The sequence below is a fragment of the Myodes glareolus genome, chromosome 1, assembly GCF_982192425.1.
Source record: "Myodes glareolus chromosome 1, mMyoGla1.1, whole genome shotgun sequence".
Classification (NCBI taxonomy): Eukaryota; Metazoa; Chordata; class Mammalia; order Rodentia; family Cricetidae; genus Myodes; species Myodes glareolus.
In genome coordinates this window covers 21,781,976-21,903,420 of record NC_142026.1, presented here as the reverse complement: position 1 = coordinate 21,903,420, position 121,445 = coordinate 21,781,976, and the positions used below count along the sequence as shown (strand labels likewise).

The 121,445-nt window shown below is 42.6% G+C and overlaps 1 protein-coding gene across 3 annotated transcripts; it reads left to right on the top strand.

Annotated features, from left to right (window-relative positions):
• The first annotated feature begins 30,817 nt into the window (after positions 1 to 30,817).
• On the top strand, positions 30,818 to 93,930 carry Ap1s3 (adaptor related protein complex 1 subunit sigma 3). Of its 3 annotated transcripts, none has more exons than XR_007236834.3 (6): positions 30,818 to 30,971; positions 76,325 to 76,503; positions 77,787 to 77,895; positions 86,734 to 86,871; positions 87,948 to 88,139; positions 92,027 to 93,930. XR_007236834.3 is itself a non-coding variant. In XM_048459196.3 (5 exons), exons 1-5 carry the CDS (start codon positions 30,969 to 30,971, stop codon positions 92,060 to 92,062), a joined length of 465 nt encoding a protein of 154 aa, XP_048315153.1. In that variant the 5' UTR covers positions 30,819 to 30,968; the 3' UTR covers positions 92,063 to 93,930. The 3 variants fall into 3 exon arrangements, 1 of the variants encoding a protein (XP_048315153.1); XR_007236833.3 differs by having other exon boundaries at positions 30,819 to 30,971; positions 87,945 to 88,139; XM_048459196.3 differs by lacking the exon at positions 87,948 to 88,139 and having other exon boundaries at positions 30,819 to 30,971.
• Positions 93,931 to 121,445: the final 27,515 nt, after the last annotated feature.

Sequence of the window (121,445 nt, the reverse complement as noted above, 5' to 3'; positions counted from 1 at the left end):
ATGGTCCCGTGTCCCTCCTTATCCTTGTCCAACTACACCTTTGTCCTTGTCATTGTCTACTTAAAAAAAAAAGTTTTTGCAATTTAATTTTTTTTTTCTTGCCAGAGGAGATGTGTGGATGCCAGGGTGCATGTGTGGAGATCAGAGGATAACATGGCCCCAGGAATTCTTTCTCCCTATCATGCGGGGCCCTAGGGATTAAACGGTCTTCAGGCTTAGCCTCAAGAGTCTTCATTGCCAGCCCCTCTCACTTCTACTAATGGGGAATTTGTGGATAGCCTCATCGTCAGGCTCAGCAAAGGTGTTGGAATGGTGCTTCAAGGCTGTGGTTCAGTGGGAGAGCAGTTGCCTGGGAATACAAAGCCCCGAGTTCAAGCCTAAGTAGAAGGGTGGGTGTGTGGAGAGGAACACACTTGCCATTCACCTACTCTTAGCCACGTTGTACGTTGCTCATTAAAGCACCACGGCACATCTTGTTAAAAATAATAGTGGTGCTTCAATTTGTACAAGTCAAATACTCTGTGTGTAAGTGAAAAATAAGTCATGTGGATTCTCCCAGGAAGTGAGCCCGTAGTGGGACAGTTGTGGTGGTTCCCTAAGAACCATCATTCCCACCGCCCCCTTTCCCTGGCAAGCTGCTGGCACACCTGCCGAACGCTGGAAGTGCTAGGAAGATGGAGTTACAGAAGGGATTATGAAGATGGAGCCATGGAGGCTTGCTGAGGTGTTTCTGATTTTCCTAAAACAACAGTCTACTTTGGGGTTTCTGCTTGTCATGGGAGTGTTAAGAACTCTGCCCTCAGCCTCATGCTTGTGTGGGTGCTCTACTTCTTAAGCTGCTTACACAGAGTTACAGGCTTTCTCCCTATGAAGTGCTGGTATCCGTCTTTTCCCCTAAAACTGGACCAACTTCAGTGAACTTGGTGACTCACCAGGCCAACCTTGGTAACTGGGAAACTGGTAAAAGGAATTATGCGATTTTGAGGCTAGGTAGGAAATGCCACACAGTTCACATCTGTCTTTGGGAAACCAGACAGTTCCAGCTGGCAGTCAGCACAATCTCCTGGCCTCGTGAGTGTCCCCGGCCTCGTGAGCGTCACATCCTGGACATCTAGTGCCCCTGAGCGTTCAGGTCATTGCAGAAGCCACCAGCAGCATCTGGAACATCACGAGGCAACAGGACCATGCACCGTGGTGGGGTCCTGCTCACAGATTCCTGAGCCACAAAACTGGACAATAAAATGGTCACACAGCAGCAGTGATGTCCCAAACATGGGGCTGCTGTCTCCAGAGTCTGCTGTCACCAGACTCCCAGCGTGCAGAGCTGTCCCCCACCAAGCAAAGAAAAGCTGTGACCACACAGTGATAGAACACAGATGAGGGGCTCCTGCAGAGAAGCCAGATGCTCCTGCATAAACTGAAGCCAACAGGCCAAAGCCCTTGCCGTTTTCCCCTTCAGATTTCTTACCTCTACTAAACCATCCCAGGTTTTTCTGTTAACCATATTGATGCCAGTTTTGAGCAAAGCATAAGATAATTACACTCAGATTATTACATTGGCTAAATATATTGGCTAAATATATTAAATATAATTTAATAAATAAATAAAGATTTATTTATTGTGTATATAATGTTCTGCCTACATAGCAGAAGAGGGTACCAGATCTCATTACAGATGGGTATGAGCCAATATGTGATTGCTGGGGTTTGAACTCAGGACCTCTGGAAGAGCAGTCAGTGCTCTTAACCTCTGAGCCATTTCTCCAGCCTGAGGGACTGGGTTTTTATAGGTTTGGTAAATTATGCACCATGATTAGAGCATTCGGAATGTTTTGAATTACTGAATTCTCTCTAATGAAGCAGCTGTTTACTACACAGGGTTTTGATCTTTTAAACATTGTGTGTTTGTTGACACACAGTTCACTTGTGGAAAAAGCATTGGGCACAAAGTGAAGCGCTGTGATGGACTTCCATTCTTGCACAGGGAAAGAGTGACCTAACAAATAGGTCATTTGTACAGAAAGTAATGAATGTTCCAGAAAGTAGTGAATGGAAGGAAGCAAAGAGAAAGGGGGCAGGCTCCTGGAGATGGAGGGCAGATGGTGGGTGTGGGGGCAGGGCAGCTTGCCAACTCAAATTCTGATCAGAGTGAAACATGGACATAGAACTCGGAGGAGAGAGTGAGGGAGATAGCAAAGTCAAAAACAAGGAAAGAGGTCTGGGGAAGAGAGAATAGCTGCCGTGTGTGTGTGTGTGTGTGTGTGTGTGTGTGTGTGTGTGTGTGTGTGTGTGTTATCTGCTCCCCAGACTGCATGTGGCCAATGAGCTATGAATTAAGCCCAGCAAAAATTTGTAAACTTACTTGAACCATTCAAGCTTCCTCTTTTGTACAATTTAAAGCATGTGGTTACAAAGTTCTCTTGCATGAACTTTGGACACAACAGTGTTGTGATGTGCTATCAAGGGGGCTAGGCATGCCTGGGAAAGCAAGAAATCCAGGTCCTCACTGATGCTGCATGTGTCTGGAGAAAAGCAATGACCTAGAGAGGAACAAGTGAAGGGATGTCTCTCCAGAGACTTTGAAAGCTCGGGGTGGGCCGGAGGTAAGGGTGGGGGTTTATCATGCACAGACATTGCAAAACCCATGACTTTTCCTAAACGTAGAGACCTGTTGTGTGTCAGAAGGTCTTGGGTGCCAGACCAACAAGATTTGCCTTGTGCACTGTGAATAGGTCACTCTGGCAGCTGCTCCACAGTATGTTAGGGGTAAGTGTACAAATGGAGGGTGCTAAAGAGGCTGTGGGCTGGTCCAGGTGAGTCTAGGATGGGGTGACAGAGGAAATACCAGGGAATCTTGTGTTGGATGTATTTTGATGGAAACATGTGCATGACTTCCTGATATCCTGATTTATACTATTACATAGGTAGAATTTTTGAGCCTTTGTCAACTCTGAAATCACCTTTTATATTAGCTTGCTTTTTAAAAAAGATGCATTAAATGTTATAAAGAATCAGCAATAAGTTCTGCATATTATTCATAAAGTTACTTATCATCTTAACCTAGTACAAATTCAAGGTTTTTTTTAGCACAATATTGGCACACATCTATCTAATGTCTTTGAGAGACTCAAGTTCAAGGCCAGCCTGGGTTGCAGAGACCCTGTTTCAGTAAGCACCAGCTGAAAGATCCAATAGATTTGTGATTTTATTATTTTTAGTAAAGACTTAATTTTTTAAAATTCAGAGGAAAAAATGTCTGGAAGAAATCAAGAGTCAAAGACAACTGCAAGGTTTGGCCTGAGAAACATCATGGTCTGAGTTGGAGAAGCCACTGGAGGCAGAGACTAGAGCTGCAACTTCCAGCCAGTCTGCAGAAACCAGGGCCACAGAGACAGGCAGGTTGAGATGGAAGAGTGGTGAACAGAAGACTCATGGTTCAGTGGACCTTTTTAGGAAATGGGGATTATGCTGAACTGAAACCCTAGAGACAATTAGGGTCTTTTGTTTGTCAGTTCCTTGATGCACACATAGCACCCTCACAGTGTTAGGTGTCCTTTGTGGTATACGGAGGGTGTTGTACCTGCCCTCAGTCCAGTGTGTTTCATAATTTCTTGGGTCTGAATGTTCATATGTAGTTTTAATAAACCTGAGTGTTCTTATAGCCCAAGTCTACCTTGGTAATTTATAGGTGTGGGAATAAGTTAACAGTTAGTGTTTCACGAGTAATACTGGCCATGTGGAAATGTCTACTTGCACAATGCATAGTTATTTTTGCACTGATCGTTTGTACTTGGAATGGAGCCAAATGCTGCTTCTTATAAAACAGTCATCCAGGGTGTTGCTGGAGTTGTTGGCCTAAGTCTGAGCTCGGGTAGCCCTGGCCACCATCCCTGTTATACCAGTTGAAGAGACAAGCAACAGTGAAAAGTAGAGAAAGGAGCTTTATTCAGTGTGGTCCCATTGTGGAGGGCAAGAAATGGGAGTCAAAGCCAGGCATGGTGGCATAGGCATACACAGGCAGATCTCCGTGAGTTCGAGGCCAGCCTGATCTGTAAAACGAGTTCTAAGATAGCCAGAGCTGTTTTACATACATACACACACACACGAAAAAAGTGTGTGTGGGGAGGGGCATCCAGTAACTCCCAAGTACAACTTTAGTGTAGTAACGTACTAACAAACACGAGGTTTAGATTTGAGCAGAGCACGAGAGGTAATGCATAGCTAAGCAGTCCTGGCCAAGGTGCGGTCCTACCTGTCAGCCATCCATCATCTCTGCCCCAGTGTGTCTTGCAAGGTAATCATCAGGTAAGTTGTCAGCATCGTGTGAAGTCTTCCTGGGCAACACATTTATTGTTTTGCTGTCGCGGAGCTTCAGCCCTTTCTACCCTCCCTTATAGGAGATCCCTTGGGAAAGCTTAGTTCTTTAGGGCTCATTGTTTCAACAGCTGGGCAGCACAATTGTCGTCTTTAAAATCTCTTCACTCCTGCCTGGACGGTGACAAGCCTGAAAGACGTTACAACGCAGGGAGTGGCTTGCCTCGCTGCTTCCTGACTGAGTTCTTTTGTTGAGTTTGGGGTGCCGCAATAATTAAATTGCTGTTGCTCTGATGAAATCCTATGATTAAACTTACGAACGAATTTGTTTTAGAGAATTCATAATCACAGGGACTGCAGGGCATGGTGGTGGGAACAGGAAACCAGCTGATCACATTGTTAGCCTCACACCGGAAGCGGAGAATCAGGAAGCGCAGGAATGCTGTAAACCCTCCTTTAATGAATTCACATTTCTGTTTGTTTTGTTTTAACTGTTATGTTTCAAATATAACTTGTGGGAATCAGCAAATGGAAATTATCACATGTATATTCCAGCCAAGAACCATGGTACCTATCTTCATTCCTAGTATGCGAGGAGTCAGAGCAGGAGGATCATGTGTTTCTGTCTCCAGAAAATAAAACACAAGGAGATGTTTCAACTTAGTGGCCTTTCACATTGTTATACACAATTGGAACTATGTTTTTTGTTTGTTTGGTTTTTTTTGTTTTTTTGAGACAGGGTTTCTCCGTGTAACACCCTGGCTTTCCTGGAACTCTCTTTGTAGACCAGGCTGGCCTCGAACTCACAACCTGCCTCTCTGCCTCCTAAGTGTTGGGAATAAAGGCGTGTGCCACCACCACCTGGCTTCAAAATGTAAATTCCTAACTGTGCAATAATGTGTATGCCTGGCATCTAGAAATGTGAGATATATCCCTTTTGCAGTGTTGGGAGTAAAACGGTAACAAATTCCAGAGACTAGTGAAATTGCAGCAGCTTTTACTACACAGTTCTGCAGGAAGGGATGCCAGCACAGAGAAAGGACAGGAATGGCTGTGCGCTTATATGTCATGCAGGGTTGGTTTTTAAAGCTCCAGATGGTGAGAGATTCCTGTCCTCCCGTAGGCTGGGCTTTGTCCCCTTCCCAAACTTCAGGACTCAGAGAATTATTCGTTACTTAATGAATAATCTGGAGCTTGAGACTGCCTCCCTTTTCTGATTGTGGGCTGTCTCTTAGATTACCTGTAACCTTCCATTGCTCTGACTTCTCAGACAATCAAGTAGCGTCTGCTGCCAGCGAGGGGAGAGGTGCCGGCTGCATCCCGCTCATCCAACTCCAGTGAACTCTAACCTCGGATTGAAAATGGACCATGTTTTTGCAACATGGATCCTTAGAAAAGTTTTTAAAAACATTTAGTTGTTACCTGCTAATATTAAGGAGATTATAGAGTGTTAATTTGAACCATTCACCCCGCAATGGGGAGATAAGAAGACAAAAGTTTACTTTGTAGATTTTCAAAAGGCAGTAGATGAAGACAGCCTTCGGAGAAGCCTACTGTTACCTGTGTTTAAGTGTGTTAAAGAATGGCAGCATCCAATTAGGCATTTAATTGTGTTGAAAATGCAATTGCATACTTACTAATGTTTTTGCTCGTCACAAAGTTTCTTCTGTGCTCCTGCAGTCAGTTCAGATACCGTTGAGTCTCGTGATGTAAACTGTCTGCCATGTTCTCATGAGTGCTGTGGAGGCTCGAAGTGTGCGGTGACTGATTTGTTTATATCTCTTACCAGTATCTCAAAACAAGGCACAGCCCGATCCAAAGGTGAGTGGCATTCAGGAGGCAAAATACCATTACAGATGTTTCCTGCTGTTTGCGCCTAATATCTGGACATTGAAGCCTACTGGAACATAAAAGACAGCTCACCTGCTTCTAGTAAGTCTAGTCACATACCTACTTTTTTCTACCATCGGGGGCCTTATGAGAGTTAATTCTGTGAAAATAGACAAATATTCTTCTCAGGCATTTCTGGTGAAGTGAAGGAAAATGAGGTGTTACCTAAATTGACTGATGACTCTTACTAAAGATTTTAGGGTCAGAGCCTGGGTCCTGGCAGCCCCCGCAAGCTAAACTTGGCCTCCACAGGCCAATTACAGAGGTGAATAACAGCAAAAAGTAGAGAAAAGGGGTTTGTTCAGTGTGACCTCATTGGGAAGAGGAAGTTCCCCTTCAAGTCCATCCTTGGGTCCTGTCAAAGGTTAATTTTTAAATAGAGGGCAAAAGTATACATATTAAGCAGTCCATTTATAAACACAATACTTATATTGTATTATAAAATATATCATATATAAGACATGATATTATAAAATGTAGTATTTATAGCTAAAATTCCAGCGTGGTTCTGTCCCCCACTGAGCCTTCCTCGTCAATACCGCTCCTCCATGGTGGTCTACAACCTGGGAGCACAGTCTGAGATAACTTCCTGGGGGAGCAAGCTCCTCCTCAGGCTAACACCAGGGCTTCAGCCTTCCCTTTCCGCCTGCAGGAGATTCCTGGGGGAGTTACAATTCCGCGTTCCAATGTGAAAGAAGTTTGACCAAGGTTTTCTAGTAACACAACAAAGAAACTTGACTGGAAAGTCAAGACCCTTTCCAGAGGACACTGGTGGCCACATCAGAGAGGCCGGGTGCAGCCGAGCCGGTCGGGCTGTTAGAGTCTCAGCTGCTGCCTAACACTGCGGGTTGGCAGATGCTTGTCGTCTGCTAAGCGAATCCTGTCCGGAGGAAAGTGCTGCCTTTGGACACTCCAAGTGATTTCCCTACTAATCACAAAGTTGGTAAGTCAGGTGCACAGGAGAGAAATAAACAGCTATTGAGAGGGTTGAAGATGGCCCGAGATAACTTGGCTCTGGTGTTGCAACATTCTAAACCCTCCACAATCATAAAGTTGTAATTAGTTAATCAGCCTTGTCGAAGGATCAACTTGGAGGTACAGCTTTTTCCTGGAAACTTTGGTTCACACGAGCTAGGCGTGGCTAGCCTTATAGGCCAAACAGCACCAGTCAAGAGTTGACCACATTGGGAAAAGGAACAAAAACAGAGGCCCAGTCTGCCCCAAGCCCTCTCCAGAGTCCTGATATGAGGCTTCAATAGAGGACCAGAAGTTTGTATAACTGTGCAGACCTGGCTGAGGTGTGGTCCTGCCTATTATTGACTTATCACCGTCTAGGCTCCAATCCCTCACAGAGGGTAGTCTGACTCGTTTCAGAGCTGTGTGAAGCCTCTTTGGGAGCAGGCTCTCCTCTGGCACCAATCTTCAGTCAAAGCTACCACGTTTCAAACATAACTTGTGAAAAGTCAACAAATGCCTAGGGAAATTCCAACTTCTTAGGACACTTGTTCAGTAGTCTGTTAGCTGATGAGAGGGGTTTAAACATTCCTTTGTGATATCTTCATTCCTGAGCCAGATGTGGTGGCACACGCCCGTGATCCCAGCACACGGGAGGCAGAGGCAGGCAAATCTCTGTGAATTAGAGTCAAGCTTGGTCTACAAAATGAGTTCTAAGATAGCCAAGGCTGTTATGTAGAGAAACCTGGTCTTAAAACAAAAACAAACAAACAAACAAAAATCAACAAAAGAAAAAAATTTTTAAAAAACTTCATTCCAAGCTATGTGTGGTGGCTCGTGACAGTAATCCCAGTACTTGGATGCAGAGGCAGGTTGATCTCTGTGAGCTCGAGGCCAGCCTGGTCTATATAGTGAGTACCAGATCAGCCAGGGATTCCCTGTGAGACACTATCTCGAACAAACAAACAAATGAACAAACAAACCAAAAAACAAGCAAAACAACATTCATATTCCTGAACTCAAGGAATCTTCTCCTACCTGAGCAGTACTGGAATCCTCTATGAAGGGACGAGAGGCACAGACGATGGCTTTGAAGGGGTGGAGGGTAGCACCTGTTACCAGAGAACTCTTCCTTGTTCACCCATACTCAGTGGCAGTTTGATTATCTTATCGTAGGATGGATTTTTTCCTCAACATGCTGAAGTATTGTCTTTTGGTTTCTCATGTTGAAATAAAGAGCCTAATCCCTTTTGAGTCCTTTGTTTTATTCTTATCCTAGTTCGGTTTCTATTGCTGTAATAAAGACCATGACCAAAAGCAACCTGGGGGTGGGGAAAGAATTTATTTTAGCTTACAGTTGTAGTCCACCATGAAAGGAAGTTGGGGTTTGTACCACCCATGGTGTCCTGGGTCCTCTCATGTCAATCAATGAATCAAGAAAATGTCACATAGACTTGCGTACAGGCCATTTTGATGGAGGTAACTCCTCAATTGATCTTCCATTTTTCCAGGTGTTCCTAGGTTTGTGTCAAGCTGACAGAACAAAACAAAACACCCCCAAAACAAACAAACAAAAAAACCACAAGCAGACAGCCCAACTACCAAAATTTTGTTTTATTGTATAATGACTATTGTAACATGGGGGGGGGCTGTTTGTTATTTGGGTTTTCTGTTCCGCCCCATCCCCCAGCTATTTAGTCCCAGAGAAAAATCACACTGAAATCTCTGTAAGTTATAAAACTGATTGGCCCATTATCTCTAGCCTCTTACTGGCTAACTCTCACATCTTGATTAACCCATTTTTTTTACCTATGTTAGCCATGTGGCTCAGTACCTTTTTCAGTGGGTCAGCTCACATTCTGCTGCTTCGGTGGTCTGGGCAGGAATGGGAGGAATCAACTTCCTCCTCCCTAGAATTCTGCTCCCCTTGCATCATTTCCACTTCCTGTCTGGTTTTCCCGTCTACACCTCCTGCCTGGCCAATCAGCATTTATTTAAAACATGATTGACAGAATACAGACAATTCTCCTGCACCACTTCCTCCTCTTTTTTTTAAAAAAAAAACAAACAAAGGAAAATATACATCGTCCATTTTTTGGGAATGTGGGCATAGTATTCCAGGCTACTTCCAGCTGGTTGGGGGCGCTGATAATCTTATGGGGACCTAAAGAAAATTTAGAGTTATGATCAAGTCCTGATTGAAGTATCCTGTGAGTCTTGATCATCTCAGGCAGCAGTCTTGAACCTGTTCTGGATGAAGAACTCAGACATCTGGACCATCTGTTCCTACCGGAGATTGCTCAGGTGGTCTCCCTTGGTCAAAGATGATTTTTCTTAACTATGAATAAATCCAGAGCCTCTCATTTTCTGTGGAAACAAAAGCAAAATCTCTTCTCCAAAGTAACATACCTTTTGACTTCAATTTTGAAGCCAAGGTATTTTCAAAATACCTATCTTGGATTAATTCTGCTGCATTTGTAAGCAAATATCTTTTAGCAGCTGTTTCTCCTTCCTCAGCATTTAAACAATTCAAAGTGAGCATAATAGCATACAGTATCAATATTCTCTGTGCATTTTCCATCTTTATGTGGCTTTATTTTAACCTCTATTTCTTTTATTTTTGTTTTTAACGTTTGGCTTTTTGAGACAGGTTCTCTGCATATCTTTGTCCTGGAACTCCCTCTATAGACCAGGCTATCCTTGAACTCCCAGAGATCCATCTGTCTCTGCCTCCCCAGTGCTGGGATTAAAGGTGTGTTCCACCACACCCAACTACTCTTTCTTTCTTTTTTATTTTAAGGCTTTAAACCTTTTTTTTTTCAAGCCTGCATATATTTTTAACACACTGTAAACTAGGTAGAGGTTTTCTTACTCTTTGAATCCCTCTTTACTGTATATCTCTCTTTTCGTGAGCACATGGGTCTTTAATTTACTAAGGAATATGGAGAAGACAACACTCAAAAGCTCTTAAGGCATTTCAAGGTCCTTGCCAGGAAGCAAGCTGCAACAGTGTTTCCATAGTTGGGACTGCCTGCTTCAAAGAGTCAAGAGCTTTCCCTGGCAGGAAGGCCCAGAAAGCCAGCATTTTAAAACAGCGCAATGGCTGAAATGCTTTACTCTAGTTTCCCAAGCTTTCTCAGGCTTTGTGTGGATGCAGTTATCCATGTGGGCGCCATTCTGTAACATGAAGGGCTGTTTGTTTGTTTGGGGGATTTCTGTCCCCCCCCCCCCCCCAGTACCCCAGCTGTTTAGTCCCAGAGAAAAATCACACTGAGATCTCTATAAATTATAATGCTGATTGGCCCGTTAGGTCAGGCTTCTTACCAGCTAATGCTCACATCTTGATTAACCCATTTTTCTGACCTATGTTAGCCATGTGGCTCAGTACCTTTTTCAGTGGGTCAGCTCACATCCTGCTGCTTCGGTGATCTGGGCAGAAATGGGAGGAATCAACTTCCTCCTCCCTAGAATTCTCCTGTTCCCCTTGCATTATTTCCACTTCCTGACTGGTTTTCCTGTCTACACCTCCTGCCTGGCCAATCAGCATTTATTTAAAACATGATTGACAGAATACAGACAATTCTCCCGCACCAGACTATAAAAAAATTAGGATGTTCTCTTTGCCGTTAGTATTCTGAACCTGCCAAGAGAGTGTGTTCAGATGAATTTTCTTTTCCTCAGGAGGCACTCAGTGGATCCCCACAGTCTGACAATTTGTGTTTTTCAATTCTGGGAAATTTCCCTGATTTATTTCCATTCATGGCATCTCCAACGCGTTCTCTTTGTTCTCTCTGTTCTTTTGTCTGCAATGGATCATCCAGTTTTCTCATTTCCTGCTTCCCATCACCTTGTCATCGATTCTATTTTCTGAATGGTTTCTTCAGCTCTGTGTTACAATTTCCTGTGGAACATTTAATCCCAGCTTTCAGATGTGCAGTTTCCAAGAACTCTCTGTATTCTCTGAAGGTTCAAAGCCCCTTTGCTTTCCTGTCCCAGTTGCATGAACGCAAAGGCCGTGCTGTCTTTCTGCAGAATCCGAGAGCAACTTCGACAGCCTCGTCTTTGCTCCTCTCCCCATCAGCCATCTCAGGATCCCTGCTTGTTTCTGTCTGTCACCTGCAGTGTCTGGAGACCAATGGCTATCTACCCACACTTCTAAACAGTTCTAAGATGCTAATGTCACTGCACTTTGTGGGGACATCTGACTGTGCTGCTTCCAGGGGCATCTCCCAGTGGTCCTAGTCTGTGAATCTAGAGTTTCCCAAACTCTGTCTGGGGCTGAGTTAGCGATGGGCATCAGAAAGTGGCACCTCGTGTTTCCTGATCCAGAAATGTACAGAATCTCTGTTTCTTCATCTCTAGACAGAAAAGAGAGTTGGTAGGGCCAATCGCTGCTCATCTGTCCTAGCCAACTCCACCAACACCAGCTGCTTTGGGGGTTAGAGGAGAATATCCACATTCTTGTGCCGCAGAGCAAAGAAGAAGACAGACACGTACATAGCAGCTATTAAAGAGAGAGTTGAAGAGAGAGTGCATGTCCCGGGCTTCACACAGGCCTCACTCACTCTCCACCCACTCTCTTGTCCACTTTTGTCATCTCACCTCTGTGCTAGTCCCCGCAGGTGCCTCCAGCTCAGACTCAAGACTCGTGAGCCCTCTAGGGCTTCTGCTGGTAGCTTTGATTGGTCTCGTCTCCCTCTGATCTAGGAAGTCAGCTAAATGTGGTCACCAGCTGTTCTTTTATAAAATGAAAAAAGCTTTTAATTGTTTTAAAATTAATTTTTAAACATTAACTTTACAAACAAAACAATAGGTTTCATTATAACATTACCATACATGTATGTCATTGTACTTTGTTCATATTTCATATTTAGAGAGTAAAACATTTTGTGCGCCGTGTGAAGGAAAATAGATATTTGGACCGCTTTGCTTACATGCATATCTACACACGCATCCCTGGGAATGCATTAACAGTCCAGATAGAAGACCGTGAGCTGGAAACGATGTGAGCCACACAGCATGCCAGAGAGCCTTTAGAAATGCAAATTTAAGTGACGGTCTTTTGTTTTTAATTTCTAACTTTTTTTTCATGAGTTTCTTGTAAATATAGTCTTAGAAAAGCTTCAAGAGGAATGTTCCTTTCCAGTTTACTGTGGCTGCATAAAAATGAAGTTGAAATTGTCTGCCGCCATAGCATGGCTTTTTATGTCCCAAGAATAAAGGAACTGATAGTGTGCATCTTCTCGTGTGCTGCTTCTTTTAGCCAGTACTTGCGTTTTGGCAGGGCAGAGTTAGGACCTTCATCTGGGTGCATGAATGTGTTTCTCTTTGCAGCAATAACAAACAAAAAACCTGAACCAGAGCTGAAGTAATCTCTCTGTTGAAAACACATGCCATCAGCCTGTGATTGTAGGTCTTGTTCACTTGAGCCCCGGTCCGTCTGGACACAAAGCTGCTCAAATATCTGCTGACAGCACCCTAATTAAGGCCGCGTATTTGAGGTCAGGCCTGTGTGGATGGGCGCCGAGGTAGGCACTGTTTGTCCCCTCAATGCTGCTGCCACCCTGGCATTTTTGGTTGCCTTGATATTACTGCTTTTTTTTTTTTTTAACATGAGGCCCACTGTTGGGTTACCCGAGTCTAGAGTTGAAGGAAATGGGGTCAGGGATTGCTCTTATGGTTTGTCATTCTTTCCCAATTTCAGTACTAAATCACTTACCTGGACTGTTTAATCCTTTCCTGAGAGCTCTGAGTCAGCGATTATTTTTATTCCCATTTCACGGGTAGCAAAGCATTCACAAATTCTCCTCCTTCTGACTCCGAAATATATTCTCCTGTTCTCTTTGGGGATTCTGGGATGCAGAGTTATCCGAGAAGTGTTAAGGAGCACCTGCAGCCTGAGCCTGAGCTTTGGTTTCAGATTCGACTCTTTTAAGTGTCGCCGGCTATGTTAACATGTAGAAGTTACGCACCCACTGTGGACACTGGCCATTCCTGTCACCTGCAGAATGGGAACATAACAGGGAAGAAAATGTAGAGAAGCTTTAGCTGGCTTCGAGTTAAAGAGAACGTGTACTAGTTTCCTTTTCCTCGTTCTCCCCCGCCCCCCGGAAGTGACAGAGATGCTTTGGGGAGGGGAGAGGGAAGAAAGCAGAGCCTAGGATGGGAGGCTGGGAGCCAAACTCGCTCTGTGTGTGTGTCCGTGGGGGCGGTATGATGTATGGCCTGGCCCTATCTGAATTCCTTGTTCATTGCCTAGAAAGGGCAGAGGATGTGCTCACCTGAAGTCTGCTGTAAGAAGTGCCATGCATGAGTTCTCAGGCCCAGCCCTTGGGGAGTCCTGATATCTACTGTCTTGAGAAGGGCTCTCACGAAGACTGAACAAGACTGAGGTTTGAAAGAGGCCGCTCTCCACGTGTCCTCAAGAGTGCACAGTGGGAGAGAGACCCTCCAAGGACAGTGGAGGGACAACGGAGCTATAAGCTGAGAACATTTCAGGGCTGAGAAACCATAGCAAGGTGCCAGAGCCATCTGGAGCCTTTCCTCAGAAGGGTCTTGGTCCAGTCAGAGTACATCCACTGAGACCTAACGCTGTACCTTATACAGTGCCGGGGAAGAAGTGGGAGTGCACAAAGATTGGGGTTCTGGTTGACTCCCCAGAGCACCGTACCTTCTCCTCACCTGTCTGTCAGCTTGGGAGAAAACTTACCTGCAGAGAAAGCTGTAGCAAAGATGCAATGAGCTCTTGCCTGTGTGGCGCTGTCAGCAAGGCCTGCCACGTGTAACCTCTGAGGAAATCTTGTCTACTTTTCTGTGCCAGACTGTGACAGACTAGCAGTTTAAAGCCTCAGAGGCATTTCTCCAACAGGATCAGGGCTTTGCTCCTCCACAGCCAGTCAAGGCAAGGAGAGTACTGAGGGGAGCGCGGATTTGGTTTCCAGTCCCGAGGGATGGAGTTTGAGAAGCCCACATTACCCCCCAGGGCTTCATGTTTGAATTTGTCCTCTCTGATTCCCTGCCGAGCTTTCTTTGTAGGCTTTTTCCTTTGAGGATAGCCTGCGCTTTAATTGGAGCGACCCAGCCTCGCGGTCAGGACTGCACGGGAGCTTGGAGAAACTGCGGTGATGAGATCTGGACATAGTGAAATGTACAAGCTGGAGCTTGCATCAGATGTCCCCAGGAGATCACTGAATCCTGCTCCTTGGATTTGGAAGGGTGTCAATCATATATCTACTCAGAGAGTCAGGGAAGGTGTTTTTTTAAGTACCCATGGTACGTAAAGAATATTTTCCCCCATAGAGTGCTTTGCTTGATTTAGATTGAAAAGTGAGCTAGGGAGTAGGGAGAGGGAAAGGAAGGAAAGTGAGGGAGAAAAAAAAAGCAAAGAAAAAACGGCAAGAAAAATAGATTCTTACTGGCAGCTATTACTCATAATGAACACTAGATGTCCCCACTGCCATGTTTTCACCTAAAACCTTGGTCTTTAGTTCTCCCAAGACTCTTAGAAACCAGTTTTTAAAGTTGGAGACCAAACCGGAACACAATTCTTTGCCGCTCTGGGCTTCATTTGATTGGACATCCAACTCTAAGCTAATATCCAGTTGGCAATTTGCCTGGAAGCGTGAGTGTGAAGCAGGGCCATCCAGGGCAGCGTTGAGGGATGACTGGGTGGCAGCAAGGGAAAATGCAGGGCACTCCCAATAACCACCTCCCAAGAGAAGAGGATTCTGCATGCTACATATTGAGTTTGGGCTGGGTTCCTGCTCATAAGGGCTGGGGCCTTTTGTTTTTAATTCGCAAATAAATTCAAAGAGAAATGGTAGGAGAGAGTGGGCCAAGAAATCAGTTCCTAAGTGCTGTTCGAAAGGAAAATAAGAAGTTCGTTTCCAGCCAGGTGGTGGTGGTGCACGCCTTTAATCCCAGCATTCAGGAGGAATAGGCAGGCAGATCTCTGTGAGTTGGAGGTCAGCCTGGTCTACAGAGCTAGTTCTAGGACAGGCTCCAAAGCTAAAGAGAAACCCTGTCTCAAAAAACAAAACAAAACAAAACAAAACAAACAAACAAACAAAAAAGAAGTTGGTTTCCTACAAAACCCCAGCTTCTTACTAGAATCCATAAGGCTGGGCTCACCAGGACCAAGGTCTTGTAGCATTGGCCGCCTTCCCTGCCCCAGCCCTCCCTCCCTCCCTTAATTCAGGTGCTCCCTCCCAACACCCCACCTGGCTGGCCCCCTTCAAATTTTAAGTTCAATGTCTCTTCTTCAGAATCTCTTTATGAATTCCCAGTCAAGTATGTTTCCCACTCTTCCCTGTCTCTGCCCCTGGCAGTGTCAATTCTGGGCCTTATCAGCCTTCCAGATACATCATGTCTGCTATGTACTGCCTGCCTATTGACTCCAATACTAGATTATACATACGTGGAAGGCAGAAGGACCAGCCCCATTCCATACCTGTGCATATATATATATATATATATATATATTATATGTCTTGCACCATGTTAGACCAGAGAAGGGACCAGAGAGAACTTCAGCAGGTTCAGAAAGGTAATAACTAATGGTGGGTGGATTCCTATGAGCAAGAAAGCCCTAATGGTGGGTGGATTCCTATGAGCAAGGAAGCCACCTCTAGTAGTCTCATAATTAACTATTCATTAGCTAATATGTAGTCCAAAGCTTGCAGTCATATTAAAAATGGAGCATATTAATTAATGCAAATTCTTTATACTCCTTAACCTGTAAGAGTGAAATATGTCCTCCCGCCTGGAATCTGGTATCTTCAGCCCAGGCAGGCCTTTTATCAGGGACTGACTGGAAGCAAGTCACTGAGTATTTGGGACATCGTGAACTTTAAACTAACTCACGCTGGAGCTTGTTGAATGAGGTTGGGAAGAAAAGTAAAAACCTGAGCTCTGCTAAGGGTTCCGTTGAGAGCCATGTGCTGGTGCAGGACCGAGCTTTGTCCACTGTGGTACCAGGCAGAGCTGTTAACTTTTGTATTCCGTGTACTAGACACGGGCACCTTAGCAAGCACTTTCCAGGTATATTGTGATTTCTTCTAACATGGACACCGAGTCAGCCACTGCTATTGCCTTCAGGTACAGATAAGGAAGCTAGGGCAGAGCCAACACTACCGACAAAACCGAAACCTCAGCTTTGCTGTCATCTGAGGCCACTGCCACCTCTTGGGAAGCCTTTGGACTGACAGTACCTGTGCTCCACTGGGACAGCTGACTAAGTGGTGAAGACGTGAAGTGTCCCCTCAGTGATCCTCTACAGAGCAAAGTTTGAGGTTCTGGGCAGAGAGGCCTGGGATCTCATGAAATCTCCTCAGCCTTAGCAGGGTGTTTGAGTTCCATGCTGTAGTCAGGGAGACTCTTACCGATGCATGAGTTATCAACTCCTTGCCTCAAGATGTAGAAAGAAGTATGGATGTAGTGTGCAGGACTGGAATCTAAAGAATCTCTTTAGAATCGTCCCATAGGGGATTGAAGGTGTGCTCTTGAGGCAGAGCATTTGCGCGTGAGGGCCTGGAGTCAACTCACAAGATAAACAAAGTTCTACTGCCTAGGATCTCTCTCACCGACATCAAAGGTTTGTGTTATGATTGCTGCATTGGATGTCCCTCAAAGACAGATGTATTAAAGGCATAGGACACAGGGTGTGTCTATTAGAAGGAACTATAATGCTTAGGAGATGGGGACCGGTTAAACCCCTTAGTTCACTGGAGGAATGCCCTTGGGAGGGATTGTGGGACCCAGACTCTTTCAGTTTTGCTCATACTCTGAGTTACTTATGTCCACTGTGATGTACCCTCTCCTCAGAGATCCAAATCGATGGGGCCACTGGATCGTAGACTAGAACCTCCAAGGTAGTCAGCGAAAATAACCTCATCTCTATGTAAATTATTTGCTTCTTTTTCGTGTGTGTGTGTGTGTGTCCGGCTTTGCTTTGAGATAGGGTCACACCATGTAACCTAGGCCCTTTTAAATTTGCCATCCTCCTGCCTCAACTTCCAGAGCATTAAATTACAGATGTGAGCTGTCATACCCAACCTATCAAAAGACTTCTGTTGTTGTCGTCCGTTTGTTTGCTTGAGATCGGTTCCGACACGCTCACCCAGGCTGTCTGTCCTCGAATGGACTACAAGGCACAGTCCGACTTTGAGTTTGTGACTGTCCTCCTGATTCAGCTTCCTCAGTGTGGGGATTATGGACATGCATTTTACCACTCAGAGTCTCAGTTCCCCCAAATATAAGAGGGCTAGAGATGTACACAGAAGTCTGTGTCAGTCTCCACTCTGTAATGAGTAGTGTGAGAAGAAAAGGGGGAGGCGAAGGATGTGGTTAAGCAAGGATGCTTCTTTATTAGCCCCACACTAATGGATGTCTGCTATTGGTAGTAGCAGCTGTAATTACTACATACCGGCTAGTTAATGCTGCCAGCACCTTCAGACATGTAGGAGTTATTATGTCTATTTTGCGTATGAGGAGACTCTCCTGGCTGGTCAGAGAGACTGAATGGTCACTGCAGTCCCCTGGCTACCTCTCCTCCTGTGAGGCCAGCTCAGCGCCAGGACATGTCTGTGACACTCCATTGTCTTGGACAAGGAATTGTTTTCAACCTTTCCCCTGTCCCAAGTCACCTGAGGCTATGTGTTCTGCCCTTCTTCCAACTCTGCTCCAGATGTTGAACTACTGCCCTGAGTGAGGTTCAGTTCATTGTCCAGCACATGAATTTACCCAGTGACTCCGCCCTTCATGCTTGGCCTTCATAGTGTAGCAAGATGGCCAGTGGAATTGATTTTAAAGCTTCCAAAACAAAGGGTGTTCCCGGAACTGACAGTTTGGCTTTGCTGTTGAATTTAAGTGTGACCAGCCAATTATGGTGGCACATGTCTGTAATCCCAGCTACTTGAACTGAAACTGATGCAGAGGGATTGTGAATTTGAAGCCAGCAGGGGCCACAAGACTTTGTGTCAAAACAAACAACAAACAAACAAACAAACAAACAAAAAGCACTCCACAGCAGCGTGACAAGGTACGATGCCAATCTGGCAACAAGGTTGAGGTCAAACTTTAGGCCTTTTTATGAATGTATGAGGCTCTCTCCCCTGCATACTCCTAGGTTTGGCTCCAACATCTTCTATGTTTTGGGAGACTCATCCATATCACCTACAACTTTGAACTGTAGTCTTTACAACAGCCCAGTAGCTATGAGACTTTCTAGGAGGTGGCACTTGTTTGACTATTCAGAATTCCAAAGTAAGATGCCTGTGGTGGAGGAGGGCGTGGAAGCGGATTTCAGAGCAGACTTGGGTCTAGGGAGGATCTAGTAAGACCCCAGTGCCGACTTCAGAAGTTGAAGGTGGTTCTCTCATACAACTATGTTTCCCCTGCTCTCAGAGGCTCCATGTCTCTGCACTCGTGACCCTGGTGTAGCACATTTTTCTCTGTGGCTTTTGGCCAGCTGATTCCTAAGATGTACACGCACGCACATGGCTTGGTGTGTTCCTTTCCGTGCAGTGATGATAACCGTCAGCATGCATGCCTGAGGTAGCTGGTGCTCAACGAGACTAAACAGATGAGGAAGTCAGTAGCTGCTTCTCAGAGGCCTGCTTATCTTCAGTTTAGTTAGTCTTTAACCAGGCCCTCACGATGGCCTCTGTTCTAAAGCGAAGGCCTGTTTATTTCCCAACAAGTCCTGTTTGATGACTCCAGGTGAGTCTATTTGCAGATTCCAAAGATGGTTGCTAAGACTTCATCAGGCTTCAGGAATGACCAGAAGACAGAGATCCCTATCTGCCTTTGGCTGTGCACCTTTTCTTGTCTAAAGACAAACATTTATAATGTGATAAAATATCACCCGTATGTAGGTATCAGTTAGATTAAGATACCACTAAACCTCTAATGCAAAGGTAAAGGTAGCCATAGGATTATTGTGCTATTCTTTAATAATGTCTCATTCTTACTGGTCTACAATGTCTACACTTGAAAAATGTGGGAAGCCAGGCCATTCTCAGAGGTAGGTATGCATGAAGCTAGGTTTTCAGAGAGCTGGTGTTGTCTGCCATGGACAAAGCTCACTTATAAATGATCTGTCTTGGTTTCCCCCCAAAATGCATCCACCATGGCAAACTGCTGGGCAATGACTAAGCTGTGACATCTGTCTTACTGACTGCCACCTTTCCTGAGGACCCGGCTAGTCCTCCCTATAGCTCTAGCTCTGGGATTTGCACCCCTTTTCTGTAAACCCAGACCACAGGGACAGCATACTGTAAATGCTTCACGTAAAAGTGAACCAGCTTAAGAGTTTGTGTGCTGCCTTCCCTGATTAATTTCTAGGGACAGTACAAACATAACTCAAGCTCTGTAGGATGCTATAAACCCATGGGGCGGCATGTGAGTGTGTGTGTGTGTGTGTACATAAACGTGCGTGTTTAGACATAATGTTATACATATGTGATGAATCTCTGTTCCCAGTTGACTACTAGGAGTTTCTCAAATTTTGAAGATACATCTAAATTTTCACAAGATATATGCATAGTTTGGATAGTTCCTCCTACTGTTATGTCCCTTTGCCCCACGGCCAAATATTTTCTCAAATTGACCTTAAGCACGGCCTTGTCTCAGCCATCCTAACCCCTAACTTACTCCCTCCCTCTTTCCAGGCTCATCTTGACTCAGCATCCTTCGGTACATCCTGCTTGTCTAATTACTTGACTGGCCTCCATGTCCATTAAAGACCCAAACATACATTATCTTCGTTGGAACACCCATTATTCTGCTATGGTCCGAGGCTCTAAATTAACCCAAGCAGGCACAAGAGGTTACCATAAGCCAAGATTTAATGCAGGGCAGCACAAAGAAGGGAAAAGGTGGAAGGGGTTGATCAGTCAGGCCTGCAGAACAGACTCGGAGCTAACCTGTGACCCCGAAGAATGCCAGTTGCAACAAGTATTAAAGCACAAAAGTCATAAACATTGTTGCCAAGCTACAGTTACAATTTTCACCAATCAGAATTCAAAGATTAGGGGCTTTCCATAAGTGTTCATCATTGTCAATCAACATACAATGCCAACTTTTCAGTCTATCCAATCAGATTCACCTGTTCTTTCTGTTGTGAGGAACAGCCATGACGTTTCTAGGGAACTCAAGCTGCATAACAACTATTTGTATGGTTTAGGGAGGAGGCTGGTCAGCCACTGGAACATTCTCAGCTCCCCTAGGGCTTGGAAAACTTTATTTCACCCTGTAGGTAGTAGAATGGAGTCTGAAGTCAAAAGAGAAGTACTTAGGACAAGGGTTTTTGGTTTTTTTTTTGTTTTTTGTTTTGTTTTGTTTTGTTTTTTGTCTGTTTCCAAAATCCCACCTTCCTGCACATGCCATGAAGGGGAAGGCAGGAGTAGGTCAGAGATCCAGCTGGAGCTAAATGTGGCTTAGAGGTTTGCATGGTAAGAAGGGCTTGAACAAAGGCAAAAGGATCAGAGCGAGGAAGCAGAAGGAGTCAGTGCCAGCTAGAGAATGGTGCTTCCTGGAGAACGCAGGAAACAGTTCAGACTGAACGAAATGAAGAGTGGGTGTTGCCCATCAAGGATGGGCACAGGATGGGGGACCTCATGGGAGAGGGCTGAGCAGAATAGGAAGTAAAGGTGAGGTGTTGTAGAGGGGAGCAGAATGAAGGTATCTGTCAGAAGTTGAGGCCAAAGATGTCTTGTTTTCAGAAGATAAGAGGATTGCTGTGTGTTTGAACAATCCCCAGACAGGGGAAATGATGAAAGTGGAAACTGCCTAGTTAGATCATTGTCTAAGTGAGGGAGAGAGCATTACTGCTCTCAGGGGGGGTGGCGGAGGGGAGGGATGGGGGGAGCTCGTGCAGATGGTTGTTTATTATTGTGATAAGGACAGCATGTGAAAGATCAGAGGACTAGGACTGTGGCCGGCGGGTTGGGGTGTTTGGTGATGTAGGAACTAGGAAGCGCTCTTTGATTGCTTCTGCTTTCTAAAACGATGTGAAGGAGGAAGGAAGATGAGGAGCTGCTGAAGCAGTCAGTCAAAGGAGGAAGACTCAGAATCAGAGAATGAGTGAGGGTGCCAGGGAGCCTCAGGCCACTGAGTTTCGCGATCAGGAACTTAAAGTGAGTCCCCACAAACACTGGGAACAATTTCCTTACTTCTGGAAACATAGACTCCAGGAATTGCATAGCTTTTTTTCAGTTTATAGTACTTGCACATAGCATTTATAAAACTGGGACTAACCTCTGTGCTGAGTAATAAAACAGATATGAAAAGTCCAAGAATGGACTATTTTATATCCTTTAAATATTATTTTTCAAACTAAATATTGACCACAGGAAATTCTCATGATGAAAATGAAATGAAAAAAAAATCCATTATAATCCCCTTTCCAAAGCCCCCACATCACCTTTCAGTGGGATCATTCAGAACTCGTAGCCGGGGCTCCATGTCTTTCCTCATCTACCATTCCTTCTGTGTCCTTGTGTTCATCTTGCCACGCTACACCAAACAGAATGATTGCTAAATAATACTTTAGCGGCACTTCTAAACCTCGTTCCTGCAGGTTTTCTGTCATGTGAGCTTTGGATAGCTTCCTTTTGCTTTGTTTCCTCTTCTGGATCACAGATGACATGTTTCTTCCTCCAGTGAACACTTTCAGACCAGTTCTTGTCTAGAATCAAATTGGTAACAAGCGATCTACCAAATTGATTCTGGTAACCAAAAAGTTCGGGGCTTGAACCAGGCCTCAGGAAATGTCACTGGGGGCTTGATCATGTATCTACCAGTTAATCCAATATTCTCTTTTAGAAAATACATCTTGCTTACTATTTGTCAGTGACATATATGTATAATGTATCTTGATCATCTATACTCCAAACTTCCCCTGCTCTCCCCAGTTACTCCCAACAAATTCCTCCATTGTCACGTACTTTCCTTTGTTCAGATTGAATTTAATTCAGTGTTTCCATCTCTGTTGAGTTCTTCTTTCATATCTTGTATGACCTTCTTTATTTCACCCAGCTGTTGTGTCCTCAAGCAGGAGGTTTCTTTAAACACACTTATAATCCTCCTTTTTGCATTCTTTATCAGGGATGTTTGGTGTCGGAGGGTCTTCTTTCTGTGTGTTGCTTTCATTGGTCAAATAAAGAAACTGCCTTGGCCTTTTGATAGGACAGCAGCTTAGATAGGTGGAGTAGACTGAACAGAATGCTGGGAGAAAGAAAGCAGAGTCAGGCAGACACTATGGCTCTCCTCTCCATGATGAACGTTGGTTAGACTTATGCCGGTAAGCCACAATCAAGTGGTGATACAGATTATTAGAAATGGGTTGAAGCAATATGTGAGAGTTAGACAATAAGAGGCTAGAACTAATGGGCCAGGCAGTGTTTAAATGAATACAGTTTGTGTGTTGTTATTTCAGGTAAAGTCAGCTGGGAGCTGGGTGGTGGGAAGCAGCCCACCGCTCCAATTACAACAGATTTTATATAACCCACTTTCTAGATGCTATTTTGTAGGATTAGTAATTTTTTGGAGAAGTCTTTGTTTTCCACGTGTCTCCTGGCATAGTACTGCATTGGTGTTTGTACACCTGTTGATATTTCTATGCCAGTCTACCTGGCCTAATATTCTTGATGGTGGCTCCTTTGAGAAGTAAATTCTTCCTCTGTTTTAACAACTACAGCAACACCAGCTTTTCCTTTCATATGCAACATTAACAGGAAGAAATGAAGCCCCCCCCCCCGCCACTAATATCTCAGAGTTTAGTTTTGTTAGTTTGTGTTCCTGGAGTGTGGGCATGTGTCTTGAGAGTATTAATAATTATTACTGTAAGAAGCCAAGTTTCTGATTGACATAGATTGGGTTACCCGTCACCTATAAAGTTCATGTATGTGTTGGGTCCCCAAACCCAAACTAGTAATTACAGGAAGATGATGGACTGGTGGGAAAGATAAGTAGCAAGTATCTGGAAGGAATTTCTTTATTATGAATCTGCATAGCATCTGCTCCTAGCCTTTCAGAGTATTTGAGATAACTACACGTTGATGTAAACAACTATTTGCTGAACGTGTGTCTTCTGCATTATGCTATACTCTCATCTACAAATTTTATTACTTGCTTATTTATCTTAGTGGTGGGGCATGCACTTGTCATGGAAAGATTGTGACGATCAGAAGACACTTCCAGGTTCATTCTCTTTATTCGTTACTTGGGTCCTGAGGATCTTACATAAGTCATCAGGGTTGCCAGGAAGTTTCTTTACCCCCTGAGCCATCTCAATGTCTCTGATTACTTATTTTGAGAGGGATAATGTCTCTTCCTTCCACTTTGTTTTGTATCCAGTACCCAGCACAGTTTAGGTGTTATACTGAGGAGTGGTGGGCTGTGTCCCACCGCCAAGCTAGCTTATACCCTGAAATAACAACACACAAATTGTATTAATTTAACGCCAAACTGTGGTAAGTTTGTTCTGCCTTGCCTGGCTCCCGGCCACCCAGATAGCTTATACCCAAAATAATTACACGGAGATCTGTATTAATTAAATTACTGCCTGGCCCCTTACTTCTAGCCTCTTATTGGCTAACTCTCACATCTTGATTTAACCCATTTCTAATAATCTGTGTATCACTACGTGTCTGTGGCTTACCGGGAGAGATTCAGCATGTCTGACCTGGTGGCTATCTCTCTCACTCTGCCTTCCTCCCAGAATCCTGTTCTGTGTACTCCGCCCACCTAAGGGCTACTCTATCAAAAGGACAAGGCAGCTTCTTTATTCAACCAATGAAAACAACACATAGAAAGCAGACCCTCCTACACCAGTTTAAGTGTAGAGCAGATGTCCAATAAACGTTTGTTCAATAACTGTGAAACCGAAAAATATAACAGTGGGATGTGAGGCAGTACATGTGTGTGTTTCAGTGTGCTTGGGTTACTACACCTAACAGTCCAAGACTATATAACGAATAAAAAATGGGAGTTTATTTCTCACAGTCCCAGAAGTACAGAGTGTCTGGTGAAAGTTCAGTCTCTTTTATAAGGTAAAGCCTTGAATGGTTCTTACTGTGGAGCAGACTGATATGTCCTTATATGACAGATGGGACAGAAGGTCAAAAGTGGCCTAATCTATTCATACCAACTCTTTTATAAGGGCTAAGTCCTTATGATTCAATTTTATACCCCTAGATCCTACTTCTTCTTTGTTTGTTTTGTTTCATTGATACAGGATCTTACTCTGTAGGTCTAGCTAGCCTGATACTTAATATGTAGTCCAGGCTGGCCTTAAAGTCAGTGCTATCCTCCTGCTTCAGTCTCTTAAGTGCTTGGATAGTATGTTTGCAACTCAATGCCTGACTTAAGACCCTGTCTCTTATTATTACCACCAGGGGAGTTAAGTCTCAACATAAATTTGGGAGAAGACGCATTTTAACCATAACGTTGGGTCCAAAGGGAACCCCGAAATGTCAGTCTTGGTTCAGCTCAAGCTAGACTATAGACCACTGCTGGAGAGATAAAAGTTCCTAGGCAATATTCCTTAGGAACCTATGAAATGGGTTTCTGTCTTCCAGAAAGCCCTTCCCATGGCTATGCTTGTGGTTACAGATCAAAGCCAAGCTAGCCTCTAGCCAATTTCAGTCCCTATTCACACATACCTGTTAGCATTTCAAAGTCTACACTAGCCTCCTGGCCTTTCTCACCGCCTCTTCTACCCTACACTCCCATGCTCACAGGTATCCCTTCCCCATGTACTCATGCTCCTATATCCCTGAGTCTTCCAACCCCCACTTCTCTAGTCTTGGGCCATGTCCAGTCTGCTGCTTTTTCTCTCTATTCTATACTTGTCCAGATGCCTCGGACTGCTCTCTCTCTCTCTCTCTCTCTCTCCCTCTCTCTTTCTTCTCTCACCTTCTTACCTACAACAAAAATCTTCTCCCTAACCATGGAGTGGCCAGTTCAGTGATTTCTTTGCTGCACCCTTACTTACACATAGGAATAGGATTTGCATTTTTATTTTAAAAATGAAACCTCTTAGCTAGGCATAGGGATACTGCTTGCAATCCCAGTGTTTAGGAAGCCAAGGGAGGGGGACAGACAGTTCAAAGATAGCCTGAGCTGCACAGGAAGGCTCTACCTCAAAACTAAAACCTATTTAAAAATAAACTTTTTTTTCCTCCCTAGTCTTCCTCTAAAGAACACAGTTCTGACTGGAAAAATAATAAATGCAGCTAGTATTTTTGGGAGGTGGAATTAAGGGTCACGTGTTAACTGAAAAGTTGCATGTATCTTCCAGTTTTACACAGACCCTCTAATGTCTTCTAGCTGAACAGTTTCTGAACATGTTCTCTAGAAATGTATTGGGTAGGGTTTCCCACTTAGAACAACCAACCATTTTGCTGTGTGAAGTCAAGAGAGTCCCCAAAGCACATAAGGCCAGAAATGGTGGCCGGATGAATTCCTTGATACCACAAAGGGACTTCTGTAGATGCTGATTGCCTGTGACATTAATAGGAGGTCAGAGAAGAAAGAACAGCAGGGCTGGGGCCCAATTGAACCTGTCTACTGCTGCAGGAGCTGCATCAGCTGCCTTTGAAGTCGGCTTTTCCTTTGCTTCTCTTGCTGTTTGGCTTAATGAGCCTCAGTTTCTAATGTGCTAAAACTTTGATTTATTGACCCTTATTTTGTTTCATTGTCACTCTCTGTGTTGTTTGTCTGTGTTTTATCTCTCTCTCTCTCTCTCTCTCTCTCTCTCTCTCTCTCTCTCTCTCTCTCATGATTGAAACTCCTAAAGTAGGTGTCTAAAGTCCTGACAAGGTGTTGAATCACATGCAAAAGCCGAAAAAAATAACCTCAGCCAAAACATATAACATAATAACTTCAGGCTCATACATCAGATTGTGAACTCCAAAGCCCCTTAGGGGCCTGACTGGGGACTCATGCAACAGCAGAACATTTCTAGCTAGTAGGACTTGGAGCCTTTCCTAAGTAAACCTGTCAGTTGATGGTCTTGATATAGAACCAGTACTCAAAACGGGAGCAAGGCCAGCTAGAACACTGGAACTCAGGAGGTAGAGGCAGGGGGCTGACATCAAGGCCTGCCTGAACTGCAGATTGAGTTCAAGGTAATCCTGAACAAACCAGTGCCCTGGTGAGGTCTCTATTGCTGTGATGAATACCATCATCAAAAGCAACTTGGGGAGGCAAGGGTTTATTTGATTCATAGGCTACAGTCCGTTATTAGGGCCAGGAACTCAGGAAAGAAATTTTGTAGATGGGCTGGAGAGATGACTCAGCAGTTAAGAGTATTGCCTGCTCTTCCAAAGGTCCTGAGTTCAATTCCCAGCAACCACATGGTGGCTCACAACCATCTGTAATGAGAGCTGGTGCTCTCTTCTGGCCTGCAGGCATACATGCAGTCAGAATACTGAGAATACTGTACATATAATAAATAAATCTAAAAAAAAAAAAGAGACTTCATAGTTTTGGGTTTTTTGTTTGTTTTTTTTTGTTTACTTTTGTGGGGGGGCTGCCACCAGCTCCCAAAAATACATGGACACTTGTTTTTATTTATGAATATTCTTGGCTTAACTTGCCTTGTTTCTAGCTGGCTTTTCTAAATTAAATTATCCCCTTACTCTTTAACTTTGGCTCGCTTCTAGGCTTTTACCTTCCTTTACTCTATGTATCTTTTTTTTTTCTCCATGGCTTGCTGGGTGACTGGGTGGCTGGCCCCCTGACAACCTCCTCTCCTTTCTCCTTTTCTCACTCCTCACTCTTCCCTAGATTTCTCCTCCTACTTAGTCTCTCTGCATGACAGTCCTGCCTATTTATCACTACTGCCTAGCTATTGGCCATTCAGCTCTTTAGTAGACCAATCAGCTGTTTTAGGCAGGCAAAGTAACACGGCTTTACAGAGTTAAGGAAATTCAACATAAAAGAACGCAGCACATTTTTACATCATTAAACAAATATTCTACAGCATAAACAAATGTACATCTTAAAATAATATTCCACCGCAAAACTTGGAGGAAGGAATTGGGAGAGGCCATGGAGGGGTACTTCTTCCCAGCTTTCACTTCCTGGTTTGCTCATTTGGATTTCTTATACATCCCAGGACCATGTGACCAGGGATGGCATCATTTACAGTGAGCTGGGCATTTATCAATCAAGAAAACACCCCATAGGCTTGTCTGTGGGTCATGCTGATGGGAGCATCTACTCAGCTGAGGCTCCCCTTTCCCCAGATGATCCTACCTTGTGTCAAGCTGACAAAAAACTAACTAGGACACTTAGTTGTTAGGTCTCAAACCCTGGACAAATGGCTAACTGAGGTACCTATTTAATATATCAAAGCAGACCTGGGTGCCAGGTTCTCCCAGCATCCCCCAGTCCCTATCTGTGACAGGGTCCTTCTTGAAATTACCTGGTGCGAGCGAGAATGGATCACGAAACACACAACGAAACCCACTTTAAGAGTTTGTTAAGAGAGAGAGAAAGACACTTGCGCAGGCCTGAGGAAGTTGGTACAGGGAGAGAGTGCGGAGCAGGTTTGTCCAGCTTTTAAAGGCTGACCAAGGCATGTGCACAGGGGATTACGCATGCACATAAGGACTTATTATGTAGCTGCGTCACATGTAGATGATGCGACCATGCTGCAGTAGGTCACGTAGGGCTTGAGGACCTTGGGTGGCTGTGTAAATTGCCTGAGCGCTTGTTGGCGCATGCACGGCCCTGGAAGCCGGAAGTACCAGCCAAATCGCTGGGTGATGAAAATCATAACGCTTCTGACTGACATACCCTACCCTCTACCCTAAACTTCTCCAGTCCAGGGACTGGGCTTCCCCGACCTATATAATCCAGTAAATCATAGTCATTTTCGAAATGTCAATCTCTTGGTCCAGGTTACACCTCTTGGCCAGAGGCTCGCTCCTCTTCTCTCCTCCTCCCCCTTCTCTTCATGTGGCCCAGCTCAGGGTCACATTCTTTCTGGACTCCCCCAGACGACTCTGCCTCTGGCCCTGTTCTCCTTTTTATCTATAAAAACCCTTCTCCTCTACCATACCTTCCGTTTTTCCCCCATTCATCAATGAGACCATGCTGAAGATTTAGCTCAGCATATGAGCTCTTGTTAGCATGTGTGAGGTCCTGGATCCCTAGTACTGAAAGGAAGAAAGGGAGGGAAGAAATGATGGTGTAGGGAGGTCAGGCATCAGGCTGAAACTGTAAGTTACTGTGCATGGTGGCCTGTCACCCAAGAGCACACTGTCTGTCCCTGATAGCTGAGTGCTGGGTGCCTCTCAGGAGTCAGCCTGCCTTCTCATGCCTTTATCCTTGGTCTCTTACTAGCTGAACCAGCAGCTTTGGCCTTGCCCGTTAGAATCTTGGACATTCATATGTATAGGTCAGTGGGTACATTTCTCATTTTAATGGCTGGTGAGATAACCTATATGAAGCCCACTGCAGGCCGTCCTCTTAGGCTGACTCTGTAGGCTGTGAGAATACGGTGGGAAACCCTTTAGATAGCAGAAGCCCAAGACAGTGTCCACTGCCCAACTCAGCAGATTCAGAGGGAAGGCAAAGAATGCAACTCACTTTTAAGTTAATTTCTGATCTCACCCTTTCCAACATGGGCCACACATTCAGGGAACTTTCCCCTGTTTGAGTATTTGGCTTAAGTCTTAACACTGAGATTTCTTTAGCTTTAAAGCTCTTTTTCAATCCCACCTCTTTCCCATTATAGATAAAGCCTTCCAAAACAGAAAGCACGGGATGCTTTGCAATGGGTTCAGCAAGGCAAGCGGTACAGAACTGTGCCCTGCACTGGAGTGAGCCGCAGCAGAAGCAGGCCTGAAGGTTACTACCGCTAGGTGAAGCCAAAGTCAACAGGGCAAGCAATGCAAGAATTTAGAAAGCAAACTTTCTATAGTTCTGTTCTTTTTCAGCAGGCAAAACACCATAGCTGGGTGTTTAATTGTTGTCAAATAATCTTCTTCCACGTCCCAGCAGGTGTCACGACGTCAACGTTAAAAAGATTGTCAGAGTACACAGCAACTGGAACCCTGGAGGCAGAGGGCTTTGTGGGAACTTGAGTTGGAGGCTGCGGCCTCATGAGTGCCTGAGCTTGGTCCCCGTGTTCCTCCCTGTCCCTCGGATCTCCCTGGCACTGCACTCCAAACACAGAGGCTGACTTTGGGATCAGTCTGGGGCAAATCTTTCTCTTCAGTGCTCAGACTTCTTTGTCTGAACCTTCACCTCCCCAGGGGTTAGTCTACCTGACTTCCTGGTAATTTACAGTCGCCAATCTGTGTTTAGCTAGTGCAGAAGTCAGGGGCTTCTTAGCTCTCCCAGGGTTTTGCAGCAACTTGTCTGTCACCTATTGTCCCACTGGAGACTGTGAGCACCAGCAGAAGGACAAACTGTGTACCCTAAGTCATCACCAGGACTCCTCCATGGGGCCTGGCAAGGCGGGAATACAATAAACATGTGTGGCAGGAATTCAGGAGCCCAGCAGGAGAAGTGCTCTTTGCTTTTCTGTCCCTGGATGGTCTACATCCTGCAAAAGCTTCAAAATGAGATCCTGGGAAAGACTTCACTTGACTCATGGTGGGTCTGAGAGCCATCCAGACAAACGTCAACCTTTTAAAGGTCATTGTCTCTCTTTGGGTATATAGCAAAGCCTATCTATTCTCCCCAAATTAATCTGTGCTAAAAACTCTGCTTATAACTCTGAGGCCAGGAGATTCTTAAAGGCAGCGATTAAAAACTCCCCTAATCATAATCCAATAATACCAAGTGGTCAGTTCTGATCATACACGTAAGAGTATCACTAAACAGACAGAGCAGGTTGCGTTTATTGATTCAGGTATATACAAACAATAACAACGAAAGAAAAAGAGGTCATTATTTTGAAAGAAAGCAAGAGGGGGGATACACGGGAGAAGTTGAAGGGAGAAAGGATGTAATTATATTTTAATTTAAATAACACAAATAATCGAGGCTTAAAAATCAGGGGAGGAAAAACAAAAAAAAGTTTCGATACCATAACGTCCTTGAGAACTTTAAGCGGAGAGGGTTATGAATGTTCTTGCATTGCTACTTTGGTAAAAGCAAAACAAAACTCAAGTGTGTGTTGTGTGTGTAAAAAATTTCCGCCTTTATCTACCTGTGTGAACTGCTCCCTCTCTGAGGTGTAGGGCCGGACAGTTTTCCACACTTTTCTTAGGTGTAAAGGGGTCTCTGCCAATCCGACGAACGTTAGTCAAATTCACGAAGGGCAAATCCCGCTCTGCCAATCCGACGAACGTTAGTCAAATTCACGAAGGGCAAATCCCGGCGGCGGAACAAGAAGAGCCGTCCCAGACCGGGGAAGAAGCCAGGGCTGCAGGTGCGGCTGGCGCTGAAGGTGCGCGCGCAGGTGCAAGCACCGCCTTGGGCGGCGCTAGCGGTGGTGAGGGGCGGGGCGAGGTACTGTGTCGGGCTGGTGCCACAGAGAAGAGGGGTGGAAAAGGTGAGTGAGAAAGGGAAGGAGGAGGAGGAGCTGGAGCAGGAGGCTGGTGAGGAGGTGGAGTAGGAGTGCTGAGAGCCGGGGATGCCGGGGAGGAAGGTGTGTGGGCGGAGCCGAGGGGGAGGAGCGGCCCGACGCGGGGTGGAGTCTGCAAACTTTCAGTTCGAGGGCATTGTGGGAAGTAGCCAAGGTCTGAGGCTGGCGCCTCACCTGTCAGCCGGTCCGGCTGCTACGCTCTCCCCTGGCTGTCGCATCCTGGGCGATCGCCGCTGTCTCAACCCGGGCGGCTGCGGCCACCATGGTGAGTACAGGCTGTGCACCTTGGTGGAGCTGGCCGGTGCGGTGCGCGCTCCGGGTGACACCTGCGGCTCCAGGGCCGGACGTGCGGCAGGGAGGGGGCGCGCGTCGAGCCTGACTCCGGGTACCTTGGAGTCACACGCGCAGGTGACCCGGCTGCTCCGGACAGTGCAGGTCTCCCCCGTCTGCGAGTTCCACGGACACCAGGCACCGCCGCTTCATTCATTTCAATCTCCTTTGCTGATCGCTTGGTCCGAGCCAGGCGCTGGAGATGTCGCAGGGGACTAGGTGCTTACGTTCTTAAGAGAGGATGGAAGGGAAGGAGATTGTGATGGAATGAAGTAAAGATAACTTCTCAGAGTGAGAGGAAGCCTCAAGTAATCGGGCTGAGAGGCAACTTTTGAATCGGTGACCCTTTTTGTGGAGGTGGCATTTGAACTCTCCGAGACTCTAGAAGGGTGCTGCAGTTGGAGGGGTTAGCAAAGATGAAGAGAAACGAAACCCCGGTTTGTGGCTGGAGAGGTGGGCGGGGTCCCATGGAGCGCATCTTCTTCATAAGCGGTTTGGTTTTTGTTTCGCTCGAGTTTTGACAAGAAAACCGACTTTACCCTTTCAATGCTTCATGAACCCCTTGGCTGATGTCGTAGGACGGACCGGTGTGTGTGTGTGTGTGTGTGTGTGTGTGTGTGTGTGTGTGTGTGTGTGTGTGTGTGTGAAGATGAAAGTCAAAAGACCTGCTACACTCAGAAGTAGATGTCCAGCTCTGACTGGATGGAAGCAGTATCTGAGGTTCGGGCTGGCTTTCTGCTGGGACAGTTACTGGGAGAGCAGCTTGTCCCTTCTCCAGCTGCTGAGCAGTTTTCAAATTCTCAAAGGCGTGACCTCCTGCCGGCGCCCTCTTCCTTCACACTCACCGCGGAGAACAGTAGTGGGTGAATTCGGAAAGGAGGAGTCCAGTGCTTGGGTGCCCGGACAGGGAGCCCAGAGGATGTCAAATGAGGTTCTCAGCCTGCCTGTTTTTGTTTGTTGAAGGTTCCTGGTAAATACAGGGTGGTGCAAAGAGGCAGCTGTAAATAATGGAACAGCCCTCTTGGCTTGCTCAAGTTTCGCAATGAACAAGGAGACAGTGTGCCCGGGCAGCCAGCATAACTTGCCTAATGGAGGTGGGATGGGCCCCCCCCCCAAGTTTCTATGGAGCCCAAAGCTGCTTGCTTCGGTAGGAGCAGGGAGCAGGATCTGAGGGAAGGACCCCGTATTCTAGGCAGCACCTGGTCAGAGTTTGTTTTCCTTGCCCAGTGACAAATGACCTTCAGTAGAAGTCTGGGACGTTTCTCCAGCTTTCCTTCCAGTCCCAGTTGCTGTGCCCTGCCAATCCCCTAGCCTCGCCCACAATCCCCCCACTTCCATTCACACCCTGGTGGTAAATACTGTCACTAGCTCCTCTAGGGAGCCGTTTCCTCCCCACCATAACTCAGGCCACCCTCGCCACCTCCAAACTAGGTGGTAACACCTTGTCCTCTACCTGCAACGGTGTGACCGGCCTCTACATGGGTGTGTTCATTTGTTTGGTGGGATAGTAACTGCTCCTAAGTGATCTATATGGCAGGCGTTCATTTGTGGCCTGGATATCCAGAGGGGTTCCAAGATTTTCTTAGAGGCCTGCAAGTTCAAACCCAGCCTCATAAGAATTAGTAAGATGTTGTTGTGCCCTTCTAATTCACCTTATTTAAGACTGTAGTGAAGTTTACTTGAGTCCAGGTGCTCTGAAATATTAACAACACAACAAATCAATTGCAGTAGTTGTCAGGGGAGTCCAACTGTCTTCTGTTGGGTCCGATTAGAAGAATTTTCCAAACTCTGATATGATGCCACTTTTTTCATTAATTTTCTTTCCACTTTTCTCACCCCTCTGTTATTTTTAATTGAATTAGTAAATATCTGAAGTTATTTTTTTTCTGTTTTCCTTCTTCTTTTTCTGTTTTGTCTTCTAATGCAGCAACTATCCGTGAATATAACCGATGGAAACAAAAAGACCTTTGGTGTTCTTGCTGTCTTGGAGATGCCCCAGGACCATGAACAAGTACACACACAATGCTTTAAGAAACCCCACCCTGTACATATGTGCTCAGCAGCATTTCACCTCTCCTGCTCTGCTGTCAGGAGCGAGAGAAGATATGTGGCTGTCCTATTGCTCACCAGCCTAGCACACACCCCTTGCTGCGGACAGCCAGTGACTCCTTCCTCATTCCTAGATCCTATCTCCTGCTGCCTCCTCTAGAAAACACTTTCTGCTAGAAAGTGGTCCATTCCACTCTGGGCTTCATAGCATGTGTGCAGGGGCCGATTAGCGTCTGTGTGCATCTTCATCAAGCCTTTTGAAGCAACTGTACCTCCATCTTGCCTTTGTGTTAGAAATCCCCACTTTGGAAAACAATGGCAAGTCTACTGTGCTTAGACACATTCCGACACCCCCTCTGTATTTTTAAGATATTATCAATAGGAATTTACTATTGAATTCTTGCTGATGAAGGAGGATTTTTTTAGTTATGTTGCCTTATTTTTTCCTTACAATGGCATGGGGACAGCTAGAGAGGCAGTTGGGAGGCTTTGCGGACACCTTTAGTTAAAAAAAATATGGAAGTGGGCCTTGATTATAAAGTCCTTCTAAAAAGTTCATCTAACTCTGAAAGCCATCAAAGAATATCATAGAGGAATCACCCTTGCTGAAGAAACTCAAAAGGAGGTCCCTTTGGAAATGTGAATAATTCTGTTGTAAACTTAGTTCTTGTAATGTTTGGTGCAGTATGGCGTGAGATGGATTTATATTAAGCAATTCAGAGGTTTCCGTGTTTGTAATTTCTTTTCAACTTTTTAAGGCAAGGTTTTGCTATTGGCCAGCAGTTAGTGTGGGTGGGGTGGGGGGCTTGGGAGGAGCAGGGAGGTGGGTTCCAGTTGTTCAAGTGCTCACTGATGGCAAACTCTTCCCATAGGTTTTCCAACACTACCACTGAGGCTAGTATTGACCCCTGCTGATGATGCTGACTACTTCTTAGGTCCCATCCCTTCTTTTTCCTTTCTGTGCTGAATATTGCCATCTGCTTGCAGATTTTGCATGGGGTTTTACTAGTAGAACTGGCCAGAAACAGTTGGTACAGTGTGTATTTGCCCCCTTGGGTGGTCAGTGCCTGTTCCTTGGGTTTCTATGAAGTATGCCATTATAAGCTAGGGTATAGTAGCAAAAACTACCTCCCTTCTACGCATGCGCACACACACACACACACACACACACACACACACACACACAGAGTCAGATTCCTTCGAGTCCCTAGAGACTCACACTTCTTGAGGTCCTCATGAATTACTTCCTCTGTTTTATCTCCTGGTCACCATAACCAGAACTTCTTCCAGAGATCAGAACTGGTCCTTGACTCCCTCATAGCATTTTCCTTCCTGTATATCTTATTTTCCCCGATAATTCTTCCTTATGGAATTCGCTTTTCTTCACGAAACATCCTAGACATTACCCAGAAATCTCTCTTCAAGCTCTAAGATCCTGTGACTTAAGAGAAAGGAGCTTGTAGATGACAAGAAGTGCCCTTGAGTCATGCGAGTGATCTACCCACCTCTCTGGAGAGGTGTGCTTAATATACACCTTCTAGTAGCTTGATCAGCTAGGAACCGGAACAGTGCATGGGAAATGCACATATGGTCCCTGCTGGGAATGGAGCCTCTTAGGAGGCTGGCCTGCAAAAAATTGCCCTAAAGTGCCCAGTGTGGAAGCTTTCTGACAGGTAGAGCTGGCTCCCAGAATTGCTCTCTCTAAATAGTTACTAAAACCTGCCTGGGGGAAAAAGATGGTCACTCATTAGTCATTCAGTGTACTCAGGCATGGATTTAAAGAACATTCGGGCAAGAAGAGGGGCATAAGGAAGCCTATATGTTAATGACTTTGCTGGATCTTCTCACGCATGGTTTCTTCAGGAAAATGACTGTTTTGTGTCAAGGTTCAGTAGACTCGTAAAGGCTATGGGAGACTTCCAAACTAAATGTATAAAAGAGGAACCAAGACTGATTTGCAAACTGAGGTGCCTGGTTCCTTTGTGTGCTTATTTATAGAACGGTGGTTCTCAACCTTCCTAAGCTGCGACCAGTGACCCTCCACCCATAAAATTATCCCATTGCTGCTTCCTAACTGTAATTTTGCTATTGTTATGAATGGCAATGTAAACATCTGATATGCAGGCTATCTGATATGTGAGCCCTATGAAAGGGTCATTTGACCCCTAAAGGATCATGACCCGCAGGTTGAGTACCATCATTATAGAAGTGCATGCAAAGGGATAGCCATGAGTCATCCTTGGCATGATGCTTAGATTTTTGAACAAAGTATTTATATTAAAACATATGCTTGAATGAAAATGAGGATATAACTGCTACTAGGTTTGGTTAGGAGAAGGCAGAGGGAGGCATCGAAAGGGGTCCAGAACAGGGAGAGAAAGAAGTACACTAGACATGGCCAGCAAACTGAAACAGGCCATGAGAGGAGAGAGATTGAGGGAGAGTGGGGAGAGTAGGACAGGGGAAGAGAGAAGAAGTGAAGAGAGGGGACCAAGAGAGGAGAAGAAATTGAGAGAAGAACCAAAGGAACACATGGCGTAAATCATTGAGTTCTATAGGAACCAGAAGAGGGCGGGGCGGGGGAGGGAAAGGAAGCTCAGAGGCTGGAGAGGTTTATGGCAGGGGTGAAGTGAGCTGGTCTGAGAGGAGCCAGGACTCTCTCACAGGACTCTGTAACTTGCAATGCTGGAAGAGCCTGGCAGCCAGCATCCGCTTTGATATTTTAATAGGCACCTTAGTTAGCCATTTATCCTACATGTCCTGGGAACCCAACAATATATATATATATATGTTCAAGATACAAAATCCACACAGACTTATAAAGTAATAAGACAAAAATTGTTTGTGGCTAGCTACTTAAGGCTAGATTTCCAGGTATCACAAGGCTATTGGCTTTTCCTATTGTTTCTTTGATAGGAATATATGAAAGCCAGTGTTGTAAGGCAGTGTTCTAGGGTAGCACACTTTCTTGGAAAGGCTGGTTGGTAATATTCTAGGTTTTGCAAACCCTAAAGTCTCTATCACTCAACTTTTCTTTTGCGAACTAAGGTAGCTGATAAATGTTGTATACAGGAATAAGCTTGGGAGGGGAGCGGTTTTTGCCTTGTATTCATTTTATACCTGCGAGTGTGCACATGTGTATGTTTGCCTGCATGCAAGCCCCTGTGTGCAGATGTGGATTTTAGAGGTTAACCCCAGGTATCTCCCTGTAGACCTCTTCTCTTTCTTTTGTGAGACAGTCCCTCACTGAATCTGGAACTTGCCATTTCCATTAGACTGGCTCACCAGTGAGCTCCTGGGAGCATTGAGGTTACAGGTACATGCTGTAGTACTTATTTACATGCTACATGCTGTAGTACTTATCATTTACATGGACGCTGAAGATCTGAGTTCAGGTCCTCATGTTTATATAGCAAGCACTTTATGTGCTAAGCCATCCCATCAGCCCCTGGATCCATTCTAAAACAACTTTTCTGCTAATCCACTCATTTGGATATTGGATAAAATTACATTGGCTATCAGCTCTATGACAGAGTACACTAGCTACCTAATGTATGGTGCCCAGCACAGGCCAAATAAACACACAAGGTTCTTCTTTAAAACATTTTGGGGATTTGAAGACAATGATGGTAGAGAATTACACCTAGTGTTATGTTCTCCAGAACACAGGCCCTTAAGCAGTGACCCTAAGTTCACAGATGTCATCCCAGATCGAGGCTTCAGAGACTGACTTGAACAGACCAGAAACTCCGTGGCCTTAAGGAGCTTAAGGCTCTCGGTGTGGTGGTCACTGAGTTCTGCCAAGACTTGACTCAGTCATGCAGAAGAGTAATCTATTGCTGTGTGCTGGACAGTGAGAGCGTTCTGTAGCTGATCTTGACATTGCTTAGATGGGACATTCTGATGTTTCTGAGACATGCGGTGTGCATGGAGACCCAGCTGTGGTGTTTGAAAGGGACTAGCAATGACTTTGGTGGATGCTCCCTTCTTGGCTTGAAGGGATCGGGCCATTCCTCCCCTTGGCTTAGCTACCTCTTGACTGTTTCTTGACCAGTTATGATTGCATAATGGCATCAGAAATCATTTCCACTTCGTGGCATTTGGTTTCAGATTGGTGGTTCTCTGCTGAAGCATTGACATGTCACAACCCTCTGGTGAGCCCTGGGTGTGGGATGCCCGGGTTTCACCAGCTCTGCCTTATTTGTTTTGTTGATTGGACATGGCATAATTAGTTGGCTTGGATACTCTCACATGTTTAAAGAGACTGTAAGGTATGATTGTGCATCTCTCATCCCAGCACTCGGGAGACAGAGGCAGGTGGACCTCTGGGAGTTCGAGGCCAGCCAGAGCTACATAGTGAGACCTAATTTCATAGAATAGAATGAAATAAAAAGGAGACAGATACAGCTAGAGTGGAACTGAAAAGTTCTAGCAGGATATACAAGAAGATGTTTGTTTCTGGCAATTGACTCTAGGTGTGTGGTGGTTAAAAAAAAAAGCAAAACAAAACAAAATTTTTGAACCTATCTCTTGCATTTTCTAAAATTTTGCCATCTTGTTAACTTCTTAGGTTAGCACATGGTACAGTAAGTTTCATCGTAGCATCTCCAAACATGGGTGTTGTTATATCATGCTGTTATTCATTCTCCTCTTGGGCTCTGCAACTGGCTCCCTTTCTTCCTTCAGTTGGCCCCACTGCTCTCTCTCTATGTGGATTCCATCACACTCCCCATTCCCACCTTCTTAAGATTTCTTCTTCCACTCCTATGATCCCCTTTTAGTTTTGTGACCGACAAGCATACATATCTAAATACACACATAACATAATGTTAAATCTAGGTTTTAAATAAGAGTAAACATGGCAGTACATGTCCTTCTGAGTTTGGCTGACTTTGTTTAATATAAGGTTTCAGATCCATTTTAGAATATTTATTTTTAAAATTATAGATTCTTTTATGTACTTCCCTTTTACTTATACATAAGCAATACAGTACATTTTCAATTATTTAGTAATGAATTTAAAGTAATGTTATATTTTCAGAGAAATACTGTAATGTTATTTCCCTTTCTTGGGTCTGGGCATGTCTGCAGTTGAGATATAAGCAGAAGAGGCTACAAATGCATTTGTTGGTCTGTTTTGGTCTCTTGGCCAGACTTGCAGAACTCTTGCCTTCTATGTGAAGAGAAAGAGAGAGAGAGAGAGAGAGAGAGAGAGAGAGAGAGAGAGAGAGAGAGAGGAAGCAGAGGAGGAGACTGAAAGTGAATCTTATGCCTTGTTCCCTTTTCCTGACTCTGAAGAGACTTTTGGTAATAAGACATGCTATTTCTCATCTTTTCTTAGGAATGACAGAGATGTTTGTCACATCTTCTGGTATTGGCCTCTGTGTTCAGAAGACACCAAGCATGCTTAAAAGTTAAGATAGTGTGGTGGTGTAAGTTCACAGTCTCAACACTGAGGAGGATGAGGCAGGAGGATTGCTAGTTAGAGGCCAGCCTGAGCTACACAGGGAGACCACACCTCGAAAACAAAACAAAACAAAAATAAATTGTTCCAAGGAAAAGTCAAAAAGAAGCTATTGGGCTGGGAAGATGGCTCAGCAGGCAACAGAGTTAACCATTCGAGTTTGAAGACCTAAGTTTTCATTCATAGAACACACATGAAAAGAACACACATAAAGAGCCAGGGCAGGGTGGGAGGGCTGTTCCTGTCCCCCACCAGCTGCAACAGTCCTATTCCTCTTCTGGGCAACACAGCAGAGGAAGTTGTGAGCATGGGAGAGTTGTCCCCATTACTCATCTTTCCCATGCTGGTATAGGTGGGGAAGAGATGCCCTGCCTGCCCTTCCCGCCCCAATCAATGCCTGAGGCAGGTGGAGGCGCTGGTCCTGAGGCCACAAGAGCGAAAGAACTGTCCCTGCCCTTTATCTGCTGCAGCACTCAGGAGAATGACCCCTACACTCCACATCTGAGCAACAAAGCAGAGCAGGCCCTGAAGGTGTAGGTGTAACCAACCCTGAGGACATGAAAGCCGAACTGGCCTAGTCCCTTGCTCTTCTCTGTGAGGGGTGAACTAGCCAGGGCAATTCAGGAGAGGTCACCCTGGTGGTGAGGAAAAGGGAAAGCTGGCCAGCTGACCAACCCTGCAACTACCCAGTCCCAGAACCAGGCTTATGTGGTGACCCACCCCAACACCCACCCCATCTGTGATCTGCTGGAGCATGTGACAGGTCCTGCAGACGCAAAGCTGCAGGGTCTCTATGACACAGGGCAGCAGCAGGATATCCAAGAGGGGTTCCAGTGAGGGCCCAGCATCAGCAGTGTAGCAGAAACCAGAGGCCTTGAACCAGACCACTGACTCTCTGCAGTGAACACTTGCTAGTAAAGATGTGTGGACTAAAGCATTTACTGTGTGACCCAGTGTGTCCTGATACACTTTCATAATGGGATTGATTTTTTTCTTCTCTTTTTTTTCTTTTTTTTTCCTCTTAAATTTTATTTTGTGGGTGAGGTTACAAGGCGGCGGGTGGGGGGAGGGCAGATATGAAAAGCCAGGGAAATGAATGGGATGGAGATGCATGTGAAAGACACAAAGAATAAATAAAAAGAATGCTTAAAAAAAATGCCAGTGCATCACCAATGCAATCTGTAATTGCAGTGCTCTTAGAAGAGATGTGAGAGGTGGAGACAGGAGAATCCCCAGGAGCTCACAGGCCAATTAGCCTGACATACAACAGAAAACCAGCAAAGAGACCTGGGTGTCCTCTGATTCCCACTTGCTTCATGGCACACACACACAAGCGTGCATGCGCGCGCACACACAGACACACACAGACACACACACACACACAAACACACACGAGTGAGCTCACAGATTCAGATTGTCTCTGAATTACCTTCCTTCAGCTTTCACGTCTGCTGTTGAGCCTGCCCACCTAATTTCCTCTTGCTTTTTGCCTCCACAATCAGCATAGCAAATTTTATTTTGCAGGTGAAGCTACGAGAGGTAAATGACATGATTATCTTTTGTTTTGTTTTGTTTTTGGGAACAGGGTTTTTCTGTAGCTTTGGAGCCTGTCCTGGAACTAGCTCTGTAGACCAGGCTGACCTCAAACTCACAGAGAGCCACCTGCTTCTGCCTCCCGAGTGCTGGGATTAAAGGCGTGCAGCACCACCGCCTGGTGAAATGAATATGTTATTAAAGAGTGTCAGGATCCTGTCTGATGGCAAAGCTGCTGTCAGAAAAGCCGCTTCTGTGTGTACACACTTGGCTATGTGCTCCCTGTGGAACTGACACTTTGGGCATCTTTCCTGGCCCCATGACACTCCTGTCTGTTCACTTCTAAAGGAAGGTGTGGACACCATGTGGTAGAGAGGGGTATAGGTAGAAAGCCCTGTCTCTGTGTTCCTTGGCCGCTCTGCTCAAGGTTGCCTGAGCATTGGGTGAGATTCAGTTTGTACAGCGCCTGGCCTCAGGGACACATTCCAAAAGCTCAGATAGGGTTGTTGTGAAGAGAAGTAGGAAAACACTTTAGAATGGCTTATAAGAAACTTAGTTGAAAAAATAAAATAAATGAAATGTCATAGGCTGCAAAAATGGAGTGGTGTAGAAAAGCGTTATAAGAATATCCCATTTTAAAAAGAGTAATTCAGAACTCTGTAGATAGAACTGTTTTCTTTCTGTAGTCTCTGTCCTTCTGTCCCTCTGTTCCTCTGTTCCTTCCCTTCCTCTTCCTTCTCGCTCTCTGCCTCCATTCCCATGCTGGGAATTGAATTTAGGGATTGTACCTGGCAGCCAAATGCCTTACCCCGAGCTGTATCCACAGCCTTCTTTGTACTTTATATTTTGAGACACAGCTCCCTATGTGGCCCAGACAGGCCTGGAACCTTTGATCCGACTGCCTCTGCCTCCTGAGTTATTGGAGTCACTTGCCCTGGCTCAGTTTCTTTACAATGTAGTCACATCCTCAGATCCAAGTGCAGCTTGTGTAAACGCCGACTTTCGAAACCCATTTGATCTCATGGTTTCAGTACTTTAAGAATGCAGCCAGGCATGGTGGCTAATTCCTCTAATACAATCATTTGAGAGATCAAGGCTGGAGGATTGCCATGCATTCCAGGCCCGCCTGGGTTAAGAGTGAGTACCAGGCCAGCCTAGGATGTGGAGAGAGAGACCCTGTCTCTAAACACAAAGCATATAATGTCCACATTGAAAAGTCTTTGTAAAAGATAGGGCGAACAGGTATAGTCTGGGATGTCGATAATGAGGTGACAGCTTGAATTTTGTTGGTGCTAAACTTTGAGTGGAGGGGTGGCTCTGCCACTGCCCACCTCATTACGTAATTTGTTTGCGACTGAAGAGTCTCTGTCAAGGCATACATTTTTTTGATGAGTGCCAAGCAGGCCGAAGTAGGAATAAAATTATTATTTTTTTCCATCTTTGTGCCCTGGCCATGCTGCATGAGTGCTCTTGTAAGCTACTTTCCCAGCCCTGGAGATCAAAGCTCTTAATAAACATTGAAGTGAACACTGGACAGTACTGTGTAGAGCGGTAAGTTTAGCCTATTAAGCATGGTCTTCGGAACAAAGTTTAAAATTTTCATATTAAGAATGATTAAATAAAAGATCAATTGGGGGCTGGAGAGACGGTGCAGCTTTTGTAGAGAGCCTGAGTTCAGTTCCAAGTTCCCACACTGGGTAGCTCACAAGCACCAGTAACTCTAGTTCTGTGGGCGATTTTACACATCTGGCCTCTGCAGAAGAGCATCCACGTGTACACACCATCCCAACACACACACACACACACACACACACACACACACACACAAAACTAAAAAAACGTATCTTTAAAAGAAGGAAAGAACAAATAAGAAATAGAAAAAGGGTCTCAAATTATTGAATTTTTTTTTTTGTCTATTCAATTCAAGTTGGTTTGAAAATTGCCCAGAACTTCTGACATGTATTTAGAGCGTCTTCTTGTTCTTTTCTTGAATGATTTGAAATAGCACAAAATACAAAGAAGTCTGGGTTTTCATTGACCTCCAGGGAAAGTCTAATCAGGGCACTAGACATACTCAGGGTTGTGCCCTTTGTCCAGGAGATGTGACGAGTGGAGAATGACTGTGTTCACCACGTGCCAGGGGATTTTCCACTTGTCCGTCTTCCGCTCGCAATTGCTACTGTTGCTAGGATGAGCCCACGTGTGGAAAGTCATCTCTAGTTTACCAGAAGCTCATCATGGTACTCAGGAGAAATTACTCATGTGCACTGCTAGGCTAGATGAGTCCAGAGGTGTGAAATTAACCCCTGAAGTCTGAAGGTCATGTTTAATCATTACCAAGGTTCAGGGAGGAGATGGGAAGTTCAGGCTTTGGGCTGATCCCTGAAGGGAACTGTGATCCTGCCTTCACTTTTTCAGAAAAGAATGAATGAGTGTTAGAGGATGTCTGCTGTGTGGGTGAGAGGGACGCAAAGCGAATAGAATATAAAGAAGAGGAATGCTTATGAAGGAAATATAGATCCAGAAGAACCCGTATAAGAAGTCGGACATGTACCGTGAGCATCTCTAATCCCAACTCTTTGAAAGGGCAGATGGGAGGTGGAGACAAAGAAGCTCATAAGCCAGTTGTCTTGGCATGGCGGCAGGAAACAACAAGAATACCTTACTTCACACCAAGTAGAAGGTGAGAACCAACACCCAAGGTTGTTGTCTGACCTTGGCATACATGCTATAGCATGCATGCTTACATCACATAAACAGATATAAATGCATACATACCTAATATAATGTATATAATGTGTGTGAAGCCCTTGTGTTGCAAAACTGCTATCAAGAAAAAGAAACTGAGCCTTCTCCTAAGAATCCATGAATGGAGCAACTTGGATTCCATCCTAAACTGTGGGTATCTTAAATAATATCAAATAAAGGTATGGCTAGGGTCTTAAAAGTTGTTACAGGTTTGGACTGGTGAGAAGTGTGTTTCAGACATCAAGGGGCACAGCTGAGCTGGGCAGTAAGCTGTTTTCTAGCAAGATATGTCTTGGGGCCTGAAAGGAAGTTGTGGTGGCTTCCTTGTTGGTGTGGCTACTCAAAGAGTTGTGTTTGGTAAACACTGCTTTCGTTCCCTGAAAACAAAGCAACACCCCCAAATCTGTAGATGTTTAGGCCTGAGAAAAAGTGCAGCCATTTGGATATTGAGTGAGAGTAGAATTTCAGAAGATCTGACATATATATATATAATATATATATATATGTAATATATATATATATTTAAATCTGGGAGTCCTCATTTTGTAGGTATGGGATATAATCAGTGTGATAATCCTGGTTGGGTGGAGTACTAAACAGAGTCCTCACCTATAGTTCCACCGTTTTTGATGGTAGAAATTATGCAGAGAGTTATATATGGATGAATAACTGTTACTGATCGGAGGCTCCAAAGGTGTGGTGTTTGCTTTCTGTTTAACTAGGTACATTGGACAACCACACCTGTAACTCAGACCAATTTGAATTTTTCTTTGCCTCCAGCCAATTTGAAAGCAAATTCAGGCAAGAAATACTTACTGCGTGGCTTTTTGTTAGTCAGTGCAGGCCTATTGAATTCCAAACCATTCAACCTATTAAGCATAATAATAAAATAAAGTGAGATGTTTTGAAGCATCTTGGACTCAATATGAAAACTTCGATTCTGGGGCCTTGTATAAACATTTGCAAAAGACAGTTGCAAGATGTCACTTTAGGTCTGGAATAAAAAACCTTTTTAAATCTTGAAGTAATGGTATCCCATTACTTCAGGTAGTATGATGTATTTGTAAATTAACATCACAAGTGCATTGTAAATCACGATAGAAAGCAAATGATGACACACTTAGATTAGCAAGCATCACACAAATAAAACTTACGCTGTTGCAATCTCTTCTGCCATAAATTAGTTCCAGGGTCAAAACATTGGTCTTTTAAAGACAATACTAAGTCTAGTCAGAGTTACATTAAGACTTAATCCCCCAATGCTTTTATTTCATTTTTCTGAAATTATTTATTTATTTATCTACTCTGTGTGTGTGTGTGTGTGTCTGTTTTTATCCTCGGGCTTGGCAGAAAGTGTCTTTACTCAGTGAACCATTTTTCTAGCTTCTGAGTTATTTTTATAACTAGTGAAAATACTTGTATATTATTAATAAGAATTGAGAGAACAGACTAGACCAACTCTTCAGTAATCATTGTGCTTATAGCAAATATTTGTAATATGAGTGCTTCTATCAAACACTTACTAACTGTCCTGTTCTGGAGCCCTGGATATAGAAGCAAAAAATTTAGGACTTTGAGCAAAAGTTACCCACACCAGGGAGAGACAACTCAAAGTTCTTTTTTTGTTAACTGTGGAAAACTGATGTACTTTTTAACACCCTTGGATGATTGATAATTAAATGTCAGTTTTACTTCCAACTGTTAAAATTAATTTCTTGGGTGCCAGTGACTTTATGGTTTACCCTGCAACTATGCATCACTAAAATTAGATTAGTTTGCTGAATTTGAAAGTGGTAATTCAGTGTGTTTGGCAGGGGAGAAAAGTGAGAAAATACTTTCTATGGATGATGGAAGAAATGATCCTTCCCAGCCAAAGGGACCTGACGACATCTGTGGCTTTCTCCCAGAAAACACTTCATGAAATTTGAGTATTTACCAGGTCTGATTAAAGCACATGCCTTGCCTGATGAGGACAGAACAAGACCCTGAAAGGAATCAAATATTGGAATTTGGGTGTGAGGCCTGATGCAATATCAAGCAATTGGTCCTGGGATTGCTTTAATGAAATCAAAATAGTCTGAAAATACTTCCCCATGCCTGTCAGTGGTAGCACACTCCTTCATCCCAGCATCTGGGAGGTAGAGAAGTAGATGGATCTCTGTGAGTTCAAGGCCAGTCTGGTCTACAAAGCAAGTTCCAGAACAACCAGGACTGTTACACCGAGAAACCCTGTCTCGAAAAACAAAACAAAGAAAAGGAAATACTTCCCCATGATGAAAACTTATGCAAAAGATCATTGGTTAATATCAGCTTCAAGGATCCATTAGTTCTCAGGGTTTTGTAAGATAATGATAAAAAGTCACAGTAAGATGAAGTGGTGTACCCGTGTAATACCAGTGCTCAGGAGGGAGTAGGCTCATTAATTCTAGGCCAACCTGGGTTGTATAGGGAAACTTTATCTCAATGGGAAGAAAAAAAGCCTACTATAATTTCAGGGTTATTTCTCTACAGCAACGGTTATAATTATCCGAAATCTTACATGTATTTCCAGGAAGTCTACAAACACCCTGTTTCTTCCAGAGTGTCCTTAATTGTTGGGCATATTTTATAAACCTAAAAGAGTTCAATCTTGGATCAATAACTTGCCCTTGAGTGGGGGACAGATCTTGAATGCCACCATATTTTTGCCCTCTCTGCGATATGTGGCCTAGTGTGTCACTCTACCAATATAACACATACGAAAGTACCCAGCATTATACCGGCTATGTGGTGGGTCACTTCCTGGTGAATGTAAACTGTCATGTGGAATATGATGTCCCCATTAGTTGTTCCACATGTTTGAGTCTCTGTGGGGGAGGAGTCAGAACATTTGAGGGGAGAAATTAGGGTCAGGGTAGCAATAATGGGAGATGATTTCTAATTCACTGGTTGCATCTATCTCCACTCTAGGAGAACAGCTAAATTCCATGATCAGTGAGGACACCTGTGGTGGTTTGGATAAGCATGCTTCCACCATAGGCTCATGTATCTGAATGTGTAGTTACCAGGGAGTGGAACTATTTGAAAGGATTATAAGGATTAGGAGGCATAGTCTTGTTAGAGTCGGTGTGCCCTTGTTGAAGGGAGTGTGTCACTTGGGGTGGGCTTTGAGGTTTCCAAAGAGCCCTTGTCAGGTCCAGCCTTCCCTCCCACCTCGGCCTGCTGATTAGGGTGTAGCTACTTCTCCGGCACCATGCCTACATGCTGCTGTGCCCTCTGCCACCATATTATCAGCCATGATGGACTGCCATCATAATGGACTAAGCCTCTGAAAATGAAAGCAAGCCCTTAGTTAAATGCTTTCTTGTATAAGATTACCGTGGTCGTGGTGTCTTTTCACAGTATGTATATGCACATACACATAGAGATCACCTGGCTCTGCCTCCTGAGTGCTGGGATTAAAGGCGTATGCCACCACTGCCCTGGTCTAAACAGTGTTTTATGTTCATGGACTGGAACCTTGTTTTACTCAGAAAGGATCTCTCCATTCTACTGATTTGTTTTTGAGAAATGTGCAAAGTAGTTTTTGTTGGTCTTCAAGCGCACAGGGTTGGATGGACCACCCATCCACTCTCTGTCACAGAGGCTTGTCATCAAGTGTGCACACTGCATTCCCTGCATTCTCCATGAAACCAATGTGCCCAAGGGTAACAAGGTTCATTCTGATAGCGTTTTGCTGCCTGGAATGCAGAGTAGTTCATAATGCAGAAGAGTGATTCCTAGGCTTGAGTTGTTGCCTGTGGAGTTAAAAGTATTTAGATTTTATAGAAAGTCTCACCAACTTCAAGTATAGGGTTCACTTGTTGGGTTAGTTTTACAGATCTATGCATGCATGCATTCATTGTAGGATAGTGCACAGCCCTCAGGAATCTATAGACAGTTTTTAAAGTTAGAAGATGAACTGTTAGCTTGGGAATTCACGCTCTAGAGAACCACAACCTCAGCCTGCCTGGAATGATCTCAGTCCTTATGCTTTTCTTGGGCTGTTTCCAAAGTCAACCACCGATGGCTTCTGGAACTAGCACCTCCAGGCTCTTTGTTCTAAAGTGGATATGTTGCCCAGTTTGTCAGAGTCTGGACTAAAACACAGCAAGCAAGGACTAGTGGCCGTGTCCTTAACATTATAGCAAAACAATGTAAGAGTTTTCAGTGTGTATTAAAAAATGATTAGATTTTTACCTTTACTGTCAACCTGAACTCCTGTACAGTCTCAGGAGAACACATACGCACACACACACACACACACACACACACACACACACACACACACACACACACGATAGTTGGTGTTTGTCAGGACAGCATCAGGCATCCTACTCCATCATTCTCCATCTGATTCCCTTGGAACAGGGTCTCTCACAGAGCCTGGAGCGAGCCCCAGCAACCCTCCTGTCTGTACTCCCTCACCCATACTTCAATTATAGATACACCTGCAGTCAGCCCTGGCTTTTTATGTGTGTGCTGGGGATTTGAACTCAGGTCCTCACACTTGTGCACCAAGCACTCTTATCTATTGAGCCATCATCCCTACTCCTTGTGATAATCTTTTCATTTGATATGAAAACTTCTTTTTGTTTAAAGACAGCTAGGAGTTACTAACTTTGGGAGAGAAGAATGTTTGGTAAATAGTGTGTGTTCCCATGAACAAGGAAAGTCTAAACTTGTCTCATACACAGAATCCCACGAGATGGTTTACACTCCAAACTTTGAAGTACATTTGGTTTCCAAGCTTGGTGATGTGCAAGAAGGGAGCAGACCGGCCTTTGCATTCTATTTCACTGTTAAGCTATGCACACTGTGAGCTAGATAGGGCAGAGCAGAATGAAAAGTAGAGAACAGGCGCCATCTATGATTGACAAGGAAAGCAAAGTACAGGGCATGGCGCCCAGCGATGCCTGCTATGCACTAGAACCTCCTCCTAACATTTTTTCTCTACATTGCTAGGTGACCTGACTCCTCAATGTCAGATAAGATCAAGACTTCTTTTACTTGGAGAGGCCAGGCCACTTCCATTTCTTAAAGCCTGTAGTATGTGGAAAAATGAAGTGTTCAGATAAGGCTGTACACACTGTAGAACCTTGTGCTTAGGAAGTTGAAACATGAATCATGTACAAAATACTGTACAAAAAAAAAACCACGTACAAAAGCAATTTCCTTTTGCTTTTTGCACAAATTTTAACTGGATTTATAGAAACACAGAGACCCACTGTGCATGCCAGGAACTTGAGCTGGTGGTTCAACGTACACTGACAGATGTGCAGGTCTACAGAATGTCTCTGGGCTTCAGCATCATGGGGGCTTCTTTATGAGAGTCAGGATAATGCCTTGGTTTTAAACTCTGGACCTTGTGATATGAGGACTACTGCCTCTTCCTCCTCACACTTTTTTTTTTTTTGTCTAAATCAAGTACTTCTCATTCTGTGAGTTTGTGTGCCGCCCCATATGTTGGTGCTCCTACTGTCTGTATTTTGTGGTTTACAGAGGATGTATCACACTGCATTTAGCTCTATCCTCAAAGTACCCACAGTTGATAAAGTATTGAGAATTGGGGAATCTTCTACCCTTCTGCCTGGCTGCAGTTTTACTGTTTATATTTAGTTGATTTTCTCTGGATTGTTTCATCGCTCTCAGCTTTAGGTACTGTTGTGGGGCATCCACCAGAGAAGATTGCTTGGACAATAGAATGTCATTATTAGCCAGCCAGTGACTGCACTGGGATCCCGGCCACCTAGTGTAGCACTTAGCCTTCCTCAGGATAAGTTTTCAGCACACAAAAAACATGTTCTGGGTTGACATATTTCAGTTAGCAAGAACAGTTAGCCAGAAACAGAACTGCAGAAGCCAAAAGGCAAGGTTAGGACACTTAGAGACTTTCCCAGAACTAAAGACTTTGTAGATTAGGTCTTTGTTTTCATTTTGGCCTGTGGTACATGCAGAGTTTTCTGGCCCAAATGGTACTTCCATCATGGGGTCTGTTGTGCTCAGATCTGGGGGCCTACTGAGGCCTGGGGACTCATTCTAGTTATCTCATTTTTGTTTTCAGCACCAATGAAACAAAACATGTAAAGTCCTGCTTTAAGGAGGCTTACACTCATCCATATAAATGGGAAGTGTTTGGTCAGCTTAACCATAATCGTGATTGTCTGTAGTATATGGTTTTTGAGGGATGTGTAGCACATGACTATTGATTGCTGACCTGGGAATCCTCCTTGTTGCCCCACTCTTCTAAAGCTATGTATAGACAGCATTGCCTCATGAGAGGTGGTGAGAAGGGACTGTGAAATCATCTCAGGTTTGGTCCTCCGGAGATGTCAGTGAGCTTGTGTGACTCCATAGGAACGATTCTTGATAAATTCTGAACCATGATGCCTCACTGTTGTCGGAGGCTGTATGATATTATTGTATTGACTCTATCAAAAGGGGCAGAAAATAAACGTGGCACCACTTTAAGGACATCATGCTGAGAACTGCACCATCATATACTCCACCTTTCTACATCTTATATCCAGGAGGTCATAAGACAAAAGCCCAGTCTACATCCCAAATAACTGTTGACCCTAAGAATGCCCCCAAATTTACAGTTGCATTTAGATGAAGTGTTAAACTTTCCCCTTATTCTATTCCCTGATGAAAAGCAAAGGGCTTAAGTAGCTATTTCTCTGGAAACTATTTATAAAGGAATATAAATTTATAAACTCATAAAAGATGTTCCGCATCACCAGTCATTAGGGAAATGCAGTTGCAGTCACCTTCAGAGGGTGGACCACAGGCTTTAAGATGGGTCATCACATCTAAGCCGAAAATAAGAAATATCGATGAGAGTATGCAGGACTTTAGAATCCTTATGCACTGTGAGCAGGCTGGTAGAATAGTAAAGCCACTTAGGAAAAACGGTTACAGAATTACCTATGGTGTAGTGTTCCATTTCTGGGTACATGCTCCAATGAGTTCAGAGAAGGTCCTGGTAGAGGTAGATCCATATATGTATTCACAGCAAGATTATTTACCATAACCAAAAGGTAGGATAGAAGTAACTCAGCCTTCCATTAACTACTGAGTGGGTAAGAAAAAAATGTGCACTGTACATAGCTATGAGGGAGCAGTATTCAATCTTCCAAAGAAGGGCATCCTGATGAATACTTCAGCATGGACCTTGAGATTGCACTAACTGAAACACACCAGTCACAAAGGACCAGCAGTTTATAATTCTACCTATCTGAGATGCATTGAGTAGTCACCTGGAGAAAGGATGCTAGTTGCCTGGGACGAGGTGAAGCCAGCGGACTTGTGCATGACTGTTCAATATATGAAATCAATGGTGATTATAGAATCACACATCTTTGCTTTTTTGTTTGTTTTGTTTTTTCTCTTTATTTATTTATTTATTAAAAATTTCTATCTCCTCCCCGCCTCCCTTTTCCCTCCCCTTCCCCCCTCCCCTCCCTCTCTAGTCCTAAGAGCAGTCAGGGTTTCCTGCCCACTGGGAAGTCCAAGGTCCTCCCCCGCCCCCCATCCAGGTCTATAAAGGTGAGCATCCAAACAAACCAGGCTCCCACAACGTCAGTCCATGCAGTAGAATCAAAACCCAGTGCCATTGTCCTTGGCTTCTCAGTCAGCCTTCATTGCCAGCCACATTCAGAGTGTCCAGTTTGATCACATACTCCATCACTCCCAGTCCAGCTGGCCTAGGTGAGCTGCCATTAGATCAGTCCCACTGTTTTAGTGGGTGGACGCACCCCTCGTGGTCCTGACTTCATTGCTCATGTTCGGTCCAAAGTGAGGAGCAGAAGGAGGGAGAACATCTTTGCTTTTAAGCAAAGAGACAGACTGTGTTTGTTGTACAGGAAAGGAAGTAATGCTTGCTTTTGCAGGTCAGAATTTCAGGTTAGCTTGGACTACCTACATACTGAGGCCCATCTCAAAACAAACACAAAATCAAAACAGACTTGCGTGAAACATTAAAGAAGCCACACAGCCTTCCAGCAAGCATTTCTGCCAAGATAAAAAGAAACCAGACAGGTTTCAACTGAGAAGGGGTCACTGTCTCCAAAGCTCTGGGCCCTAGCGCCTCCTGGAATTTGACAGCAAATACAAAGACCACGCTGTGGATAGGCACTGCTCACAGTCCAGGTTCTTCTTTGTGATCTAAACAGCGAGCTGTTTTATATCATCTTAGCTGGATAAAACTAGATCCTCCCTGTAGTAGTTTCTGTTTGGTGACTTGTTCTCTATAGCACAGGCTGACCTAGAATTTGCTATGTAGAGGATGACCTTGAACCCCTGGTCCTCCCGCCTTCCACCTCCTGGGGGCTGGATTATTTGTGTGTGCTGCCACACCCAATTGCCTGGTCCCTCTGCCTCTACCTCTTGTGTGCTGGGATTACAAATGTATCAAAATGCCCCTCTCTTAACCCTCTCTTTGATGTTCCCTCAAAGCTATGTACATACCACATTTCACTTGTTCACTCAGCGGTCAATCAACAACTGAGTTGTCATTTGGCCACTGTACGTAATATATATATATATATATTTATGTTTAAAGATTTATTTATTATGTATACAACATTCTGCCTCCATTTATGCCCACACACCAGAAGGGGGCTCCAGATCTCATTACAGATGGTTGTGAGCCACCATGTGGTTTCTGGGAATTGAACTCAGGACCTCAGGAAGAGCAGCCAGTGCTTTTAACCTCTGAGCCATCCCTCCAGCCCTACTGTAAGTAATGTTGCTATGAATATGGGTGCTTAATTGCCTCTGAATTCTTTGGGACACATACCCAGAAATGGAATATAACATATTAGGTGACTCTGTATTTAATTTCTGAGGAACTTCTATACTGTTTCTCACAAGTGGCTTTACCACTTTACATGTGTGCACACAGTGCAGAAGATTTCCAAGTCATTCACATTGTCATTTGTGAGCAGCGCATTTAAAAAGGTATAAAAATGTATAAAGAGAAAAATAAAAACCACCTGAAATATGCCTTCGGAGAACCATTCCAAATGTTACTTGTAATGTTTTTAAATGTTCTAAAAATAAACACAATCATATCTGATGTTAATGGAGCCCCACAAAGAAACTTTCCCATCTTAATTATTCAAACAGGGGTTGGAGAGATGGTTCAGTGGTTAAGAGCATTTGCTGCTCTGCCAGAGGACCCTCCTATTCCCAACACCCACTTAATTAAGGTAGCTCAGGCTCTAGGGGATCCCAAACCGTCTTCTGGCCTCTCGGTGTACTCCTGAACACTTAGCGCACATTCATGTAGACGCACACATATAAACAAAAATACAGGCGAAAAACCTTAGTCATATCTACACATGCATACATACTTATGTATAGAAGAACTTATACCCATTCTAAGTGCTGAAAATGTGAAGGCTTCTTCTCACAGTGTGAAAAGTATAGGGTAATCATGCTTTGGGGGTGCACGCCTGCAGTCCTAGCACTCAGAAGACCAGGAGCTGGGTGTTGGGGTTCGCATTTATAATCCAGCCCTCAGGAGGTGGAAGGCGGGAGGACCAGGGGTTCAAGGTCATCCTCTACATAGCAAATTCTAGGTCAGCCTGTGCTATAGAGAACAAGTCACCAAACAGAAACTACTCCAGGGGAGGATCTAGTTTTATCCAGCTAAGATGATATAAAACAGCTCGCTGTTTAGATCACAAAGAAGAACCTGGACTGTGAGCAGTGCCTGTCCACAGCGTGGTCTTTGTATTTGCTGTCAATTCCAGGAGGCGCTAGGGCCCAGAGCTTTGGAGACAGTGACCCCTTCTCAGTTGAAACCTGTCTGGTTTCTTTTTATCTTGGCAGAAATGCTTGCTGGAAGGCTGTGTGGCTTCTTTAATGTTTCACGCAAGTCTGTTTTGATTTTGTGTTTGTTTTGAGACGGGCCTCAGTATGTAGCCCAAGCTGGCCTGAAACTTACATAAGTATCCAAATTTAGTCTTTTAAATTCTGTACCCCCTGACAGAGCTGTGGAGTTATTTTTTCTTTATTAATGTTATGTTTTTCTTTGAGAGTTTCACACAGGTCTACAATGTATCCACTCTCCATTTCTCATCTTAGTAGGTCCTTCTTCCAATTTCATATCCTTTCTTCCTCCCTCCCTCCTTCCCTCCTTCCTTCCTTCCCTCACTTCCTTCCCTTCCTCCCTTTCCTCCCTCCCTCCCTCCCTTCCTTCCTTCTTTTCTGTTCTTCTTTTCCATTTTTTAATCCCAGTTCCAATGTGTCTGGTTAGTTCTGTGTGTGGAGAATAACCTGCTGGTGGCCACACCACTGAGTAAAGATGACTGTCTCTGTACGGCAGTTGATACTCTAGGTGGGGTTAGCCAGAAATTCACCATGTAGCCCTGGCTGGCTTTGTAACCAAACTCCCTCCCTTAGGCTCTCAGGTGCTGGGATCACAAGTGTGAGCCGCTGTGCCAGGCTCTAGTGTTCCAGAGCTTACGGTTTGGATGTTCATTCTGCCAGGCTTTCTTTATTTCTCTGTAATTTGGTAAAATCTCTGCTCGGTAAGAGTGCCAACTCTTTTGAATGGGTTTTGATGCTTTCCTAGGCCAACTGGCACTGGAAACCGAGGCTTCTCACATACTCAGAGCACTGCAGGAACAAACTATTTAAATTTAACTTCAGCATCATTATAATTTGCAAAATTCTGAGGAAGATAAATAAATTATATCTACTACACAGCTAAAATAAAAACAAAGCCAAACCCCAACTCCCACAAACTTAAAATTTATCATTGAAAACCAAACAGTTGGAGACCTTTGAGAAATGTCAGCTATTTTCAAAATTCATTTTAAAAAGACAAGATGTTAGGTTTTATTCCGAACCACAATGAAGCATTTAACGTGTATTGTTAGCATCATTTAGAATGATATTGAATAAACATGTAGATTTACTGACAGGTTATTTATTCAGAAGGATTAAGTTGGAGACTGAATGTTTTTGTATTACCATCAACAGTGCAGCATTGGATGCTATAAACTTAAGTGTAAAAATATGCATCTTTGGAAGTGCTGAAGCCAGGAGGCAGTGGCACCCGTAATCCCAACACTCAGGAGGCAAAGGAAGTCGAACGTTTGTGAGCTCAAGCCCAGTCTGGCCTATAAAAAGTGAGTTCTGGGACAGCCAGCGCTGTGCTTGTCTTGAAAAACAAAACAAAACAAAAAGTATTGAAAAGAAGGCTCTTTAGTTAAGATACCTGCTACTCAAGCAAGAGAAAGAAAGCCTGGATCTCTAGAGCCCTTGTAAATGTGGGGTGGTCTTATGCATGGAGGTCAACCTACAATCCGAGACTTAGAAGACGGAGACAACAAAGTTCCAACACAAAATGACTAGGAAGCCAGTCCTGTCATGTGAGCTTTGACTGGAAGATCCTGCCTCCGTGCATATATGGTGGCAGAGTGATCAAAGAGATCCTCAGCACCAGCCCCAGGTCTCCATGTGGATGTACACCCACAGACATGCACATGTGATCCTCAGTGCCAGCCCCAGGTCTCCGTGTGGATGTACACCCACACACATGCACACGTGATCCTCAGCGCCAGTACCTGGTCTCCATATGCATGTTTACACACACACATGTACACATGATCCTCAGTGCCAGCTCGAGGTCTCCATGTGTATGTGTGCCCATACACATGCACACGTGAGCCTCAGCCCCAGCCCCAGGTGTCCATGTGCGTATACTCCCATGACAATCACCCAAGCAGGGCTTCTCACCTGATGTTCACCTGAGAAGTGAATTAGTGGTTCTTCCTGCTTGTTCACAGCCCAGGTCTGCAGCCTCCGATTTGGATGGCTTAGGGTGTGAGAAAGTCACTGTGCAAAGTTGTTCTGTCGTGATGGAGTTAGGGAGGGATCAGAATGTAAAAGTGGGATCATGGGTTTAGCTGTCTTCATACTGGGGATGAACCCAGGACATCACGCGTGCTATAGTCAACTACTCCACTCCTGATTTATATCCCTCAGAGTAGCTAATCTAAACTGGGAGATTCATTGTGTCTTTCCTCACTAATTCTAATATTACCACCCCACCCCCATCCCCCCATCCACAATAGGCCCAGTGATCGCTGTTCAACTTGTGGGAAACTGGTGTGGTGTGGATGGTCCAAAACTCTGTTTTTCATAACTTGAACAAAATATTCTATCATCTCCCTTGCTGCTGGACGTTCCATTTTCAATGCTCAGGGAAGCTGCTCATTATCACGTTCCCTTTGTACTTGATGCTTCCACCTTTCTGGCTGCTCTAGCTCCTTCATCTCTTTGGCTTTCCCACGGTGATCTCTAAATTTGGGCATACAAGTGCCTTCCCAAAGGTGATGGACTGCCATCTTGGGATTTTGAGTGGCAGTTTTTGAGCACACCATTGTAGTATTGTCAGAGTTTCACAATAGCCTGGAATGGAGTATAACAAAGGTTTATTTATTTGGGAGTAAACTCTCAATAAGGGTAGCGATCTGCAGTCCACTCTGTGCTCTGTGCTCTGGGAAATGGGAACCAAGTCCAACAGAAAAAAGGGCTGCACATGCCTTTTGTCTGCACTTATATGTACTGCATGAGCTCACACCCAAAGTGGGCCAGTATCTTAAAGGTTGTTGACTGAAGGAGTTCCCACAACGCATCATGCTGACCACCATTCTAGGTGCCGTACTGTGAGAATTAAACCATTAGCATGAGATAAAACCCAGTAAGGAAACACTGAAAGGACAGTGGATTCTTAGCCTTAAAAACCATACTGATAGCGTCCGATTTTGTATGCTGTTTGGTTAGTTGCTCTTCACTTACCTTGGACATAAATAAAACATCAATTGGCTGTGTTTGACTTTAAATTGAGCTTTGATTTTCTAAAGAATAGCTTTAGGAACAAAGAGTGACATGGTTGGTTATGGAAGATCTTGGAGTTGGTGTAGGTCAGTGGTTCTCAATCTGTGGGTCACAACCCCTCGAGGGTCTAACGGCCTTTTCACAGGGGTCACATTACAGATAGCCTGCATATCAGATATTTACATTACCATTCACAACGGTAGCAAAACTACAGTTAGGAAATAGCAATGAAACAATTTTATTGTGGGGGTCACCACCATGCCAGGAGCTATATTAAAGAGCCACAGCATTGAGAACCACGGGTGCAGGTTGTCTTTATTGAGTATCAACAGTTTATAAGAAAAAATGTTTTTCTTACTGACAGGGATTGATATAATTACTTGCATCTGGCAACAACACAGGGGCCAGAGAACAAGCTTGTTCAATGCTATATGCAACCATTATGAAAAATTTTAATGACGAACACGTTCTAATTTAATCACCGGTAAGTAGACTGTACTAACAGGGATGTCTTCTTACTTTGGCCCCTTAGTATAATTGCTTATATAGCTAGAGATGTAGATTTATTTCAGTTTCATGTGCAAAAATGTTTGGTTATTCAGAAAATATTCCTGTACCATACTTATTCTAGCATGATGTGTTTTTTTGTTTGTTTGTTTGTTTGATTGATCCAGTGTCTCACTATGTGGCACTGGCTGTCCCAGAGCTCTGATCATTCTCACTTAGCCTTCTACTCATCTTTGACTAAATCTTTTAGGTCTATGGTGAGAAATTATTGCTTCCGCTGTAGTCCAGACTGACCACCCTCCTGAATTAGCCTTCTTATTAGCTGAGATTATAGACCAGCACCCCAGGACTAATTTTCACTTGCTATGACCCTCCTGCTTCTGCCCTCTTGGTGCTAGCCCTACTGATGTGCTCCATAGAGCCTGGATCAGAACTGTTAATGGTGGAATGGAATAGAAATCTCAGAAGAATTGGGTGCAATGATGCACACTTATTATTCTAGTCCTGTGGATGTAGAGGCAACCTGGCCAGTGTACCAGGTTTTGTCCTCAAAAGACAAAACCCAAAGTAACAAGAAGAACAAATGCTCCTACCAGAAATAATGAGTGAACTGATGACAACTAATTTCACACTGTAGGGGAACATGTCTGAGAGGAGACGAAGGGCAAGTTCTACATAAAATCAGCCTTTGCTGTGTTGGAGATTTGTGTGGTTTTTAACGTCAAAGCGTGGTTATTTCTTTCATGCAATGCCATGTACCACCTAAGAGGAGAAATTGCAATTATAGTCATGTTTTTTTTAAAAAAGATGAAATCCATTACTAGAAAATTTAAGAGGCAAAGACTTTTGATGACTTATTAAATTTTTTATTTATTTTTTTATTTTTTAAGACAGCGCTCTGTGTAGCCCTAGCTGCCCTGAAACTGACTCTGTAAACCAACCAGGCTGACCTTGAATTCACAGAGATCTGCCCTCCCCTGGCTCCCCGAGTGCTGGAATTGAAGGTGTGTACCACCACTACCTGGCTGATAATTTTTGCAGTGTACATTATTAGAACACATGTTTTAGTGGTGGTAGTGCATACCTGTGATCCCAGCACTTAGGAGGCAGAGCAGGACCTCTGTGTTCAAGGCCAGCTGGGTCTACAGCGTGAGTTCCTAGGACAGCCAGAGCTACACTGAGAAACCGTCTAAATAAAGCAAAAAAGAGAAAACAAAAACAAAAATAAGTAAAAAACAATCAAACAAAACAAAAAACCCAAAGGACATGTATTGGAAAACTCTGTGTGTGTGTGTGTGTGTGTGTGTGTGTGTGTGTGTGTGTGTATGTGTGTGAACCAATGTGTTTTATTGGGGTTACTTCTAGTAGTGTGGGTAAAGGGCGGAAATGAGTCATACAGCAGCATTGCTAAAAACCCACACCAGAAAACATGACAGCTCACAAAAGCTAGAAGCCTGAAGCACAATGTACAATCTCAGCTGGCAAATAATACTAATTTTCCCACGCAGTTGAAAGAACTAGTTGAGACCCTTCATTTAAGCACTTTCGTTTTCCTGGAAAAGAGTGAGATACCCGTAATCTAACACAGTTTTTTGTTTGTTTGTTTTGTTTCCATGGGCAGATTGCTCCAGCAAGGTGATAAAAAGGAACAGAAGTTCAACTCTTGCCTTTGCGAGGGGCTGTATGGCAGTGAGCACCACCTAGACCCTCCATCTAGCTACTTAATTAACTTTTCTTTCCCTTCTGTGTACCTCAGTTCTCATGCTTATAAAACATGGACTTCAGAGTGAACGATTTCAGAGGTGTTTGCTTTCTATTCTAAACCTTGCCGGAAGACAATCTTCATATCCCAAAGGGTTTTGAGATGTGACGTGGTCAGAGCTCTAAGCCTGTCACCATGACTGTTCCTTCCTGTTGGTTTGTCGTTGGCTCTCCTTTCTTCCCGACTCAGAAAATTCGTCCCCGTGCGCAGGACTCTTGATACTTACTCTTGGCTGTTCTCTACCTCTCTTACTCGTGACCAGGCAGCCAAGTCCCACTGTTCTGCTACTCATATAGCTTAGAATCCCCACAGTACTCTGCCTGCTGGTAGAAGCCATCCTCACTGGCTCCTGCTCCTCCATTTTATCTATCTATCTATCTATCTATCTATCTATCTATCTATCTATCTATCTATCTATCTATCTATCTATCTACTTCTTCATTGCCTAAAGTTCAAACCCCTTCCTGACAAGACCCTTTTGGAATCTTCCCATCTTCTCTCCTGCCTGCCGTGTACTCTGCCCCATCCTTTGCAGGTACATGCAGTCTCGGTCTCTCCCTGTCTCTTTGTATGCTGTTTCCTCCGCTCATTTTCACTTGGCCTTTCTACCTGCCTCCTTCCCACTTGACCAATACATCTTTTCCTCTCTCAAGTCTTAGATTGACAGTCATTTACTTCTTGATATCCCAGGCTGTGTTTGGTATCATCCCCGTCTCACCTAAGTGAGGACTGCAGGATTGCATTACCAGGCCTGGCTGTCATTTACTTCCTTATAAGTTAGCTCAGTTTTCAGACATGGTCACCTCCTCTTCCAATAGCTCCTTGCACTGCTGCCTTGACATATCGTGCTTGGATGTGATTCAGAACGTAGAAATGTTTACCTTTTCCCATTAGAATCTTGTCCAACCTGTTTTTAGCAGTATTCTTATCTCATGGTTTAGTACCCAGAGTATAGCAGACATTCAGTAAATACTTGCTGAATAAATACATGAACAAAAGAAGAAAGATGATAAAAACTGAAAACACTGGTTTTTTTTTTTTGTAAGAAAAGAAGCCCACTTTCCTTTATTGTTATCTCCCAACCCCACTTCCATCAGTGTATTATCAGGGTTCTCTAGAGTCACAGAATTTATGGAAAGAATCTCTCTCTTTATACACATACACATATACATATATTCATGTATATGTGTATATATAGTATGAATTTATTGGAATGACTTACAGGCTGTAATCCAACAATGGCTGGTTATGAATTGAAAGTCCAAGAATCTAGTAGCTGCTCAGTCCCAAGATGCTGAGTGTCTCAGCTGGTCTGCTGCGATCCTGAAGAAGAAATGGATATACTAACAAGGTGAGGGGAAGCAGGGGAAGAACAAACCCTTCCTTCCTCCATTGTCCTTATATAGGCTTCCAGTGGAAGGTGTGGCCCACATTAAGCTTTCCAGCCTCAAGATCTAGATCAAAGGCCCGTTGTCTTCTTGCCTCGAGATCCAGATCACAAGTGTGCCCTCTATTTCTGGGCTATAGTTCATCCCAGATATAATCAAGCTGACAACCAAGAATAGCTGTCACAGTTAGTGACAAGGACTTCCCTACTGAGAAAGCCTGTTTTGACATCTTAGACTCGCAAAGGAAATGATGACTTCTCAATAACTTTAGAGGACTTTGGTAGAGAGGTTTATGTGATTTTTTTTCCTTTTATTTCAAGCTCCTCATTTGTATGAGAAGAAAGAAGGATTATATTAGATGACTTCGTATCTTTTTCAGCTAGCAAAAATTTGGTTGTTCAAACTGGAGAAATGACTCAGTGGTTAAGAGCACTGGCTGCTCTTCCAAAGGTCCTGAGTTCAATTCCCAGGTACCATATGACAGTTCACAACCATCTATAATTGGGTCTCATGCCCTGTTTTGGCATGCAGACATACCTACAGATAGAGTATTCATACATAAAATACATTTTTTAAAAAATTGAATATTCAAGAAATTTTTGCCTAGTTTCTTCTCTCAACTATGTCTCTTCTGAGTTGTATACAGTGACTGAGACTTGGGATGCCCCAGTGCTGGGGTCAGTGTGTCCTCAGTTGAAGCTCTCTGCTAATCTCTATAGGTGTAGGTCGTTTGGCCTCCCCTGCTTGCTTCCACAATCAACTTAGAAATATCTGGTATTGAACAGGGTAGGTTTGAGAGCTGCCTTCATGGTATAAAGATGACCCGTATTTGCTGACTTTAAAATGGACTAGGCCAGTCTCACTGGTGCCAGTCTGTGTATTTTTGCTTGTGCCTTAGGGAACACTGCACAGCTGTTTAGAAAGTGGGCTCTGGGGAGTAAAAGTCAGTTTTCGAGTTTTATAGCTAGTTAACTTGAAATAACATTGACACACTCAACTTGGTGGGTCCAGATTTCTTTTCAATCGGATTGAGTAATAATACCCATGTCTTTCAATTTTGGGTCATATTAAATAAGATAATACATGTGAAATGCTTAACATATACCCTCAACTTGTCAATTGTCAAATAGCGTATGTAGGTCTCTGGTGTTAACAAAAGACTTGGCTATCGTGTTTGCATATATAAGAAATGAAGAAGAGTAATAGTTTTACTATTTGGACAAGAAATACTGGTCTAAGGCACTGAGTGCAAAGAGCCTTGGGCTCAGAGTACATATTGTTCGAACTTTACTGCTTATTGCTCTACCATCTAGGGTATGACCATAAGTTCTCTGGCCCTTAATTTCTTTACTTTTCTTCTTTCCTGAGATATATTCCTGTAAATTCCCTTTCTTGTCTTATAGCATTTGTTAGACCTTTTAGCTAATGCAATAGTGTAAAGTATCGGAGGCAAGGGCCATTCTTGCTGTGCTCCCATAGCAAACTGCTAGTTTATGACCGTATAATGCTAGCTGTGCGTTTCCTGCACAGGCTCTTCACCAGATTGAGGACATAACCTTCTGTTCTCCATGTGCTGAGCATCCATATATGTAGGAGTTTTCATGTGTCCTGAATTTGGTCAAACACTTTTATTTTGTCTATTGATATGATAATGGTTTTTTTAGTGGATTATGTATGTGATGGATGAGTTGATTTAAAAATATTTAGCCAGGCTTGAATTCTTGGGACAAATCTCACTTAGTTGTGGGCTATATAATTCTACTTGTATTAGATTTGATTTGCTATTATTTTCTTGACAATCATTACACTCAAGTTCATGAAAGAACTCAAGTCTTAAGATGCAATGGTTTATATCAAATAAGGTATTTTACCCTTTTTAATACATGTTGTTTTTATTTTATGAGTCTAGAAAATGAGTGTTAATTCCATTAAAAATATGTCACACTGGTAGATAATAATTATTTGTGAAGTTGAACAGAATCTGTTGATTTTATCCTAGGAATGTGGCTGATTTGCTTTTATGATGGTGACCTATAACAAACTAGAAAATGATATTTTATTTATTTACTTATTATTTATTTATTTGAGACAGAGTTGCTCTGTATAGCTCTGGTTGTCAAGGAACTTCCTCTGTAGATAGGCTGGCCTTAAACTCAGAGATTCGCCGCCTGGATTAAAGATGTGCACCACCACCGCCCGCCGATAATTTTTAAAACAGAACAAAAGTTCAAAGTGAGAGACAGACTTTGATTAGTCTGGTAGACTGCTGTAGCCAAGAAGCATGAGCTAGGTGATGCAAGCAACAGAAATACTGACGCACAGTCTTGCAGGCTGGAAGTCCAAGATAAGGTATGATCAGGGTGGACTCCTGGAAACCGAGAGAAGCTGCTGTGCCCTTCTCCCAGGTCCTTATGGTTTACTGACAGTCTTTTGTATCACCACAATCTGCCTTTATCTTCACATGACAGTGTGCAAGTATGTTTCTGGGTCCAAACTCTTAGATTTATGAGTCCACCAGTCATATTGGATGGTAGTCTACGATCTTATCAACATGCCTTCATTTTAACTGATTTTTCTCAGCTGCAAGTCTGTTCTTATAGAAGGTAACATTATTAGGTTCTAGAGTTTAGAACTCTGACGTAAATTTTTGAGTGATGGAATTCCATCCACTGGAGGCTTGTTCTGTCTTTTGGTATTTCCTTCTTCCTCCCTCCCTCTCTTCCTCCCTCCCTCCCTACTTCCCTTCCTACCTCCCTTCCAACCTTCTTCCCTCCCTCCCATTTTTCATTTCCTTGAAGGTTGAAGATTCTTACTCTGCTAATACTGTATAGCTTTACTGAAGTAAAAAGTATTTTTACTGTTTTTGAGATAGGGTCTCATACCACGCATGCTGGCCTTGAATTCATGCCTCCACCTCTGAAGTATTAGGATCACAAGTGTCCATTACTGTGCCTGACCAAATCTGTCTGTCTGTCTGTCTGTCTGTCTGTCTGTCTGTCTGTCTTTCTCACTCTCTCTCTTTCTCTCTCTTTTGTGATTTTGAAGCTTCTCATTTGGGAAAGTGCCTACCTGTCCTAACTTACCTTTTTTCCCCCTTTGTTCCTCCCCTTCAATAAATGTTATTGTGTCATATAGGTGGATGATTAACTCTTTCTTGAGAAATTTTCTTCACAAGGAGAACTTTAAAGTTTTACACAATTGACCATCAGGTGAGTCTTAGTGGCCAGTCTTTTAATTTGCATATTACTCCTGGGCTGACACACACCCAACATACAACCCACATTTGTGCCATTGCATCCCCATCCACCCTGCCTTTTATTCTGTTTTCAGTCTTCCTCCTCAAGCTCCATTTGCCTCCTTCACTGAGCGTTCTTCTGTTATAAACAGGTAGCTCTGCCACCAGATGGTGTGCAAGGACTGGAAAAGCTTTGAATACATGAGCCAGTGTGGTTGCCTTTCTGCATCTTATTTCACGGCAAAGGATAAAGACGAGATTCCGAGATTTAATCTATTTACGTATGTTTTCTTTCTCTTTTCATTGAAACAGAACCGAGGCTTGAAATATTGAGAGGAAATGCTCTATAAAGTTTGTTGGGTAAATATTACTTGGAGAACCTGGTCCCAGAAATTGACAATAATACTGAGATGTGGAAGCGGGATTCTAGAGCCGACAGAGCACTTCTTCAAATGAGTCACTTTAAAATCATAAAAGCAAAACCTTTTGATCCCATTGAAGTTGTGGTTAGGGCAGTGAGAACCTTCAGCCATCATTAACAAAATGTTTGTATGTATGTGTGTGTGTGTGCATGTGTTAGCGTGAGCACTCATGTGCTGTGCCTGTGTGTGGAGATCAGGGAATAAGCTCTGACGTCAGCTCTCACTCTACCTTCTTTGACACAGGTCTCTTGTTCGCCACTACATAGGTCAGCTAGTTGGTTGGCAGACTTCTGGGGGATTCTTCTGTCTGTGCCTCCCGTCTCATGGTAGGGGCACTACTGCTTCCAGCATCATATGGGCTATAGGGATTTGAAGTTAGGTCCTCATGTTGGCACAGCAAGTGCTCTACCCGCCGAGCTATCTTGCCAGCCCCCAGCCATCATTTTATTCAGCATCTTAAGGTGAAACCCATAGGAAAAAGCAGCTCAGAGATCATGTTCACGCACCATGAGTTTTATTTAGCATGAGCGGTGTCTTTTTTGTTTTGATTATAATTAGTCACCAGTACTAAAACAATTCTATCATCGTCTAGATGTCAGGCTTCTCGAAGACTTGGCAGTAGTACTTGGCACACTTTTCTTGGTGATACACGGTTGGGGTTCTTGGAGTGGCTGCCTTCTCTGGGTCTTGTGATTTAGTGCTGACCGTTTGTCTTTTTCTCCCCGTTTTATGGCACTAAACCTTTGCTCACATTTGATATGGCCTCTGCCCAGCCCATGGTCGGTATTTGAACATGTGACTCGCTCTCCTGCTTCATAGATGATGACCAGAGGTTGGTGTTGGGGGCTGGACTTTCTGGGGTACATTCCATCAGAACGTGAAAACCTATTCGTGAAAAACAATGGGGTAGTGATGTAGACATGCCGAGAAGGGACGAAGAGACTATTCTTGTTCACCTCAGGGAATGTAAATGAAAGGAACCAATTCCTAGGTGAGTTATCAGCCATGGCAAGCATGTTTTGAATTTGCTCTGTGTGTGACTCTGCAGTAAGCGGCTGACATGTCACATTCTCAGTGTCACTGACTTTATAGTTCAGAAGACCAAGGGACAGAAAAGTCAGGAAAATTTCCACATTCATTTAACTTGAATATGACAGAGTCAAGGTAGGATGCAAATTCTCAAGCTACCTACTACCAAAATCTCATTGAGTAACTTACCTGCGTGTTTTGCCTGCTACCCCACCCTGGCCAAGGATGTGTCTATGCCTGTTGGTAAATGCCTAGCATGGCCTGACCCCAACTGAAACTGGTCTTTTGATAAGTGCCCGGGCCAACTCTGGTTTAGCCTGTTCATAAATACATAGCATATTTGGACCAAACCAGGAAATGCAGTTGAGTCACGTAAGTTTGCTTGGATGGTACGTAACAAATCTACAAGATCTAAAATACCAAACTGTGGCATTCTGCGTGTGTATTGCAAAAGGCAAATGAGTGAGAAGCCTGGCAGGTTGTCAATAAGCTTCCCCTTTAAAGGTGCATATGATGGCACCTAAGAAACTGGTCTGGTGAATCTGATTTGCACCCAAGCATGTCTTTAGCATCTCTAATAAGGATAGATCATGTGAAGCTTATCCAAGAACTCTTTTAGGAGAGGGTGAGGTGGCTGGAGCCATTTAAGAAACTGCACCATGCTGGCAAAGAAACATGCAAAGATGAATATGTACGGTGATAGATATGCTGGTCCTCTTGACACACATTCCTTCCACTGGGAGAAAGCTTCCCCACAGCAAAGGGAGAGGCCTAAGAGGCACAGCCTGGAAGCATAGTCTCATGGCTATCAGAGCGGACTGAAGGGTAATGGGGATTGCTGCTAAAGGGCGACCTCCTGCATGTGAACCGAATGGAGGCAGACTTTAAACCAACGAGTGTTAGGTACTCAGGTCAGTCCTGTGTGTCTCTTTCTGATGGATGATAGCAGGAAGAGAATGGCCAGATCCCTGGGTTTGCAGAAGCTCTCACACTTGCACACCAGTTCTGACAAGTTATGGAGAGACCTGGAAAGCACGTGTGTGTTGTGTTCATTGCACCTGGAAAAGAGCCATCTCAGTAGTAAGTTTATGATGCTCACTAAAGCCTGGGCTTTTATAGGACAGCAGTCTCAGAAAAGAAAAGAAAAGAAAAGAAAAGAAAAGAAAAGAAAAGAAAAGAGAAAACCAAAGCAAACAGAAAAACCACTACCACCACTACCCAAACCAAACCAAACCAAATCAAACCAAACCATGGTGTTCTCCAGTCTTTAGAGAAAACCCGAAGTAATTTTATTTTTTAAAAAGTTTTACAGTTATTATTAATGTGTGTGTGTGTATGTTTGTGTGTGTATGTGTGTGTGTGTGTGTGTGTGTGAGAGAGAGAGAGAGAGAGACAGAGAGAGAGACAGAGACAGAAACAGAGACAGAGAGGGAGGGAGGGAAGGAGAGAGGGAGGGAAGGAGGTGTGCTTGTGAATATGGGCGTGTGTGACATTGCATGTGCGTGGAGGTCAGATGATAACTTGGGGAGTTGCTTTGGTCCTTCCACTTTGGTGAGGCAGTATCTCTCCTTCTCCACGATGTGCACTTCAGGATAACTGCCGTGCCAGCTTCCCTGTGATTGTCCTGCATCTCCTTCCCTCCTCATCATAGGAAACTATCTACCTAGTTTCTGAAGATTGGCTTTACCTGTCAAGCCGTGCACTGGGCCATAAAGTAATTTTCTCCTGTGACTATGTCTGCAGGCCTACTTTCCATTTTCTCGTTCTTAACAGTTCCTTCAGAATTTGAGTTTGTTTTGAGCTAGGAGTTCGGAGTTAGGCATCATTCAAGGAGAAATGTGCAAAATAATAGGGAAATTAAGAAATTTGTATTGGAAATGATGACTGAAAAGTGAGATCACTTCCAGGTGAGGGGTGTGGGTGGCTCACAGTGACTTACTGAAATATACTAGGCATAGTCAGCATTAGCAAACCTCCTATCAATCTCTTCTCCTTAAAATTGTATAAGGAAGGAGGGAGAAGGGGAGCTGTTGGGCAGAGGGTGTAATGTTTCAGTGGGGATGGGTCGATTCTGAAATTAAATATAGTGGCATGCTCACTATATTTAATAACAATGTATTGTATGCTTGGAAATGGCCAACCAGGTGGGTCTCAAATGCTCTTCATACACACACAACACACACACACACACACACACACACACAATTTTGGGTGACATTTTACAGTATAGTAATATCACATTTTGTACTTTATTAACACATTCATAATGAATGCACACATGCCACACACACACACATGAATTTTCTAATGCACACAGCATATTTTTGTCATTTATACTTTAATAAATGTGGAAAAGACTGTGTTAGAAACTTTAAAATTCAGGTAAAAAGTCTTTTAGGTTTTGTAAATTGGGAACTATATCAAATGTGTCCCTAATATGGTAGCTAGTAAAGAAAGGGTTTCCTCACTGTATGATTGGCTGAAGATTAAACTATAGCAGATAAGAAAAGTTCATGATGGGTAGTCTAGGATAATCAATGTACTTAAGGGTTTCCCTTCTAAACTTTTGTGTTTAACATAAGAAAGGGACAGTAACAACCTAGCATGTATGTTGGCCATGACTTTTCAAATGGTTTTTTAAAAATTTATTTTTTATTTGTTTTTAAATTTTTATTATTTATTTTATTGTGTGTGAATGGGTATATTGCCTGCATGTATGTCTGTTTGCCATGTGTATGCCCTACCTCCAACTCTGCATTTTATTTTTTTGATTCAAGATATATTATAGGCTAGCTCACAGGCATTTCCAAAGTCTACTGCAGTAAAATAATCACCTCCCCTTTATGAGTGAAGAGTTCATATTTTTAATTGAAAAATTTCACATAATATATTTTGATCACCAGTAGAGTAATCTCTAGTGAAGTGCCTGCTCTCATTTCCCTACGTTTTCTCCAAGAGGCGGTACCTTTCAACAATTCCAGCGTCCTATATTGCCATTTTCCTCCATGTTTCTAAGTAGTATGCTTCCATTCAATCAATGTTACAGTTTCTCCCGGCTTCCTGTTGTGTTAAAAGTACCTCTGAGCATTTCTTTCTCTTCTGGTCACCCCCACTGTACTTGAACATACTCACACATGTACAAGTATGTCAGCGTATGCAAGCATGTAGACAAGCTTGTCTCTCTCTCCTCCCTTTTTTCCTCTTTTTCTCTTTTCCTACCTCCCTTCCCCTCTCCTATCCTCAAAACACCTTTAAAACCATGAGATTTTTTTCTTACATTATACTTCCCTTTCCTCTAGGGTTTATAATTTTCCCCTGACTGCTTAGTTTGGAATCTATCGGTAGTTTTTCTCTATTGTATCACCAGGCAGGTCTTTTAGATGTCAATCAATCATTTTCCCAACTCTACCAGTAAATAAAATAACCCCCCAACACACACACACACACACACACACACACACACACACACAACACACACACACACACACACCCCTATGTGCATACAGTGGATGCCCCTCCTCCCAACCACTTCCATATACAGTGGCCAGCTGTGTCTCATCGTGCTGACCTTTCCTCTCAATACCTTTTGACTTTGGTTCTGTGTTCTATAGACCACAACTAACTGCGTTTGCTCCTCCATTTCCCAAGAGCTATCCTCCAGGGGATTCTAAGGCAATTTCATTTGAAGCTTTCGGATCCGTCTATATTATATGTTGAACACATTCCCCCTCCTCTCCACCCTTTTTCTCTCTGCCTCCCCCTTTCCTTTGGCTTCCTTTGTTTCCCTGGACGGCTTTATTTATTTTCTTTTTCACTTTTTCTTTGTATGTTTCATCTTTATCTGTTCACATGTCTTCAGTTCTTTTCCTCAACTGACTGATTGTGTGTGTGTGTGTGTGTGTGTGTGTGTGTGTGTGTGTGTGTGTGTGTATTAGGGAGATGCAGACTTCCAGTCTTCCAGTCTGTAGAGTCTGAGGCTGACTCGGATTTCTGATTCTTTTCATGGAAACCTCTTGTCTTCCTGGAATCGTTAGGCTGCTCACTTTGTCTTGGGTGCTCTGGTGTTTCTCGCTGTTGTGCTTTTAAAATTTGTTACACAGCACACTTGGTTGTCTTTGCTAATCTGAAATCTCATCTGTTTAGTTCTGGGGAAAGCTTCAAACAATTTCTTGGTGTTCTTATTTCTCCTGTTAAAGTGTAGAACTCTGTTCTTGTTCCCTAGACAGGAACTCTATCTTCTTGTAACTCTGAGCATGATGTGTGCATAATATTTATTTGCCTGCATGTGCTCCCTGTGTGTGTGTGTCTGTGGCAAGCAGAGGCCAGAAGACAGTGGTGGGTCTCCTGGGACTGGAGTAACAGATGGCTGTGAGCTGCTATGTGGGTGCTGGGAATTGAAGCTGGGTCCTCTGGAAGAACAGCAAGTGCTCTTAACCATTCAACCATCTCTCCAGCCACCTTCTGTCTCTTTCTTGTTAGAGGCTTCTAGACTGTCTACTGACCATGAAGTGGGCTGCTGGGGTGTTCATAGGCAGTTCAGAGGTAGAAGTGGGATCAGTAACACAACTGAATGAAGAGATAGGCTCTTTCATAATGCAAAGATATGGGTGGAGGCTCGAATGTGCTCCTCTCTTACATGAGGATCCGTGGATTTGCTGGTTCTGACTTCTGTAAACAGAGACTGTTCCTTTGTTTCCTGGTCACCCAGACCTAAATAGTCTCACAGAAACTATATTAATTATGATTCTGTTTGGACAGTGACTCAGGCATATTTCTCGCTAGCTCTTACATATTGAATTAACTCATTTCTATTAATCTGTGTATTGCCGCGAGTCTGTGGCTTACCGGAAAGGTTCCTCGTTCTTCCTGATTTCCCACATGGCTTTACTCTGCTAAAGCATTGGTCCAAACAGCTTTATTCATCAACCAATAAAAGCAACACAAACACAGAAGGGCATCCACATCATGCTTCTGTTTAAGTTCCAGGAGAGTTGTAGGCAGCTATAAATATCTAAGAGTCTCTAGGGTTTGTCAAACCTCCTGAGTGGTTCTATGATCCCCTAGTAGGCTATAGAACAGTGTTTCAGTTAACAATGGGCAGTAGGGCCCTAAGACTATAGTAAAGCTAGAATACTGTTGTTGCCTCCTGATATTATAGCTATGATACATGTACAATCATGGTACATCATGGTACAATGCATCACAAGTTTATGGTAAAGCTGTGCTAGCTAAGAGCTACTCCAAAGGCATGGCCTTCGCTAAATTTCTGTCTTTAAATAATATAGTGGGAATGTACTGTGGTGTGTGTGTGTGTGTGTGTGTGTGTGTGTGTGTGTACCTACATATGTACATGTATATATGTTCTTATTTAGCTATAGTCCCTGGGGATTGTGCTGGTAGTAAATGCCAACCCTCCTACAGGAAGACTTTCAGCCATTCTCTCTGTATTCAGAACATTGCCTTATATCTGGCTTTCCCCATTTTGCTAAATATGCCCCACAGGTCACATTTCTGTCTCTTTTCATATTTCAAAGATTGGTTGAAACCTCTGGGCTCCTGTTATTTCCCCATCTGTCTCTTACTCTTTGGGGTTTAACACATTTTTTTTAAGCTTCCATTACTGTCATTATAATAGCATATTGGGAGGAAGAAGCAATAAAAGTCGGTGGTTAATTCAATGTTTATTCCGAAGTTTCTTTGGATTTTTTTATTGCTGTTATAAGCTCCCAAGGTCCAGGCTACAATGTCCATCTGTGTGTTTAGTGTCATGCATCATAAACATTGGTAAATACTAGTCAAGTGAATTAATGATCTGTACTGACAGACCTTTCAGAAATACAATGCTTTAGTTATTGATGTGATTGTCTCCCTGGAGACTGTCCCTGGTTAATCCTGGAATGAGGGGAAAGTGCTGACTGCCAGGTAGAGGGTTTCGAACTGACCCCAGAGACTAAAGGATGGAGTTTTCTCCAGCTGGCTTGTTTATTTAACTTGTCAGTATTAAGAAAAAGAGTGGAGCACATTTTCTAAATCAAAGGAGGCCCCCCTTTTTTTCCACAAGGGACCTTGGCTATTTGTCCTTATTAGCATTCTCAAAGTGTAGCAATTCAACCTGCTGAGTCCCACCCAACAATTGCTTCCAATACTTTGAGAAAAAAAAATTCTATCTGTAACCTTCTCAGTATTCTACAGTCCACGAGAGTTAAATATTAACAGTAAATAAAAAATGGCTTTTCTGTTAACGCTTCCTTAGTGATCAGCCTTTTGTTTAAACATTTGTTTTGCTTTTGTACTGCATGAATGCCCTCCCTGATGGGCTCGGTGTCCTTGTCTGCCCATCCTTCTCCTTCACTACCACTTTGTCATTCTTTGACCCCTTTTTAAAGCCACAATAATAGCAAGGAGTTCATTTGCCTCCCCAACCAGTACAAATATACGCCACTGGGACATACTGTGAGTGATTGCTCTGAGCTACCCTGTTCTGTCTGTCTGTCTCGCTAAAACACAGTGATGGGAACTCATCTATTTTGCTTTGTGTGTTGTATAACCTACTGTACTGTTACCTGCTGTTGCAAAACCCCTGCTTTTGTGAACGTCACACACATTTCCTCACTATCCCAGCTTCATTTCATCCCTGGAATTCCGTAACATTGCCTTGAAATAGGAAGGAAGATTATTAGGTTTTTCTATTGCAACTAAGGCAATAATGATGGATTTTGTAGCTACCGCTCCCCGGCCTGAGCTGGTGTCTTCATCCTTATGCATGCCCGGCTTATATCTTAGCCATGTGGTTAAGAGACAGTTAGCCTGGTTAGACAGTTTTCTGTTTTGAAGCATATGATATTTTACAGCCTTTTAAGGTTCATAACACAGGTGAACATACTATAAAAAGGCATCCTGTAGACACGGCCTCTCTCATTATCAATATCCTATGCCAAATGGCACCTCTATTACAATTTATGAACATGTATTGATTCTTTATTGCCACCTACATCCTCAGTTTATATTAAAGTCCACTTTGGTGTTGGGCATTGTATTAGTTTGCACAAATATAGAATGACATGTTTCTGCCGTAATAATACCATGGCAAGCATTTTCACTACCCCAACAGTCATGTCTGCTTTTCCTGTCCTCCATGCACTGACTTACTCAGTGAGTCACTCAGTACTGCTGCCGGCTGCCCCGCATGGGGTGCCATGCTGTGGGACAGAGAGAACCTCATTACCCTCATCACTCAGTGATAGGCTTTGGATAGAATGCTGACTGCTTTTTATTGAACCCGCTAAGATATTTTATTACACGTTTTATGATAGCATCATATATGTGAATTTTAAAAAACTCAGTGAACTATGAAGAAGAAAATAACATTTTCTGTGAATTAAAATCTTACTATTCCGAGACAACTGCTATTAATAGTTAGTGTGCTTTCCTTCATATAATTTGCTTGCAAGTATAATCCATTTAGGGTATCATATTACATATCCAACTTCATGTTTTTGCAATTTATCATCAGAATTATTATCTTATTGAAACTGGTTAATAAATACCACCCAAGACCTTATCTATTTTTAGATAGTAAGGACTTTTCCAGGGTTGAGTGTGTTAGTACAGTGAATATCTGATTCTGAACATTTATCTCCATTTTTGCTTGCTTTTTGCTTTTATGAGGCAGATTCTCATTATGTAGCCCAGGCTAGCCTGCAGCTGTTGATCCTCCTGTATCTGCCTCTTTAGAGTTGGGATTGCAGGCATACATCATATGCAGTTTTGTTTAAAGGGAGCTCTTCTAAAAGTAGACTCACTGGCTTCTTGATACTGCCGAGTTGCTTTTACTGAAGGTCAGGGATTTTCATAGGTGGAAAGAGAAATTGCCACACGTACAGAGTTCCAGAAGATGTGACCTAGATGACAATGACACACTCTTCCTAGGACATAAGAAAAGGTTAAACGTCAAGGACTGAGGAAGATGGGGGAAACACACAGGGTGAGGGGTGAGTGTGAGGATGTGGGAGGAGGTGAGGGGATCCTCAGATTGGCCTCCATTTTCTCTCCAGCTTTAGGGAGTGAGGATAGATACAGGGGCTCTGAAGGCCACGGTGATGAGTTGGAATAACTGAGAGGGGAAGTAGAAGGGGGAGGTGGTTGCGAGTTCTTTAGGTTAAGAAGTACCTGGAAAGTTTCCAGCCACTGGGGGTTCATGAGTTGGCTTATCAGACAGCCACGGCAGTACCAGTCTAGGAAGTTCTTTGTGATTTTCCTCAGGGGTGTCTGGCACCTCCAAATAGAAGAAAGATAGGAAGGGATGGGCTGACCTGGGCTGGGACTTTGCAGAGTTGCTGTAAAGATAGATCAAAGGAATCTGTTCTGAGAATTTATATTTGTGGCTCACATCCTGAAATATGGCATAGTCCTGAGAATGTGGTGCTCAGGGTGCAGAGGTGCTGGGGCAGGGGCAGGTCTCTGGTTGTTTCTTATCTTGTAAGCTGATTATGGGTCCATTTCATGTCTTGAGGCTAAGAGCTGGCAATGCTGCAAACAGTAGGAACCAGTGCTGCTGTTAGAAACCTTTTCTGTACATGATGAACTAGAAGTAAGATGTCAACAGTCGTCCAACAGTGCTAAAGTAACGGAACAGATGGATTAGCGCTAGTGTGCTTTGTGTTTCTGTCAGAGGCCTGGTGGCGCCTTCTCCCTGAATGGCGGTCTATAACAAGGAAACAAAAAACAAACTATCCAAGTTCTGGGTTTGCCCAATGAGGTCAAGTCTTACTCTAGTGGATGCTGAAGACAGGGAAGGCTTGATCAATCTGACAGCTCATCTCTGCATTTGGCAGACCATCTGTGCCCAAACTAGACCCCTCAAAATGGGATCAATAAAGTGGCCTGTCCTGAGAAGAGGGTGACAGTTCTGGGTGGACACAGGGGACAGCCCAGACTAAGCTTTTGGGTCAAATGCATAATAAGACCATAACCCTGTTTGACACACTTTATTTGGTTTTAACAGAGCTGGTGTTACTATCTCTCCCTTTTCTTTCCTCTCAGTGGCATTATCTGTGGTGATGGTGGTAGGGTATTAGGCATTGCTTTCTGAAGTCACAAGTTTGTTTTGGGCATCAAGTCCAAGTTTACTCTACAAATAATGAAAAAAGAAACACTTTCATATTTTTTTTGCTACTCAAGATAATGCTAATACAAGACCGTATTTGATTAACCTCTTGAAATGAATTAGTCAAATGTGCCCTGAATGACTACACCAATAAATTAGATAAAATTAATTGTAGAAGGCAGTCAGCTTGTGAAATCACTGCAGTCCATGCTGCTAGCTTGCCCATCCTGTGAAATTAAATCTGAGGAGGTAACTGATTCCCCAGCAGAAATCACAGAACTTGCCAGGACTGAGTCTTCTAATAATGACTTATCATTTTAGCTATTGAGTGCACTTGAACTGATTCCATTGTATCATTTGAACAGGGAACATATTTTTGTATTTCACATGAATGTGTGTGTGTGTGTGTGTGTGTGTGTGTGTGTGTGTGCGCGCGCATGCGCACACACGCAAGTTCTTTTTATCCTTTCTCTTTAGATTCCTTGATTGGTTTTTCAAATGTTCTTTGTTCATTGTTCTAAATGTCCATATTAGCATGGACATCTTATTCTGAGATACTTTTTGCAAAAAGGAAAAGGTGGAAAGGAAGCCACCAGTCTCACAGAGAACCCAGAACTAATCTGGTTGACAGAGGAACTAAAGTCTATGGAGAGTTCCAAGGGACTCTCTAGAGTGAGAATTATGAGACTTGTAAATAGACAAGGCATGGATAGCAAGTTCAGAAGGAAGGAAATGGCTGAGAAGCTTGCGGCACCATCTTAACTACCAGAAGAGCTCGTTATTACTTAAGGTTACTGAGGCTGTGTCTTTTTGTGCTCTGGGATAAAGTCAAGAGAAACTTCAGGTGTAGCAGAAGAGATTTAGGTTAGATGGGAAGAAAACAGTATTTCTCATGAGAAATGAAAGCAAACACCCTCTGAATTTGTAGATTTAATCCCTCTAGCAGAAATCTGGCCACTCTTGAACAGTCTCATCTGGTGGTAATCCCAGACTGAGCCTTGTTCTTGAGATCCTGAGTTCTGTGCAGCTTTAATTTTTTTTTTTTTAAAGTTTAGAGCCATTCAGTTTTCTATTATTAGGATGGTATTCTAGTTTGATCTTGGCCTCTGTGAGAAAATGCTCTGACCAACACCGACTTGGAGGAGGAGTTTATTTCAGTTAACATTTCCGGTTCTACATTTGCTTTACTTAAAAAAATAAATAAATAAAAAGGCCACAACCCAAGCTTCGTCCCTGGAACCCACTTGAAGGTAGAAGAACAAAATCAACTCCAGTTGTCTGTCTTCCGTAGCTGCCCTCTACCAGCACCCAAACACACACACACACACACACACACACACACACACACATACACACACACACACACCACGCACACACACTGAGAGAGAGAGAGACAAGACAGACACAGAGGCGGACAGAGACAGCAAGACAGAGAGAACGAAGCACATGCCCAATGATTACAAATAAAATTAATTACAAAAAGAAGCCCCTAAATTCTGTAACTTTAAGGATCTTCCAAGGAAAGACCCTGGTGTCCCTTCACCTCATGTAGCACCACCTACCGAGCTGTTAGGGTCTGTGCCATGGCATTAAGAGAGAAGAGAAACCTCTTCGGCAAAAAGAACAGACTATTTGCATTTTATTTTTGTCTTTTTTAGACTGTAGTTGTTTTTGGTTTGCAGCATGTATTGTTCCATTCACAAAACAATTTATTGAAATGATGCATCTTATTTATATATATTTATTTTTAGACATATTGATTTTATTTCACACTTAGGTGTGTTTTGCCTGCATATATGTACGTATTTACATCACATGAGTGAGTGTCTGGTGCCCTTAGATTTCAGAAAAGGGCATTGGATCCCTGGAACTGGAGTTATAGATGGGTGTGAGCAACCACGGGTGCTTGGAAAGCAAGCTAGGGTCCTCTGCAAGAGCAACAAGTGTTCCTAATCACTGACTCCTCTCTCCAGTTCTACATTTTCCTTTAGTTTTTAATTAATAAAAACAACAACAAAATAAATCATAGACATAAATAAAGATAAGACTTTAAGTCTTCTAATATGATGGGCTGAGAAAATGTGGTTTCCTATAAAATAAAGAGTGACCACCTGACTGTTTTTGTAAATAAACTCTACCCTACCTCTAAGGTACAGGACTTAGGTTGTCATCCCTCATTTAAAGTTCTTTTTTTTTTTTTTTCTTTTTTGGCTTTTTGAGACAGGGTTTCTCTGTAGCTTTAGAGTCTGTACTGGAACTAGCTTTTGTAGATCATGCTGGTCTCGAACTCACAGAGTTTACAGAGGCCTGCCTCTGCCTTCTGAGTACTGGGACAATTTAAAGTTCTTAAAAGTCGCTAAAATATGAAACTTTATTTTGAATACACATAACAAAACTGATTTGTAAACCAAATCAAGTTACTTACTGATAGCACTGGTAACACTTCCTGGTAACTTCCCATGGCCAACACCCTTAGAAACTGTTACCCATCTATCATGCTGAGGAGGCTTGAGATAGGTAATAGATAGGTGATAATAGGTGGTAGATAGGTAATACCAGGGGCCAGCCAAGAAGCTCCCACAGTGAGCTAAGTGTTTACTTAGTTCTTCTCCTCTGGCTGTTTATTGCTCTTTCCCCTTGCTTTTCCTTTATTTAATTTCATTCTTTTAACATTTACAAAATTTTAAAAGTAAAATATAATTACCTCCTCCTTCCTCTGTCCTCTCTCCATTCTTGTGTTTTCATCGTTGTGATATGGAGCAGAGGCTGTAACTCTAAAGCAAATCCTTCAGCTGGTCAAAACATGGTTCTTGTTTGTTTTGTTTTCGAGGAGGAATTTGCTTCAAAGAGTACCACTACTTCCTTTGATATGTTTTGTGTCTTGATGAATTTACAGTCCTTCAAAGGAATTAAATTCCTTTCAACATGTTCTCCCGGAACAGAAGTAAGGTGTGTATGTGATGTTCCGCCTTGTGTGTGTGTGGTGTGTTTGTGATGTTCCACCTTTGGCTCTCTGGTGGGGGCATGTAATTTAATAGATGGGCTCATTCTCTGGTAGGTAAATATGCCCTGTATACATTCCTAGCTCCACCCAGCCCCAGAACACCCTTATCTGTGCAGCCAGTGACTTGGATGACTAAACCCCGGCCTTCTCTGTGCACTGTTGTTCTAGATACATTTCATCTTGCTCTTCAGTCGACAAGGGAAACTGCGGCTGCAGAAATGGTACACCACGCTTCCTGACAAGGAGAGGAAGAAGATCACCCGGGAGATCATCCAGGCTGTCCTCTCTCGTGGGCACAGGACGAGCAGCTTCATTGACTGGAAGGAGCTGAAACTTGTTTATAAAAGGTGTGAGTAACTTCACAAGAACCAAACATCTCTCTGTGGCTATGACTCGTTTCCCTTCTGACTATTTTAGATCGCAATACCCATCTCAGCGACTTCTGAAATCTCTGATGAGGAGAGTCTAAATATTTGCAGCAATGACAGGACTTGTAAGATTCCCCATCTGATTAAAACAGCTCCCACATGTTAGGATTGATTCTAAATACTTAAACTGTACGCTGAATTTGCACACACATGCTCAGTATTGTTTCATGAGTTACATTCCCGGCATCATTTCAATGACCGTAGATACAGCAGCAAAATAATAAGACAGATTATGTTTATGTTTTCAAGAAGCAAAATTATTTATTAAGCAATCAGCGTATATTCAGTACCAAATGCTGTGGAAAGCACAAGTGAATGTGGTAGAAGAATGAGAACCATTTCCAATGGGATGCTCGTATTAAAGCTGTCCCCATTTGCAGATGGGTGAACTGAGGACACACAGTTTAAGCAATTACTTCCTGGTCACAGTAGTTGAATGATAATCAGTAGGGCCAGGACTCAAGCCCAGAACTTTCTTCCTTTAAAGCCTATATTTCTTTTGATGCATCTGTTTGAAGTAGCAAGACCATACTATTGAGGAAACCTCACTTATAAATGAGAAATCTGAGGCTTGAGAGGTAGAGGAAGCTTTTCAATGAAGACTCAGATGATGAATGTCTAAGATAGGGCCTGAGCAGAACCAGCCTGATCTCATGTCCTCTATTAAACTATGGTTTCCAAAACGGAAAATTCACACGAAATGCTCTCTTTCTGTGGCATGTAGGGTCTGATAGTAGAGTCCACTGCTAGGAAGGGCTTTAGCAAAGCAGCTTCTATAGGTTCGGAGGTTTGGCACAGAACGAATCACCATGTGAAGCCAGATATGGTAGCGTGTGCCCCTGAGAGTGTTGCTGAAGGCTTGTATATTAAAGGAGGTGATTTACAAACTGGAAAGGGGCGCGAGCAAACACCCTAATTATCGTGGACGAAAGGATACCATCCCTCTGATTGTAGCTCTTCAAGGTGAAATTCTGTTGAGAGCCTCTCTTGTGATTAATGAAGTAATTAACCGCTGCGGCATCTTTATGTATTCTGGTTTATATTTGAGGAGTGCACTGCATGCCATGAGCAATGAATTTTATCCTTGTATGGGGAGAATCTCAAGAGAGAGAGCAGGAGGCTGCACACCCATTGAGAAAACCCACTTAAGCTTGTTTATTGTCTCATTCAATTTTGCCTTTCCTTATTTTTTTCTTTTCAAGGTATGCTAGTTTATATTTTTGCTGTGCAATAGAAAATCAGGACAATGAGCTCTTGACACTAGAGATTGTACATCGTTATGTGGAGTTGCTGGACAAGTACTTTGGAAATGTAAGTGTCCTTCCGGCCCTCTAGAGCCTATCCATCTTGGTTCTGGCTTCTGCTCATCTCTTGTATTCCTCTTCTCTTTTTCAAGTCTAAACTATCCATTGCATTGCACCAAGGGTGGTGTTGGCCCACCTTGGTTCAGGATTACAGGATTCCTCCCTACCGGCTTTTCTTAGTAAGTGAATCACTCAAAAGATGCGGGGATATCTTTACCTTCAGATTACAAATACATCGAAGACCTTGGTTCAGGAAGCTTGAATTTAATTGTGAGTGATCTCTGTCCCTTATTCCTCATTGGCTTTGCCCTTTCTTTTCTGTTTTGACATTTTGTTCCTTCTTTGGCATTGTTTAAAGTTACAGTATCATTAGTACTGAAGGAAAAACAACAAGGACACCCCACCACCAACCCAAACAAACAAAAGGCCGCAATCTTTTCACTCCGCTAGTCCACAATCTCATTTGCATTTATTTACATAACAGATGCAGCGATCTCTCACAGCTGCTCCCATCTTCAAAGCCTATTCAGTCTGTGCCAGCTTGCAGGAGGGCCCCATCTTACCACTCCAAGGAGGTTGCAGGGTTACCATTGAGCCCTCCATACTGCTCTGCGCCACTAACGTCTCAAGTCTTTGCCTGCTTTGCCCCTCTGCAGCACTGGATCCGTAGTCATCCTTTTAGTACCCCCCCCCCCCCCCCCCCCCCCCCGCCCTCACCGCGCAAGCGCGCTTTATGCCATGCCATTGCTTTCTGCTGGGTCTTGGCCTGTGTATGTGGAGGCCCTTCCTTGGTTTTCTTCTTCCCCTAAGCTCGCCCTCCTCTTCTGATCCTCTAGATGCTGTGCCCCTCTTCCCACCTGCCTAGTGTGTCTGTGGATTCTTTCTCTCAGACTCTACTGCTAGGTGATTTCTTTCTTGCTCGCTCTTCTTTGCTTACCTGGTGATGGTCTTCCCCAATCTTCTTATGACCAAGTACTATGCCTGTCTCTGGCAAACCTGCTCTTTCTGGTGGTTGGACTTTGTTGTCTCAGAACTCTGCAGTACAAAAAGATAGAGTTCTTTTGCTTTTCTTTGCTTGCTACTAGAGCCTACCTGACTCTTCAGTTTAAACCTAAACCTCATCTCCTCCATCTCCCTCTCACTGTTGTAGTGGAATTACTTGGGATCTTACATCTAGCTTCTTATTTGTCCATTTCTACCCTTAAACTCTTTTTTTTGCTTTTCTGCTTGGCCTATTGGTGAGCATCTTTTTTTAAAAGTACAGACCTAGGTGGGGCATTACTGCCCATCACTTTCCCTTCTCTATCAGGAAAAACTCCACACTTCCCCAGCTCTAATTTAAACTTTCAAATAGTGACAACTCACCACTCCTCCGCCCTTGCTGTGTTCGTTCGTCTGTGCACCTGTCTCTGTCAGCATTCCAGGTTATGCAATAGCTCAGGGCATAGCATTCCACCTGGTGCAAAAGGTACCTGAAAGCAAACCTGGCTCTTCCCGGAGGTCAAGACCTCTGGCCTCTCCCACCCCTGCCACTGTCAATACCTCGGGGTCAGGTTTTAGCAAATGCTGTAGAGACACCAATAAAATATACTGTTGTGGGAAAGAAAACAATCAGATCTGAAAAAGGTTCCTTCAGCCATGTTCTCTGCTCCTTCCCTTAGTCAGTGGAAGTTTATCCAGTGATGCTGGGAGAATCTGCTTCTAGAAGAGTTGTTTTTATATTGTTTGATTTGTTTTTGTTTTGTTTTTTGAGACAAGGATTCTCTGTAGCTTTGGAGCCTGTCCTGGAACTATCTCTTGTAGATCAGGCTGTCTTCGAACTCAGAGATCCTCCAATCTCTGCCTCTTGGGGGTCCTGGGATTAAAGGTGTGTACCACCACTGCCTGGCTTCAGAAGAGCTTTTAACATCTTTCTGTGTAATTGAAGGAGGTGACATTTTCATCACTGGTGGTTCTTGCATGCTCCCTAACCCCCTTTCCTTTCTTTGTTTTCTTTTTTCCTTTTTTTTTCAACAGTCTTCACAATAGCAAGTATTGGATGGGTTCCTAATTGAATTTTCTCCCCTATTTTCCTTCTTCTTTCCTCTGTAAATGATGTTGTGAGAGATAACACGTTGCTTGGGAGATTTCAGTTATTGCCAGTATTTAGGAATAATAAGACAGTGACATCAAGTTCTCTTTCTGCTCCTGCCTCTCTAAATTTATTTCTTTTTCCTAAGTAGTACTTTTTAAAACACAGAAATATTTAACTTTCTGCTTTCTTGTATTCTAATAAATGCTGATATTTTTGGTGCCTTCCTTTGAAATGAACTTTGCATGTGGTCTTTTGCTCTGGAGGCGTTTCTTGAAGTCTGAACTTTCATATGACCTGCTTTCTCTTCTTTATTTCTGAACTCCAGTTTGACCTGTTCTGTTTCTGTGGATTAAGCCAACTTTGGTCCTGTAACTGGAGGCTGAATTTTGATCTCTCTGTTGCCTACCTGAAAGTCAATCAGATATGTCAAAGCGCATCACTGAGGAGAATCTGGATGACCTCCACACAAGGAATAGCTGCCTGTCTAGCTTTGGCTCTCCGTCCAATTCTGGCACACCTATAGAAGCGCTATCTTTGTCATGAATCAAAATTTTAATTCACTAAAACATTCAGTGACTCTTTCATTAAACTAAGAGCACTCCAGGGCTCCATGCCCAGTAGGGGTTCAATTCTTATTAATTAACAGTGATGACCCAAAGCTTCTAGAACTGATTTTCGTTGTCATTGTCTCAGCAACATTTCATTACTCTTTGGATTTATCTTCCTCTCATGTTAATACCAAAGATCTCTCTGAATCCTGCCCTTAGATTATGCAAGGGGAAACTTACATCTTGGAGATATAGTATTTTGAAGGCAGATAAAACTCAAGATCTCTGGTTACTAATTTGAGTGATGTGTCTCATCGTACTTTTCAATTCTGAGGAGATTACCAAGGATTGTGTAGTTAATCTTTCAATCTTCAGTAAGTAGCATTAACCCCAATTTATAGATGCTAAGAAGAAATGCTTTGGGGTCTCCCAGTAGATAAGGAATTTAGACACCTGCCATATTTCCATTCTGCATTGCAGCATGAATGTTGATTGATGTATTCTGAATGTGTGGATGCTGCTGTTCCAGACAGCTTTTGAATTTGACCTAGGGAGTTTTTCTGTTGTTAGAGGAAGAGCATGCAGGGTCTTGATCCTGGTGTCTGCTCACACAGTAACTAGACCCAAGATTTCAGGCCTACCACCTATCTCCATTTCACTGTTGAGGATACGACACTGGAACGGGAGATAAAAATATCTACTTTGTTAGGTCACGGGTGACTGTGAGGGTCAAATACAATAAGCAGCAAAGATATATAAATTCTTGATTGCTACTTACATATTGTTTTCCTGTAGCTTTGCGGTAGCTCTTATTATCCGAAACATTACCTTTGTGTAACTCGAAATGTCTTGTATTTACTTTAGAGTTCAAGGACAGCTGCTTCTTAGACTCCACCCAAAGGGATTTCGTTGCTGAAATGTCAGAAGCATTATCAGTGTAGTGCACACTGGCTGTGAGAGGAGAGCTTTAAGCCACACTGTAGTAACACACAGATATTAGGAAGTGAAAGATAAAGTAAAATAGGCATTTTCTGCCATTTGTTAGATGTGTGCCGGAATCTACATACATGGGGGGAAATCAAAGGAATGTTTCATGTTTATTAGCAAGGACTATGAAGGATGATGCCACATACAACTCTGTGGTCACTGAGTGTCAAAGAAATAGTTCTTTTTTGCCGGGACAGACCTTAGGTGGAATTTATAAGTATTCAAGAAAGAGCCAATAGAGCGTGACTTTCACCCCTGTTCTGCAGGTTGTCATCCCTTCTTCGGTTTAGATGGAGCTGGGCTGTAGAGTAGCACTTGGGAGTGGTATGAAGTACTTGCTCATTGCCAACAGTCTCTGTGATTGTGTGTGTCCGATTCTGCACACCTCCTTGCAGAATCGGACCTAGTTTCACACGGTAAATTGATTGCCCCGGGCCTGTTAAAGGAGTCACAGGTCTGGGGATGTGTGACTGCTCACAGTAGGCCTTGAGACACTCCTAGTGAATTCGCAAAATGTTTGTTGGGTCTGCTGGACAGGACTCTGTTGATGCTCTGTCCTAATGAGGCGCCTGTCTGTCTTGGATTTCTAGTCTATACCAGCCTTGAATGCTGAGGTCTCTCTGCTGTCGCTCCTGGCTTCTACCTCTCCTGACCGCTGGTAACTGGCTCTTCTGGTTCTTTTGTTCTTGTGCATGGATATCTAATTTACTGTAATTTCTTTCTGTTTAGTGTTATTGTTCAAAATTAGAAAAATGCATTTTCATACCCTTCTCTACATAGAATCTTTTAAACTTAAACAAATGGATTGCTGCATGTATATTTTTATATAACTTTATTATTCTCCTTACAAGCCTGTTAGAGATTTTTTCCCCCACATTTTCCATGTAAAAGTATCTTATTCTTTCCCAATTGTACACAGAATTCCTGTGCCATTGTAGATATGTATATACATTGTTTTGTTTTGTTTTGTTTTTCAAGACAGGGATTCTCTGTAGCTTTGGAGCCTGTCCTAGAACTAGCTCTTGTAAACCAGGTTGGTCTCGAACTCACAGATCCTTTGCCTTTGCCTCCTGAGTGCTGGGGTTAAAGATGCACGCCACTGGTGCCTGGCTGTACATACATTGTTTAAACAGTTCCCTTGAGTGGACTTTGGGTTGTTCCCAATTATTTTTATAAATGATATATAATAAACATAATGATTGTTGCTTATATGTCTTATTGGACATTGATTTTAGTATCATGAGGCTAAGCCCCTTATTGAACTGTTGAGTCCAGAAACTAAAAAAATACTTATTTGTTGTTTGGCATTATGTGCATGATGCGCGTGTGGGTACGCATGCATATGTGAGTGTGTGTGTCTGTGTGTGTATACCATTGCATGCAAGCTGCATTGCACATGTGCAAGTCAGAAGACAACTTTGTGGCATTCCTTTTATCTTTCCATGCCCTCTGTGCATCAAACCCAGGTTGTCAGTATTGTAGGGGGTCCCCAGAGAAGACTGCCAATAGAAAGTCTTTGTTAGCTGGCAGCACCAAGCCTTTCTCAAGGTGAGCACAAGAACCATGTCTAGTGTTGACATGCTTCAGTTAGCAAGAACAGCTAGCCAGAAGTGGAAGTATAGAAGCTAAAAAACAAGGTTAGTACATCTAGAGACTTTCCTAGAACTGTGTAGTGTGATAGCTTAGGTCTTCGTGCTGAGTTTTATGGCCTGAATGATGCTTTCATCATGGGGTCAGTTGTGCTAAGGCCTGGGGGCTTTTGAGGTCAGGGCCTGCTAAAATCAGGCTTCTCTCACAAGTGCTTTTACCAACTGATCCATCTTACCAGAAGTGAATGCCAGCATTTTTGCATTTAAAATTTAACCAGGCAACCAAAAATGGCATACAAGCTTTATAAATTCATTGACAGTGAGGGTATGTACTTATTCATGCCATCACCAGCAATGGATATTTTCATTTAATTTCCTGGTGAGTACGGATTCAGTTTGCCTTTCTCTGACTCCTTGACATTATACTTATTCCTAGACATCTATAATGCCCCCTCTTCTTGCTTTGTCTATGCATTGTTCATTATTTTGTTGTTTGGTTGATTTGGTTTGTTGAGCTCTGACTGTCTTAGAACTCACTCTGTAGACCAGGCTGGCCTCAAACTCACAGAGATCCACCTGCCTGTCTTTTAAGTGCTGGAATTAAAGGTGTGTGCCTCCATACCCGGCCTTATTATCTGTTTTTACATTGTGCTTATCTTAGGTGGGGATTTTCAGGCATTATTTCTGCATTGAGAATTCTGTATAGCAGTTCAATTCTTACTGGCATGTGCCAGGGTAAGGGCATGAAAGAACATAGTGAGCTGGTAGCTTGTGTGACTGCGGCAGGTGATAAAGATGAAGTTTCTCTTAAAACCTAGACCTCACAAAAAGAGGAATGAGAACAACATGTTAGCAAAGTGTGAGACTGACTGTGGTCTTGAATGGGCAAAGAGATTACCTAAAAGATCATTACTGTAAACCCAATAGGAGGGGTTACAGGCCAGAGCAGCTGCAAAGTGGAGGCATGGGAGACTAGTGCTCTATTTAGATGGTACAATCAATAGGATTGGTAACCAAGGAAACACATCAGGACCAAGGGAAGAAAAGATGTCTTAATTAGGGTTAGTATTGCTGTGATGAAACATCACGGCCAAAGAAGCTTGATGAGGAAAGGGTTTATTCAGCTTATACTTCCACATCACAGTTCATCATCAATGGAAGCCAGGACAGGAACTCAAGCAAGGCAGGCACCTGGAGGCAGGAGCTGATGCAGAAGTTTTGGAGGGGTGCTTATTGTTCCTTGTAGTTTGCACAGCCTGCTTTCTTATAGAATCCAGAATCATCAGCCCATCAATCACTAATTAAGGAAATACCCTATAGGCTCGCCTATAGCCTAATCATATAAAGGTATTTCCTTTATATGAGGATCCTTTCTCTCTGATGACTCTAACTTGTGTCTAGTTAACATAAAACTTGCCAGTACAAGAAGAATGAGTGTGTGTGTGCGTGTGTGTGTGTGTGTATGTGTGTGTGTGTGTGTGTGTGTGTTGGGGGGGATAAGTGAACTCTCACATGAGTTAGAGAAAATAATAAGAAAGAAGTTACTAAGCAAAATAGAGACTAAAGGAAGGAAGAATATGTTTGAGTTCATGGCTAAGGGTGCTAACTGCTCTTCCAGAGGACCCAGGTTCACTTTCCATCATCTGCATGGCAGTTAACAACTGTCTCTAACTCTAAGATCTGTTACCTTACACAGATACGCATGCAGGCAAAACACCAACGCACATAAAATAAAAATAAATAAATCATTTTTTAAAAAAATATTTTTGAGATCAATTTTGGACTTGGTGATGTGGAACTAAGAACGCCCAAGAAGACAGACATGTGTAGTCAGTGGGTGAAAATACTGGGCAAATGGGGATTGGTCTTGTTTGCTGCACCCTTTGCAGGCTAGAGCGGCTATGAAGTAGAGAAATGAGAAGTGTGCTGTTTGAATGTAAGAACCAATAGGGATTGGTGACCACATCAAGAAGATGGAACAAGTAGATGGAGATGAATGAGAGAAGGGAGCTGTCACTGTGAGAGCCAGTGAGTTTGTCTAGAAGACGATGTGTATTGCAATGTGAAGGCGCTGTGCTGAAGAATGCCATTATTTAAGAAGAAATGCTACATGTGATGGACACATTGCCATTCTGCAAACTGATACTCCATAAATACTTCTTCAGAACAGTATTTTCTGAAATTATATATAGTCACTTACTTGGTTATGTTTGCTAGTGCATGTGTGTAGCGTTGGGAGTCCAGCTTGTGGGAATAGGTTCACCATGTGGGTCTTGGTGATCAAACTCAAGGTCCAGGACTTGGAAGCAAGTACTTTTTTCCTTGAGCTTTGTTGGCAGATCAATAAGTACTTACCAACCAAGTCCAAGTTAGTGGGGAGGGGTAAAACAGAATCATCCAGAAAGTCCGAGAATCATCATCTGAGTCAGAGGAGACCCACAGATATTAAATGGCTTTGCCGACATCAAGGGAGAAAAATTTCTAAGAAACAAATTGGCAGGCCTATTAGTTGCTACTGAGGGGAGTTTGAGGGAGAAGTGAGGGGCTTTTAGCTAGGTGGCTTAAGGAAAGCAATTTTGTTTGGGCAGGTAAGGTCTGAATGCAGGAGGAGTCAGTTTTCAGTGCGCTGTGGGGTAAGCAGTGAGGACGCCAACAGAAACAGGACTCCCTGGTTGAGGCGTTTATATCATGGGGATAGCTTTGCCACTTGCTTCACTTTCACAGTGACGCCTGCCAGTCCCTCTCGATCTTTGACCCTGGTTAATGTGCTGTTCCACTAACTAGAGGCCTTCAGTATCGTGGGAATATGCTGGCCTCACAGGTGTTTGGACCCGATCCAGACCTACTGACCCGGAAGGTGCAGGGGCCTGGCCTTCAGGAAGAGTTTTCAGAGGTTTAACAGGGGAATTTGGAAATTTGCAGCTCACTGGCCTAACAGCCAAGATCTTTAAACCTGAGTGCAGGAGAATTGAGGCTCGGTTCTTCTACTTAAAAAGCAGCAGGCACCCAGCTTCTGTGTGTGCCTGTGGACACAGGAGCCTAGAAGCCTCACTCCCCGACGGAGTCTCATATTTTCTCAGAACATTATATTAGTTACTTTCCGATGACTGTGATGAAATACTATGGCCAAAGGAGCACATTAAGGGGGAGTTTATTTGGCTTACAGATCCAGAGGAGGGGTCCATAATGACAGGGAGGTGTGTTAGCAGGTGGTGGGTCACATCTCAACCTCACACAGGAAGCAGAGATAAAGAGAGTGTCTATGAACCGGAAGAGGGATGAGGGTATCAACCCTTGAAGCCTGCCCCCCAAGACTGGACCCCACAAAGGATGTATAACCTCCCCAGGCACCACCAGCTGGTGACTACGTGTTCAAATACTTGAGCCTGTGGGGGACATTTCCCTTTCAAACCACTACAGATCTTACTTTCTAAAGACATGCTCTGCTTTAACAGGATTTGGTTTTACGTTTTCTAAAGGTCTGGGATTCTCCTCTTCTGTCTTTCTGTCCTTAAAATGCCATGTGGTGTTTTATGTTTGATTACCACTTGAGTGGCAATGTTGGGAGAGTTGGAGACAGTGGCAGACGCTTTCCTGATTCTACTCCAAATTTATCAAAACGTTTATTATTTTTTTCTCCTTACCAGGTCTGTGAGCTGGATATTATCTTTAACTTTGAAAAGGCGTATTTTATCCTTGATGAATTTATAATAGGTGGAGAAATTCAGGAAACATCCAAGAAAACGGCAGTCAAGGCCATTGAAGACTCTGATATGTTACAGGAGGTGAGTATAGCTTTTATTCCTGGGAAAGAGGATGTTGATTCCAGCACTAATTTTAATATAACTCTGATTACTACACCCGCATGTTTTGCTGGGCATAGCTTCTACTTTAAACAATGCTCACGTGTTAGTTTGCTCAGTTCTTTCAGCAATTCTAACCAGGTCTCAGGCTGTTTTCTTGTGAGTGAACAGAGACTCGGGAGGTGAACTGCCCTGCTCGTTTCTGTAGTTAATAAATATGAAATAGAGCTGTGGACCCTTGCGGTTTAGTCCTGAGTCTTTGCTTGTCCTGTCTGGCTGAGCTTCAGGGTCTGAAAATATCTTACCCTCTTAGGGGTATCAAATGCTTGGAACTAGCTATTCTTTGCAAACGTAATTTTAGGAGATGTATAAAAAGACTTTCATTAAAATATCTGCTCTGCCCTGGGAAGGAGGCACAGCAGTACACAGTTATTTCATTTGCTAGGAATATTAGAGCTGTGTTATCATAGATGGCATTTGTCATTTTAATTGAAGTTTCCTGCCTCTTGGGAAGGCCCTAGGTCTATGTGCTCTTGTTTGTGTAAATGAATCAGGAGCACTTATGGCTGGGTTGCTGAGGTATAAATGGATCCTGAAACCTGTGCTTGGCGCTGCTCCTGACTCATTGCCTCCTATAATATCCAGGGACTTTTCTTTTTAGAAGCATCCCAGATTTGAATCTGACCTAGTAGGGTAATATAACCTACATTAACCTCTTCCAGGACACTGGAAAAGAACACCGTGTTTCACTGACCTTTGCCTTCTAAAATGAGGTAGTTCTGAGCAGTCCTAAACCAAGCTCATTTTTGGGTGCTTAGATTCTGTCCTGGCCTCCCAGAATATCAGTGGGTCTTCCTTCCTTCCCTCTCTTTTCTCCCTGTTGCCCCCATTCTCCGCTGTGTGTGTGTTTGTTTTTTTGGACAGAGTCTTACAGTGTAACCCAGGCTGGCTTTAAATTCACTATTATTCTGCCTCTACCTCCCAAGTGCTGGGATGACAGGTGTGCACCACACCCGGCCTCAGTGGGTCTTTCCATCTTCCTGTTTTCATAACAGCAGGTCAAGAGTCAAGAGGATTTCAAGAATTGTAAAACACCCTTTTAAAATTGGTACTAAAGCCATTCTTCCTGCTATTTGGAAATAAGAGACTGATTAAGTTAATAAGACATTAGGCATGATTTCCCAGCAACTGTCTTGGCAATACTTTGAGCTGATTACTTACTCCTGCCCATGGAGGGACTCCATCCTCAGGTGAGTGGACATGAAGAAAGACAAGGGTGGGTTCCCACAAGCAGCTCTGGGTGCCTGTTAGGTCAATGCATTCATTGCTAGAGGTATTATCCCCTTGAAAAAATGCATTAAACCTCATTGAATCTTACTTGACTCCTTACAAATGTCACAAAACAGGATTTTATGAGGCACTGAAGAAATCAGTACTTGTAAATAACTTGTGAAAGAACGCTTATTAAAATATGCTGGGGTGGAGAATAGGGAGTAGGAAGTGGGGGTTATTCCTAAGACTCTGCTCTTTGTCTTTAAGATAGAAGCTTCTTATAGGAGAGGCAGACCTTTCACAGGGTCTTTGATACTTCAGTAGCTAAAGCTTCCTGAATTGAGGCCAAGACACACCTGAGTTATTTCGAAGTTCCCTGACTGCAGGAAATAGGCTTTAAGAACTTTCAGTGGATCTGTGTTCCTCGTTCCACTTAAATCTTGGAAGCAGGCATTTCAAGAAGTGAGCCCTTTCACAGGAAAGCACTAATTGGTTGGCCCGTGTTCCTGATGACTGAGAAGACAGTGTGAACTGGTAGAGTTAGATGCCCTGTGTGAAGTTCTGTACCCCAATGATCAGGCAAAATTGTGACTGTCCTTAAATGGCCCTTGTTGAATGAACAGAGCCTGCCAAATCCCGCAGTGTTGCTAGTATCCTTGTGGGCCCCAGTACCCCTTCCAGTGACATCCGTGAACATTTGGGAGAACCTGTTGAGGAGTCAACTTTGCATGTCTGGTCTGCTTCACAAAGTACAGAATATATAGGAGAAAATGTTCAAATTGCATAAAGGGGAAGGAATGCTCCTTTATTCCTGACCTGCCACGAGCCCCACGTTGGACACCATTTGCCATATCCCATGCCCAGGTGATAACTACTGGATCCTGCCCAGCTTCTTCGTCCCTGTTTGGAGGGAAGTGTGAGGAATAAGGAAAATAGACAAGAGACAACTGATAGAGTCGGGAGGGCATCTAGTAAATAATGAGTTTTGCCTCATATTTTTTTTCATAGGCTTTATATACTCCAATCCAAAGAGGAAGGGGAAGGCAAGAGACTTCTTTACGATGATACAAGGAAGTAACAAAGTAATTACATTTTTAGTACCCAAAACACCAAGTAACCACACTCTAGGTCAAAACATCCTGTCAGTAGCCACACCTTAGGTCAAACCTCCTGTCATATAACGTCATGAAGGAGCAAGAACAGGTCTGACTCTGACCTTTAGTCAAGGTGGACTGGATCCTCTTCTGTGGGTTCCCACGCTTTGAGTTCAGCTCTAAGTACACATTTGTAGTTACTAGGGGCTAAGGAAGGCCTTTATGACGTTGCCTTCTTTTAGAACAACTGAAAACCATGAAATAGCTCTTAGGACTTTCCCCTCAATTACACCTAATGAAAGTTTCTTGGGCTAGGGGAGAGAAACAAAAGTTAATTTCACATACTTAATAAGGCCCATAGTCTTAAAGCTCCAGGTACCCATCTTAATCTGAGCATATCCAGGTTAGATGTTGATAATTCTGAAAGTCTAATTATCTGGGAATGACTTATATGAGAGGGAGTAACAGCAATGTGGGTGGGTGATGTCATAAAGTTAGAAGCATAGAGATTGTAGAGTAGAGGTTGTAATTCTCAAGGTTACTAGATGAAGAGAATAGTCTTCACAGACCATAACCTGTTAGGAAGGGATGGTCACATGGAGCCAAGCCGTAGGCCATCTCATCCATGAGGATGTATGAACAACTGCTTGGTGCACCCCAACGCTTATCAATCTTCAGAGCATTAACCAAACCCACAATGCAGTAGAAAGGGGATGCATATTAGGTACAGAATGCATCTTATCAAGGTGTGAGAGTCTCCAGTTGGGTCCAAAGATATGACCCTAGCTTGACTCTTGTGAAGGCAAGGAAAGACAAAAATTTGAGAATGTGACTGTTTTAAGTCAGTTCCAACCCTTTTAAGTGCAAGTTCAAGAAAGCAACAAATTCTTACATCATTTCTTTATGATAGCAGGACTCAGAGAGGGCAGGTTGGTCAGTCCCTGAGTCACCTCATGCTAATATAGGGCGGATAACCAGAGTCCAGTGAACCTTTGAGGCTGTGAGGTATTCACTTATGTCCTTGACCATCTCATGCTTCTTCAAGGCTGCAGAAAGTGTTGGGCAGGGTGTCCATACTATCCATTCAAATTTGCAATAGTAAGGCATTTTAACTGCAAAGACAATATAGCCATAGCAATATAAGAGTATCAAACAAAGGGAATATGTTATTCTAGATTTTATTTTATCATCTTTTCAATATTGATAATGTGCTGTCATCTCTTACTCTAAATACATTTTAGACTTAATTTGCTTTGGATCTTTTTAAATGGGGATAAACTCTACAAAATTCACATAGGCTGGGGGTCAGTGTTGAAACCCAAGTCAAGTTAAAAGGTAATGATGGAATATTTAAGAGGAGATTCAGGCCAGATGTTCTTGGTTATGAGCCTCTTTGGACCAGTGCTCAGTTAGGAGGCTGACAAGCTTTAGAAAAAGTGTGGGTGACTAATCATAAATCATTTCAGCAGTGGTACACTGAAATTCTAAAGAGACAGGGAACACAGGTAGAAACCCTGATTTCTGGTATGGGTATCCTCTAGACCAATGGTGCTCAACCTTCCTGATGCTGCAACCCTTCAATACAGTTTCTCATGTTGTGATGACCCCCCCCCCTGCAACCATAAAATTATTCTGTGGCTACTTCATATCTGTTATTTTCTACTGTTATGAATTATAATGTAAATACCTGATTTGCTGGATATCTACTATGCAACTTCCAGGTTGAGTGGCTCTGGACAATCTTGTTGGCCACTATCCTTGATCTCTTTGGCCCATGCTGCCAATATTTTCTGAGATGTTGAATGGTCACACACATGTTGGGGTGCATAATTAAATGTCAATTGCTGGCCTGGAGAAATGGCTCAGCGGTTAAGAGCACTGACTGCTCTTTCAGAAGACCCGGGTTCAATTCCCAGCACCCACATGGCAGCTCACAACTGTCTGAAGATCCAGTTCCAGGGGATCTGACACCTTCACACCAATGCACATAAAATAAAGATAAATAAATCATAAAAAAGTCAATTGCTAAGCAAATTGCGAGTGACTCACAGTGGCTTAAAGTTTTGCCAAAGGATAACTTGCTACCCCCCCACCCTCCAATGGTTCTCTTACTGATGTAACCTGGGTCATTGTTTTTCAAAAATGTGTATCTGTTCAGTAGGATGGAGTTTGCAATACCAGTGTGGAATTCTACCTGTCTTATCAAACACTTAAAAGAACTTTGGGGCTTAGCAGCAAACTTGGTAACTGAAAGAGGGTGTGGATGTTTTGGAGACGTGCTCTTCCAAAGGCATGGTGGAAAGCTTTCAGAGTCATAGGATGCTTATCCCTCCTGACCGGGCTGTAGGTATAAATAAGAGGTTCTGCACAGCCTAGAAAACAATGCATGTGTTACATGTGTATACTTGGAGCTTCTCGAACACATGTGCCCGCATGTGGTCCTCACGGCCATTTCAGCAGCAGCTTTCAATCAACTATGTTGTCTCCGCAGTTGTTTCTTGAGCATCTCTCTTCCCAAACATCCACTTCCTGATCAAGCTTACCCTTTTATCAGTTGAAAGTGATGTATGTACAGCCGTGTGGACATGTAGATAAATGATATTCAAACTTGTAGCCACTTTTGGTACAATGCAAAGAGTTATGTCTATATATGCTTTTGAATTTTTTTCAACATTGCAAAAGAAAAAAGCCAACAGAATAAAAACAAATCATAGTCTCTTAACGCAGATGGTTTAAAGGGAAGATTGCTCTAAGTCACTGTTCTCTTTCAGACAATGGAAGAATACATGAACAAGCCCACGTTTTAACTGTGCCGTCTACTTGAAGATTCTGAGTGCTTCGTGTTTGGAATCGACAAATAAGCAACTCTTTGCATCCAGTCTCTACACAGCTTCTGGCTCCATGCCAAAAATAACTTAAAGGGATTGTTGTTAGCATAGCGTATTTATAGTTGCTACATCTGTATTATACTGTGTATCAGTACTCATTGTGGCTCTAGTTGTTTCAAATAATTGCTGCAGATTGAATAGTTATTTGCCATGTTTGTGGCATTTTTTTAAACGTAATTTCAAATGTTAGTTGCAATATAATAATTTTTGTTGCCATTTGATCAGTCTACCAGTAGACTGACAACTACTTTGTGATAACACACAATTTTGAATGTAAAGTATATTTTATATAAAAAATGCCTTTCCTAATTGTTTTTAAAAGGTACATGAATTCAAATTTACGTTACTAGTTCAGATTTCATACACGATGCAGACTTTTTTTTTAATATGTTCAATACTACTATAATTTCAGGTCAGATGCAATTTATATGACTTTAATGTTTTGAATTCAACTTATTTTCTTCAGAATTGGGATAGAACTTTATAAATGATTTTGTTGTCTTAGAAGGTGCTAGGTTGAGGTTTCTTTTTTTTTTTTTTACTTTACTTTCAATTGAATATAAGGGACATTTCAATAAGATTATGTTTTCTACAAGCAACCTATTTATTATGGTTTCAGGAGATCTGGAGATAAAATATTACAGCATCTCCCATTATTACCAAAGTACTAACAAAGGAATAGCTAGATCAATAATTGTGATCTACACTACCATTTTACATCTTATGTTCCAAATAATCCTTGTAATTGAGAGGCTTCTTCAAATAATTTTAATGTAAGCTGAATGTAATAGGTTTCCTTAGGGCATGTATTTTCATTGTGTCCTTTATGGGAGGTCATTCTATTTCTTTTTCCTCTCCTCCTCCCCAGGAAAATATTTTCTGCTGACCACTATTATTGTGACCATGTCACCTTCATGCTTCCAAAACAAAAGTTCTGCATAGTCAGGTGTGCTCAGACATGAAGTAGGGAGTTGCTGTGTGGCGTTTGTTTTCGGCGCCCGTGTCTGGAGCTTCGGGTATGCATTTTCATTGTGAGTGTCAGGGTCTGATGCCATCCATATCAGAGTGCTTAGGATGCTTATGTTTTTCCTAAGACAATAGTGAGCTTGAGTTTGGGTTCTGTGGGAGATCTCAAAAGGGAACGTGACGGTTTGTTGCCTTTGGTTCATGTCCTCAGTCATATTTAAGGGATGATGTCAAAACCAGAATGGAAGAACAGTCAAACAGACCCATTCCTCAATATAACCATTTATTTAAAGGCAATAATTCAGTTTTCATATGAGGTGGACTTTTAATAGCTGTTGTATCTTCAGATTAGTAATATGATTGTGGTGGTCGGTTGATGTTTGTCCTTTTTGAACAATTTTGTTTAGACAGACTTCAGTTTTGTACACTAACTTAAAAAAAATGGTAAGAATCAGTTTTTCAAACATTTTGTAAAAATGAACGTTCTTTAATTTCAGAGTTTTCTGGTTCCTTTTCAGTATTTTTGATTGAAGGTATCCATAAAATGTACTGCTTATATTCTGGAAATTAAGACTTTTGACTGTCCATCTTGTACAAGGATTCTTCCTATTGATGTACACATAGAAAGTAATCATATTTATATGACATACTGGGTAAATTCAAAGGATTTGAGGAATGGCTTACATGAACTTTAGTGAAAAATAATTATGCATATTTTCTTTATTATTACAAAAGTCTAAGAAAAGTACCAAGTGAAAAGAAAAATAATACTGAATTTGTATAAAACTTCCAAATAAAATGTTAAAAATGTTGATAATGAACTTGAGTATGATTTCATGACTAAATATGTAATATATATATATATATATATACACACACACACACCAATCTTTTAGTTCTTATAATTTTAATTTTAGTTTCTGGTAAAAATCCCTTTAGAATTTCTTGCTACCCTTGGCAATGGTGGTGCACGCCTTCAATCCCAGCACTTGGGAGGCAGAGGCAGGCAGATCTCTGAGTTCAAGGCCAGCCTGGTCAGAACAGCCAGGGCTTCACAGAGAAACCCTGTCTCTAAAAGACAAAACAACCCCCCCACATATACAAAACAACAATTAAAATGGAAAAAGAGAAAATAATTTCTTGCTATTTAGTAATGAGAACCTCACAAGGTGGTGGCTCCCGGGAGAATATCTCTTTCTCACCCCCTTCTGTTCTTCTAGCATTTCTTCAGTGTGATAACAGCACTTCTTTACTGGAAGCCGAGGAAGCAATCAATCTTTCAGTACTTCCATTAACAAATGTTTTTTGCCATAAAATAAATGAATTTTCTCATCCCGAATCTCTTAAAATAGTGGTAAGGCTTTCATCAAATACACTGTGCTTCGAAACCCAATAATCCTTCCAAGATGTGTATTATTGAACTATAAAGTATCGTTGATGGACTGCGTGGACATCGATTGACTTCTCAGAGGTTTCATCAATGAACACATTGATAAGTGTTAGTGTAGTTTTTCATATGGTCCCTGCAGTTTTTGATACAATACAAATGTTCTGAAACATGAAAAGCCAGATATGACAATTTCCAACAATGGTAAATGGAAGGCCATTTCTTTTTTTAACCCTTTTTTGACTTGTTACAAGCACTTAATAAAACTACCCATAGACGATATGCCTTGAAACTGGACAGCAATAATCTGCTTTGTCACGGGTAAAACCAGCAGCATCTAATACCATCTAGGGCTTTATTAAAGTCGCCTTTCTCCTCTCCCCCATCCCTTATCCCCTCTTTTCTCCCCACTCTTCTCCTCTCCTTCCTAAAACCTTTCCCTCTCCTTCCCTCCCTCTCTTTCCCTGACTTAATGCCTTTTTGCCTCTACTTCCTCCCTGCTTTTCCCCTCTCTCTTCTTCCTCTCTGTCTTCATTGGCTTTCTATTGCTGCGATAAAATACCATGGCCAAAAACACCTTGGTGAAGAGAGTTGATTTTAGCTTATGATTTATAGACCATCATGAAGGGAAGTCAGGGCCCGAAACTGGAGGCAGGAACTGAAGCAGACCACACAGGGACGCTGCTTACTCATCTTGCTTGCCTATACTACTTAGAACCACCCTCAGTGGGCTGGACCCTCCCACATTAATTATGACTCAAGAAAACGCCACACAGATTTGGACACAGGTCAATCCGATGGTGGCAATTTCTCAACTGAGGGTCCCTCAAATATAGACGACTCAAGTTTGTGTCAAGGTGACAAAAAACTAGCCAGCACACTCACTGTCATTTTTTTTTCCCTGTCACAGGACCTCATTGTGTAGCCGAAGCTGGCCTCTGGCTGGTGACCCTCTTGCCCTGCCACCCAGCTGCTGAGGTTATCGGCATATGACACCACACCTGCCTTAGATTCACATTTCGATGTACGCTTTGGTATGTAATTCAAGCCTCCAGATAGACGTTAGAAAGTTCTCCACAAATGAATTCACATATTTTCTGAACCTTAGGGTCCTCTTGCATGTGGGTCATCGGTCCCTAGCATGTGCACCTCTCTCATCATGGCCTCACTTCTGGGTGCTCATTTATTGTTTTGCTTTCTAGCGTGTTTTGGAACTTTGCCAGATAAGGTTCAAACGTTTCTTTTGAGAGCATCTCTCTCTTGACTAAGAAAGGTCAGTTAATTTGAGATACGCTTATGTCTCCGTCATTTTCTTCAATGGAGTGACATTGGGTACTTCCACCACAGTCCAGGGCAGGCCTCATGCTTAGGAGTAGTTAGACAGCATGAGTCAGACTCCATGGTTTTTGGTGGAGTTTTTCTTTTTTTTTCTCTCTCCCTCTCGCTCTCTCTTTGAAAGAAAGAACATGAAGTTGGGTGGGTAGAGAGGAGGAATATCTGGGAGGCATGGGGGCAAGGAGAAGAGTATAATAAATATACTGTATGTAATTCTCAAATAATAAATTATTTAAAAAGAAAAAATAAAGCAATAGTTAGATCATTTGCATTCATTAAAATGGAATCAAATAAACTGAGAAGTGAGAGCATGATACATTTTCAATTAATACAGTTTAAATTTGAATGCTTGAAATGTTAAATTTTGGTTAAATAAAATGAAATTCCATAAAGGTTTTAAACTATAAATATTAGTTTTAATTATTCAGGATTAAATACATTTTGGGAGAATTTATCTTCTATAATGAATTGACTTAATGAAATTACATTTTCCATTATTTAGAAGTTGAACATTTTGAGGAAAAAAATGCTCAATGACATTTTTGTCTAGTCAATTTTTGAGTCATTGTACGATTAAAGTCTAAGACTGAAATGATGGGGAAATAAATAAACCACAGTAAGTTAATGAGATAAATTGCTAGAATCAGTTGTACATTCTACTTGGAGCAATAATCACATGTAATAATAATATTAACAAAGAAAACAATTTTAGATTGTTAGTTGAAAAATTTACTAAAAGTATAGAAGCATAATTTGAAGAAAATGTAAATCTTTTACATATACAACAAACCTAAACACAGTAAATAATAAAGTATAAAATGAGGTGAGTTGGTGATTTCAGGAAATGCTTCCTGCGAGACCCTTGTATTCTAGCTTTCTCACTCTGGGTCCTGGTTGGCTTTTTGTCAGCCAGACACAAACTAGAATTTTCTGGGAAGAGAAACCTCAACCGAAAAAACGCCTCCATCAGATTGTCTGTGGGTGAAGTCTGTGAGCTCATTTTCTTGATTGCTGATTGATAGAGAAAAGTGCCACCCCCTGGGGGCACTGCCACTCCTGGGCATGATAGAGAAAAGTGCCACCCCCTGGGGGCACTGCCACTCCTGGGCAGGTGGTGTTTGGTGATTTGAGAAAGTGGGTTGAGCAGGCCATGAAGGGAAGTCAGTAAGCAGTCTTGTTCCCTGACCTCTGCTTCAGTTCTTGCGTCTAAGTTCCTGCCTTGAGCTTCCGCACAGACACTATGCTGTTCCTAAGTGGCTTTTGGTCAAGGTGTTTTATTGCAGCAATAGAAACCAGACAAAGACACACTATTCCTGTAGTCTGCACTTAAAACATTATGAGCAAGAATATGTATGTACCGAAGGTAAGAATTTTTCTGAGTACGCCATCCAAATACCATTAAATATAATTTCAGTTTTTATGAACTGCAATAGGAAATCGGGCTTGAATTTTTATCTTTATTATGGTTCTCAGAAATCAGTCTCTGAAAGCAAAGCAGTAAGCCATAGCACATAGGCCAGGGTGCGTGATTGGTGGAACTGTGAATCCTATTTGTGTTTAGCTAGAGCTTTCCAATAGAGCTTGGGGACCCTGATGCTAATCCTGAGTGTCACTGACGGGACTCACGGAGAGGTGGATTATGGGAAGATGACGGGATGACTGAGGTGAGCCAGGGAGACTGCTCATTATACACCAGAGGAAAGAAAATGGGAACGCCAGTGCTCAGGCTTTGATGGGGTCACGGTGCTAATCATTTGTTTAATTAACTTCCCTTTAGATCAAAGGCATTACCATAGGAAGGTGTTTGATGAGCCTGTTTTCCTGGTGTGTGGTACCAGCTAATGGCTTTCGGGGCATGATTTTCATTCTTTCAACTGATGGGAGTCAAGTATACTGAGTGCGCTCTGAATGACGGACACTGTTGTAGGAGTAGAGAAAAGACTGCTCCTGAAATACAGACAAGAAGTGATCTGCCAGGTTTGTGTTTGGGAGTTTTGCATGGGGAACTTTTCACCGTCTTGAGATGGAAACATGTCTTCCTGGCCCTGGATAACAGTCTGAAAAGGTGGAGTCCAAATGACTGCCTTGGCCACTTAGCGAAGGCATCCATTTAATCTTGTTTAGAGCTAAGCATGAATGAAAGCTTCACATTTGATTCTGAGCTGAGGAGCCAGGGTAGGATGCAAACAACATGGCTTGGGAAGCGACGCCAAAAACTGCATGTTCGTGTATGAGATCACTTCCTGGTGCTCTTGGGTGTGCTGTGAGAATTCATTCCCCAATCTCTTTTGCAAGTCAGGTTTTTCATGGCGTAGTAATGACCAATGGAATGTGGGTCAAAGTGATGTTCAGTCACAGAACTGATATGTGTGTGGTCCTTCAGTCTCCGTCTTCACTGTTACAGCTGAAGGAAAAGAATCCAAGATTCAGAGAAAGCGGAGCCTTGTCAAGAGTTTAAAACCTGTTAGAAAAGCCAACCAACTGACCTCTCTCAAGCGACGGAAGGGGACTTCTAATATCTGAAGCCACTGAATTCCAGCTGCTTATTGTCACATGAGTCTGCCCTAAGCAATACATGACCCAATGCTGGGCTGTTACCAAGAGAATCAAGACTAGGACGTCAAGTGCATTCTTAGGACATAGACAAACTGTAAGACCCTTGACAGCGACCACACACAGCTGCTAGTCTCGTGATTGCAGAAGCAAGTTTCTGTGGTGTTGGAATATTGTGCCCCTCCCGGGCTTATGTTGTAAACACCCAGCTGGTGGCGCTGTTTGGGATACTGTGGATTCTTGAGGAGACAGGTCCTAGCAGGAGGAACCTAGAGGTTGGCCTTCGAAGCTTAAAGCCTGGTCTTAAGTTCAGTTCTGTTCTCTCTGCTTAGCGGGTCATGGTTCTGAGGCTCTTATACAACATGCCCAGCTACAGTGGCCCTTCCAAACTCTGCCAGTCTTTCCCTGCTATGATGGACTGAAACCATGAGCCAAATTCTTTCCTTTGTCAAGTTGTTCCTGTCAGGGATGTTTGGCAACAGCAATGCAGAAGAAGCTAAGTCAGGTTCTAAGATATATACGTCAGCTGTGTTAACAAAAACACAGTTATGATGTCATTCGTACACCACAGAAGCTTTCACGGAGATAAAAATTTGAGTCCCACAGACACTCTGAGCCTATAGGCAATTTTGCTTCTCATTATATAAAGCCTATTATTTCACCTAAAAATCTGATATAATTAGGTGTAATTTTATAATTTTTGGAAAATTGTAAGCACTGGCAACATTGGAATTTCAGAAACTGGAGCCTGGGGGCCAACATTGCTATTTCCTACATTCTTGGCACTGTACCTGTCCACTTGGGTTTACATGCCGGCCTAGCCCTAGTCTCTACTTGCTCGATCCCTCTTCAGAGATTGCTAGTGAAGTCTTCTCCTCTGTCTTCTGAGAGCCTCCTTGTTCTGTCCTAATACAAGTTACAAATCCTGCTCTCTTCTGCCCGGTGAGTGTGTCCCATTTTTCTTTGCTTTTGATTGTTCAATTTATTCCTTTTACTTGGTCCGTCTTCTAACCCTAGATTCTTTAAGAACAATGTTTATTCTTTATTTATTCACTGTGTGTCTCCTCTTGTGTGTGCTGTGGCACATGCATGGAGATCAGAGGACAGCTCATGGGAGTTGATTCTCTCCTACCATTTGCATCCCAGGGATCAAATTTAGGTCGTCGGGTTTAGCAGCAAGCACCCCTTCTACACTGAGACATCTTGCCAGCTATTTTATATCCAGATTCTTAAATATACCACTTAAATGCCACTGTTGTCATGAATTTCCTTGGTCCATTCTTCCTGCCTCCTCTAAAAGCCCTTTCAATGACAGTCTCCTTCAATATCTTTTGGCAGATACCTAAATATAATCGTATATACCTAAATATATATCTTATACACTGATGACATGAAAAAATATTTACAATGATCAAGATGGTTTTGAGTGTGTGTGTGTGTGTGTGTGTGTGTGCGCGCACGCGCATGTGTAAAAGAGAGGGATAAGAAATGGAGAGAGACAGAGTTATTTTTGATCAATGTTCTATGAGTGTCCAGTAAGTTTCTCTTATGACTCCCAGACTTGAATACCTTTAAAGAAGCATGGCAGGTTCACAAAAATATCAAAGCAGTGTCTTCATTCTCACAGTAAATTTTTGGAATTGTTCACTTTTGGTCAAAAGGCTTTCTATTGTCTCTCATCTTGAGACATTTCCAAAATATGGTAGGATCCCAAAACTTCAAGAGACTGGTTTTGACTCTTACTGGCCAAGATATTTTTTCTCTTTTGCTAATAGCATAAGAACCCTAACTTCCCTATCAGGCCCTGGCACAGGGAGTGTCAGTAAGGACAGAGTGAAAGTCAAGAGTTGCTTGCCCCATGATGCAAGGATCAAAACTAAATCTGAATGCAATAGTGATACCTTAAGATTTTTTTTATTATTTTTGTTTATTTATTTATATTTTGTGAAATAAACAAGTGTGTTGATACTAGAATCTAGGCGACCATATTTTCGGGTCAGCTTTAATTCAATAGTGTTTATGCAAAGCCATTCATTCATCCTGGTGGCAAATCCATCGTCACGTTTCATTCTCAAGATGAATGAGACCCTGGTGGCTTCTGATTATATGTGAAAGAACAGACTGTTAAAAATACACAACTTGTGTCTACCCAAGCAGAGCATTTTTGTGTTTAGCTCTTCCCATAGATAATGAGTTTCGTACAATTGTTGTCGGGATAGCCTTTTTAAAACGAGCCCCCTCAACCCACACCTTTGTATGATTTATTTTTCTGATTTATGGGAGTTAGGAGGTGGTGGTGTGCTAATTCTCTTTCTTATCAATGTTCCTTTTGCCTTCCGCTACACAAACACGTGGGCATTCTCTTGTACCCTGCAGGAGCTGTACAGACGCAAGTGATGAGAAAATGAAGCCTGGAAAAGCACATTTGTAAGTGAAAGGAAGATTCCTTTAAGGAAGCTTGAGTGTAGCTCAGAGTGGCAGTTGCCATGGGAATGACTGATGGCCAGTTACACTAGATGGAGCTAAATCATTACTTATAAAGGGCAGGAAAAATACTGACTTTTTTCCCCCCATTTTCCCCTTTTTGAATTTATAGCAGCTAAGCAATTGAGGAAATAACTGATAGTAGCAAAAGAGATCAAGTTTCATATTGGCAAATGTAAAAATTCCCTGTTCATCTGATCCTCCATTTCATCATCTTCTTTGTTGATGAAAATGCAGCAAACTAAAAATCTAGAGTCACAAATTAGCATTAGTATCATCGCTGGTGTATTAAAGGCACCCTCATAGGATGCTGTTGACAGTGGATGTTGAGAACCTTGGATGTGGTGTCCCTAGGACTTTGCTGTCTGTATCTTTCTCTTAACTGATTCGGAGGTCCATTCTTTTATCGCCACCGTGTTTAGCTAGCACGTCCATAGCTTCAGTGTCTTCAGAGTCCCCTTAGTGAATGCCTGAGACTAAAGGTTGCCATGGGCACTCTTACACCCAACACTATTCAGACACTGTTGTTTGATAACATGGTATGTGGATGCAAATAACTAGGGAAGGATTGGAGGGAGAGTCTAGGAAGATGCTCTGAAGGTGCAATGCAATAGTTTCACACTTTGCCAGGATTATGTGGGGAGCTAGAATCAATAGGACTGAGGGAAAGACTATCAGTCAACATTTGACTTAGTATACTTTAACGCTTTTTTTTTGTTGTTTATTTTCATTATCTCCATGTTTTTAATGGAAGTAGATTTGCATGCGTGGATATGTTAGTATGCCTTGACAATTATGAATATAGATGTGAATGTATATTTGTCATTAACAAAATTAAAATGACTTAAAACAAAACTAAAAATAATAGTCATTATGGGATGACAGATAAACATATATTGCTGAAGAAGAGCATGTTGGTGTGTATGAAAATGATCATATGTGCTGGCTCATAAATGTTGAGGTTCTAACTCCAGTCCTAAACTGTGGTCCAAGGGCCAAATCCAACCTGTGGAGTGTTTTTATATGGCTACTTTATATGGTAAGAGTACTCAAAAGGAAGGAGAAGAATGAGGTACAAAAGTAGAGGAGAAGGAGATAGAAGAGAAGAAAGAGGAGGAAGAGGAGGAGGAGGAGGAAGAAGAGGAAATTCCTACTCTCTGGCTCCTGGCACAGTATATCTTCTGACTCATGATTATACCTAAGAAGGAAACGTCTCAAAAGTGAAAGATACTCATGACATTATGATATAGAGTGAGCTTTCTAGGGAGTTAATAATCATTTAAAAACTGAGAGTGAGCTAAATACCTAGGATAGATGACTGATCGTGTGATATTCATCATGCAAGAGGCTATTTCTCCGTTTCTCCACCAATACGGTGATGCCCAGTGAAGATGGTGGTAAAGCCCTATGGTTCTCAATCTGTATCTCACCCAGATTCACAGGCGCATTCAGACTCTAAATGTCTGATGTGGAACTACTCACTTTGCTAATTCACTGACTCATTAATTCAAACTGATAGTAAAAAAACATAGAAGTTGTACATATTAGCCATGTGTCACATGTTTTCAAGCTTATCTCATGTGCTGTTTATATCAGGCTAACTACACTTCTATCCTAGAACATCTATCAGGTCTCTATAGTGAGAATTTTCTAAATCCTTTAACTTTTTGAAACACGTAGTATAGAATTTCTAGTTAGAGTTCCCCTACTGTCTGCTAAACCTTATAAAACATAATGCTGCTCTGCCTGGAACCAGATGATCTTTATGTGAAAGAGCCTGGCAGTTCCTGAGGCATATGCTCTCTCTACTAGAGACATAACAGGGAGATGGCAGCCCACAGTGCACTTGGAGGTCCATTTTAGGGCACCCATTTCTCCTCTCTGAGAAAGAATTTCTGTTTCTTGACCTACAGGTTCTTTCTTCCACATTCTGCATAACATGGTATGGGTGGGGTTGATTCTTACCCCATACTTGATCCGTAGGCCTTTGTGAAGCTATGTTTTGTGAGGCATTTTCCCTGCATACCAGTACTGCACACCACTTGGTGATTATTATTTTTTTTTAATTTGGTTTGGTTTCAGAATATTGGCCAGGAATGAAATCAGATATGCATTACGGTTTGTTGATAGGCGCCAGATTCAGTTTGCATTGTTGACTCATTGCCTTTTGTAAGTCGATCAAATGAAGAATTTGAGAAGAATCTTCCAACCCAATAATTTCCCCAAGAGGGAAGATAGCTGAGAGTCCCATCCATCCCCTCTGTGGCTCTGAACTCAGCAGTAGTTAGCTGTGTCTTTTAAGATCCTTTCTACAATTCTTGGTGTGGAGGCCTGCCTTTCCATGATGTCTCCAGCCTCACTGTGGTTCGTTTATCCACCCCCAACACATGCAGGATGCGCTTGGTTGCTTATGCATTTTTGCTTGGTTGAATATTAAACTTGTTTATCTGTCATCTCCACTCTGAGCTGTTGCTTGGTTGCCGGAGAGAAACAATCACCTATTTCCCCATGGTTACTCTCTTGATCATGGCCCTGTCTCATTTTCCTTGCAACACTTACACTGTCTGAAATTGCCCCATTGATTTGGTGGCAGATTAAGCTTTCATTTGAGGACTTCCGCACATATATATGCATTCGTTGTCTTTGCTTCCACATTTGGTTTTGCGGAGAGACCTTGCACCTTTAACACCCAGGACACGGCTCAGGAGCATCTGGCCCTCAGGACGTTCTCCGTGTCCTTCCATCATTATTCTGCTCAGCTTTCCTTTCCTTTCTTTTCTCTCTACACAGACCTTAAGTGGCTAGTGGATCCATTATATCCTGTCCTGTATAGCAAATAGTCTCAGAAAGGAAGGATTGGTCTTTCTGTATCCACAGCTCACACAGGCTGGTGTCCTGTAGAGGCCAATTACTTTTTCTTTCTTCTTGGTTTTACAAGACAGGGTTTCTCTGTGTAACAGCCCTGGCTGTCCTGGAACTCACTCTGTAGACCAGGCTGGCCTCTAACTCACAGAGATCCACCAGCCTTTGCCTTGAGTGCTGGGATTAAAGGTGTGCGCCACCTCCGCCTGGTGAGGCTGATTTCTTAACGCATACCTGAATAAATGCGTAAATCCATAGTTGTTCCCAACTAATACTTACTATGCTGGCTTGATTTTCATCTACAGTTGTTTGAATTCTTCCCTTATACAGAAAGGACAGGCATGAAAACCCTCCAGAAAGTATTTTTTTCTTCAAGTTATAAAATTTGTGTTTATCAGACACAGTTTGGTTTGTATTGATACAGCTGATCCCCTTTCCTCCACTGTCTCCTCCTCTTCTTCCTGCTCATTTTTGTCTCTTTATCCTCCTTAGTCTTCTAATAGAAAGACAAAATCCCTAGAAATCATAGGGAGGAAAATCCATCTCCTGACCATTACAGTGCTGAATCCACCTCTTCACTTTTTATTGAGGGTACATAAAGCGGCCCAGAAAATGGAGTTCTTAAAACAGCTTCGAAGAGCTCATGATTATAGAAGATGAGATCATATTCATCCCAGACATCTCACAGAGAAACGGAGTTAATTAAAACCACAACTGGGTAGTGTTGACAAAAGTTAAAAATCAAGTGGCAACTATGTTCAGATGATCAAAGTGGAAAGTCCGGGGAAGATGGAAAGACCACTCATTCTTCATTTGTTCATTCCGATGTGTCCACTTCAGTAGGTCCTCACTTGGTTGTGCAGGGACTGGGGAAGAACTATACTGCCAGGTAAGACTCCATGGACACTTAACAGAGCAACCATCTTGGGGTGCGAGAGTTCAGGACAAAGTTAGTCCTCAAGAAATGGCTATAGAATCTTTGTTCTGGCTAACGAGGCAGAGTTAGGAGCAGAAAGACACTGATCGTGGATGAGGTTGAGCAGAGGAGAACCAAGCAGCCACTTTGGGCTACTACCGTCCTCAAGGCTGAAATGCCAAAGCATAGATTCCATATGCTGTGTGGTCTTGTTCTGGAAAGATCTATGCTTAATTTGGAACTGGTGTTTATACACACGCCAAAATTCCTCTCTCAGACATACCTCAGGGAAATCACAGTATACAGCCGTGTCATGATTGGATGACATCTGAGCTCCCACTATGAGACACCTGTTCTATAAGAGACCCTACTTTATAACTTAATAATGAGACCTGGCAAATGGTTGACTGGAGTAAAGTCCTACGGGCATGAAGAGAAAGAAGTCGGAATTCTTCTTAAACTTTCTGACCTCAGACCCCTGGCGAGCATCCAGGTATTTGGAAGTCTCTTGAAGCCAACTATGGCAGATGACTGACTTGAGTGAAAGCCGTTCAGGTAGAAATGGTTTGAATTTCATGAGACTGGGTTTCATGTGTGATTTGGAAGCTGAATTTGAGATCAATTCCAAAGATTCGCTGTTCAGAGGGATAAATGAGAAAAGTATTTTCTGACCAAGAATATTGGGCATGTGAACACAAGTCAGAGTAGTTATTACATAGGCTTACTGATTTAAAGCACAAAGTTACTATGAAAAGGGAGGAACGTCGGGAGAAGGAAGGGATGAGGAGGGAACTGTTGTGCTCAGTTGAGTGGGCAGAAGGATTTTATTCGGTTGTAAAGAAGTTTGGTAATTATTTGTTGATCATGGGCCTGGTTTCAGTAGGTACTTTTCTTTTAGCACCTTATGTTTGTCATCACCTATTTCAAGAGGACAGGAGAGTTGAGAGGAGAAATAGGAAAAGGAAATGAATGGGAAAGAAATGAATTCAAAGGGGGATAAGAGAATAAACAGACATTGTGCATACATGAGAACATTTATCACATTGATGAGAGTCAAGAACATATACCTGGGAAATGGTGGGAGTCAGGGCATCTCCAGCACAGCTACCATCAAGATCGCAGCTGAACTCACCCTCCATTGGCTGCTTGACTTAAAGGCTGCAGCCTTTTCAGAGTTATAAATCGTGATTCCCACTGCCCCAGAACTGTGGCTGCCAGGTTGTCCCAAGCACTGTACGATCTCATCTGGCTCATTCTTAGGATTGTATGTCATGAAGTTCCCTGCGTTTCTATGTGAATGACTGGTGGGATCATATACCCACCCTTGTCACTCCGGGCAGAAGGTAGATGAAGGTTCCCCGTTAGAACCATGAGGCCATGCACCCTGAACTCCACATGGCAGAGTGGGAACTGTCTGCAGGAAGATTAGAGTACTTTGAAAGACGAGAGACTAGATGTAGACCTGAAAACAAAAAAAGAATCTAAAGGAACGCCCAAGGCTGCCTCCAAGGGTAATTGTGATGGTAGACTCCAAACGTTTCATTATAAATGTTTCTGAAAAGTGTAGTGAGTGCCCCATTTATCTGTATGCTGAGTTTAGAAAAACAAGCATAGACTGCAGACTGTTCTCATTAAAATGGCTTTAAGTAAGATCATGCAATAACCAACTGTCTTAACTTACAGGCATTTATATGTGTAAGCATGTGCACATGCACATATGCACATGGAGGCTAGAGGACAAGCTTGAATGTCATTCTTAGATCCTCTGTCCACCTCTTTCATTGGCCCGGAGCTCACCAATGGTCCTAGGCAGGCTGGCCAGTGAACCCTGGATCCTCCTGTTTCCATTTCCCCTGAGTTCAGCTTATAATGATATGCCATCATATTTGGCATTATTACATGAGCTTAGGGGATTGAACCTGGGTCTTCATGCTTGCAGAGCAAGTACTTTACCCCCTCAGCTATCTCTCCAGCACACCATGTCTTTATTTTAAAGAAACACACTCACACAACCAAACCAAACAGCAACAAAACCAGTGAGTGATGTTATGATTAGGTAGAAAATTACAAAGTTGTACAACTGTCATGTCCAATCTCCTTCTCAGTTTAGTGTTAGAATTAAAGTTTGATTTCTCGTTGACATAAGGAAGCCCCCAATGTGGTCTCTGGCTTTGAATTTTCCATGGGATTTTGGGTTTTGTCAATTTCTCAGTTTATATATTTTTTAATTAATAAAACTGGGAAATGCGTCTCCTTTCTTCTATAGTTTTGAGATAATTGAAATAAGAAAATCTTGTAAGAGCTTGGTTCATGCCTGGCAATTAGAAAGTGCCCAGCAAATGTCAGCCAAACTCATAAACTCATTTGTTGGCCCTCAAGCAATTGAGATTGAGTTGGTACATTGACAAGATCCATGTGACAGGGAAGTAAATGGTCCAGGAGAGTGGTGAGTAGGTTGATGATAAATGTGCTGGGGAGCTGTGCCAGAGAAACAGCTAAGTAAGAGGCTGAATTCTTGGCTCACAGTGGTTGTGAAAATGGACGTGTGCACAGTCCTAGCCTAGCCAAGAATGTACTTAGGTTGGAAGTTGAGACATGAGGAGGAGGAGGACATGAGAACACTGCTGTGACATTCAGGAACTTCAGAGTCGCAGAGGACGGTCCTGTGTAGAGCTGCTCTGGGGACAGGGAGCTGAGATGGAGAAGCATGTTAGGACCGAGCTTCCAGGGACTTGGGCTAAGCCTATGCCATCCTAAGAATCACATCTTCCACCCCCAGAGTCCTTGAAGAGGCCCTGGTGAGCATTTCTGCTTGGCTGGACCTTCCTTTCTGTAAGGGCCTCTTCCTGCTGCTGCCCCAGAGCAGGCTCCCCTGTCTTCATGCAAATTAACTTGTTTCTTATCTAGCAAATCCAGGCAAGCATTTCTACTCTAGTCAGACCTTGCTTTTCTGGCTAGGCCCTTTCTACAGGCCAGAAAGACTTCATGGGTATGGAGAGGACTGCAGAGCCATAATCCCACGGTTCTGAGATTTTCTTGAGCCAAGATCAAACTTGCTTGTACTGTCTGCATTTAACCACTGGCTGTGTTCTCCTTCTCTCCTGGCTTCGTTCTTGCGTGTGTGTTGGTCTTTAGAGAGGATTGGATGACTAGAGGGCTAATGCTAAATCTCTTGTCTCCATCCGTGTCACTGGGACACTTTGATCACTCAGTGGCTATACAGTCAGAATGCCTCTTCACCAGCTACTGCTGCCCATAGCTCAGGGCTCACTAGGTTCATGTAGTTTTCCTCCTAGACTAGATATTCCTTGAAGTCAGGGGCTTTCTATTTTATCCCCACAGGGGAGTACCGATGTTAGTTCATGGTGACTAGACATTTTCTGAAGGTATGAGTGTATATTCAGGAGAGCTGGTCCATTCTGGAATGGATGACTTTTGCTACTCCTAATGATAGAAACACAGAAAAATCCCCAAGGGGGAGACTAAGAGGCATTTATGCCCATTTGCCTTGTTTATACAGGGTCTCTTTTATGAAAATCAAAATGTTTACATTTAGTGGCTAACTAAAGGATTTAAAATTGTCCCTGAGAGGGAATGATGCGGGGAAGTAAGCATGGCTGACGTTGATGTGTGACGATATATGCCTTAGCAGCCTGCTCACGGAGTATATCTGGCTCCTCACAGTTGCTGTATTTATGGTGTGAACTTGAATTCAAAGAACTAAATAAAGTTTCAAGAGCTTCGGGCAGTTTTATAGGAGCCAAGACCAGAAGTTTATCTCATTCTTTTTATCAAGCTATCGTTTCAGCCCCTCCTGATTATATTGGCTTCTTGGATCTAATTGTAGCCAGAAGAACAGAGGCAAGGATTGCCCCGTGGTGGTGGTGCACGCCTTAAATCCTAGCACTGGGGAGGCAGAGGCAGGCGGATCTCGGTGAGCTTGAGGCCAGCCTTCTACAACTACAAGAGCTAGTTCCAGGACAGGCTCCGAAGCTACAGAGAAACCCTAACTCGAAAAACAAAACAAAAACATAAATAAAAAAATAAAAATAACAACAACAAAAACATCTTCCTTTGAAGTCGCAAAGGGCCTCTACCTGCAGCGTCTGGGGCAGATCATGTTCCGAGGGGAGTTTAGTTGCACTTTTCCTCTTATCCCCTTTCTTCGTAGTTTCCTCCTTCCGTTCTCTTTCTACTGTTTTTGTAAGCTGGAGACTGAAATCTCAGTGAGGGAAGGTAAGAGCATCAGGACCGTCATTTGATCACATGGGAGTGTTATTGCCACCTGGGTCAAACCGGAAGTCAGTTCCTGTTCCAATGGGCAAAAAAAAAAAAAAAAAAAAAAAAAAAAATTAAAAGCGATGCCCATGAGGGGTCTAAAGCTTGGTCCAGTTTCAGGAAGAGATGGGGATCATGGTATTAAGATGCAGCCTGTACTGTTGTGTTCTGGGTAAGAAGGTCTGAAATCACTGCAGGAACGAGTACGTAAGGATCGCATACTTATTCATAGCTGTCCACACTTGCTGCTCTCCCGGTGCACGGCTGAAAATGCGTGTCATTAAAGGAGTTGTAATTAGAGCCTCACTCCCATTAGTAGCATCTGTCTCGCGAGAGGAGGGGCTCAGTACAGTGTCTGGCCCTCTGCCCACACAATGGATGCTAGTGTAGGCTGTGTTTTGCCGGTTAGTTATTATCACTATGGCCACTATTTATTGAATTCTTTCCAAACCCTGGTCTCCACCATTGCTGCTTTCTATCTCTTTAAAAGTGTTCGGTTTTATATTTATTTATGTGTATGTAGGATTATATGGCTCCGGTGTGTTGGTATCCTAGGCAACAGAAGAGGGCATTGGATCCACTGGAGCTGGAGTTATAGGAAAGGGTGTGTTGCCTGATGTGGATACTAGGAACTGAACTCCTCTGAAAGAGTAGCAAGTGCTCTTAACCACTGAGCCATCTTTCCAGCCTGTGTTGTATCTCAAATGCATTTAATTTCCACAGTAACATTGTTTATTTAGTTTTATATTTGAAGAAACTGATCCAGCGGTTTCGGAACATGTGACTAGAAAGGGATAAAGCCATACTGGCCTCAGTAGAATCACCAGTAGGTCACTTGGAGCTGGCTTTGGGAAATACCCAAGAAAGAATTATTGAGTAACTATCAAGTAGGAAAGACTTCTGTATAGAAGGATTTGGTTCAAATTGCAAAGCAAGCAAAAGTTTATTGGATAGACTTAGAAATAGAAAAAAATGGAAAAAGGAAGAACTTTCCATTATTCCATCAATTGCACTATAATAAGATTTGAATTATAACATTAAAACTGTCTCTAGGCCAATGCTAGAAAAGCATATTGACAATGGTGAGGTTTCTTCTAGCATTACCACAGAGCCACGTGGATGAGTCTTACTTTCTTTTTTCTTCCCCAAAGCACCCTAAATGCTTAGATTTGGAGCATGGTAAAATTTGCTATCCACAATTTATGTTGTCCGTTCGCCCTGTCCAGAGGTAGAAATTCATGGTTGAGATAGCTTGTGGTCTCCCAGAAGAGTAAATCAGATGGAGACTCCCTTGTTCATGTCTAATTGGATGTGCTATCTTTACTGAGGCAAACTTGCTGTTCTCAGCATTTAGCATGAAGTAGCCAGCCTCCCAAATGTAGGCATCTCTCTTCTGATTGACAAGCATGGCCAGAGGCAGTTTGCTTTTTACCTGATGGGCCCAAGAGCATACCTTCAAGGTGTGGGCTCATGGCTGTGTCAGTTCTCCTACTTTCTGCCACAAGGCAGTGGCCGAGCTCTTAAGTACGCCGTCATTCCCAAGAACAGCAGGTAAGCCCTCAGCTTTGATGACATCGTGCTGGGTGAACTTGGATGAGCAGGAAGTGGCAAATGCTTCCGATGCCTTCAATAACAAAGCTGTGTGGGGGCCGGAGGCCGAGAGAATTACAGCTCCTGATTTCAGTTGCTATGCCAGCCAAGATCGTGTCATGAACACGGATTCTCAGTCATTCTAGCAAATGGAATTTAGCAGAAAGGACGGTTAAAAGGATGGGGGACTGAGAAAAGCTAGAGGGCAATAAAGGTGTGTCACAGCGGCAGGACATGTAGGAAGCAAATCACTCCTCAAGAATAAAGGAGGTTGGGATTGTTGGGCTCTGGGATGCAGAACAGTGGTTTTCTAGATGCTGGCCTGGGTCTCTGAGGCAATTCAAGCCTTGGAAGAGAGCTGATAGGCCTCAAAAAGAGGAGAATGAGAGAAAACCCAACCCCAACCGCCGGTAAGGGTGCTGGACAGATGGAGGGCCTGGCAGATGAAGGTTCGTTCCAGGCCAGAGGGATATCAATGAATTTACACTGCCATGAGAAATGCATTTGACTTGCTGTATTTTAGGGATAGCATAGGGAAGTAAATACAAGCAGTAGACTTAGTAGAAACATAGCTGCTGATTGCTGGAGTTGAGAGGTCATGATTCTTGGAGTGCAACATACACTGGAAGATGCCAGGCAGCTCTTAAGCCTGATAGAATTAGTTTAAACCCCATTCTGCTTCCAAGTGCTTATTACTTGATCTGTCAGGGTCAGAGAAAAACTACCACTAGAGTTGTTAGGGTCAGGTCAGGCTGGAGCCCCAGAAAAACCTTGACGTGCTAATTCATTCCCCTGTCCTCAGGAAACAAGAGTGAAAAGCAAATGAATGAGATTAATTCAATGTGGCCGCATTGGGAAGAGTCTTTTGCAGAGGTCTGATGAATTGTTTGAATGGGGTAAAATCTCTTTAAGCTCTTCCTCTGGCTACCCCAGGTTTCAATCTTTTGCTTCTCCCACCATGAGATTTCTAGGGGAATCCCAATTACTTGGGGGCCCATGCTTCAAAGCCAAAGGGAAGACATGAGTCTCTTTAGAATATTTCCGTTCTCTTGAGGACAGTTACATTGAAGCATTACTCGAGTTTCTTAACCTTTTGTAGCACAGTTTCCTTGTAATTGAGTTCACAGCCATCATCGCATATTGAAGTGTATGTAGCAAAAACTAAATTTCTCCCCAACACTTAATCTGTCTTCATTTAGGAACTCTCTACACCCAAATCATAATTCTTTGTCACCATAATCATGATCTGCCAGGTATTCCTGATCTGGAATAATTGTTTATAATTTAACTCTCACTTTCTAGTCCAGTCGATGCCAGGAGTTTGAGTTTGTCTAGGGTAAACTTCAGAAACTGCCCCTCCGCTGCTGTTGGTAAGTTCTCTACCATTGAGCCGGAGCCCTGACTCCTGCTTAGTTTTCATTTTGAAACAGAGTCTCACTTAGTTGCTCACATTGGCCTTGAACTCCTTAACTCAAGAAAGCCCCCCAATCTTCCTGCCTCTGTCTTCTGAACACATAAGATTATAGGTCTTCACCACCAGCCCTGACCTGCCTCTTTTTTTTATGCATAATCAGAGTAGAGAGATTCCAAACTGAATTAAAAGATTTAGAAGGAGAACTATCAGGTAGATAAAGAAAATCTTCTCCAAGATGAAAACAGGCAGTCTCTATAAGAGGGAAAAGAAAAACAGACATGGTGTGGGAGAATTATCTGTATTCTGTCAATCATGTATTTTAATAAAACACTGATTAGCCAGGCAGGAAGTATAGGTGAGTCAACCAGACAGGAAGTAGAGGTGGGGCAATGAGAACAGGAGAATGCTGGAAAGGAGGAAGCCCATTCCTCCCATTGCTGCCCAGACCACCGAAGAGGCAAGATGTAAGCTGCCCCGCTGAGAAAGGTACCAAGCCATGTGGCTAGCATAGATAAGAACAATGGGTTAATATACGCTACAAGAGCTAATAAGAAGACTGAACTAATGGACTAATCAGTTTATAACCTAATGTAGACTTTGTGTGATTTTCTTTGGGACTTGCCAGCTGTGGAGTACAGGGCAGGACAGAAACCCCAACAAGCCAGCCCTCATGTTACACAGATAAAAAAACAAACAGGTAAAGACATCAAGGAATGTCCCTTAAGAATATAAAATGAAGACAAGGAACTGAGAAGATATAGATTTAAACAGCTCCCCCACAAAAAAAAAAGAAAAAGGAATTTATCATAGTGGTCCTGGGCACTTTCTAAAGAACTACAATTCTAATTCCTATATTCAGAGTTTTATCACTCTAGGAAAGAAAGGATTTATTTCTCATTTCTAAAGCCCATCCAAATATCTGCCTTACTCTTACTCAGTATTTGTTGGGCACCCCACCCCCACTTCTAATTTGTTCTCCTTAGAAGACTTACATGTTAGAAGTGCCCTTGGCTGGTGTGTTGTTTCATAGGTCAGGCCCTCTTCTCATCCTAACTAGGAGAACTGGGCTGTTTCCTGTTGGCAATCAGACCTGTGCACTTGGAGGGTAATGATGCTTTGAGGTCTAATTTGGGTCGGGACTAATATCAAACTAAGCAGGCCTAATGAGGACACCAGTGAGTACATATGTAGATATGTTAAGAGCGTCTGAGAGATATAAGCAGCTTATCTTAACCCATCTCAATATCTGAAATGATCCATGAGATTTATACAATTAGGAGAAACAATCCTTGTTGTTTGATGATTCAATTTGTGTACTTTTTTTTAAACTTGTTCCAAAGCAGGATCCATTGAGAGGATGCCATGTTTTCAAAGGGTCCCTTCTCCTAGGTTAGCAGCACATGGCATAGGCAACTGTGTTCTGATGCTGACCAGGGGCAGTATGCCACAGCTCCCAGCTATGTGATCAAGAGAGTTAGCAATCAGCACCCTACTGAGTACAGCTGTTAGACATATTAATACGTTTTCAACTCATGATTTCCTTGATCATGATGGGTTTACTGAGAATATAAACCCCATCATAAACTGAGACACACCTGCAGTTCCAGAACAACTGTAACAGAAGCCCAGCCATGCCAAGACACTTAGGAGTAAACCTACTGAGCAGTGAGGGCATCACAGTGGACTTTTGTGTAAAAGAAGATAAAGCAAAGAGTAAAGGGGTCAATCAAGTGTATTTCTCGCAAGAAGCACAAAGCAAATTGCAAGTAGTTGCGCTAGTCAAGGCTTTGCATTCTTGTCACAAAATACCTGACAACAGTTTCAAAGAAGAAAGGTCTATTTGACTCACAGTTTCAGTGCATGGTCACCTGACTGTATTGTTTCTGGCTATGCTGATGTAGAGTAGGATGTGAGTGGGCATGTGCTAATCCTGAGAGTCTCCAGAGAAAAACCAGTTCTGCCATTTTGATCCAAATTTGAAGCATGCTTTATTAAATACTGACCAAGACGGAGTTTGGTCAAGATCACTCCCTGGACTTGAAGTTGAGTGGCTCAGAGACAAATGCTGTAGAACTATTTAAAGACAAACCTTTATAGTCACTGTGTTTTCCCATGAGGCGTTGTTGTTATTTTTCAAGAACTACAACTCCCAGCATCCCAGGAAGTCACGTGGTACTTGAACAGGTGGGGCTTACAGGTTAATTTAAGATATTGCACATGGAGGAGAAAGCTAATCAACCTGTGGCAACCAGGAAGCCAGTGTGGGGGAAATAGGATGTGCTTTCAAGGATCCACACTCCCCAGTGACCGCCTTCCTCTAGCTAGGCATTATCTCCTGAAGTTTCTAGACACAGGGGAGCAAACTTTAAACAATGAGCCTGTGGAGGACATTTTATACGAAACTAGGTCAGTTCAGAACAGTTCTCATTAAATGTTTTATCTGTATCATCTATCATCTATCTATCTATCTATCTATCTATCTATCTATCTATCTTCTATCTATGCATCTATCTTTACTTCTGAGTAAAAGAAGAAATGCAAAAGATTAAAGACTGAAAAAGTTTATCACTCTCAACATATATAATATATATAATATATCTACATTTATACATTTATATATATTATTTGCAATAATATATATAAATATATCAGGGGATATATATATATATATATATATATATATATATATATATATATGGGAGAGAGAAGCAAAGGAGTGATAAATATTCTTAGGCAATAAAGAGTTAAACAGTAATTCAGTGATTGTTGCGTACTTGAAAGGCGAGATTTATGACTTGAAGAGAGATTTCCAAGGAGGACCAAGAAGTTGATCCATTAGTGATAACTTTTATCTACTTATTGACTATCTAGTCTCCATGCAAAGAAGAGGATATAGAATAGGATTGATCATATGACTTAAGTAGTTAAGCAAGGCTATCACACAGATGGGGCAAATACCTGGGGGAGGGGTTTATATTGTAGCGCAAACCTTTTCAGGGACAAATTTGTTTGACTGTTTACATGGGACGGTCAGAGCATTGTCAGATGTTCCTGAACTACTTTAGTACATCTGAACCTCTGTATGATAATGTCAAAGCAAACACTGTACAGGCCCTCTGCATGACTTGATCTGAAATGAGTCAGGCAGTGGTGGCACACACCTTTCATCTCGGTACTCGAGAGGCAGAGGCAGTCAGATCTCTGTGAGTTCAAGGCCAGCTTGGTCTATAGAGCTAGTGCCAGAACAGGCTCCAAAGCTACAGAGAAAGAAAAAAGAAGGAAGGAAGGAAGGAAGGAAAGGAAAGGAAAGGAAGGAAGGAAGGAAGGAAGGAAGGAAGGAAGAAAGAAAGAAAGAAAGAAAGATGTGAATCTGGAACCTCAGAAGGAGTAGGCCTGAGCCAGGACCTCTGTGGGTCTGGGCATTGGTCTGAGACATCAAAGGGAATAAGTAGGAACCTGAAACCTCTGCTGGTCCAAATGTGAGTCTGGGACCTCTGAAGGAGGAAGCCTGAGCCAGGTACTCTGCGGTTCTGGTCACACCTGAGCCTGGGAACTCTGAGACAATAGACCAGAGCCACAGACCTTTACATGACCAACTCTAAGCATGGGCCCTCTGCAGAAAGGGATCCAGACCAGGAGTAACAGAAACAAATCAAAGCCAGTAACCTAAGCCAAAGTAGGCCTGAGGCAATGAATTCTACCTTGGGCTGGAGCAGGATTGAGGCAACAAATTCCACAGGGACTGAACCAGCTACCTAGGCTGGAGTGAGCCCGAGGAAACAAGCTCCACAGGAGTGGGAACCGGGACCCAGTCCAATCCTGGGACACTGGTGGACCAGGATTGAGTCAGTGACCTGGTCCAGAGACAGCGAACTCTGCTGGAACAGGTACAGGGGAGTAACTACTGAGCAAGAGAGCCAGAGCCAAAGATCACTGAGGGTCTGGGCATGAATCTAGGACCTTCAAGGAAGTAGACCTAATCCAGGACCCCTGTGAGTCTAGGACCTCCCAGGAACTAGGCCTGAGCTAGGACCTCTTCCAGTCTGAGTGTGAATCTGAGACCTCTGAGGGAGTAGGCAGGAACCAGAGATCTCTGTGGAGCCAGGAGTGAGTCTGAGACCTCAGAGGGAGTAGGCCTGAGCCAGGACCTCTGTGGGTCTAGGTGTTGATCTGGGACATCAAAGGGAATAGGCAGGAACCTGGAACTTTTGTAGGTCTGAGCATTAGTCTGGGACCTCTGAGGGAGTAAGCAGGTTCTCTGTGATTCCGGGTGCACCCGAGCATGGGATCTCTGAGGCGGTAGACCAGAGCCAGAGGCCTTTGCGGGACCAACTCCAAGCCAGGGACTTCTGCAGGAAGGGATCCAGACCAGGATTTACAGAAACAGGTCAAAGCCAGTAATCTAGGCCAAAAAAGGCCTGAGACAGCAAACTCCAAGGGAGCAAAGCAAAGCCCAGGAGCACTGTGCTATCTCCAGGAACATGGAATAACCAACGGTGTAACTAGAATTGTGGCACTGACAGTACCACAAGGAAGAACCATCTGAGCTTTGGATTCAATGGCACCTAGAAGATTAATCAACAGAATCTCAGACAGCCCCAACCACAACTATTAGAGGAAAAGGTGAGTAGAAGAAATAAAAACACAGACAACACCACAAAGAGCAACACAATACCAGTAAAACCTAAGGACCCTACAACAGCAAGACTTGAACAACCAAATGAAGCAGAAGAAAATGACCTAAAAAATAACTTCAGAAGTGTGTTTGAAACTCTTAAAGAGGAAATGAAAAATTCTCTCAAAGAAATGGAGGAAAAGACAAACAAAAAATTGGAAAACATCAGCAGATCCCTTAAATAAAACCAAGATTCCACATAACAGGCAGGAAAAAAAAGGAAAACCAAGAAAAAGCAATTAAACATATGAAAGAAACTGTTCAAGACTTGAAAACCGAAATAGAGACAATAAAGAAAACACAAACTGAGGGAATTATAGAAACAGAAATCACGAGGAAATGATCAGGAACCACAAACACAAGGATGAACAGCAGAATACAAGAAATGGAAGAGAGAATCTCAAACACTGAAGATAATAGAGAAAATAGACTTATCAATTAAAGAAAGCATTAAATCTAACAAAAGCTTAACCCAAAATATCCAAGAAATATGGGACACCATGAAAAGGTCAAATCTAAGAATAATAGGTATAGAAGAAGGAGAAGTTCAACTCAAAAGCATGAAAAATATATTTAACAAAAATCATAGAAGAAAACTTTTCAAATCTAAAGAAAGATATGCCTATGAAGATACAAGAAGCTTACAGAACACCAAATAGACTGGATCCAAAAAAAAGTCCTCTTGCCACATAATAATTAAAACACTAAACATACAGATACAGAGTAAAGAAAGAATATTAAGAGCTGCAAAGGAAAAAGGCCAAGTAACATATAAAGGTAGACCTAACAGAATTACACCTGACTTCTCATTGGAGACAATGGAAGCCAGAAGGTAATGGTCAAGCGTTATTCAGATATTAAGAGACCACGAATGCCAGCCCAGACTACTATACCCAGTAAAACTTTCAATCACCATAGAAGAAAAAACAAGATATTCCATGACAAAACTAGATTTAACCAACACCTAGCCACAAACCCAGCCCTACACAAAATACCAGAAGGAAAACTCCAACCCACAAAAGTTGACTACATCAATAAACACACAGACAATTGATGGTATCAAAACAGCAAATCCCAAAGAAGGGAATAATACACAAATTAATAGTACCAACAATGAAAACTAACTTAACAGAAGATAGCAATCACTGTTCACTAATATTTCTTAATATAAATGGAATCAACTCACCTATAAAAAGGTACAGGCTAACAGATCAGATACAAAAACAGAATCCATTCTTCTTCTACATACAAGAAACACATCTCAACCTCAAAGCTAGACATTGTCTCAGAGTAAAGGTTAGGAAAAAATATTTTAATCAAATAGACCTAAGAAACAAGCAGGTGTAGCTATCCTAATATCTAATAAAATAGACTTAAAGCTAAAATCAATCAAAAGAGACAAAAAAGGTCATTTCATATTAGTCACAGGAAAAATCCATTAAGAGGAAATCTCAATACTGAACATCTATGCCCCAAATACAAGGGCACTCTCATATGTAAAAGAAACACTTCTAAAGCTTAAATTATACATTAAACACCACACCCTAATAGTGGGAGACTTCAACACTCCCACTAGATAGGTCAGTCAGGCAAAAAATAAACAGAGAAATAGGGGAACTAACAGATGTTATGACTCAAATGGACTTAACAGACATTGATTGAATATTAAACAAACCTGTACAAATACAAAAAAATGGAATAATCCAATGTACATTATCAGATCATCATAGTTTAAAACTAGAAGCCAAGATCAATACTAATTCCAGAAAGCCCACAAACACATAGAAATAAAACAATGCTCACCTGAATCATCAATGAGTCAAGGAAGAAATAAGAGAAATTAAAGACTTCCTAAAATTCAATGAAAATGACCACACAACATACCCAAATTTATGTGACACAATAAAAGCAGTATTAAGAGGAAAGTTCATAGCACTAAATGGCTACATAAAGAAGCTGGAAAAATCCCACACTACTGAATTAACGGAACATTTGAAATCTTTAGAACAAAAAGAAGCAAGAGAATGAGATAGCAGGAAATAATCAAATTGAGAGCTAAAATCAAAATAGAAACAAAAAAATGCAAAGAATCAATGAGACAAAAAAGTTGGTTCTTTGAGAAAATCAACAAAATAGACAAATCTTTATCCAAACTAACCAAAAGACAAAGAGAGAATATCCAAATTAACAAAATCAGAAATGAAAAGGGGGACATAACAACAGACATGGAGGAAATGCAAAGAATTATCAGGTCATATTTTGAAAACCTGTATCCCACAAAATTGGAAAACTTAAAGGAAATGGACAACTTTTTGGTTAAATATCACTTACCAAATTAAATAAAGACCAGATAAGCAAATTAAACAGACCTATAATTGCTGAAGAAATAGAAACAGTCACCATAAGTCTCCCAACCAAAAAAGCATGGACCAGATGGTTTCAGCTCAGAATTCTACAAGACTTTCAAAGAAGATATAATACCATTACTCCCCCAAATTATTCCATATAATAGAAAGAGAAGGAACATTGCCAAACTCTTTTTATGAGGCCACAATTACCCTGATACCTAAACCACTGAAAGAAATTACTAAGAAAGAATTACAGACCAATCTCACTCATGAACATTGATGCAAAAATACTAAATAAAATACTGGCAAATTGAATCAAAGAACACATCAGAACCATCATCCACCATGATCAAGTCAGCTTCATCCCAGAGATGCAGGGATGGTTCAACATACAAAAATCTGTCAATGTAATCCACCATATAAACACACTGAAAAATAAAAACTACATAATCATTTCATGAGATGCCAAAAAAACTTTCTACAAAATATAATATCCCTTCATGATAAAGGTCTTGGAGAGAGTAGGGATCCAAGGAACATACCTAAACATAAAAAAGGCAATATTCAGCAAGTCAACAGCCAACATCAAACTAAATGAAGAAAAACTCCAATCGATTCCACTGAAATCAGGAACAAGACAAGGTTGTCCACTCTCTCCATATCTATTCAGTATAGTTCTTGAGGTCCTAGCTAGAGCAATAAGACACCAAAAGGAGATCAAGCAGACACAAATCGGAAAAGAAGAATTCAAACTCTCACTGTTTACTGATGATATGATAGTTTACATAAGCGATCCCAAAAACTCTACAGAGGAACTTGCACAACTCATAAACATTTTAAGTAATGTAGCAGGATACAAGATTAATTTAAAAAATACAGAGATAAAAGGGTTGGGAAAGAAATCAGAGAAACAACACCCTTCACAATAGCAACAAATAGCATAAAATATCTTGGAATAACTCTAACAAAACAAGTGGAAGACTTGTATGACAAGAATTTTAAATCTTTGAAGAAAGAAATTGAAGAAGACACCAGAAAGTGGAAAGATCTTCCATGCTTTTGGGTAGGCAGAATTAACATAGTAAAAATGGCAATCTTACCAAAAGCAATCTACAGATTCAATGCAATGGCCATCAAATTCCCAGCAAAATTCTTCACACACCTCGAAAGAAAGGTATTCAATTTCATATGGAAAAGCAAAAAACCGAGGATAGCCAAAAAAATCCGACACAATGAAAGAACAGACAGGAAGACCAATGGAACTGAATCAAAGACCGGAATATTAATTCACACACCTTTGAACACCTGATTTTTGACAAAGAAGCAAAAAATTTCAAATGGAAAAAAGAAAGCATATTTAACAAATGGTGCTGGCATAACTGGATATCAACATGTAGAAGAATGAAAATAGACCCATATCTATCACCATGCACAAAACTCAAGTCCAGATGAACCAAAGACCTCAACATAAAGCCACTTCTCTTATAGAAGAGAAAGTGAGAAATACACTTGAATGCATTGGCACAGGAGACCACTTCCTGAATATAATCCCAGCAGCACAGACATTGAGAGAAGCAATTAGTAAATGGGACCTCCTGAAACTGAAAAGCTTCTGTAAACAAAGGACATGGTCAACAAGGCAAAATTACAGCCTACAGAATGGGAAAATCTTCACCAACCCCACATCAAACAGAGTTCTGATCTCCAAAATATACAAAGAACTTAAAAAATTGGTCACCAAAAGAACAAATAATCCAATAAAAAAATGGAGTGCAGACCTAAACAGAGAATTTCCAACAGAGGAGTCTAAAATGGCTGAAAGACACTTAAGGAAATGTTTAATATCCTTAGTCATCAGAGAAATGCAAATCAAAACAACTCTGAGATTCCATCTTATACCTGTAAGAATGGTCAAGATCAAAATCACCAATGGCAACTTATGCTTGAGAGGTTGTGGGGTAAAGGGAACACTTCAGCATTGCTGGTGGGAATGCAAGCTGGTACAGCCCCTTTGGATGTCAGTGTGATGATGTCTCAGAAAATTAGGAAGCAACCTTCCTCAAGATCCAGTAATACCACTTTTGGGTATATATCCAAAGGATGCTCAATTGTGCCACAAGGACATGTGCTCAACTATGTTCATAGCAGCATTGTTTGTCATAGCCAGAACCTGGAAACAACCTAAATGTCCCTCGACCGAAGAATGGATAAGGAAAATATGATCGATAAGGAAAATGTGGTACATTTACACAATGGAGTACTACACAGCAGAAAAAAATAACGACAGCTTGAATTTTCAGGAAAATGGATGGAGCTAGAAAACATTATTTTGAGTGAGGTAACCCAGACCGAGAAAGACAATTATCACATGTACTCACTCATAAGTGTTTTTTAAACATAAAGCAAAGAAAGCCAGCCTACAAACCACAATCCCAGAGAACTTAGACAACAATGCAGACACTAAGAGAGACTTACATAGATCTAATCTACATGG

Excerpts from the sequence above, each read along its gene's own strand:
- Ap1s3 (XM_048459196.3), top strand. Across the intron at positions 76,504-77,786 it reads CTGAAACTTGTTTATAAAAG|GTATGCTAGTTTATATTTTT; the intron begins GTGTGAGTAACT and ends TTTCTTTTCAAG. Across the intron at positions 86,872-92,026 it reads ACTCTGATATGTTACAGGAG|ACAATGGAAGAATACATGAA; the intron begins GTGAGTATAGCT and ends GTTCTCTTTCAG.